The 134,027-nt window shown below is 43.4% G+C and overlaps 1 protein-coding gene and 2 long non-coding RNA genes across 6 annotated transcripts; 2 read left to right on the top strand and 1 right to left on the bottom strand.

The window, feature by feature from the left end:
- Window positions 1–29,321: 29,321 nt before the first annotated feature.
- Window positions 29,322–46,577, bottom strand: GPR139 (G protein-coupled receptor 139). Its single transcript, XM_021539793.4, has 2 exons — window positions 46,369–46,577; window positions 29,322–33,666 (listed from the first exon to the last, which is right to left on the bottom strand). The coding sequence occupies exons 1-2, from the start codon at window positions 46,487–46,489 to the stop codon at window positions 32,732–32,734; spliced, it is 1,056 nt and encodes a 351-aa protein (XP_021395468.1). The 5' UTR covers window positions 46,490–46,577; the 3' UTR covers window positions 29,322–32,731.
- Window positions 33,632–83,278, top strand: LOC146766075 (uncharacterized). Of its 3 annotated transcripts, XR_014958528.1 has the most exons (5): window positions 33,632–37,372; window positions 56,836–56,977; window positions 58,168–58,360; window positions 58,729–58,829; window positions 60,182–83,278. It is a non-coding gene; the product is annotated as an uncharacterized LOC146766075 (long non-coding RNA). The 3 variants fall into 3 exon arrangements; XR_014958527.1 differs by lacking the exon at window positions 58,168–58,360; XR_014958526.1 differs by having other exon boundaries at window positions 58,168–58,829.
- Window positions 83,279–129,437: 46,159 nt separating this feature from the next.
- On the top strand, window positions 129,438–131,450 carry LOC146766074 (uncharacterized). 2 transcript variants are annotated; one of them, XR_014958524.1, is made up of 3 exons: window positions 129,438–129,471; window positions 129,926–130,011; window positions 131,289–131,450. It is a non-coding gene; the product is annotated as an uncharacterized LOC146766074 (long non-coding RNA). The 2 variants fall into 2 exon arrangements; XR_014958525.1 differs by lacking the exons at window positions 129,438–129,471; window positions 131,289–131,450 and adding an exon at window positions 130,522–130,640.
- Window positions 131,451–134,027: the final 2,577 nt, after the last annotated feature.

Below are 134,027 nucleotides of genomic sequence, written 5' to 3'. Positions count from 1 at the left end.
CAGCGTCAGGCCACGGCTCTGGCCTTGGTGAGGCTGCAGTTCCACTCTGCCTCTGGTTTTGGGGATTTTGGCCTCTGCTTGCACAGCCACTGAACCCCAGCAGGGAGGACAGGGTGCCACCTGTGTCACCTGGTCTCAGTGGCACAGGGCTCAATGTCTGTTCAAGAGTGTAACTACACTGCTGCATCCTGGGGAACACATGATGTTGTGTTTAACATGCTGCCTGCAGCCAGTAAGGCTCCCTGGGTTAGGAAAGGCTGCATGGACCTTCCTGTCCCTGCTCCCTCCAGCCTCCTCTGCAGCGAGGAGCTCCCTTGCCCTGGCTTGGAGAGAGGGAGATTCCTTTTTCCCTGCACACTGAAGTCTTGCTGCTTTTGGTACAGCCTCTTTCAGGAGTATCTAAAGCCAGAGGATCCCTCAGGAAGGTGGAGAGGACAGAAGCCTGGGAAGGACTCTAGATGTGCTGTGTGTGATTTGGGTGAAGCCTGTGCATAGCAGGGTGAGGAGCTGATGGCCACGAGGAGCTGGGGCCATCTGGGCCCTTTCATCTACTCATCTCTAGAAGAACTCTTGGTCCTTTCACAGGGAGAATTGACAGGTCTGTTCCTTCCTCTCTATCCCCAAAGAGGTGTTGGGAGGATCCTGTGTCTGCTGTGGCTGTGGGTGTGAGTTGTGGTGGCATTAACACTGGAGAGGTGGCAAGGCAGAGGCAGCAGCTGTGGCAGGGTGTTGAGGGGGTGGTGCTGGGAGCAGCAGCCAGCACAGGGATGTTTTCTGCCTTGCTCAGGCTGTTGTTTGTGCAGACCTGCACAAACACTCCAACCTGCTCACACACCTTCCTCGTGCTCCCTGCGTGCCAGCTTCTCTTGGCCCTGTGTCTTTGCAGTCTGCCTGCACTTGGTGATGCATTTACTGCTGTTGTACAATAATTGTGCTTAAAGAAGACAATAGGGAAAATGGGAAAATACATTCAAAGAACTGAACAATCTCACTTTACAGGAGTTCATTATGTCGCTACCCAGCCTTGCAGAGCCTGCATGGCTCCCATCACCAGGAAGCATGGCTGAGATGGTGAGCCATGAACAGCCTCTCAAGGCACCCATCATGTCCAATTATTAAGAGACTCAAAAGCAGCTTGGGCACTGATCTGTGAGCTGGCAGCACTGTGCTGGCTAGCCAGGACTTTGATTAAATGAGTATCCCATCTTTCAGACCAAACTTCATTCTCTTGCCAAAAACTAAAATTGCCCTTTTGTATCTCAGGCCATGAAATTAAGCGATTCCTTTTCAGGTCATGTGCACCCCTGAAAAGCACAGACCAGGATGATTCTCCAGAAACCCAGGGGAACCCTTGAATAAATGCACATTCAAGAGACTAGTTCCCCTAATTAATGCTGACAGTAAAATTTGATCCCCACCTCCGTGTAGAGGAAATGATGCTGGTATCAATTCAATTTAGTTGGAATTATCTTTGGTGTATGCATGGTTGTGCTTTCGAATAGTACAAAATTTTGACTCTATTCTCACATGAATGTTTTTCCAGTGCATGCAGTGTTACTGATTTCAGAAAAAAAAAAAAATTCAATGCTGTGTCCCTTCTTGGGCTGAGGTACTGTCCTGGAGGGTGGTGTTGATAGGTTTATTGTACTTATGTGTGGCATGTGAGAAACTCAGCAAGGCAGCCAATCTCCTTTCTTCTTCTGTCTTCAGCCTGTGAACTCCAGCTTATAGCACAAAGAGATGCCAGGAAGATACTTCCTGAGTGAGGTATTGAGCAGTCTTGTGTCTAAGGCAGCCTTTGTCACATACCACTGCTTTGAGGAGAAGCAGGGTGAATGTGCTTCCTCCACCCTGCCCTTACAGCAGCACCAGTGGGCCATGGCTCTGGTCTTGGTGGGGCTGAAGTTCCATTCTGCCTCCTGGTTTTGGGGATTTGGCTTCTGCCTGCGCAGTGAAACCTAGGAACTGGGTGGGTCTCTGCACAGGGTCTTGCTCCTGCAAAGCACCAAAGCTTTTGGGACTTGCTTGCCTGCCTGCTGCTCTGTGCAGGCTTTGTTTGGATCTTGGCTAATGCATCCAGGATTGGTACTGGTGCAACCACAGAGCAGCTGCATCACTGTTCATGTGTCTACTGCTGCAGTCACCTGAGCCAGAGACTGTTTGTCACATTGGAACCTCCCAGATGGGGCCCCTGGTCTTCTCATCTCTACTGGTGTCACCACAAACTCCTGGCGTCACCACAAACCCCTCTTCTTTTGGCCCAGCATATCTGCACTAGCCCTGGCATTCTTAAAGATGATAATCCCCAGTTCAGGGAGGTCTGACAGTTCAATTACACTCTGCAGGTTTTCTGGGCCCATAAAGTGAGATTTTAACCTATGGCTTGTATGCAATATGATTTCTGTCTATGCCCAGTTTGCAGTGCCCCTGGAGACCTGAAGTGTGAGCAGCCCTGCTGGGGATGTGGAGGGGTCTGTGAGGAGGAAGGCTGGCTGTGGCTGTGACAGGTGACAGTGTAGAGACCAGACAAGGTGTCTCTCTGCCCTGGAAGAAGCCCCATAAAGGCAGGCCATGGAAGGTCAGGTTAGGGTCAGCTCTTGCAGGAAGCAGGAGCACCACTACAGCTGCCCTCTCCAGAACGTGTCCCCAAGATCCTGGATCCCAAAGCTCAGGAGTTTTACTCCCCATGGCTCCTTCCCTTGCCCCTCTTCCCTTTACCAGTGTGGCGGTGGGTGATGCCCTGACCCCATCGAGATCCGGCCTCCTGCCGGCCCATGCTGGGCCAGGGGAGGGATGCGAGTGAAGCATCCCTGTGCAGGGAGAGCTAGGCTGTCCTGTACGGGCTGGTGGCACTGGGTGACACCGGCTGGGCTGTCCCATGCCGGGATGGTGGCACTGTGTGTCACGGGCCGGGCTGTCCCATAGGGCTGGTGGCACTGTGTGTCATGGGCCAGGCTGTCCTGTGCCGTACCGGTGGCACTATGTGTCACCAGCCGGGCTGTCCCATAGGGGTGGTGGCACTGTGTGTCACCGGTCGGGCTGTCCTGTGCCGTACCGGTGGCACTGTGTGTCACCAGCCGGGCTGTCCCATAGGGCTGGTGGCACTGTGTGGCGCTGGCCGGGCTGTCCTGTGTCGGGTTGGTGGCACTGTGTGTCACGGGCCGGGCTGTCCCGTGCCGGGTTGGTGGCACTGTGTGTCACCGGTCGGGCTGTCCTGTGCCGTACCGGTGGCACTAGCCGGGCTGTCCCGTGTCGGGTTGGTGGCACTGTGTGTCACCAGCCGGGCTGTCCTGTATGGGCCGGTGGCACCAGCCGGGCTGTCCTGTGCCGGGTTGGTGGCACTGTGTGTCACCAGCCGGGCTGTCCCGTGTCGGGTTGGTGGCACTGTGTGTCACGGGCTGGGCTGTCCCGTGTCGGGTTGGTGGCACTGTGTGTCACCAGCCGGGCTGTCCCATAGGGCTGGTGGCACTGTGTGTCACGGGCCGGGCTGTCCCGTGCCGGGTTGGTGGCACTGTGTGTCACGGGCCGGGCTGTCCCATAGGGTTGGTGGCACTGTGTGTCACGGGCCGGGCTGTCCCATAGGGCTGGTGGCACTAGGTGGCACCATTGAATCAGGAGCGAGGATGGGACGTGCAGGACTCGGGAGCCAGCCGCGGCCTCCCCAGGGGCCCGGGGAGAGCTGCCCCGCCGTGCTGAGCCGGGGCCGCTGGCGCTGCGGCAGCCGCGTCCCTCACGCTCGGCGCCCCGAGCCCGCGCTGCCCGTGCCGCTCTCCGCACGCCGGCCCCGGAGCCTCTCGGCTGCCGGGCTGCGGGCACGGCCCCGGGCCGGGCACGGCGCGGCCGCCGCTCTCGGACCCCTGCGGGCGCCCTGCAGCCTGCCCGGGTAATTTGCCCTCCTGGCGGCGGGAAGGAGAGGATTTTGCTTTTCCATCTTTCGCTTTATCATCTTTCCCTCTCTGGCCCCTTACGCTGCCCTCGTCCCTCATTAGGAGGCGTTTGCCACAAGCTCGTGCTGTGCTCAGAGCCAGCCTGCGCTGGCACAGCTTGCTGTGGGCACTGCCGGCAGGGCCGTGAGTAAGAACTGCAGCAAGAGCTGCTCACAAGGGGTTTTTTCCTACAAGATTTTTATTAACATATAATATTAATCAAAGCCTTCAGTGGAACTAGTGGATCTAGTTTTTGGATTTGGAAAGAAATACTTTCTGGGGGTATTATGGTTGTAAATATTTCATGTCTCACTTCTGCAATACAACCCAAATGTGAAGTAAAGGAAAAATAGTGCTGGGATAGGAAAGGATAATAGTCTACTTGCAGAAAAATTTAGACTACTTATCATAACTAATTAAAATAAGTTGCTATAACTGTATAATGACTGATTAACATTTGCTATGATGTTATGAGAAACATATGTAAAATATCCTTTTGTTGCAGGAAAAATGACCGTTACCCAGTTGTTCCCATCTTGACTCCATAATGATCAGGACTAAACTGGAGTGGAGCACTCCAAGGGAGGACTTTGGGCTGACTCAGAGAATGCAGTGTGAAATTCCTTTAGTACTATTAATATATTACTTAAAACTTAGATGGTTATTATATTTATTCTATAAATACATTATCCTATTACCCACTATAATACCATGACTATACACTAAGAATATGTACTTATTTGCTTAGGTAAGTTTTTCTACCTTTGGTTCAAGCTTGTCTCTCTATGGAAAATCACTTGGAGCTCTTTCTTCACAATCTGCCTGCTGTGTCTGCTCCTGCCTGCCCAGCACTGACCCCACTGACTCCCATCCTGCTTCTTCTCCCTGGGAAGGGCAACAGCTGAAATACAGTGCAAGAAACCAATTTCCCCTTAAAATATAAAACATGTCAGTGATGTATAGCTGTTGCTGCTGTTGGTATCAGTGAATACTTATTTAGGTTCAAATGTGTTCAGCTTTTTGACTTCCCATCCAGAAAACATGGGACAGTGAATAACAATGGATGAGTAAGCACAAGTTTTGGCAGTCGGAGTTAAAGATGTCACCAGAGATTAGGCATCGGGAGCTTTTTAAAAAACTTATGTTATCTCTTTAATGCCATGAAGTATCAGTTAATGCATTGAATTGACTGTCACACAGGGTATCAGGACCATGATTAGGCAGTTTCTCAGACTTTGTCTGTCAGCACAAAGATATGCTCTTGGCATCTCTTCTAAAATAGTTCCCTGAGACTTTGTTTTGGGGAGAGGCAGATAAAGTTTTCACTGATTAGATGAGCCAGACTTAAGAAACCAAATGGCAGGAGTGATAAAAGTGATGCATGATGTTGAAGGGGAAAAAGCTAGAGGCTGTAAGGGATAGAGACTCAGGTGGGGGTGGAGAGACTCCAAAATGAGGATAAAGAAATAATTGGCACTGTATGTTCATCTTTTCTTCCCATTTTGCTCTTTCCTAACCTCTGGTTGATTAGACAGACTGACCCATCCTTATACCAAGAGGTTATTTCCTTTAGAAGCACAGAAGAGACACTGAATCACTGTTTGCACATGCTGCTGGCAGTGTTTAACACTGCCTGGTGTCAGTGACACTGCCTGGCCAAGCTGGAGCTGTTACTTTCCAAGGGAATTTCAGCCTGCTGGGTGTTGCCTCCTTGTTCCAGCTGTCCTGAGCTCTGCTGTTTGCTGTCCAGTTCCTCTCTTTACAAATTCGTTGCTGTGTTGGAACCTTATCTTTAGGGAAAAGAGTCTTCAAATAAGACCCAAGGGGTAAAATTCTGGGACTATTTCCTTATTTCTTTGTTTTCTGAGAAGCAGGGTGAGCTTACCAGAGGCTGATCCCATAGCTTGTGTTCCTGTGTGCAGGTACAGTGCTATGGGCTGTATATCTTTGATTTCTCAGCCTTCCACACATAGACCAGTTTCTTTTCATCTGCTAATCAGGAGAAGCATGGACAGGAAATGTTTTGTGATGTTAAGTTGCAATTGGTTCTTAATGTATAATCTCTCACTAGCAGAGACAGAGCCCAGGAAAGCCTGGACTCTTTGAAAGAAAAGCTTTCTCCCAATTCTGTTGGCCAAAGAAACTTGTCTCCCCATCTCAGCCTTCAGCAAGAAGTGGAAGGAGATTTTTTTTTTTTTTTTAAGCTTGGTGAGGCACAGAGAAGGATTCTGTGTTTGAACATCACTCTTTAAAAGCCAGGGTGCAGTGGGGACACTGGTTTGTGTTGCTGCAAAGGTGCCCTGCAGGAATCTAAGCAAAAGAGGCTTGAGTTAAATGAGCTGGTCCTGAGGTCCCTGGGGATTTTCTGGAGGGTGGCAGGTTTGACAGCAGGTGGAACTTTGCCAAAACCATGCAGAGCACAAGCTGCTTGTCCAAGTGAGGCCACGGAGGCTCCAAGGACAGCACAAATGGCTCAGCTGCCCCACAGAGTGCTGGTGTCTGGCAGCTGCATTGGCCTCAGCAGGATGCTGCACAGCAGGCATGAAACTTCAGAGTAAAAGAAAAAGAAATAACAGTTGTGTCAAGGCCACTGTCTCAAAAACATAGTGTTGCTCCATTTAGATTCTGAGGTACTGGAATTGACAGTTCAGCAGCCACCCTGAACTACCCAAAAACTGATGCTGAAAACTTCTCCAATCTGATTTTATACAAATGTTCCCCATTCTCCAGATTTTTACCTCTTTTCTTTTGAATAGTATCTGTTTTCACACCAGAAAGATGGGAAATGGGTGAGAAGACCTTGACAAGTGTGAATGCCTGCACTGAGGGCCTGATCTGAAGGGGGATGAATGCTCCATGTCTGCTTTGGGAGGGTGGTACCTCCCTGAGAGGCTGCACACAATTCTGCTCTCATAACTGGCATCGCCCCCATCCCTTTCTAATGTGACATGGTTTGGTTTCTCGTTGTTGCACTGCACACCAGCTTGTTACATGTCTTTGTGTTGTACAGTCCATCATTAGAGTAGGATGAACTGCAGCAGTGTCCTGTCCCCTCTGCAGAGGTGCCTGGAGGTGTTCAGCATCCTTTGTTACTGTGTGCAGTTTGTCTCTTGGGTTCCACCTCCCTCTGCAGCCCATGGGCTGCCCTTTATGTGTTATCAGTCCTTTGTGTGTCCAGGCTTTGGCAGTGGTGCTCTCTGCCCTCCCCTCTGTGGGTGGTGAGACCCCCACATCAGCTCTGCCTCTTGCTTTATTCCCTTTATGCCATTAAATCACAGAAGGACAAGGGATGCAGAGTCCTTTGTGCAAGTGGCCCACAAAGCCAGGCCACCTGAGGTGTTTACTGTGGTTTAGAAAGGGTCTAACCTTTAGAGAGCAGGTCTGAGCTTTATTAAACAGCTGGAGCTATTCTGAGAGCCGGCTCCCCCGGGCACTGGGGAGGGATGAAACCAGTCTGTGCTGCTAATTGCAGATGCTCATCGTGCACTGAGAGCCAATATCTTTTAAGGGATCAAGGCCACCCCACTGCCTTCAATAAGGGCAGGGCATGGCAGGTCATTACAGCATGGAGATGCAGTTAAGCAGCAGGTTTTTCCTCCTTACTCTTGCCTGGCAAAAAGTGCTGGGAGGACTTTGGCTGTTGCTAGTTAGTGTGGCTGGCTTAATTTTTATTCTAGGAGGAGTTCAGTGTGAGTGCAGAGAGGGCTTGGATGCCTGGTGCTGTCACGGGGAAGTGGGACACACAGACCCCCAGGCAGAAGTTCAGCTCCATGTCCTGGTGGTTCTGCTGGAGCCCCAGGGAGGTGTGAGCACATGGGTTGTGGTGCTACATCAGAGAGCTCTGGGCCACATTACGGGGAAAAGGGAGAAAATAGGGAGTGCAGAAACTGCTGGAGAATGGATGAACTCTGGGGTTTCCTTTATATTTTCTGGATGTGCTTTGCAATGCTGAGCCCAAGTGTAAATACAGTTAGAATATAAATATCTATTTACTACTAATACTGTGTTTTCTCTACCCAAAATCACCCTGCTGTAGTGAAAACTTCTTCATGTTGTTAATTAGGGATGGACTAGTGAAACTCTGTTATTAAAATTCTTCTCACTTCTTCCCTTTTAACAAACTACAGCATCTTTGAGCTTGTGCCAACTTCAACTTAAAACCTTTGAAAAATCTTTAATCTTCTCAGCCAATTTTTTTTTTACTATTTTAAAACATTAAATATCCATTGAAGATAGATTTTGATGGTGATTAGGATGCCTCATAAAATGAGATCTGGTTTTCCCTACATATCTTACTTAGAGTCAGGAATGCTTAGGAGATGCTCTTTCATCAGCTTGGTACTGAGTGGGAGTAAAAGTGGTGGAATAGCAGCTGGTTTAGACAGTTTAGGGTGAATGCAGCCATGTAGGAGGTTTATAGTACATTCACATGAGAATAATGTATCTGGAAAGGTCAGATGCTGAGCACTGTTTCCTGTTAATGCATATTGGAAATAGAGAGCAGAATTGTGACTTTTTGGGATGGGTGTTTGCCAGAGCCTGATCCCGGGCTCAGGGGTCAGACATTGCATGCCACAACATCTACTGAAAAACAGAACTCAATGAGGGTGCCAATTTCTTGCTGATTTATCATGTCAGGTTTTGGTTTATTGCAGTTTTATAAGAGCAGAATAATTTCTGGTGAAATCTTCTATGCCATCTTTGCATTTTGGGAAATGTATTACTTTCCTGCATGGAGGAGAAAGACCTAAGATGAAAGTAAAGCTTTGTTTGTCCTGGGTGAACCCAACCAGCTGATGGTATCTCACATTTTCTTAAGCATTAAAGCCCAATGGGTATTTAAACAAACTATAAACCACAACAAACTCTAAACCTCAATTCCTAACACAATCTTCCTGCAGGTTATTTTTTAGCCAAAATATCAAATTTGTGGGTTTTTTTCATTTTCTTATGTAGCCAGGTGTGCCCTCGTTACTGCAGACTTGTTCTTATTTTATTCTTGAGGGTTTTGTGCCATAGCAAAACATTATTTGAAGAGTAGATTCATAGAGATACAACCAGAAAACTTCCTAGATGTAACCCAGGGAAGGACCAATGCTGACCTGTGTAAAGGTATTTTAAAGCCATTTATGTCTGTTCTTGCTTTGTAATGTGTATGACTGAGAAACAAGGACCTAACAAAGCTCCTGAGACTAGAGTTAGAGAAGTTTCGTTGACACTTCCAAACTGATGCTGGGGCCCTTTATAAAAGAGTGAAAATGCATCTTCCTCCCCAGATTTGCTGGGCTTTGTTCTTCCCTCTCCGGATGTAGCATTGCATTAAGAAACAGCAGCCAGGACTGTCTGACCCACTTAAGGTAAAGCTAAACTCAAGAAAAAGCACTGTCATCTCTTAAATAAGAGCTATAAAGGGGAAGCCAAAGGAGGAGTAACATCCCTGCTCTTCTCTGCCTGCCTCAAAACTAATGGCACTCTGTGCTTATCTCCAGATCTGCCACAGGGCTGTGGCTCTGCCCTCTCACAGGAATGTCAATCAAAGGGCTTTGCTGTGATCAACAATAACTGTAATTATCTTGACAGCTGGTGGCAAGAGTTAGGAGGTTCAAAACGTTCCCAAGAGGAGGAGGTAAGATGACAGCAAGCAGGGTTAATACAGCCTCCTGTTGCTGCCTTGGTGACTGCAGAGGTGACACGGTGGGTCAGGGGAGTGGGTCTGAGGGCAAAGAAAATACAAAGTGTGAATGTGGTTTGTGCTGTCCCCCTGAGTGGGCTCTGCTGGAGCCAGATTTTCTGCCAGCAGCATGGCTGCAGCCACACAACCACCATGAGGTGACTTGTCAGGTCCAGGCTCTGCTCCCCAGCTGGACTGGGTCAGCCAAGCTCCCTCCTGTGTTTCTGTTAATTCCAGCTTGGGGTTGTTTAAAATCAGGTACTTTGCCTGTCTCCTACACCTGAGCCATGCACAGCATCTCCCTGATTGCTGGGGAAGACAGTGAAGGAGTTAGAGCACCATGTTTGCAGCATCCCCCTGAGCATGAGCTGTTTAACATTCCTTACCAACACAGGTGCTCACCAAATCCTCAACCCCAAAATACAGCCCTGCTGGTGTTAACACTTGTGTGACAGAACAAGCAGGACCCAGCTCAGATGTTTGTTCTGCTAAAGTTTGTGCTGTTTGAATATCCACCAAAAAAAAAAGTCAAATTCCTCCCTAAAATGAAGTCACCCTTGACAGTGGTCAGCTGAGGAAGTTGAGAAGACACTATTAACAAGGTGACTTTAGCAGGCTTAAAAATAGGTCTGTGGGAATGCTTTTAAGGACCTGGAAGGACTTATGTCATCTTGCTGGGGCAGATGACATAGAGGAGAAAGCTCTATGGAAAGGTAAAATAGGAAAGTAAAACAGAGGACAGTTCTTATATAGCTGTTCCTGATTGTTTTAAGTGTTTTGGGGTCAGCAAAGATCCGGGATTTTCATTTGATTATAGCACTGAGCAGGTTGTTAATCACACAGATGAGAACCTTGTGACACTTTTAAATAAACAATACACACAATTTAATGTTTGTGGCTTGCAAGCACTACAAGCTTTGTTACTGTCTTTAGAGTATGGCTGTGTGGTTTATAGATTGGTGGTCCATGGTGCTCTTAAATGCACAGGAGCTGTGCTAATGAAACCTGGATGCTTCTATGATGTCAGGGCTGGACTCCCCAAGAACAAATCCTCTGGGTGACTTTCAGGATCTTCAGAAGCCTCTTGGGTGTGAAGTCCAGGTTCATATTTAAAGATGTGTGTGGGTACTCATGCAGTTTCAAAATGAGACACTTCAGGTTGTTTCTGAGCAGGTGCTTTTGAGGAAATGACTGTGTTTTTATAGTCTTGACATCCAAGAGATCACAGTGGGTGTGTGGCTTAGGGGTCTGAGACCACTGACATTCTCCTGAGCTCTGGCACTGAGTAGGAGAAAATGTCACTGACTGGTGGAAAGCTGAGCCCCATGACAGTCATTTCCCAAGCCAGTTGCAGTTAGGCAGTTGTGATGGAGGTCTAGAAAATTAGATGAGTGTCTCCTTCTCTTTCCTTCCCCATATAGGCCCTTTTACAGTAGTTTGCAATTTTTGGTGAAGCCCAGAGCTGTTCACCTCCTGCCTGCTGGTGTCTCTCCCCATCACTGTGTGGTGACAAGGCTGTGCCTGCTGCCCTGGTGTAGCAGGGCTTTGTCCAGAGGCAGCTCCTGGTGTCCTATTCCTGGTCCCACAGAGCCAAACCCCAGTTCTTCCCCTCTCCCTTGGGGTTAAACACAGCAACAGGAAACAGATTTGCAGCCTGCAGTCTTAGTGCCAAGGTCTTTTCCCCACTTTTTGGATTTTATCCCTTCATGTTTGTTATTTTGCTTTAGCCACTTGCTGCTGCCAGTAATGTGTGCTGTCCATGCCCAACTGTGCTAGACAAAGCATTTTATTTTCAGCAAAATTATTCTAAAACCTAGTTTGGTTTCTTCTCCATTAAATAAAATTTTCCTTGGTAAGGAGGACACAATAAATTATGATCTGGGGATAAAGAAGTCATATGAAGGAAGGCAAAAGCTTTGTTTTCCTGGTGAGTAACATCAAACAGGAGCCAGTCTCAATGTGAGTCATCATGACTGATAGCCGAAGATCTTGTGCACTGCTGGGAAACATCACTGTGGAGGGGGGAACCTGAGCATTTCACCCCTGAACACTGGGACAAAAAACTTTCAGGATTTTTTTTCCCAAGAAACTGCAAACATGTGACTGTTTTGCAGTGTTGAGAAGCAGGCAGAACATGTGAGTTAATCTGAAGCAACCACTGGAGTGTTAATCTAGCTTTGAGGAGGTTTCCCCCTCTTTCTCAGTTAAATCTTCTGTCTAAGTGGTCCTGTCTTACCCAATTAAACCTGTAAGGAACTTGACTGTGCATTTCATCTCCCTGGGGCAGAGCTGTAAATTAGGAGCATATAGCTGAATTTACTTCCTGAGCTGAAGCATAGAAGAACTTTTCATTGGAAAGTGTAGCTTTGGTTCCTCTTTTTGATTCTTTTATTTTTACAAAGCAAACCCAAGTGCTAGTGTGAAACTGCCTTGAAAACTAATGAGTGAAATTACTGCCTTAATGAAGAAAATGCTACTAGCAAGTTGTGAAAGGTACTTTAATCATAATTGATAGAATAAAATTAATACTGAACTTTAACTCTTCTCAGGTGTTTTAATTAATAATTAAGTTTAATATTGTTTATGACACACCTTTTCATGTTCTCAAATGCCTGTGACAGGGCAGTTGGGAGAGCATGGCAGTTCTAGAAACTTCTGTGATGACATATTCATAAACATTGGGCTGGAGGGACTTTTGTAATTTGCTTGTGCTTCCCTGAGTAAACAGTGTGATAAGATCAGAGCATTTGGGCCCAGGGTGCTGTTACATGAGGGGCTGCCTGTCTGACAGGGCAGATGCTATAGCTGCCTCATAAACCCTTTCTACTCCTTGGTCGGTCTGTTTTGTACTGAAAGTGCAAGTTTTTCTCATAAGTTTCATATATCATCCTTTTAGAGTACTTCAGACCCCTGCAAAATATCAGCCAGAGAATGGTCTCTGTATTGTTGTTGTTATTATTATTGTTATTATTATTTTTTTTAAAATTTTAATCCAGCATGTGCTGCAGGATATTTCCAGAAATATTTGCCTGCAGGAATAGTGTCAGTGTCTGTGGAGGCTGGGGGGCAGCAGGTCTGACCCTGTGGTTTGCATGGCTCTGCTCTTTCTCAGTGCTCAGCTCCCCAGTCCCAGGCACTTGTTTCTCCCAGCTTCTGCTCCATGTGGGCAGGTTAAAAATGCTTCTCCTGGGGCTGCCTGCCTTGTGTCAAAGCTTCCTTCAGAATTGCACAGGGCTGATAGAACCTGGGAGACCTCCTGAGCTGCTCTGGCTTACAAAGGAGGGGGGTGTGTTGTCTCCTTTGACCCACAGTGTGACAACACCCTCCCAAAAGGTGGGCTTGGATCTGCAGCTGGGGAGAATAAGGGAGAATTGTAGGAATAGTCCTGCTTTACCCCTCTCCCAGGAAGTGAGAAGTGCCTCAGTTATGTTGTGCTTTCAAATATGTCCAGCTTCAAAATGAAAGTGATGCACGTCCTGGAGGTTAAAAGATGGGAAATGTGAGGAAGCAGAAGCTTCATTCAGTGAGCAGTGTGTGACTCGTGACAGGATTAGAGCTCTGCCTTAACGAGGCTACTCTGAGCTGTGCAGGGGGTGGCTGGGACAGGGACAGGGACAGGGACAGTTGTTTTCACAGGGTCATTGCCTTTGTCTGCAGGTGCTCATGAAGGCTCCTGTTAATTGACCCAGTGGTGAACGTGTTTGGAAATATTGTTTGGAACAGCTGACTCTAGTGCTGTTTTTGAAGCTAATCCTGTAAAACCATAAAATCTCAGGCAATTCCTTGCATCTTCCTTTTCTTCAACCCTCAAGCTTCCTTAATATTTTTATTGTTGCTGCATTTTTAGAGTGTTTTATGAAGGTGCAGCAAACTGTAAGGAACCACTATACATTGGTAAAAGGTGAGCTTTGAGTCCTCGTATGCAAATATTCACCCTGGGAGGATGACTGGGTTGTTATCTAGCAGGGAGTAAACCGCTATTGAAATACATGTCAAATCTAAACTACACCAAATTTTGAATTTCAAATCTCACACGCTTGCAACACAGTTCTCATAAACAAGTTACAGATCAGAAATTAGTCACCAAAACCATTGTGACTAGCTTTAAATAACAAGATAGATATGGGGAGGGGTGGGGAGAGAAAAAAAATATGCTCAGAGATAATTTGCAAGCTGAATAAAATAATATTAAAATTATTCATCAAGCTTATCAAGCTTGATTCTTGAGTAATGTTGTGTCATTGCTAGCAGGTGGTGGGAGAAATGGCACAGCATACCATAATTAGTAATAGCTGTGTATTTTTGATGCTACTTCATCTGTGTGGTTTACGTCCAGATGGTTTTGAAAATGGAATCAAGATAAAATACAACTTCCTGGATCAGAATTTGCATTCTAGTTAATGATATAATTCAAAACTCATTATTGTTTTTTTAAAAAAATCTAAATTGCTAAGGAAGATTATTAGATGTTGGGATCATTCCAGCTTTATTGCTGGATTTCTTTTTTAGCTCAGTATTGCACAAGAGCATCATCACAGATATGAGTTAAAAAGCCATCTTACCATGTGCTTGCATACACAGTTTTTTCTTCTTGATGCAGATGCTGACAGGTAACTTAGCCAGACTTTGAGTCCTGACCTTCAAAAGACTTATAATGGAGAAGCTGGGCTGATCTGTGATAGCAAGCACTGTCAGCCTTGGTTCAAAGGACACTTAAATGGCTGCTTTTCCATATTGCACAATATTGAACTTCCTCAGATGGTCCCAGCCCTCACTTAGAGCTGTAATTAACTCATTAATTGTTCTTGCTGGGTTACAGAGTTCTCATTTACATGTCTGTAGCTTTTGTTAATACAATCTTGCTTTCAAGAAGCCTTCAGTTCCAGCAAACGTCCTTTCAAGCTGCCTAAATCTTTTGACCTGGCATAAATTTCTAGGAAATCTCCAAGTAATTTCTTCTTTCCCCTGTGTAAGACGATAATCTTGCTTGCATACATCAGCAGAGCTGATTTTCACAACTGCAGCCTCAAAGTGCAGAATTTTAGCCCCCTGATAGAAAACACTGGCTTTTCTATCATCCTGGGTTCAGACATTTGCCAAGTTTAGGGTAGCTGTCCACACTCCAATAGGAAGAAACAGCTCCAGATCCATCATATTCCAAGAGAAGTGTCTGAATTGCAGCTGCTTGTGTGATAACTATTTACCACTTATGAGGTGAGATGATTTTCACTGTGGGTTTCCAGGTGAGCACAGTTGGTCACTATTTGGTGTTGACATGTAGGGGAGGCCCTAGTGCTGAGATGTGTTTGTATAGAGTTACTCTGCTGCCCTGAGCTCCCAGAAAAGAGAGCAAGCAATGGCTGTGTGCCCTTTTCCAAATGAACTCCATAAAGTTTGTTCTCAGGAATCCAGCCTCTGGTGAATAGCTTATTTCTGGGCAGAACAAAGCAAAATAACCCCTGGTGAGTGTCCCCTGGGGATGCAAGGGAGGCAGGAAGCTGCTTCCCTGGGACAGATGCTGTGAGGCAGAGGAGGGAGAGATGTCTGGTACTGAGCTGGGTGAGCAAATGCCTGTTCACAGCCCCTGTTAGTGGGCAGGGGGAAAATACCCCCATCAGGCTGAACTGAGGTGCTGTGGGTTTGTTTAACCCAGCTAATGATTCTATTTCCAGAGGTTTTGATGTAGGAAATGTTGCAGTTCCTAAGTAGAAGGATGAGTGGATGTGTTAAAACTAAACTTGTGTGAGACAGAGTAGCTGGGGACAGGAAATCAGGGAGAAGTAAATGAACAAATTTTCTTTCTCAGAAAGGGTGGAGGGGTTTGTGGGAAATTCCCTTATCTCTGAAACTGAATTTTGGAAGCCACAACCCTCATCTGCTCCTAAAACTTTTTCAGTACCTGTTATTTTCACCAAGATGTCTGTCAAAAGGGGGTGTCTTTGGCAACAGATAAATACAAGTTAAAATAGATATGGCACAAGTCTCTGTAAAACATCTGCCTTATCTTTACATAATGAATTAACAAAGATGAGCTTGAAAGAAATGTAATAAATTATTCAAAAACCTCCTATGCTTTTGAAATGCTAACAAGTCAAATCCTTTGAGACTGCTTGATCAGATTATAGTGTATCATACAGTAAATCTAATTGGTTATATTCAGTCCTGAATTATCAGATTTACTAGTTTGGCCAAAATAATTTAAACAGTGCTGAAATAATGCCAAACAAGTTTAATTAAAATAAATTTACATTTACAAAATAAGAAACTCTACCCAAATTCTTTACAGTTTGGGAGCCGGGAATACTTTCCTCTTTTACCAGAATCAGTGCCCAGCAGCAGTGCTCATGTCTTCTCGCTCCTTTGTTTTTGGTGCCCAGCTTGAGACTACAAATGCCTCAATCTACTCAGTTGCCTGGGATTTTCTGAAAACCAGTCTTCTTTTAAGGCAAACCACAATAAAGACTAAAAATTCAAATGGAATTTGAATTTGTTTAATTCAATTGCTTCTCACCTAAATGTTAGCATGAAACATACACTGAAGTAATTGGCTTCAGGCCCAGATATATTTTATTGGGGAGAAATCAAGTTGCTGTAGGACCCACACCTTGGTACCTTCCTTTTATGTGGGTTAGGACAGATCCTTGCATTCCCCTGCATTTAGGTCTGTGAATCACATTCTACATCGTGACCTAAGCTGGAAAGGGTTGTACATCCTGCCCCTTGCAGACACTGCTGGGAGTGGAAATACCTGTAAAACCCCAGGCTTTCATCTCCACAGATGGAGCTGGGCACTGCTCTCCTGCCTTGCCTGTGTGACCACCACCACAGCCCCCTGGGCTAGGGGCACCTGCTTCTGCTCCGAGAGATCCTTGAAGGGGAAGGTGAGGAAGGATTTTAAGGCATGATCAAGTTGGCCTCTGTGGAGATGGATGGAGTTTCAGCTGCAGCAGCTCTGAGTGCAGCTCTGGAGGTGGTTTTGCTCTGTAGCCCCGTGTGGTGTGAGAACCAGACATTAGTGGTGATTTGCTGCTGTGTGGGCTGTAAACTACTCAGAAGGAGCTGCTGCAGATCTGCCCATTGCAGATGTTACCAGGCCTTGCTTTATAGGTGATGTGAAAAGGTATAAAAACGTCTTTAGGCCCCTGCTGGGTAATGATGCTGGTCCAAATCACCAGCTAGTGCAGATCAGTGCAGCTCCACTGAAATCCATAAAGATTGATCGACTGAGCGTGGTGGAGGATCTGCACTGCTGGCCTTCACTGAAATTCTGCTAAAGTTACTGAGCACTTCACATGGGCTTTTGCTCTGGGGGAGGACAACTGAGTGGTTTGAGAACACTGAAATATTGATTTGGAGAGACTTCACTAAGCAGTTTGCTCTAGTAATCAATTCCAGAAGAACATTAGCATAAGTCAGAGAAGGAGCATGTCATTGTAAAAGCTGTGCTGGCTGAGAGACTCTCAAGATGGGGTGGAGAAGGATTAAGGCATTTAGGTTTAGTACCTGGAGGGGGGCTGAGACACACACAAAGGTTTTGTTTAAAATTGCATCCATGTCACCAAAGACAATGCACTGACTTGCAAGTTTGTCCCTGCATCTCTCTCCCACTTAATATGGGGTGGGAAGAAAGCTCTGATTCTGGTTTAGAAGTCTTGATTTGGGCACTGGCTTCCTACTTCCTCTGAAATTATGAACTCAGCAAGTGATTCTGAACAAACCCAGGCAGCATTGCTGATGTTGGAATGGCTTCAGGGAGTGTGTTTGGAGCAGGACTCTTGTCTCTGCATTGGCACTGCTGCTGCTGGCAAATATGCCTTACCAGAACACATGCTGGACATGTGCCTTGTGCATGGAAGTCACATTTGGGCTGGGGAAAACATCCATGAATCCCTTGGGCTCAGTGAAACTGTACAAGGAGGTAGGAGAGCCCTGTATGCAGTGCAGGCTGTGCCAGCTGATAGCTGCTGCCTTGTAATCTGTACTCCTATGTGAACAAGACTGCAAAGACTTGGGTTTGGCAGAAGGGTGATAGGAATTGTCTAAATAGGATGAGATTGTTCACAGGGTTTCTTGAAGCTGGAATCACTAGAAATCTGGCTATAGGAAATAGCGAGATTAGTCTGGTGATTTACAAATTATGGGGTCCCTGCCAATCTAAACTTCAGAGAGGAATTAACTTTAGCAGCTGACTAATTCTTGAACAGAAAAAGCTTCTGGTTGTAGTCACTGGTAAAACATTAATATTTCAAACTGTATTGCAATCTTTTAGATACTCCATTGCTTTTGTAACTTTAGATCAAGCACCCAGGGCAAATGACATTTTTGTCTGTTGTTATGACTAGAAGGGCAGGTCTTTTCCAGATGATGCCAACAGAAAAAGTTCTGACTCCAATAAGCCAAAAAATGCTTATAATTATTTTGCTGTCTAAACGGAATAATGTTCAAAATGGAATTCCTTCCACCTTCTCCTCTAGTACCCAAGACAGGTCATCATTAGTTGGTTTGAAAGGCAAAATATTGAAATTTGATCGTGTAGACTCAAGTCCATGACAATAGATACCACCTTAAGTGCTGTAAATCATAGCTGGGTGATTAAGAGGGTTATCTTGAATATGTATGAGTATGTATGTTCCTGAAAATCTGCCTGGCTTCATTGTGGGGTTGCAATTTTTATTCACATCCCATTCTTGTAGGGATTACTGTATTGAACCATACAAAAAGTCCATATTTTGTCAACCTGTATCTGTCACTGGCTGGCAGGTGATTAAGAGTCATTAGCTGTTTTTGTTACCTGTTACCTGTATGTTTTTGCAAGGAATGAGTTATCAAATGCTGTATTTACATTCAAAGTAGACTCAGCAAATGGATGTAATGTTTCTCCTCAAAGCCCTGTGGGGGCTGCTCAGGCGTTACTCATTCTGTGCCCTTTGGAGAGGTGCATCTGCAGGAGTTAACCTTCCCATCTTTTCTCATGTTTTTCACTGTTTTCCCGTTGAATCCAGTGCATGTGCTCTTTCTACACTTGCATGCAGCTATGGAAGGAGCTGTGTGAATGTGGAGTGGGAGTTGTCTTTTGTGTGTGAAAAGTAAACATGTATTTTTGCCCATATCCACTCATTTCACACTGAAATGCCATTCTGTTATTCCACATTCTATTTCATTTTTCCCCAGATCCTGGTAAAAATTGATTTGGGATTTTTCTCTCATTTGTTTCCTTCTTCAGACACAGTAATTTTTCCTTGTCCCAGGATCTATATTATTGATCTTGTGTGGTTTGCTTCACTCTGGCAAATGTTTCTATTCCTATTCCAATTGGATTGGCTTGGACTTGCTGGCCAATTTGAGAACTGGCAAGCTCCTAAGTGGCTCCTGTTGTGACACAGTCAAAGGCAAGATTCAGCTGCAATGTTTCTGAAGGGGGATATTTGTTAGGGCTACTTGGTGTTCAGAGGATCTTGTACTACTCTCTAACTTTCTAGCCCTCAGGCAAATTAAATTGTTGACTGGTCTTAGTGTTCCATAGCTTCCTCTGGCTGGGCCTCGTCTTGGGGACTATTTAAATTATACAACTTGCCTTGTGTCCTTAGAGCAACAGCTTACCCAGAAAATCAGGAAAACTTCCTGATGTTAACTATGTAAGAGTATTACTAAATTCTTGCATAAGGCTTGTTTGTGCCAATAAAAGATTTTTTTACAGAAAATAGATGTCATTTTCTATTTTAAAAAAAAGGCTACTGCCCTTGGTGCAGTTGCAGTGATAAGTATGTCCCAAGCCAAAACTTCAGAGCAGGAATGGGACAAAGCAAAGAGATCAGCCTGAGGTTTGGATGAGACAGTGGATGGCTGCTTTTTTAACTTCTGTTCCTAAGCTGCCGTTTTGGGGTTTGCACCCTGAACTTCCCCACCTTTTCAGTTTAATTTGTGGGTATGTTCCCCTTACAGACTGGAAAAACTGTCTGTTTCCCCAATCTGAAGGTGTGCAGCTCTGCCAAAGGACACTGAACCCAATCAACATCATCCCTAAAAAGTTGTAACTAGGGTCCACTGAACGTGTCTGTGTGTTTTTTCAAGGAGAAGCATCAGGATCAAAGTCTGAGAAAACCATTTGATCTTGCAGCTGTAAACAAGTACTAAAAGAGAACATATGCTATATTTAATTACCCTCCATTGAGGTGCTTGCATTCAAACTCTGACAGCTTTTCGAGTTCCTTTCCCCCTTGTTTGAAGCCTGGGGTAGTTACAGGGGATGGGCATTGTTAGAAAAGATGAGTGAAGAAGACAGAAGAGTTGAACAAATTTCAATCCTTGAGCCCCTTCAGCTTCCTGCTGGAGCTATTGGAATGCAGCTGGGACATTGGTCTTGCCTTGGGTGTGTATCCATGGGTGCTCACTCTCCCACTCCTGTGCTCACCAGCTGCTCTCAGAAACATCCTCCAGAAGGTTCTTGTCTGAGTCCTTATCCTCAGAAGTCTTCTTTTATATGTATCCTCCCAGCAGAAAAACTGACAGATGGCTCAATCTGAACAGTAGGTCCCAATTTTATAACTAATTATCAGAAAGATCTTACTTTGCTTCCCAAATACTTGAACAAGATGAAGTGGTGACCTAATCTCACCGGAACTGCAGGGTTTGTAGTGAAGATTAGTCAGGCTGGTCTAGCTGAGCATTTGTGAGTTGAACTATCAGAACATCAATCCCTGCCTCTAATTGAATTGTCTCTATTCTGAAGTTCATGTCTGCTTTTGCATTTTTAAATGAGAAGTAATTAACTGTTACCTTGGAAGGTCGATTCACTGGATAACTGACCAAACTGGACTATTTCCAATGGCTAGGAACATTTAAAAAAGTAGCCAACCAGGTAAAAATCCAACAGAAAATATGTTCTTACCTTTATCATGAGGAGACATGCTGGATTATTCACAGGGTGTATATCAATGAAATTTACTAGATTTAAGGTTTGACAAATTCTGCCTCAGTGTTTGGTACTCCTGAGAAGTAATAATAGGTAGTTGGGCTAAATGACATCCCTAGAAACCGATTTTTCTTCTTCATTTCTCCCTTTCTTGAGCTTCTAAGGTATGATTTTGTTCCAAAACAATGATGCATAGCCATGAAATGGCTTTGCCCTTTATCACTCCAGCATAGGAGAAGATAAACTGAACAGACCTGTTTATTCATTTTAGAGGAAAAACAAAATTAAAAGGCTTCTGTGTATTGTGGTAATGTAATTCCTAATCAATGACAGTGGGTTTAACAGAGATTTATGGGTTTTTAATTTGTAAGATTAATGACTGCATACATTGATTCTGTCAAAATGACAGTATCATGGTCACGTACTTCGTGGAGCAGATAGCGACCTCCTGCCAGACACGTCCTTAAGGAAATGCAATTATCGCTGCCCATTTTACAGTGCTTAACTTTTTTTCTCTCAGTGAGTGACAACAGAAAGGGTTTTGGGCATAAATTAATCTTTCTAGATGAACTGTTAACCCTTCGTGCCTAGCAGCTAGTTTCATTGAGTTACAATGCCTGTATACTGTTTTCTGAGGTGTCCCTGGCAAATACAATCAAGCAGTGCCAGAAGTACCATCTGGAGGCTCCCTGGAGCACTCTGCTCCAGCAGGATCAGATCTGCAGCGTGGCTGCCTCACGTTGGGCTTCACTGCTGCAGCAGTCCCTCCAGGGCACGTGGCAGCACAACCTTTCCCAAGCACAGTGGTGAGCTCCACAGCCTGCTGTGGGCAGCTAGGAAATGCAGGTGTGGGAGGTTATCTGCTCATGCTGGGACCATTCCCAGGACAGTGAAGTTGTCACAATGTCTGGTGAAGTGTCATTACATGATTATCCAGTGGCCTGTGTCCCAAGAGCTGAGTGAGGTCTGGGACATGGGCCAGGCTGAAAGCTACCATCAGTGTCACTGCTCTGCTGCTGGGTGGCTGGGATGTCCCATGCCTACTTGTAGATCTCCCACCTTGTGCTGGGCTGCAGGACATGCCAGCACAGTCTCTCTATGCACTTGAATGCTTTGCTCAGGACTTGCAAGGTGGTGCTCCCCCACCATCCCCCCAGGGATTTCAAGATGGTAGAAATGGCTAAAATGCATTAACAGCTGTTGTGGAAAGTACACCCTGGCCTGGTCTCCTGGATTTCCCAGCCCTAGCTCTGTTTCCACAGTTTGTAGCCTTCTGTCCATTTGTGACTTCTCTTAGTCTTTCATATCAGTCCTTAAAGTGCATTTGGCACAAGAAGGGTAGCATGAAGCTCTTGGCCTCTCTGTGTTAATCACCTGGATTGATGTGTCAGGGCCCTGTCCTCTGAGCTAGCTGCTTGTCTCAGAGCAGAAGTCTTCAGCATAATAAAGCCAGCATAACTTAAATTGCTGGATGCTGGATATTGGAATTTGTTCCCTGGAAATATGCAGAGTTCTTGTTCCTGAATCTTTAAACCACTAAAAAAACTTTCAGCTTTTCCTCTACAATGAAGCTATGAAGTAAAGTGTCTTTGCAACAGAAACTTGTCCTAAGTGACCAGATGTGGCACTGGCAGCATTTGGTGTTATTGATGGAGCCACCTTCAGCTTGCTACAGCTTTGTCAGGTACAGCTGTCCCTGCATGCAGGTGTACATTGTGGTTTCCTGAGGGAGGCAGGGGTCTTCTGGAAATTATGCATGGGCTCTAAAGAGGCATAGTGTAGGATCATCTATTTGCAGTAATCCTTCCAGCAGATTTCTGCATCAATGAAGTTCTCAAAACAAAATATTTATTTTAAAAATCCAGGCAGAGACCCTGAGGAGTATCCCCATATCACGGAGAGCAGCTGTCTATCAGCCCCAGGCCGGGAAGCAAATCTCTGTACCTGCTGGAGGCCAGCCTGGCCAGCCAAACCTTAACAGTGTGCCCAGTTCATTATAAACTGGACTCACAAAGTGCTCGTGTGCCTGCAGGTATTGGCGTGTCCTTTGTCTGACTCTGCACTAACTCAGCCTTCAGCTATTGCTTGTTAATTTACATCAAGGAGAGGCTGGGTTTAGGAACTGTAAAAATTGAGATGTCTTGGTGAGGACAATGTGATTTAAAAGGCTTATCCAGATGAGCTGCTTCTGATATATCATTTCTTCTGATCACTGGACATGAGCAGCTCACATTTCCAAGCCCCTGTGTGTGTGAGCTGTGTCACAGACCTCACCAATGAGCGTCCTGTGGCCACTGGGACTGTGCTAGTGCTGCCTGAGGAGAGGGAGCTTTGCAGGTGCAGGACATGGCTTTGCCAGGAGCAAGGTGGGGGTGGTGGCACTCCCACCCATCAGGAGGCTGGTATGCACCAGTCTGAGAACCCACAGCAACATTAGTTTCTCCACCTGCTTCCCCATAATGTGAGAGCTGTGTCAGAGGCTGCCAAGCCCTCAGGGCCCCCTGGAGTCAGCAGAGCTGTTTGCTGCAGAAGGCTGGTGTGGCTCCAGGTAAAGGTGGGAGCTCTGGGTGTGAAAATCTGCTCTGGAGGACAAGGTCAGAACACCTGTAAGAATTCAAAAGCTAGATTTTCCCTGTCTGTTACCAACTGCCATAAACCATGGATTAACAAGAAAAGGATCAGTGTTTCTCTTTGTGACCCACTGATCATTAGAGAAATGGATGGGGAGGGAACCTCCTGTGGTCCCAGTGTGGCCATGGATAGATATGTGGCTTGTCAGCCAGGAGGGATGCCTGGTGGCCTCCTGGAGGCAGAAGGACTATATGGTCAAAACTAGCTTGATTTTTGTCTTTTAGAAAACAAATAAAAGTACACCAAAGTCCTTTAACTTGTAATGTAATCATTTGTTTTCCAGAAAATCACTGGCAAATGTGTGCAATGTAGATTTTAAATGCTCAGTCTCTTGTGAATATGAGGATGAGTTTTGCTGAATCCATTTAGTAGTCAATACTTTCGTCTCCTGGAACATTTAAATCTTTTAAACCTGGTTCCAAAACCATGTGGAGCTGCTTGAGCTATATCTTCACTCAGCTCTCTCTTGGAATTTAACCCCAGCTCCAACAGGAGCAGAACCCTGCAATTCCCTGATGCTCATGAATCTGATCCTGGGTCCCTGCAAGTGAGTCCTGCACTGCTGAAGGGGCACAGTGGGAATGCTGGTAAGGCAGCATGTTCTGCCATCTGGGCTTTCTCACCCTGATATCAATCAAACACCTCCCTTCGTGGGCAAGGCCAGGGGTGACTCACCACAGAGAAGGGTAACTTGTCCTCATACATCTCCCCAAGACTTTGATGGAGTGGGGGAAAATGATGACAAACTCAGCTGTTAAAAGCCCCACTAAGATATTGATATTTCTCCTTAGTTGCTTTATGGGGGTGTAAGAGGATAAGTAGTGCAGTGGGGAATGGTTTGGCTTTGTTTAATGTACTTCAGCAGCACTGATGGATTGTCATCTCTGCCATTGCTGGCTTGTGGTTGTATCCATGCTTAGGGGTACCTTGCAGTGTGTCTGCTGGTTGCAATGCAGTAACTGGTACAGGCTGGCAGATGTGGGGCAGCTACTGAAAAAGCATGAGGTTCTGTGAAGTGCTGCTGTGAATGTCTGATTGTACAGAGCCTTAAAATCAATCTGCAATGTCCTGCACGGGCAGTCCCCTCTGCTGTGGGATGGGGCAGGGGAGGCTGTGCTGCAGGAGGGTCCTCCCTGCTGCCAAAATGTTGCCACTCAAAACCAATATAACTTGGAAGCAGCAGTTTTCTCCAGTGTTAGTGTGTTACTCACTCTGGCCCTAACTCAGACAAGACTGAGGGTTATGGGGGCAGGCCTTGAAGGAGAGGTCCCCCTGTGTAATCTGTAGCCCCCACAGTCTGCGGGGACATTGTACAACCCCTCTGAGGTGGTGAATCAGAGGAACTCTGGCCTTTCTGCTGCTTTGTACTGCGGCTGGACTCCAGGAGATGAAGGGTCTTTTCCAGCCTCAATGATTCTATGACTGTAGCAGCCTAACCCTTGTTTTGGTGTCTCCTGGATTCCTCCCTCTGGAGACCCACTGATGCTCTCGATTTGGAGTCCCTTTATTTACACGAATGTGCTCCTGCAGGAGGTGACAGCCTCTGCCCCGGATACCCCTGTGCTGCCCCTCTGTTTGCCCCACTTTGAGAACTCCGAGGAGTTTAATTAAACCTCACATTTCCTCCCTTCCCCTCTGAGTCCCCGCTGCCGCAGCTCCCATTCTGTGTGCTGGCTTTGCATGCCAAGCAGCCTCTCAGCCAGCCTGCAGATGTGTGGTGGTCCCCCCAGCACCCCCAGACACAAACACCCCGTGATTTCTGCTGTCACTGCCCCCAGGCTGGGCTGCCAGGGCTCCACTGCCGGAGCCTCCCGCACACAGCTGCCGAGCTTCAGCGCTGCTGATTGCTGGAGGTGGCCCAAACACACTCCTGGAAAAGGTCACACCAGTGCAAGATTGGCTTAAATGAAAATTGGTTTATTATGCATGTGGCTCTTCCTGCAGGCAGCTGATTAAGCTGCCAGCTGTGGCCAGATGTCTGCTGGAGATCCTCTGGGATGCAGCTTCAAAAGGTGATTTGGATGACTTGCAGTTGTGCCTGATGGTTGGCTCAGCCAGGCTGGGGGTAGTTTTTGTCACAGCTGGGCACAGTACACCCCATCAGTGCACACAGGGCTGGCTGCTCGTTGTCCTCACCACCAGTGTGTGGGAGCTTTGCAGGGGGAGGATGCACCTCTGGTCCACTTGGAGCTGTGCTGGCACTGAGGGGGACTCCTTTCAAATGTTTTTATATATCAGGATAGTTCTTGGTTCTCTTACTTAGTTTGGGCTTTTCTAATCTGTGTCAGATTTAATCTATAAAGCTAATTTTCAGCTATAAAGCTAAATTTCAGCTAATTTTCCCCTGCACAACCTCTATTAATACTGGTGATAAATATCAACAGATGCTGTTTTAAAGTGGCTATTTGATCAGATTGGGAAGATGTAGGCAATATGATTCATTTGATATCTACCATTTAAAATCAAAATAGAAGCATCTTCTGGTCTTGGCTTCTGCACCCCTGGGCTCTGTATAATGCTCTCTAGTCTAGGGGTAAAGGGCTGCTCATAGCAGCACCTGCCCAGATTTCCCCATTTCCCCCTCCAAGCAAACTTGCCTTGTAGCAAACCTGTGCAGTGTCCCTGCCAGGCTGGACAAGGGGACAGGGTGTGCAGAAGTCCTGTCTGTCTGTGAGCAGGGAAAGGGGGTCCGAGTGGGGGTTCTGGGCTGTGTGGGTCACAGGGGGAGGACAGGTGACCATTTTTGAGCCTGGAGCTGGGCTGATAGCTCAGAAAGAGCAGAAGCTCTGGAGGAGCTGGGGCATGTTGCACCTCATGGTTCAACATCACCAATATGAACTTCTTGTCTTAAACACAAGCAAAGCAATTATCTGACATCATCTGACCTGTTTAGGATGCACAGCAGGAGACAGGGGGTTGAGTTGTTTCTGTCTAAATTGACCTCAGAAATAAAGCTTAAAAGAGGAGGTAATACAAATGGCTCCTCTGCTCCTATGTTACTGGGCACAGTCATCCCTTCCTTTAAACTGCCCACAGTTCAATTAGGTTGCTTTTCTGAAACTCATAAGCAGATAAAAGAAAGAAAAATGAGGAAAAACTCCATAGTATGTACTCTATTTTTCTTCATTAAAGGATATGGGAGAGAGGGGAGACCTATTTAAAAAACCAAAAAACCAGAAGAAATTCAGGAAAATGGATCTCTGCTAAAGACCATTTTAAGCAATGTTTGCTAAAATTTTGTTTGGTTGCAGCTTTGTGTGATTTTAGCTCAATACCTGAGATGTGCACTAGTCATAGGCTGATGGATTTCCTCCTGAACATGACATCTCAGATTTGGTCTTTTACTCATACTTTTATTCTAGAAATGTAGCAACATTGAAGGTCTGTACCTGCAGGACAGAAACCTGTGGGAGTTCAGTCCAGCAGAATCAATTACATTTACAAAGAAGACTGTGACAAATGACCAGGAAGGTACTGCTGGAAGCCACTGCCTGTCACCAGGCTCACGGTGATATTTTATTCACAAGGCTGAATGTCTCCATCCTGTTGTTGGAAAGTCTGGCTGTCCTGAGGCTGGGCTGCAAACTCCATTGCAAATTCCAGGAGGGAAAAGTCTTGACTGTTTAAATTCTTTGCCATTTTCCCAGTGGGAAGGGTGGCTGGCAGGGGCAGGGCTCATTGTCCTCATTTGTATGATGTACAGCTTGGGGCCATGGCATGTGTCCCCTCTGCTGCACTTTGGGAATTTTCAGTGGCCAAGGTGAATTTCTCTCTGCTGGCTGGGATGAGTGGCTGGTGGGAACCTTCTGCCTGACAGTCATCTTCATGTCATGAGGGGAATCCCAGCTGCACAGCAGATCTGCAGGGACAGCAAGGGGCCTGGGCACTTCTCCTGTGGATGGGCCCCCTCACTGTGCTGTGACACTGGAAGGGTGGGAGAAATTATCTTTTAGAACACCAGAGGCTGACCCTTCCTGTGACATTAGCCCTTTGCTGCTTTTTAGATGAGTGTGAAGGCCATTGTCTATCTGCAGGGCTCTGCCCTTGCCTGGGGGTCACTGCTCCATTTGGGGCCAGGTTCCAGCAGCAGAACCCATCCCAGGGTCTCTCCTTGCCGTGGCAGGGACAGCATCACAGTGTGCCTCTTTCTGTTCCACGTTTTTGCCTTTCCCACCACCCCTTTCCAAGGCTGACCCACACCTGCTGGTCCTGCTGGAGCACAAGGCTCTGCCTGGACACCACATGTCCCTGAAAAATCCTCAGACCAGGGGCTGTTTCATGATGCTGCTGTAGAGCACCAGCCAGTGCTGAGCCATGCACAGCTGCAGGTCTTCAGTATGCAGCACATTCATCTGTAAGGCTGTAATATTCACTAGCACACTTTTGCCTACAGTTCATTTTGTCCATTTAGTCTGCTAGAAAAAGATGCAGAAATAGGTGGAGCAGCATTTATAGCCTGTTGGTAAGGCAGGAAAACATGAGCTTTCGACATTTTTTGATACAATTTTGTAATTGTAATAACTATTTATGTGTATTTGGTTCCCTGTAGGAAGCTAATAGTAAATTCATTTTTGATGCCTATTTATTAGAAAAGGCTGGAGCCTTTCAACCCCCTTAGTGTGTCTGGCAACTCCTGGGAATTAATTGCATGCTGTCAGAAATGCAGATCCTGCAAATCCAGCCCCAGCCTGCTAAGAATGAATTATTTAATTGTTCAGGACTATATGAGGCTGCTTTTTAAAATTCTACTCTTCTTGGTGGGCTTAAAGAGTGTTTGAAGAACTGAAAGCTGAGGCAGAAGTTGGTGTGAGTTCAGTGGGGTGTGCTGGAGTGGCCCCACCTGCAGCACCCACAGTGAGAGCTGCTGAGGGAATTGTGGCTTACTGCAGAACTGCTCTGAGTAGCTGCTGGCTCTCATGGTTCTCCTGCTCCCCTCAGCATGAGATGGGATGAATGGACACTTGAGCTGTCCTTTGAGCTGGGTTAGGAACCTGCCAGCCCCCAGGAAGCACGGTCCCGATGTGTTTTGCCACCTGCCTCCTCTCATAATTCTGTGCCTGAACCCACCAGGCTCCATTTAAAACCAGGGGGCAGATCTGGGCTGTTAACAAGGCTTTTGCTGAGCCTTCCTGCTATGGGAGTTAGAATGTCTTCTAACTTCCAGGACAAATTTACCTGAGGAAAATTCGTAACTGCTTCTTTTTCTTCCAGCTCAGTTTAATCGAATTTTTCTGCACTTCTATTTATCCCTTTATATACATATGCATATAGCACATGAAGTCTTATAAAATGCAATTAATACCATACTGTATTGTTAGAAGTGTCTGTGATTACAGTCTGGGATTTTTCTCAGCTGCTTTGTGTTGGTGACTCATTGTCATTCAAGCCCAGCTGGCACAACTGGGTTCTTGGTTTTTTCTGACTGCTGAGGTTTTATAGCAAATGTATTGTTACAGGCAGACAAGGGGAGAGCCTTGTGTTTATTACTGTTGAATTCATCCCATTTTTATCACTGCCATCTGCAAGGTCATCTGATTCTTACATGAAACACCTGTCCTTCAGTCCTGTGCCAGCAGTATAATTCCATTTTTATAACCTGTACACTTCATCAGTACTTCTCATGCCACAGCTGTTAATGAAAGAATTAAGACAGGCAGACCCCAGGCTCCTTGCTTAAGGAACAACTCAGATAAGCTCCATCAAGTCTGACAGTGCCCCTTTCCCCTCATTTGTCTCTTTGAAGCTGTATTTTAAACCTGTTCCCAAGCCTTTTACAGCAGGGAAATCTGACAAGCACTTCCTGCATGGTCCTCTCAGTGTGCTTAACCCTTCAGTGTTTGATCTCCAAGACATTTTCTGGTCTCTTGATCTCTTCTGATCTCTTGAAATTTTCTGGTCAGGTTCTTCTCTATTCTCTGCTTAGTTTTAGTATTTTTTGCCCTTTTACTTCTCCAGAGAAATAAGGAGCTTGATCCCAGACAGTTTTACATTTGCCAGGGGTATGAAATCTGCAGTGTTAGTCATGTTCATTTGAAAAAATGTTTAGCTTCTTCCATGTGCAGTCTCCTGAGGTTCAGAATCCACTTTCTATCTCCTATTTGTAGTGTATCATAAATATCTATAAATCAGAAGTATATAACAAGAATCCATAAATCAAACTATAACCCCAAACACGGTAGTAAGTTATGCACCATAATTTATTATAATACAAACAAGTTTGTCAAACACAATATATTGTCTACTTATGAAAATATCAATATTCACAATTTAAATAGGTGATAGGTCCCATAATTTTATATACCAGCAACTCATCTAAAAAGTATTTTGTTCCTAGCTGTGGTCTTCAATAATGTATACCTATTAGTAATTGTAAAACTGTCCATTCACAGCTTATTTTTTCTAATTGTAGATATTTGAAATATAAATTAGAGTACAAAAGACCATCCCCACAACAAAGATGGTTTTGTCTCCAGGATGTTTTTCCCTAAATAATGACACTATATGTGCTTGGTTAAGTTTTTACTATTGGAAAATTAGGATGTACAAATAATACAACAAGACAATGGCTAGTTAGCAACAGTCATTGCAAGATGCTTCACACAACCAAAAATAAGGCAAGTATTATCAACAGCAGCTCCCATATGGCAGACTAAAAAGTCAAGGCTTTATTATCCAAACTGGAGTCTAAGAAGGCTTTGAATGTTTGCTGACAAGATACAGCTTGATCCAAGGCCCTCCTAAAACTATGGGGATTGGAAAAACCAACCACAAAACCCATGAGCAACCTTCCCTTTTGACTTCAAAGGGCTTTGGAAGCAAGCTTTTAAAGCCCTAAATTATCAGAAGTGAAATGATCAGTCCACTGTACATGAAAATTGCACCTTGTCATTTCTAAAAGGATATGGAAAACGATTGCGAGTTTTTCCAAATAAGTTACAAGAATTTAATGCATTATTTTTCATAGGGAAAAAAATATGCAGAAAGATTTTTGTTTTTAAATACTGTAATTTACAAAAATACATTATCAGGACAGAAAAAATCAGATGACACTGACAGTTTGCAGGATAAACATTATGTTACAAAAATTAATAAGTCACAGCATGTGAATGGCAGCATATGCCATGCACTTAATTGATTTTTTTTAATAAATAAAAGCCCTAAACATTCACTATTTTCTTTAAGGTTACTATTATATTAAGTAGAATAGTGAACTTCTTGTATAAATAGGTATTTTTTCAATAGATACATTCTCGAAAATGAACCACTTATCTATATAGATATTGCACTTCAGACTCATTCACATTTAACTCAGACAAGCATTCCTCATAACAAATGTAGACTAAAAATAAGTTATCAATACAGTGTTTTCCAAAATGAAACATACAGTACCTTTTCCATAAGGTAACTTTGGTTACTATCAACTGACAAAGACCAGGGGGAGGTTTCTGAGAGAAGGGCAGGGAGGATGGCCACAAAACTGATTTTCTGTAAAACACTATAAAGGGAGCAATAATTTTAACCTTGTCATGACAAATACAGCAAGGCTAAGCATCCCTTTTACACTTTATTATTGCAAGGGTGAAGCTTTGAGATCACAAGGATGAACAGCCAACAGACTGAGACACTCATTTCTCTTTGGGGACATTTAAATGGATGCCATCCCTTTGGTGGGTGAGGCTGGAGAGGGTCAGCTTTTGCCCTCAGCCCCCATTTCCCCAGCTGTGCTCCTCTCCTTGCTCTGGCCTGGGGTCCCTGGGGTGCCTCAGCACCTTGCAGAGAATTGCTGAGCAGCTCTGCCACGGGGAGGGCCCTGGCAGCGTGTGGTCCTGGGGCCCTGGGCACCCCTCCCTGCCCTGAGTGAGCCCGGATCTCTCTGAACACCCCTTTGCCTCCTGGTGCCCATGGCCTGTGTCTTCTGCTGCCATTCCCTTCTGGGGAAGGTGAGCCTGGGTTTGGTGGGGCTGGCTCTTGCAGGATGTGGGTACCAGGCATCGTGCAAACACAACCTCTGTGCACAAGGGAACCAGGCTCTTGTCTTCACTTGGCATTTCTTAGGGGATTTGCACCAAAGCTGAGCCATCCATGTGTTTTAGAGAGATGTTTTCAGCCCTCTGATCCCATCCTAGCAGGACTGACTGGATCCCTCCTCAGAGGACCTCTCTGTGTTAGCTCCTGATGCACCACGAGCTCCCTGCTGCCACTGGAGATGGGCACAGGCTCAAACACAGCGTTAGCACCAAGCTGCCACTGATCCTGAGGTTCTGCTGTGTGCACCGACCACGCTGTTCACCACACACCTTCACTGCCCTCACACCAGTGAGGCTCTAGTAAGTGCCCAATGAATAGTTTGTGGCATGTGGCTCCAAGAGGCCACATGCCAAGATCTGAAAGGGAAAGAAATTAAAAGAAATGCATTTTCAGCCTTCCTGTAAATCTCTTCTTTTCTATATTTAGCATTGATAGGATGCTGGTCTTTGAGTGTGAAGGAAGAGAAGTTAACCTCCTTTAAATAAGTGAAATACTTAGACCAGCTTAAACTAAGGCTTTAATGTTTTTAGTGCTGTTGAGTATTTAATTAATTTCTTTCACAGTTTGTTTTTTTTTTTTAAACAACTAAATGGCAAATCTGCAATAGGATGGTATCATCCATCAGGAGAAAATCTTAAGTTGAGGTTTTTATACGTTAATCCCTAAAAGCCTGAACACAGGGGACAACTAACAGAATCTGTATTGATTAAGAAGGAATTTGAAGGCTCTGATCACTGCTCACAGGAGCAGCTTCAGTGAGAGCTCTGCTTTAGGCAGGACTTTGTTTCACCCTTGAAAGTCCTTAGACACCATGACTGAAATAGCTGGGGAAAGATGCTGCTTTTGTTCTTGGCTCTAGAAACATCCCTCCCTCCCTTGAGCTCCCCCGTCTCAGTCACATTCTTAAATAACAACTTAAAACATGCAAATATTGGCAGCTTGCAGGATTGCTTTCCATGCCAAGGCTGCATCAGGTACTGTATTGGTCCTCAAGCCTTGTTCAAATGAGCCCAAACCAGGCTTGTCACCATTGGTGTCTCACAGGCTGCCTCCTGCAAGGAGGTCTTGACAGCACAACTGTGTGTGGTGGCATTTCATGCCAGAATCAACACATAATTTTTGGCAAGTGCACACTCCAGAAATGGCACCTTCCACAGTACACAAAAGTATCTGTTTACTTTCTCAATAGCAAACTGATGGTCAAGTAAGGTTTTGTTGTGTTTTAAAAGGTTGTAATTAAACACTGCTGTGGCTTTGCCCTTCTGATGACTTTGGATTGCACTGGTGTTGGGATGCAAAACGTTTGAGTGTGACTGAACACTAAGACTTGAACTCTGAAGCATATTCAAAATGCTATATAAGAGATGGAGGTGTTTGCCTTCTCACTTTTGCTCCTAAAATCAAGTGCTCCTGTTTCCTCCCGACAGTCTGATCTGCCCCTGGCCACCCAGGGAAATGAAATCCAATGACTTCTCTTCAAATCAGCCACTTCAGAAAATTACATCCTGAAGATGTAACCACTTGAAAGGAACTTGCACCCAGAAACTCCAACTATTGGCCTTTTCATGGTGATATTTTTATAGGCTTCCCATTCTTATCATACTGGTAAACAAGCATTTTGATGCAGTGAGAGTTGGCTGGGGAAATCCAAGGGCTGCTTGTTATGGAAAAGTTATGGTTTGTATAGAATTGCACAGGTTGCTTCTGACACTTAAAGAAGGCTTTCAAGGTGGCAGCTGCCATAGTGCGAAATCTTTTGCTAATAAAACAGTAGAGGAAGAAATTAATTGCAGTGTTCAGCAGTGCCAGCATATTGGCGATGTCCGACACAATATGGACCACCCAGCTGTTGTTTATAGGAGACACGTAGAGGTGATACAATATCATGATTATTCTTGGCGCCCACAGTATGGCGAAAATAGAAGTTATAGTAAATAAAATGGCTGTTGTTTTCCCTGTGGAGTACCCTCGCAGGCGGAAATTGCTCTTTCGCCGCAGCTTGTACACAATGATGGAGTTCAGGATGAAGAAGATGGAGCAGGGCACTAAGTACACGGTGAAGCAGTGGACCCAGATGAGGACGTGGTGCATGGATGTGCTGATGTAGTCTTCAATCCAAATGTTGGGCCACCAGTAGTAGGGGATGCTGGTCAGGAAGCAGGTGATGTAGACGCTGACGATGACTTTGCGAGTGCGAGCGGGGTAGGAGACCGTGTGGTACTTGAGGGGGTGGCACACAGCGATGTACCGGTCGATGGTCAGCGGGACCGTAATCCAAATCGACGTGTGGATGGAAGAAAACTCCAAAACCTCAATGATTTTGTCCAGTACCTGAGGCATCTGTTTGTTTAAGATGAAGTCTTCCATGAGGAAGTCAACAAAGACGATGAAGAAGAGAACCAGGATGTCAGCAGCAGCTAGAGCTAGAAGGTAATTATAGGAGGACTTCTGCCTGCGAGCTACAAGCTGGGAGAGGATGATGACTGTCAAGATGTTTGCTGTGGAGAAAGAAACACAGAGTTAGGCTATTAAGATGTAACATCAGCTTTTCTGAGCACTTCCTTAAAGTTCTTCAAGCACTTGGCAACATGATCACCTTAATAAAGTTCAAGAAACCAAAAGGAAAACACCCCAGTTGAGTCTCTCAGAGAAGGTGTTGCAATGACTGGAGCATGTGGCCCTGCTCTCATCTGTGGAATCCAATCCCTGAGCAGGGGGTGCCTGAGCACACAAAAGGAATGGCAGCATGAGAAAAAAAGCTCACTCACACATTTATTCTTATTTCCCACCTTGTTTTTTTCACTTTTTCATATAACAAGGGATGAATGAGAAGGGTTTATATTTATATAAACATCCCTTGTAGTACTTGAGGGGTTTGCTGGAGCACTAAGGTGTAGCCAAATTGTAACTATTTCCTCTCGTTTACTAGAACTTACAGTGTAGTCTTGAATTGGAAAAAAAAAAATTCCTATTATTCCTACTATCAGTTTGGCTAGAATGAGACAGACAAGATTGTTCCCATCAGAAGCTGGTATCACTTGGCTAGAATACTTGAAGAAGTGCTTAAAAATCAGACTTCTGCTTTACTGTACAAGTGACTGCCAAATGTTTGTAGTTGATACTTTCCAAAGTTCTGTAAATCACCTCTTCTGTGCATTCAGTGCTTCAAACATTTCTGCCAGCTTTGATGGATTTCCCAAAACAAATCAACAATAATTGTAAAGATGTCTTTAAACCAGAGAATAAGGAAGTTGGTAACAAAAAGGTAATGACAGCCTAGGACATGTCCTACAGTTGAAAATGCTTGATTTTTAAAAAACTGTTTTACTTGGCACTGAAAAAACTTCCTTCTTCATGAATGCCTTCAAAGCCTGCTGTCTGGGAGCAGATTTCTGCCACCAGGGAAATGAACTGTAGCAGAGTGAGTGATCTTGACTAACAGCCCTTACCTATTTTTTGTTAACTGAATGTATTAATTTTATATCTTGAAAAAGAAAAAAAAAACCAAACATGACAATCAACTGACTCTTCTCCTATATTAAAAAAAAAAAAAAAAAAAAAAAAAAAAAAAAAAGAAGCAGCACGATCTTTCCAATGGTACTCTCTCAAATTGCCTTCAGGGGAATTTTCCCAATTCTGTCCTCCATTTATGTGAATGCAACTGCATTGATTTCAGCTCAGCACAGACGTGGGAGACAAGAGGTGATACAGCCAGAACTGCTGTGTCATTTTTCACTTACTTGCTTAGAAATGCCTCTGCTGTGCCTGCTGATGAGCCCTGGAGATGCAGTGAGTGATGTACTGTCAAGGAAATCCTCGAGCTGGACTGTTTATCATGGCTCTGCAGCCACTGCTGCTTTTGGCCAGCCAGGCTGACTGGCTCAGCTTCCCAGATATTGGATGTGACCCACGGGGTGCATCTTCTCTTTAACTCCTCTGGATCTGACTCATTCCAGCCCCAGCAGCTGGAGCCAGTGAGCAGCACGGGGGATGTCTGGAGGCACTGGTCCCTGCTGATAGCTCTGGCCTGACTGCCAGAGCAGCTCCTGCAGGGATGCTGAAGCTGTGCTGTGTGCAGGTACAGCAGCCCTGCTCCTCACACTTTCTGCCTATTTCAGGGGTCCTGCTGATGGTTCTAACCCCACTCTGTTTTGCTACAGAAGCAGATCTATGAGCAGTCCCTTGTACCCTTTGCCCCTGCCTCTCTCAGGGATCCCAGCCACAGCAGTGTGCTGAAATGCAAGTTATCTACCTAAGGCCAGCTAGCCCTGCTTGGTGAGGCAGATTAGAAAATTGATCTGACAAAGTACACACCAGATCTACCTTTTTTTTTTTTTTTTTTTTTTTTTTTTTTTCAGGAGTTACTGTATCTTGTATTGGAAATGCTTTCCTGGGATCACATTAGAGGTTTTTCTTGCTGGATGATATGAAATATAGTAACAACATTTACTTTGTGAAAAAAGATACATTCTGGGCTGCAGCAGAAAGTTGCCAGTCTGCCAGTGTCTTAGAACAGGGTCTGTGAGTATTTTTCCTGCTACAAACTGTTTAGGGAAACTGTAGATGAGCTGTGGATGCTTCAGTCCTGCATCCATTTCCTAGCCAGTGTCAAGTTGGTCTTTGGTGTGTCCTCAAACAGTATCTAAATCTCAGGAAAATGGAAAAATGGGTGGATACACCACTCTGTGTGAGCAGCTGTGTCCTTGTGCCAGTCTCAGTAACTCCTGTCTCCTCAGTGTCTTGCTCTCCTTTGGGCAAAAATTACTCACTGTGGGTGAAAGGTGATAGAAGAGTATTTGTGACCAAATTTTAACCCTGCTGACACTAATTCTTGCACTAGCATGGTAGTCTGTGATGAGAACTATGGCAGAGATGATGATGATGAAGATGATGATGATGATGGTGATGATGGAGATATAAAAATACTTGTCTCTGCTGTAATGTAGGTGGATCTACGTAGAGCTGCTGGATAGGTCAGTACCCCTAAATTGTCCTGGATGGTACACTGCCCATTTCTTGCAGCGTATTTTCTAGATACTAAGTGGTTAAGATCATTTGAATTTGAAAGAGATTGATCACTGTGCTGGGAGATGATTAGGGGATGACAGATGGGAATTTATGCCAGCATCACTTGCTGCAGTGCAGTATTCTGAATTTATAAATATCTGTTTGAGAACCAGGGCTTGATTGGGGACTAGCTGGCTGAAGCCTTGAGGTGCTGCTGGCAGATTTAGAAGCAACTGGACAAAATGGCAGTCTCAGTTCTTTCCCTCCAGTCATGAGGACATGAGACATTTGAGACACAGCATCCAAGAGTCTCTGATACCTGAACACCTTTGTTCCAGGCTTTGTTCTAAGGCAACCTTCTAACTCAGCCAGGCTTCACCACAGGACACCTACATCCCTCCTTGGACACCTCTTCTGACTTTATCAGCTCCGGGGAACAAATTGCAGCACCAAAATTCATGCCATTGGAGGTTCTTAGTGTCTGAGAGGGATCTTCCTTTAGGAGTATCTTTGGTCCCTGTGTGGCTTTGGATTTACTTCCCAATCCAAAGCTGTGCTGCCTTGGCTGCAGAGCCTGGGCAGTCTTCTGTGCCTCAAAGCAGTGCCTGTTCCCTAGGGCACAGTCTTGCCCCCAGCTTCTCGTTTTGTGGATTACAGTCATCACTCAAATAGTGTCTAACTCGGCCTTTGCAGGGGATTTGAAGAGCTCCTTTCAATCACTATTTTCAACACATGTGAGCTTAATCAGGAATGATTGTATCTGTCTAAAGAAGAAATAGGCACAGTTCTGGGCTTTATTTGTGGGTTTTGTTTTTTAAATTGAGAGCACTTTGCACGTACACAGCAGCCTGTGCAGTCAGTGGCCTTTACAACGCCAGCAGTAGCCCCCTGCACTGGGAACAGGGCTGGTGCTGTAGTTCAGCAGTTCAGCTTCACAAACCACCTACATGAAGCAGCCACGAGTGTTGATCACTGAGCGTGATAAACATTAGGTCATGGAATATAATGGACACCTTTTACCCAACACAGTTGTTGCTAGGATCACCACAAATTATTGTGTAACGTGTGAAACTTCTCTGGAGCTTAGCAGTAGTCACCTGACTGGCACAGAGAGACAGCTTACAAATGGGAAATTTCAAGTTGCTTCAGAAAAAATGTTAGTAATACCTCCTTTTCAGATTTAAGAACTCCAAGAATGTAAGTACAATATGCTAAAAATAAGCTGTGAGAAAAAGGGATGTTCTGGCTTGATGGGAATAGATGATTTCCTCCAAGCTAGGAGGCAATATTCAAATGTAAACAGGTACTTTGTCTAGCAGGCAGATCTGACCACGGTTCCTAACACAGCTGCTCACCAATAGCTGCCAGACTGGAGATGAGGATGGCATTCAGCCCTTATTTTGTGTGGGAGCTCTCTGGAGAAGCTGATGACAATGGGTGATTTCTGACAAAGGTGCTACATAACAGAGGTTCTTAACAAAAAACAACCAAGAATATTGTGGCAAGGTAAATACATGATAATTACTTATGTTGGCTGTAGCTGGTTATGTGATCTTTTTAAATGACCTCTGGATGCTGTTTGCCCTTAAAGACGATAGGTTAGGTCTACATTTTCCTCTTACAACCAATGTAGATCAAACTCAGTACTAGAGCAGATGGGGACAGACTGAACAGTGCTTCAGTTTGTTCCTCTCTTTTATTATCATATCCTGAGTTAAACTGTTGTGAAGCATAAAGGGATACTTTATAGAATATAATTAGTGCAATACAAGTTTTCTCTTCCCAGGGAGTTCCTGTGAGGATTGGTTTTTGAAAATAAATGGATTTATTTGTTGTTCAGCTGTCTGAGTGTTGTCAAACAGCACACAGCAAGGCACCCCATGAGGGAAGAGCTATCAGCTTCTGCTAGTGACTGCATCATCTCCAAGGGAATGGAGAGGGGATATATGCCAAAAAAAAAAAAAAAAAAAGGAAAAAAGAAGAAAAAAAAAGAGCATCATAAAACTACGGCAGGCACAGATGCAGGATTGCTACTGGAGGAGATTTCACATCTTGTGTGAAGGCTCTCGTGTGGCTTGTGCTTAGAAAATCCCATGTGCAGGGACAGGCCATGCCAGTTCTGAGGTGGTAGAGGATGGCCAAGCTCCTGTCCGGGACAGCCCAAACTCCCTCCTGTGTGCAGGAGCCTGGGTTAGCTACTGCCAGGAAAACACAGCACGGCCTTGTGCTTCCAAGTCACAAGTGAATGAGGCAGCCTGTGCCAGAGGCCAGATCCTGACAATGAAATCTGCCCTCTGGGGCCGTTTTTCTCACTGACAGCATTTACTAGCTGAGATGGCCCTGGGGAAGGATGCAGTGAATGAGGTACTCTGCTCTGCAGCTGGCATTGGCCATCAGTGGGGCACAGAGGCCAGAGAAGGATTTCAGTCCAGCACAAGCACTTCCTCACTGTTGGAGGGCACAGCCACAGCAAATGGCTCGGAGCTGCCAGGGGCTGATACTTCCTTTGCCAGCACCGAGGCTGGAGTGCAGCAGATTGTCTGGCTGAAAGGTGTCACTACACCGTGCTGCTTTTGGCTCTCCTAGACCACTGGAGTTTTTCTGGAGTAGTCTGTATAAAATAGAGCTATTGCTGCAGTATGAGAATGGCCCAGAAGGAACACTGGGCTGGGATGCGGGGAGGTTCTGGTTTGGGCTCACTGAGGCCACATGTATGAATGTGACAGGATCTGGTTCTCCTCTTGCCATATTCACCCTCCTTGTCCACCTTCATGAGATGGCCCTGCAGAGCAAAAAGTCTCTAATGAGTCCCAGAAAGTCCTCCTGCCATATCAAAGCCTTATTTAGAGGTACCTACACAAGGATCAAAATGTCTAAAATGCATATCTCAAAGTCTAGCCTTGTATCTTGCTACTAGAGCAGTACAGCTTTCTGATGGAAACTGGTGCTGGGAACAGAAAAAGTGATCTGCAAAACAATGCAGAAATCATAAAAGGAATTTGGTTATTCATGCAACGTATCTGGACAGACAGGGATTTTCAAGGCCATGTGGGTATCTCATTTGGCAAGTGTCTGTGGCTTCTAAATGTGGGCTGTCAGTGCAGTGTAAGGGGTCTCAAGCTGAGTAACTCGAGCTCCAGGGTGACAAAACCCTTTTGATACCAAATGCCAAAGTACTGAGGCAGGTGCCAAAGGTGTTTCATGGGATGACTGGGATGGAGAGAGGATGTGATTTCATAAGGGCATTGCCATGAATTCTTTACTGAACATGAATAATTAAGAGGATTTTACCTTTGATTGTGGTTTTGCTAAAATAAACCAGTCTTTATGTCTTCCTAAAGCATTAGGTAATGCAATAGGAGCTCATGCTTGCAAACCCCATGGCCAAGCTTTCTCAGAGACAACGCCAATTTTACACAGTATGCAGGAAATTACAGGCTTTGTAAAACCACTGCAGTTTGGCTTTATTCCCCCACGGAGAATATACTGCATCCCCACTAGATATATCACTCCTTGGTGTGGTAGTCAGGACATTGAAGAAAACATACTTGGAGTGAACAAATATGTGAGAAATATCTTAGTCTGATGTAACTGACAGGTCATTTGTCTTGAGACCCAAAGCAACCTCTAGAGCACCTGTCCATGCAGACAGTACTCCATATGATGGAAAAGATGGAGAGGATTAATGACTGTACATTGCAGGGACTCTGTTTCAGGTGGCAGAAGGGAAGATTTCAGCATTACAATAGGCAAGCTTCTCTTTTCTTCCATGGATGAAGGGATAAAATTCTTTTCGGTCATCTTCTGTACTGCTAATTCTCGTCCTGCTTGGCTGCTGCACTTCATTCTCTCTGCACAACCACACTGGGGTCCTGAGGGGCAACCTAATACCATCTTCTCCCATTAAGTCACCCTAAGAACAGCACCAAGGGCATTCCAGACATTGGGTTTTAGTATCTATAAGTACATATCTGTATTCTGCAAAATGAAAATTGATTTGTATGTAAGGCCTCCTGTGATCAAGGAGTGAATTTTGGCTTTGTTTCCTTTTCTGGTGTCTCAAAGCTAACGAGAAAATATATTTTAAACTCAAAAAGACCACCTGAAACAGCAGGTGGAAGCTTTTGTGGACAGGGATTGCTTTGCCCTTGGTGTGTGAAAGCAGAGCCCACACCCCACCAGGACTTCTCATGTTGTTTGTTTGCCTACACCGAATTGTGACGTGTGTGGTTAAAGGCCTTCTGCTGGCTTCTTTCTGCTGATTCACCTCTGTTTCACAGAAGGGAGCAGAAAGAGGATGAGGAGGAGAGAACTAAGTAAGGGGGTGGATGAAGAACAGCAGGATATTAGACTGCCTAGTGCTTCTGACTGTTTTGACTTTACAACTGGGGGCTCTGCATTACCCACCTACCGTGAAAACTGGCTGTGCTCTCTCTTTTGTGTCATTGTCATTTCAAGGAAAAATGTACTTTGGAGTTTTTCCTTTCCAATCCATATTAGCAGCCTGCCATGCAAGGTTGTGCACTTCATAGTCTGCTGAGCCTCCCAAATATGGCACCTCATTATCATTACAGCCCCGACAGTGTTGCTTCCTACTGACGTGGCAGAAGAAATCCAAAGTTAGCAATTGCACTCTGTCTAGTGGCATCCAGAAATGTACAATCAACTTCTCCAGAATCCATGCATTAGCATGGATTCAGCCACATGCTGCCTTTCAGGCTGCAAGATTTTAGCAGCTCTGTATGTACTGACCAAACAAAATCACTTCCATCTGCACACCTCTGCTGTCATCAGTTCTGTGCAGGAACAGAATGAATCTATTATTTTTCATAATGGTTTTCTCTCCTAAGGAACAAGCATTCATTTTACAATAGGAAATGACTCATTTTAAGCATGTTAGCAGCAGTTTTGTTCCTCTCTGTCCAGTACTGCTACTGTAAATGAGCTGTAGTGGCCTTTAGTTGCTCCAATAGCCAAGCTAAAGTTCTGGCAACCTATTTGTCCCTTTTTAGTAGGATGCAATGTACTGGCCTTGCATCCAATTCAGATTTTAAGTCAGAGAATATATGGCCTTTGAGTAATAAGGGTGGTTGAATTAGGTCTCAGGAGGGTTTGGTTCTTATTCACTAATGAGCGGCAGCAGAAGAGTGCTGTTTTTTGAGTGCTGTTTTTTCAAGGTCATAACTCTACACTGTAACAACTCTCCCACTCATATTTTCAGATCTTCCTTTAGCACTTCTATTTTTCAGGTATGCTGCTATGAGAAAGACTATTTATCCAGGTGCTGGAAATGGTCTCTTTAATCAGGAGCCTGTACTGTGACTGCAGAAGAATACACTAGGCAGTAGATGGCAAGAATCCAAAACAAGTCAGGCACTTCTACAGTGCTGTGTGCTCTGTGTACACCTACCTCTGCCTGCTTTGGCATTTACTGCTACTACACACCACGTGAGTCACCAACAAACATTGCTACCTGTTCCCCTTACTGCTCGTGGTACCAGCTGGGTCACAGCTGTGGGCACAAGGACAGCAATGCTCTCCACACTCCCCACACAGCCAAGGAGTGGAGGGAACACAGCTGGGCTGCTGCATGGTGGTGGTCTCTTGATCAGGGGTGCTCAGCCCACCAACAGTACCTGCCTTGCCAGGATGATGACCCAGGCATGCACATCTCCCAGACATTCTCCTTATTCCAAACTTTATATAGAGAGAAGGCTCCAGAAGGATCAGGTCTCCATCTTTTCACCTTGCCTACGCCTATATTGCAGTTTGCACAGGCACAGTGCACCCATGTGTCAATCCAACACCCTGGGGAGCATCTGCCTTGCTGTGCAAGCCAGTCTGTAATCTGTTAGGGCAAGGTCCATAAGTGATCTGTCTTGTATCTGTCTCTTCACGGAGTGTTAAACCAGTTAGGCACCCCTGCTGAGCTGACATGTTCCTCCAGGTGAGGATTGCAGCTCCTCTCCCTCCACATGGAGCCCTGTGAATGCACTCTGTGCTTGGCTGGGCTTTGAATGACCCAGGTTGTCCCCATCTCCACGTCACCTTGTTCAGCAGCAGGTCTGACATGAACACTGCCTGTTTGCACCTTCCAGCTGGGAGCATCCAAGCACATCCAGGCTGCTCTCCCAAGCTTGTGAAGTCCTGAATCTACATTTAGATCATTGTGACTGGTTTAATTCAAAGGCCTAAAGTACAAATAAAAGAAACAGTTGTGGACCAGGCTCCTGAACTTTGGAGTGGCACTTCCCTGGGGTATTGCTGTGACTCTGTTGCCTCCTGGAGATGCTGTAGGTGTTGTGCTTTCTGTCACTGGGATGCAATGATCCCTGGAGCCAAGGCACATCCCAGGTAGGCAACTGATGGAGCAAAATGGAACCAGCAATCCCACTGGGACTGCCTAAGAAAGCCAGATTTCACTCTGCCTCTCACACTGTCAGGAAATGAGCCCTGGGAACTTGGATCAGGCCAGATCCTGATCTAGGAAATGCTGATGCTCTGTCCTTTCAGCAGCAATACACTCCTATTCCTGATGGAAAAGTGACTGCATGCAAGGCAACTCCATTGCTGCTGCTCCCCCTAATGAAGCAGGAATCAAGGTCAAAGCCAGGTGTCTGCAGCAAGCAGTGCTGCTTCTGTGCCTGACCTTCTTGGTTGTGTTCAGTGGCCCCACCACAGAAGGAGCTCTTTGGTGCAGCTGCTTTGTGCAGCTCTCACTGACAAAGGGACTGACTGAGAGTGATACCTGTTGATCTTTGCTTTCTCACCTTTACCAGCCCCCTCTTGGACTGAATCAGAGCAATTTATTCCCTCCTCCATGTCCAATACCATCCCTTCCCTAGCGTTTTCTCACACTAAAGCAAGAAATACTTCTATTAAGACTTTTTCCAGCCCTTCTCTTGCCTCTCAGCTAACTGCAGGTGCTTCAGAGGTTCTCTCTGACAGAAAAGGGGAGTATAGGGTTAACAGAGCAGAGGCTGCAGAACAGCTCCAAAAATGCTCCATAAAACATTCCCCTTTAAATGGGAGAGGACCCCACTTCCAGTGCTTCTGCCTCCTCCTTGCACTGGCATTTTCTCCTTGTTCCCTGCAGCCTTATCCTGAGACACCCCACTCCTGCAAGCAGGACCGTGTACCTGCAGGACATCTTTGCACGCCTGCACTCAAGTTTCAAAAAACTGTCTCAGCCTTACCAGCCTCTGCTCAGATGGAAAAGAAGCAGCCTCCTGGCCCAGCAGTCTGAAGGCACAATGACCCGTGGTAGGGCTGCAGGCACCTCGGGTGCAGTACCAGCCCTGCAGGGTCAGCATGCAGTGGTGGCTCCCTAGGGTGCAGCCTGGTCCTTATCTCTGTGTGCTACTGCCAGAGCAGGGCTGAAGGGAGTTCACTTTGCTCTCCTCTCTGCTTTTTACAGGATTTCTAGTGCCTGGTTGAACAGAGAGGGAGAATGAGCCACTGCTGACAACAGGGTCTGCTGAGGTGCCTGGCTTATACAGGGGTGGGAGGCAGAGGATGCTTCTACTGCACACACAGCCAGGCCTGGCAGTGCTTGGCCTCAACGTGGAGTTGTTGAGTTAGTGAATTTTCCTTCAGACAGTACAGCAGGAAAGGCAGAAACAGTTAACTGGCTTCTCTTTTCCTAAGTCTATCTTCAAGATTTGTGGCAAGGAGTTAACGCTTTCCATTTCAGTGAAAAACTGCACTAGTGCTGTGTTTGAGGACAGGGTTTCTTTTAAATTCTTGGCATCAGACGGAGCTGATTAAGATCCCACATAGTTCAGGACTCTTTTTCTAACAGCCAGTAAAGTCTGCTACCTTTACAAATTTCTAATGTTAAAAACTGAAGAGCAGCTTCAAATTAAAACATGAAAAGCTCTTTTTAACACTGCTGTCACCCTGTACCCCATCCTCAATGAAGCCTGGCAGTGTGAGTCTTCCCCCAAGCACATCCAGCTTGTTCTCATCTCTGTGAAGTCTCATGAATTTCTCGTGCACTCAGCACACTGTGCATTTACTCAGCATACTGTACATGTGCAGTGAGTCCAGGTGTCAGTGCCAATGCTGTCCTCAGACAATGTGCTCTGGACACATCCACACCTGACGTAAGCCCACTGAACCCAGCAGTGCTGCACCACCACATGCTTTGGCTGGTTCTGTTAAGCACTGTCACTATGCCACTGCTCTATTCAACTGATGTCTGATCCCTTGAGAAATGCAGGAGACCACTGCTAACTCGGACCATGTCTGATTTTAACCATGTTCTTAAAGTGACAGTGTTAGGTCTGTAATTACAATGCAGTGTCCTCAGGGAGCTGGTGCAAGTATGTGCAGAATGTTCATTAAGGATTTTTCTTGTCTGTGCACTCAAGACTTTTCCCCATTTCAGAAACATACAAAGGCAAGCTTAGCCACAGACTACTTCTTCACCTGATGATCCTGAGAGGGTTTTCTCAGTTCCTAGGAGACTGGTGCTGAAATCAGAGCCTGTCATTACTATGGACATCTAGGAAGCCCCTGAGGAATTAATAAAGAGGAAACTACCTCCTGTTCCTGCTGGCTGGGTCTCTTCAGGTCAAGGCTAAGATTCATCAATGTTTTGGAGCTCCGATACTTGCCTGTGCCCTGCATCCTCTGTGGGTAAATACAGAACTTAACTTCCCAGTTCTCTGAACTATTAGCCAATTGGCAAATTTTAATTATAAGCCAGAAATAGGAAAAAAAAAACCCAAACCAAAACAACATAAAGCACATAAATTCATATGGAGAGTGGTAATTGCATGCATGCTGCTCAGAGGCAGGCTTCTCTTCATGTCTGATTAAAATTTTTTCTACAAAATAATTGCTTAAAGAAGGAATTGAGGTGAACAAGCATTTAGAAACTGTAGAGTATTACCTATCATTGCTGCTTGCCATTCCACATGGCATGTAAAATGTGTAGCTCTACACAGACACAACCAAACTCTCCTTTATCACCCTTAAAATACCAATTCACCTTGGTGCATCTGAACTTTTCCCCAACTTATTCTACTTGTCCTTGGGATCACTCTAAGTCACTCTCAGGCTGGAGCTGTTAAGTCAGTGAGCAAGACATGCTGTTTGTCCACCCAAGCTGTGCTGGGATGGCAGCTCTGCCCACTGACTACTGCAGCTCCCCTTGGTCCTGAGTGCAAGGACCTCATGGCAGCCAAGGCAGCCCCCTCTGGGAGGAAGCACCTGCTCAGTCTGGGCTCACACAGTACTGCCGATGTGATGCTCGAGTGGCATCTGCACATCTGGGGCTGTGTGCTGGCAGTGCTGCCTCACAGGTGCTCACATCCAAGCTTGGGACATCCTTTCCTCCCTTATTTATGCTGTCTCTAGCTTTTCTTGTTCCAAGCATTTCTATAAGGTCTTTGTCCCCTTTTTAAGCAGGAAATTTTGCTCAGGATTATACACTCTGGAGACCTCTGCCTGTCAGCTGGGACCTTCTTCCGAGCCCTGTACCTGCATTGAGGGGTCTCAGTGTCAGCATTGCCGTTGCCTTTGCAGCACACTGACCTCAAGACTGGACCTTCTACCTCCTGTCCTGCTCCACCAGCCGCAGGGACAGGCTCAAGAGTATGACAACTGTCTGCTAAGCTCCTGACAACGTGCTCCTTCCCCAGTCAAGTTCTGTGGCTGTGGCGCGTCGTTTCCTAAAGCCAGCCCTGCCCCACGGAGCCGGGTGGGGATTTGCAGCAGAAAAACTCGGCAGCTACAGCTGCGCTCACTGCCGGCCGGGCAGGCGCTCGGCGGGGACCCGGCCCCCTGGGTACCGCTCTGGTACTCGCATGGCCAAAACGACAATGACACAAACTTCACCACAGGCTGACTCTGTATGTCAAGTTCAAAGTCAGGATGCCCGAAGCCGGGGAGAGGGCGAGGACAGGCAGGGACAAATCCCGGTGATGGAGGCAGCGCCGGGACGGCAGCCGGGCAGGGAGATGCTGCTGTCCGGGAGATGCTGGGGTCAGGGAGATGCTGCTGTCCGGGAGATGCTGGGGTCAGGGAGACGCTACTGCCCGAACCGCCCGCGCTCACCCCGCCGGGCACGCGGAGCCCGGGGCATCCCGAGGACACCGCGGGCGCTCCCTCGCCCGCCCCGCCCCGCACAGCGGGCAGGAGCCGCTCCGGCCGGCGCCCCGCAGCCTCGCCCGTCCCGCGGCACTCACCCGGCAGCCCGAGGCAGAGCAGCAGGCTGTAGTAGACGACAGGTGCGTACCCCAAGCCGCAGCCATAGCGGTGGTGCGCCAGGAGCGAGCCGTTGTGGAGGTGGAGGTGGTTGTGCTCCATGGACCCGCCGTGCCCGCTGCCGGCGCTCGCTCCGCCGCTCGGGCCGCCCCTCGCACGCTCCGCGGCGGCGGCGAGCGCGGCGCGGCCCCGCGGCGGGCGGCGGCACATGGCGCGGCCCCCGGGGGCCGGCGGGGCCGGGCCGGGCCGGGCCGGGCCGGGCCGGGCGGGGCGGGGCGGGACCGGCCCCGCCTCGGGCCGCCCCCGCCGGCCGGGCGGCGAGCGGGAGCTCCGCCGGGAGCCGCCGCCCTCCCGCTGGGCAGCTCGCCCCGCGGCCAGCGGCAGGAAAAGGGGTTCTTCCTCCAAGTTGGCGCACGAGTCAATAGGAGCAGGGCAGAGGCGAGGGCTGTCAGCGCCGTGCCTGCTGCAGCCCTGGGCTGTGCTTCAGACCGGCTGGGGAGCCAGGGGCTCGTCCAGCAATGGGCGTTTGTGTCTGCGGTCAAAACGCAGAGCGGGTTAATAGTGCTCTGTCCCCCTCTTCTCCCGCAGTGCCGCGGGGCGAAGGACGGGGCGGCCAGCGGGGACACGGCCGTGCTCCATGGGGACACTGCCGTGCTCCAGCGGGGACACTGCCGTGCTCCATGGGGACACTGCCGTGCTCCATGGGGACACTGCCGTGCTCCAGCGGGGACACAGCCGTGCTCCAGCGGGGACACAGCCGTGCTCCATGGGGACACTGCCGTGCTCCATGGGGACACTGCCGTGCTCCAGCGGGGACACTGCCGTGCTCCAGCGGGGACACTGCCGTGCTCCAGCGGGGACACAGCCTTGTTCCAGCGGGGACACAGCCTTGTTCCAGCGGGGACACAGCCGTGCTCCATGGGGACACTGCCGTGCTCCAGCGGGGACACAGCCGTGCTCCATGGGGACACTGCCGTGCTCCATGGGGACACAGCCGTGCTCCAGCGGGGACACAGCCGTGTTCCAGCGGGGACACAGCCGTGTTCCAGCGGGGACACAGCCGTGTTCCAGCGGGGACACAGCCGTGCTCCATGGGGACACAGCCGTGCTCCATGGGGACACAGCCGTGTTCCAGCGGGGACACTGCCGTGCTCCAGCGGGGACACTGCCGTGCTCCAGCGGGGACACTGCCGTGCTCCAGCAATGACACACAGCATGCTCCAGCAGCGATGTCCCTGTGGACAGCTCCCGCAGGACAATGCTGAAAGGAAATCGGCATTTCTAAAACCTTCTTCACCCATTCCTTAAGGCTTGTGTACTTCAGTACATAGTCCCAGGTATAACTAATAAAGGATTAGTGTTAGGCTTGTTACATTGGGGTGATCGAGCCCTGTCCTTTGTACTACTGAGTGGTCTGGTCAGGTGTGAGTACATTGATATGTCCAGGAGGTCGTGGTTTAATGAAAAAATAGATATTTCATTACAGTGCCTACCTACTGAGCAGAAAACAAGATGTATTTTCACCCAAAGTGTGTAGGGTTGAGCCCCACAGACCACCATTGTGTGCTGGAAGAACCCCCTGGTCCTCTGAGGCTGCCAGGGAAAGCCAAGAGGGACGTACGAGTGCAGTGTGTGTGAGGCTGGTCAAGGAGGTGTGTCTGATGGGATACACACAAGATACAGTAGGTGGCTCACAGAAGTAAATAAAGATGTGATCCTTACTCTCTGAAAACATCCGACTGCTTAGGGTGGGTAATGGTGGACCATCAGGTGACTAAGGAAGGGCTTCCGCACCTTTGGATTTTTCTATGGTCTTGTTTGAAAAGGAGTTTAGCTTCTGTTTGGAAACACAACCAGGAAGAAGTAAGGCTCTGGTTTTTTGAGGACTTGAGTACTTTGCTCAGAAAGTCAGTAAGATTCCTTTTGAAAAGACTATTTTCTAAAGCATTCATTCAAATAACCAGCAGAAGTGTATAAAGCAGTGTATGTGGGGGTGATTATATAGTATAAAGTCCTGTGAATTCAGCTTTGTCTGGTTTTCCTCCCAGCTATAGAACCTTTTTTCTTTTTTTTCTTTTAAGTTCTTCTCCTGTTTCTGCAACAGACCTGAGGAGGAAAGAGATCTTTTATTGCCTCCTGAAAGAGAAGTGATTTTTCCTGGAGCCTTTTCTTGGGGGGAGTATCAGGAGGGCTGGAAGGGTGACTCACTGTTTCGAAGCTAAGTGAAGCTCATCAGCAAAACAAAACACAAAAGAAGGGGATGGCAGTGGACCAAGTGATGGTTGAAAAGTGCCACATCCAGTTTGCAGGCTATGAGTTTCTCAACTTTCCAGTTAACAACAGTGAAATGCCACAAGAAGCTGGAGGCAAAGGAAGAACCTCTGCCATCTATTTTCTGTTGTGCTGCTGCCACTTTTAAGTCTGGCCTAGTTTTGAACATCCTGAGCAATAGGGCTTCCCTGGAGAGGGCTATTTCTATAATAGAAGCATATGTTTCCTCAGAGCTAGAATTGTCTCAAGGGCACCGTCCAGGTAGCTGCTCATGTGCTGAGGAGAGCTGATTGTAGTAAGAATCTTCTCCTCTCTTCCCATCTGGAGCTCTCAGTAGGGCCTCACAGGAGGCTCTGATGCCTGTGACATGTTGCTATGTCGTAAGAGGAGGAAAACTGGGAAATTTGTTCACATTCACTTATGGTTCCCTCTCTCCTGCCCTGCAAATGGAGAGAGAGGCCACAGAAAGTAAATCTGCTCCTCACATCTCAGTTGACTTCACTGAAGCTTCTTGAAGAACTTTTCTGCCTTGCTGCACCAAGAGAGCTCCCAAAGCAGGATGAACTGGGTTTCCACATCTGATTTTCTTTTGCTTCACTGAAGTAAAATTAATGAAATACTTTGTAATATATCAGAATTAAGGGCCCAAAGTAAAGGTGAAGATTGCTCTTGTGTTCTGTGTGTAAATAGTATTTGGAGGGGTTTTTGTCCTTCAAACAACTTCAAACCACTTTTGGCCTAAATGAAATGAATCTGGTTGTTCTGCTTTCTGAATTGTGCAGTAACAGAACCCCAGACAGAAACGTCAATAAAGCCAATTCAAAACTAACCACAATGCTTGCTTCTACTTATAGGTATTTATTTTTAAGCTTCTTGCTGTTTTCTAAAGGAATGACATTTATGTGTAACATCAGGGCCACAGTGAGGAGGTCACTCTGCTGCTGAATTAACAGATGCCTCTGAAGCCTTGAGGAGAACAGTTCCTGAAGTTCATCTCCTAAACAGCCACATGCTTAGACAGTGAATGATATTTATTCTTTTCTTAAGAGTAGTTTATTCTTATCATGACATGCTACAATGCTACATAACAATAACATTGTGGATGTAGTTCGCTTTAAAATTCCAGAGGCACTTGAACTTGGTTAGCATTCTTTTTTTTTTTTTTTTCTTTCTGAGGAAATGAGCCTTCTAAGCAGCTAGACAGTGATCCTGGGGGCAGGAGGGTGGAGTGACAAGTTAGTCACACACAGTCCCTCGGGCTGTGGAACAAAGTACCGGCGACTTCAGGAGACAAATGCCAAATCTTGAGTTGTTGCAGCACACTGGTGTGAGTAGTGCCTGAAAGGTAGCAAAGCTGAAACTGGAAAGGCAATGGTGGAGTGTGTAAAAGGATTGGGAGAGGCTGTGTGAGGGTAGAGGTGTCTCTCAAAGGAAGAGGTGTCGTTTGGCCAAAAATATGTGTGTTAACAGTTACAAGAGGCCAGGGACATTGGTAAGAGAACTGTTTTAGGGCCTGATCAAGGCTCTTACCTTACAGGACTTAAACTCAGAGCTGCTACAGAGAAAATGATACCTATAGGAATGACAAGTCTTAGATTATACCTTATTAGATGTATGTAATTTTGCTGCAATGAAACCCTTTTCTTAAAAGCTATATTTTTATTTTTCCATACTGTTAGGATGCAGGATAATTGAGTCAAATTCTACTCCTTTTGAGTTAAAGGACTTAAAGAAGTTATCAATAGCATTCTACAGGTCTCTCCAAACTTGGAAGGTGAGGGAGACCTTTCTGTGCTCTCATAAAAGCCATTAAAGTAAAAAAGGTGATTATGTAAGTTCTTTACAAGAGCCTCCTCAGTGCCTATGCATTGGCAGGCTCCAGTTTTATGAGAGAATAGTGAAGATTTATTAATTTTTCAGGCCAGAAGTGTTTCTTGTTGCCAGGGAAAGCTGTGGGTACATCATGTAGCTTGTGCTGCAGGTTCATAGCCTGCACCCTCAGGCTCCACAGCCTGTGGACTTCATCTCTTCTTCTTCTGGCCTCCTATCTCCTTGGAGACACCATGAAGGTTACAACAGGTCTCAAACACTGCAGTGGAGCTTTGCCTTTGTGAGCCTACTGAAAAAAAGTTTAAAGCTTTTATATACCAGTTATGTCCTTCTAGAATTAAATGTTTTTTCCCTGAACTCCCTTTTGGGTTTCAACTGACAAATCTCATTGTAATTAATTTGAACTCTATTGTGAATACATTTTCCAAGGGAACAGAAAGCAGATGTGATAAATGCCTGAACATGAGATTTAACCTAACATCTGTTGTTTTAAAGAAGAGTTACAAAACAAACTGTGTTCTGTTTTTGTTTAATTGGTCGATGATACATCTGATTTTCCATTGTACATTTTCAGGTTACATTGAAAACATCTGATAGAAATGTGCACTGAGATAAACTCACTTGACCTGTCCAGCTTGCAGTAGTTATGACAAATTAGTGCTCTTTTTGCAATAGTCAGCATATAGGTGGTGTTTCAGATAAAATGAATTTGTTACAGACAATAGAAGTCAAACTCTTTCTGGAAGACAAGAAAGTGAAAAGGATCCACCAGAAGCTTGTATGATGTAATTTTCTGATGTTTAACTATGGAATTACTGGGCTAGTTCATATCTTTAGCATAAGCATATGCTTAAATCCTTTGCTGGATTTAGACACAAAAAAATTAGGATTAAACTGCAACTATTTGACACATATTTCTGAAGGTGGAGGCTAGTTTATCCTCAACCCAAGGTGAAAAGAAAGCACATGAAATTCATGTCACAGACTCTGCATTTCCTCTACTGTGATTTTAAAAAGTTGTATTAGAAAGTACTTAAATGTTCAAGTTTGTTTGGGCTGGAAATTCCAAGTGGTTTAACTGCAGAAATGGTGTGGCATGCACAGACCTCACAGTGGAATGCTGACAAATGGAGGTGACACTTCCTTACCCCATTACTGAGCAGAAATCAACTCCAGCCTGTGAATACCACAAAGGAGGGTGAAAACAGTTTAGATTATCTCTTATTTTAAAAATCATTGTACTAATAATTTTTACTAATTATTAAAAAAAACTAATGTATTATTACAACATTTCAATGCATTACTATTTGCCATGCTAAACCTCATTAGGCCTCATTTCAGGATCAAGTCACAGAGTTAAGTACTCTGTTCTGCAGTTTAGGGTTTCCTGTGCAAATGCCACCTTTGGCTGGTGTGGTTAAATCCTCCCTGCACGTCTCAGAATAAGCTACATAATTTGGATTTGGAGCTTTTCTTTAAGAAAATACATAATCCTCCCCATATTTACTCGTTGGTGCTTTTATGTTACTGGAGCTGCATCAATGCTCCTGTTCATGGGGCTGGAGGGGCTCCTGGTGGCACGGGCGTCACTGGCTGGTGACACGGCTCCTACAGTGCTGGAACTCAAAATGTCTCTCAGACATTTTTAGAGGTTCCAGGCCTTGGTCAGGAGCATTTTAGACCCTGGCAGGCAGCTGGAAACAGCTGTGATTTTGAGTTTGAGCCATGGAATGAGTTACCAACTTTGAAGTTGGAGCAAGCAGTCACAAAGGGTTAGATAGTATAGTAAAAGTAGTTACAAAACAGAGGGGAAATTTTTTTTGGTATTGTACAGAGGGGTTTTAGCACCTGTACAGGGGGGTTTTACTTTGTACATGGGGGTCAGAAGTTCTAAGATGGAGGAAAGTGGGCTGATCCTGTTCTTCCTCCTTCTTGTTCTTTGCCTCCATGTTCTTGGTGATGCTGGCACTTTTGGATTGGTTTAGAGTAGAAAAGCACTTTGTAATATAGGTAGTAGGTATTGGGGAAAAACTGTAAACATGTAATACGTAATATATCTTATAAAAGATAGCAGCAGCCCTGGGCAGGGGGAGAGAAGAAGAGGACAGCAGACAGAGAGGATGTCAGGGTGTGTGTGTGCCTCTGCCTGGGCTGCTGATCATACAGCTGAAGCTCAAGAAGACAATCCTTTAGATAACTCGCAATGAACTGCCTTGAGACCAAACAACAAGAGGCTGTGGAGTTTTTCTTTGGAAGCACGGGTTGGAGGAGAGACTTTTCCACCACACGAGACCCCAGACCAAGCACAGGGTTCTCACTCTATAGAGGGTGCCTTGTCAGGGGGTGGCTCTGGCATGGCCGTGCCTGCCACGGGCACACACAGCAGCACCCCTGCAGCCCCTGCAAGCCCTGCACTGCTGCAGCTGCACGGGTGCTGAGCGCTCTGGGCAGCGCCCGCCGGCTGAGTGCAGCCAGCTCTGCTGGGAATGAAGGAAGCTCCTGCAGCATCGCCTCCGTTTCTGTCGGAAGGAACAGGAGGCACAAGGGAGTGAGGCTCCATGGAAAAGGAGCTGATGCAGACTCTGGTTTTGTGGCCAATTAAATAGATTGCAAGGCCCCTTGTTAACTTCTGCCCGTCCACCAAATGAGCAGCCAGCCTGAGCAGAATAAGATTACTTTCTCATTTTACATAAAGCTTTCACATGCTATTCCCCTATTAATTAAGAAGATTAAAGGTTCTGGCTTCCATGAACTCTGCTTTTCTTGTCTGATATGCTTTGAATTAGATGTAACTATTATAAAATGATCAGAAGAAAAGACTGAGTTTTTTCTCACTTTCTAGGTATTGTGGGTATTTTTAGGTACCACATGTAGCAGATACAGCAAAAATTACTGCAGGTGGATGCTTTAAGTGGTTATAAAAGCCACAAGTAGTTTAGTTTTATTTCCTTGATATTAAAAAAATCCTATTTTGAATTTTCAGCAAGAGTAATTTGTCAGTGGACACATATTCTCCTCCTTCAGGGTTGAATTTTTGTTATTGTTATTGTTCTAGGTAAAAAAGAGTAACTGTTTAATCAAAAAGTAGTGCCATTAAAAATGTTAATGAGCTTTTTATCCAGTCTTACTCTCGTGTAGTTCCACCAACTGTTCCATTGTTTCTCTTGATTTACTTTGGCATAAGTGAGGCAGAAGCAGAATCTGTCTCAGGTTAGCCACAGCTTTACTGTAATCCAGGAGGTCAATGTGAGCACCAAAGGAAGGAAGCTCTACATAATCAGAAATCAAATAATACAATTCCCCTACAGCTCAGCTCAGTGCTTGCTGCTGATGTCAAACATGTGTCCAAGCCTACACTAGAGGCACCACCAGCAGTTGCCCAGGGGAAGAGCAGCAAGACCAGTTGTGTGCCTGAGCCCTGAGGCTAGAAATGGTTTTGATTAAATTAATGTCATTTTACAGGCAGGTGCAGTGCTCTGATATCTTTATGTTTATTCTGCAGCTCACCTGCCTCTGTTTATGGCGGGAGGGAAAAAATGTTGGAACCCATCACTGAAGAAAGGAAGGGGAAAAAAGGGGAGGAAAACAAAAGGAAAAAAATGAATTTGTCAGTATGAGTAGGGAGAGGGATGTAACTGGAAACAACCTGATGTGGCTCAGCTCAGCTGAGACTGTGGAGCAATTCTCTGTGCAGCTCCTGGCTTCCAGGTGGGGACTGCTTCCATTAACTTCAGTAAGATTTCTTCACCGAGTGGGATGAGCAGGATTTGGGTTTTAGAAAACTGCAGAGAATACTATTGCAGGGTTCTCAGATATTTTCCCCTGTTTAAATTGGCTCAGCAGGCCTTGCAAAAATCCCTGTGGATTTGAACAAAAAATTATTTGCATTTTCCTAGAGGCCAACAACTGTTTCTCCTCTAATCAGATATTGCCCTGAAGGGAGTTTTGGCCTCCCTGTGGATCAGGCATCGGTAATCTAAAGTTACTAAAATGGGGCCAAATCCTGTTTGCTGGAATGTTTTAAAGAGGGTTAGTAGTTTATTTTACATCCAAGTCCACAAAGGCTCTGGATGATATACAGTGTGTGGCAAGATTACATGGTAAAAGTTTCTGTCCTTGATGATATTAGTGCTTGGGCACACTTTTGACAAAGACATACAGCTGTGATTTTCCTACCTTGAACTTGAAAGAGAAGTCAGGATTTAATTTTATGTCAGCACCCGGAGGCTCTTTATTTCTTGCCTTTGCTCTTTATTGCTCCCACACTGCAAACACAGAAGTCTCCAATAACACAGCCTATGGAATCAGAAATGCAGGGTCATGCAGTGCTTGCTATTGGCCCCTGAAGTCCAACTTGGGCACTGCCATAAAAGCAGAGACTCCTCTGCCATTGACTCTTCTCTCCCACTGCTGTTGGCCTGGGAACACGAGAGCACTTACTGACCACAGAGCTTTTCTTCCAGACAAGAACAGAACAGCATTTTCCAAAGGGGCCACTGATCTTTGCCTGTGGAAGCTGTCAGTGGCCAACAGTTCCAGACTGAGGCCTCAGGTTGATCATCGTGCACATGCTCCTCATGGTTGATATGCAAGGGCTTTGTCAGATCAATGGCAAAATTAAATTCCAGAGTCAGACTTGGCTTTAACATTTTTTAATAGATTTGAGTTTATGTGAGAAGGGAAAAGCAAATCATAGGAGGATTTCAACCCTTTCCTTTTTTTTTTCCTTTGTACCAGCCATTGTCCTGGGCCAGCTGATGCAAGTGACCCCATGTTAATTTTGTTAATTCCTGTGCAGGCAGACTTTGATGGGGTGCTGTGCTAGCAAGGAGTTGCCTGCAGCTGTAGGTTGGATGATCTTTTAATTTTTGTATGAGCCCATGTATTTTCGAACTTCTCTTGCAAGATATTGGTGGTAGATCTTAGAATACATATTGGAAGCTGAGTGCTTCCCCATTTTCAGAGATTTGTAGTGTTTTGTGATGGCTGCACAATGAAATAAGCACTTGTTTTGCAGTTTGAGGTAGCTAATGGATTTCAAAGCTATTTGCTATTGTAATTTTTCTGCCTAATTGTTTTCTGTCTGTAACTGTATGCCTTCACTTCCAGGAGTGACTCTTACATTGCCATGTAGTGAGATTGATGCAGATTCTGTTCACAAAATGACACTGTTCAATAGCAATCAGGGATGCAAACCGAGGAGACAGAGGCAGCAAGATTATTTTCATCTGCCACTCGAAATGCAATTTCTAACCTGCTTTTGGAAAAATGACACCCCAGTCTGAGAAAGTGGGTAACCTATCATTTTATGAGGCAATAATTTAAAACCGTTGGGCATCTGATTAATGAAAGATACAGGCTGTACATAAGTCAAATTTCTGAGTCAGTTTTACAAAGGTGGTTTTTTCACAGGCTATGATTTATAACCAGTGTGGTTTTTGAGATGCCTGATTTGGTGTGGCATGTGGGAAGGAACTTGTAGGTTAGCACCATGTCTAACATTAGGGTGGTATCTAGTTTCTGTAAATATTGATTTCTCGTTGAACAGGTTGACTTTAATTTTTTTTTAATTAGTAATGGCAGATGTTCAGCTGGTAGAACATCGAGGGATCATTATTCTAATAATGTCCTATTAGCTTTTAAACCTTTCTCTTAATGTAAATCTGTAATTAGAGTGCTGTCTCTATCTGCTTCATCCTACTACCAATTCTATCTGTAAGCCAATACAGTGGGATGCCAAAAAAGCTGCTGGGATTGTAAATTGTGTCTTGTGACTCTGTGTTTTGGGTAATTGCACACTGAGGACAGAGCAGAATAAAGCAGAAGAGCTGCAGCAGCTGCCCTCACCTCCCAGTCCATAGGAAGGATATTTCCTTGGGTGGAAGATGCTTTGACAGCAAGGTGGAGGTGGAGCACTGGTGGTGTGTGAGTCCCACTGGCACAAACCCGGGGCAGAGCAGCCCTTGGGGAAGGTGGTGCTGTGTCCCACAGCCCTGAGCCCAGCCTGCAGGGGTGCCTGCCTGTGTGCCCAAAATTATCTGTGCTGGCAGTCTGAGGAGGCTTCCCCTCTGCTAGAAGCTTTTGGCCGTGTGTGTGTTTAGGGGAAGTTCTGGCTGTGTGTGTGTTTAGGGGAAGTTTTGGCTGTGTGTGTGTTTAGGGGAAGTTTTGGCTGTGTGTGTGTTTGGGGGAAGTTTTGGCTGTGTGTGTGTTTAGGGGAAGTTCTGGCTGTTGTGTGTGTTTAGGGGAAGTTTTGGTTGTGTGTGTGTTTGGGGGAAGTTTTGGCTGTGTGTGTGTTTGGGGGAAGGTTCCTCCCATAGGTTATTGTTTCCCTGCCTCACCCATTGCAGTTCCCAGCACAGCAGCACTGACTGGACCCTTCTTTGAAGAGATTTTGTACCCACGCAGCTCTTCTGGTTCCCACCAAGCCATTCCAGCATCAGACTGACAGTGAATCACCAAACCAGCAGCCAAGCAGACCAGGAGGTGTTGGTAAGTGTAGAATTTAGCTGGTTTGGTGGTTTTATCCATGTACCTTGTCTCTTACAAACAAAACCCATTTCATTCACTGTCCTCTGGGGGCATATCCACTTTTACCCATATTGATCCCTCCTCACAGATCCTTTGCATCTGTGGATCCCAAAGGAGAAATTAATGTCCTTTTTTGCACATACTGCAAACCAGCTGTGCAAAGACCTTGTTAACTGCTTACAGAAACGTTGATGGCCTTTTGATGGCCTCCAGGGGTTCAGGAGCAGATCCAGAGTCCCCTGCTCTCATCCCAGAGTGTTACTTACAAAATCCCAATCCCATTCTATATTTCTATTGCAATAGAAAATGCTAGTCCTACCCATCAGATAGAAGGCACATGTGACCATGTTTATATATATTTCATGTTTCCCTTGAGAATATAGTGTCACTAAACTTCAATGTTGAGTTTTTGTCTTGTACTCACGTTGAAATAAAATGACACTGAAAAACTCACTCCAACTTTCCAGCCTCCTGGAGTCAAGCCTAGAGCAGAATACTGCCATGCTGTCTGGGAAAGATTTATTTCTAGTCCTGCAGTGACATGATAATTTTGACTTACCTGCAGAAGCTTCCTGCCTTCCTCTCTTCCTGTCCCATTCACTGTATCTTTCTCTTCTCTTCCTGCAGGCACAGTGCTTAGCTACTACTCGGTTAAAATAAATAAATAATGGTCTGAGGTCTATCTACCAGACTCTTCTGAATCACTCTTGAAAGGTCACCCCTGACCTCTGTGCCATGTTGAAGTTCCCAGAGCCTGCTGCCCTGTTTCTCTTATTTATTCTTCAACCTTCACACTAACAGAACCTGCCTTCAGGGGTTATATCATCTGCACAAATAGAGTCAACAGGCAGCAGATATAGGACAAGAACCAGATTTCATATCTTTCTTTGCATTTCTTTTACAAGATGAAGATACCTGATACACTTGAAAGCCAGAAGACCTGTAGTGATAGCTAATAAACTGCTGTCCTGATGTACATGCTGATAAGCCCAGCTTATTTCCTTTAAATCCATACCCTGCTGCCTCACAGGTGCAGTCTGGCTTGAAGACTGTCCTGCGCGTTACCTCGTGCTGGTTTAAGGAATAAACTATCAGGTTCTTTTTCTAATTACCTTGTATTTCTCAGTGTTTAACTTCATTCTTTCATTCAGGCTGTGCTTGAAGCATATCCTGCCTGATGTGACTAAGCTGTTGACTCACTTCTTTTATGGCTGCAATAAAACTAGATCTAATGACCAATGTCTGGATATCAACCACCGACAGCATTTGCAAAAAAAAAATCCAGATTGTTCCTTCTCAGTATTGTGTGTCCTGGTATAACTTCCACATAATTTATAATACCAGGTGAGCATGGCACTGGTGTAATCACAGTTTTGTTTTCTTCTTTTATAAATGCTATCTGCTTGGCTTTAGCATTATCCCAAACCCTCCAGTTCTGAGTTTTAAATAGTGCTTTCTTGGAATCTGTTCCCATAACCATTAGTGCTGTTAATTGCACTCAAAGACCTAAAGTAGACAATTATCCTTGCACTGGGCCCCAGAGGTTTCATAGTTCTATGAATCTGGAGTTCTCCTCAGTTTTGCCATCCATCTAGGGTAACTTGGTGGTCTCTCAGCCCCTGCTGCCATCTCGGGTGGGCTGTTGCCTGTGATTCCAGTGTGTCTGTGCCACATGGGGCTGGGGAGGAGCAAACATCTGATTTTGCTTGCAGGTTGACCCCAGCAAATTTCTACAATGCAAGGAAGGCTGGGGTGAGCATCTTCAGGGAAATGTGGCCCTTGCACTTCTGCTTGTGTCTTCTCTGAGTATAAGGTGAGCATCATGCGTGAGCATGGGGCATTTTCCTTGCCAGCAGCAAGATAATGGACTATTTGATATAGAACAGGGCACGGGTGGGAAGGAGAATCAGGGACCTGGAACTGATTCCCTTGAGCCTCCAACATCTGCTGTACTGAGGAAAGCCCACAGTAATTCCACACAATCAGTCCAGACTCGGGGAAATGATAGGTTTTAGCCCTAAGACATCTGCAATTGCAAGTCTCTCAAATTGAGATTGTATCACAATATTTGATGCTAGAGTCATTCAATTACGTAAGATTCTCAGTTTCATTTAAAAGAAAAAATAAGTTTCTGTACTTCAGAGTAGCTTGCACAGATGAGCTGAGGCAAGGCTTACAGACCAGAGGACTAAAGAATCTCACTTTTGTTATTTAACACCTCATGATTTTAGAATCCATCTCACAATGGAGGCAATCTCATAGTGGGAAGTTGCTTCCAGTGAATGCAAAGTTTTATTTTTTTTTAAACAGTCCCAAACCCAACAACAGCATTTTCTGCAGATCTGAAGCTTTCTGTGAATTCAGATGATGTTCAGCAAATATACTTTGGGAGAAAAACTGGAGACATTTGCTTTGGATAAGCTGAGTAATTTTTCTCAAGCATCCTAGCTTTTGCTTTGACACAGTGTTTACATTCCGAAATTGAGTTGTTATTTAAAAAAGTAAATTAAACAAAGAAAATAAACAAAACAATAGGGATTAAAATTTGGAAGGTACAGACATTTAGATTTGATAAATTATACACCCGTTATATGTACAACTCTTATTCTGGAGATCAGGATTTTTGGGGATGAATGCTGCAGGGAATGCTGCCCTGGAAAAATAAACTGAGGCTGGATTTTAAATGTGCTGCACTGGTTTGTGCCCTTAGTACCAAAGGAGAAAACCCAGCACATCCTGAGAATGTGGCCTCTTTCCTAAAGACAGCAGAAGGTTTTTTTGATGCGTGTGCAAGAATTATGGAGTTCCTTTCCTTTGGCTTTCTTGCCACAAACTGAGATCACCTGTCTCATCTTCCTCGGTGTAATCAGCAGGACTTACAAATGCAATCTAAGCCCAAGGATGTTGACCCTGAATGTGGCTTTTTATCTGACTGCTGCTCCCTGCTGCCTCTCAGGGGCTTTCCCTGGGGCTCTGAGCCCCTGCAGGCTGTGCCAGGGTAGGAGATGGCACAGGGGGCTGCAGTGGGCAGCAGGGCTGTGCCTCCCCTCCTGCAGCACTGCCAGAGCTCTCTGAGCGTGGCAAGGAAGGGACCCGCTCACTGTGCGCCTCTGCCAGCACCCCTGTGACACGGATTTCTTCTCTTTTTTTGCCAAAATCTTATAGGATGGAAGCTCTTGAAGGTAGGGATGGTCAGTTTGCTATATGTACAGTGTCCAGTATGAGCTGAGGACTTCAGGCCTTACAGATGTCAACGGATGCCATCACTCGTATTCAGAGGTCACTGCTGCACTTGGGTGCCAGCACTGGTCCGTGTTGCTGCATCACTTGCTCCAGACCTCCTGGAAACATCTGACCCTACAGAAAATGATCCATATACTAAAGCTGTTTGGAGAAGGACACCAATCCTTTATCTGCATTATTTCATGTGAAGTTCAGCCTCTGAGATTTCTTAAATAAACAAAAAGCTGGAGAGGAAACAGCCTCTTGACAGTTTTTTGGGGGGAATAGCACCCAGCTTTCCTCTGATAAAAGCAAGCGACAGCCCCAAGGAGATGTCTGAGATTCCCACACATGGAATTCTGCCTGAAAAACCCATGGTCTGGGCTTATGAAGTTCTCACAGGGTCCAGGACTCCTGAAAATAACAGGGACCTTTCAATGGAGCTGAGCAAGAAGGTTTTATGCCCAACTCTAGCAGAACTGGCTTTTGATAAGTGGTTGAGTGGTTTTAAACAATGAAAAATTAAAACAATCATTCAATTAAATGTGAGCAGATGTCCTGAAGTGAACTGGTGTGGCCAGATTTACAGTCTTATTGATGATAACGCATGGAAGTATTTGATCATTCTTATTTTATGGCTCTCTTGTTTAATATTATCCTTTTTTATAGATGAGGTGATTTAAAAACCTGAGTTAAGTTTTTGCAGCAGCAATACCTTTTCTGAAAAAAAGCTAAAAAGCAAATCTCCAGGAAGAGTTTAGTTGGAGTATGCTGAGCTAGGGCGGGAGCCTTACTCAATTTTATTTAGAACAAAATTTAAAAAAATATTTAGCTATCTATAGATGAGACTAACAACTGGGGTTTTCAGAATTGCTTAGGCAACAGTCCCTGTGAATACTTTTTGAAAAATATATGATTATTTCATATGGAGAAAAAATCTCTATTATCAGGGCAGCCCTGGCCCATTTGCTCCCCTGAGGGCAGGAACTGCTTAGCACCTGCAGGGGCTAGCATTGTGTGAAAGCAGGATCTAAACCACTTTTAAAGAAGAAATGCCCCCTTTTAAAAAATAAATATTTTTTATTTATCCTAATCTTTTGTAAATACTAAAAGCTTCCCGTTTAGTAGATGTCATCCCTAACTATCCTGAATGTACCTTACTGATAACCAAATTTTTTTTCAAGGTCTGGGTTTTTGATTTTAGTGTACTTTTACACTCATGTAAGCATCCTGAGTTAAGGGAAAGTGGTGGGGAGAAGCCCCAGCTTGGGGATCCTTCACATTATTGCATTCAGAAAATGGAAAGTGTTCCTGTACACTGGATTCTAGCATAAAAACACCTTGCTGCATAATCCCCAGGTAAGAGGAGCTGCCCCGTGAAGCCAAAACAATTTCAAAGTCCTAATTTTTGTTTGGTTTCCATGAGCTCTATGCAGATGTGTTTCCTTCCTCCCCCCAGGCTGGCTGACAGCAGCAGGGCTGTGATGCTGAGCAGGTCCTGGGCCACCCTGGAGCACTGCAGCCGTGAGCCACAGGGGTGGATGGGCTCAGGACATCCCCACCAGCCTCTCTGAGAGGTGCAGAGCTCCTGGAAATGCTCTTGTCAAGCTCAGCACCCAAGGTGCCTCAGGGACACCGGAGGACCACGGGGCAGCATAGTGGCCTCTTCCCTGCCAAAAATGGACACTAATGAGGTGACATGTCTTAAAAGCACTTTTTCTTAAGGCTGGGTTTGCCCTTTTGCTTACCTGTGGTCCATTCTGTCCTTTTCAGGAGCTTTTCCGTGTCATTTCTGTATATATGTGCTGAATTTCTGATAAATCGGGCAGTAGCTTCACCCCTCTGTAAATGAAGGTGGTGCAAGTACTGAAAAGCAAGGAGAGTGCAAATAATTACTTCCTTGGAAAGGTGAAATGTGGTTTACCTCATTACAGTAAACTAATTAAAGCTGGGCTCAAATCCTGTCCTTTGGGCTACACATTAGTACCAGGTGATAATATGGCTAAGTACACAAAAGTCAATGGGAAATAAAAGTCCCTATTTGTATTAATCTAGCAGAGTGAGCAAAGTGCCTTCCTTTGGGTTTCCAAGGCTGAGTATTAACAACCTGTGTGAAGATGATGCTCTAATTCTTCTCTGTGACTTTCAGAGTAGCCCATGGCAGTATGCACTTGGAAAGGAAACACAATTCTGGATGAGCAGTTAATTTTCTGGAGGCAGAGCCTGTAAAAGTACTGCCAGCTAAGGGCCTGTTCAGGTTTGACCTCTCTCTAAGCTACCTCACACCCCAAAATTCTTCTGTCAGTTTAGGCTGTCCTCAAGAAGTTCATATTTTCTTTCACCATCAAGGTGAGGTGATGGCTGTAGAGGTCCTGGGTGACAGCTGGATGAATTTCCCCATCTTTTCCTTTTTTTTTTTTTTTTTTCCTTTTTTTTTTCCCTAATCCACTACCAAAATACTTTAGAAATACTTCAACAGGTTCCCTGCAGAAGTTGAACTGGTATTCTTGGGCAGCAATTACTCAGTATACTTCCTCCTTTCTTGTGACTTGATTTCAGTGGATTTTGCATTGAACTGGCCTCTTAATTATCTGTCTGTCCATACTGCAGCGTTTGTGGCTTTGCATCCCAAAGGGATTTTCTAGCTGGGAATGCAATGGCTCATTACTCACCAGCAATAAACTTGAAATAACTGACCTGTCAGCAAGTGTAGGAAAACAAATGAGATGAAGAATGCCCACAAAGTCAGACAGCAGGTTGCATTTCTGAGAATTGCAGGGAGCATGAAACTCAGTTCTAGTCTGAGTGAAAAGAGCAGCATGAGCAGCTCTTACATGTGCAGAACTGTCATTTTGAAGGTACTGCTGGTGTTGCTGACTTCTTTGCCATGCCTCTGCTTAGCAACTGCATACTAAAATGCCAAAAAACTCTGTGTTAAGCTGAAAGAGGAGAAACAGAAATGATAACTTCAAAGTGAGTGGCATCAGTGCCTTAGGCATCCATTTGGAAGTCCCATGAGAAGGGCCATATGTGAAACCCCAGTCATCTATGGCCAGCTGAACAAACCAGCAGCCTCCTCTCACACTTAAGCTGGATTCTTAGCAGATGGAGGACACAAATCCACCTTCTCATCAGGCTGTACAACATTTGCAGGACAAGCCCATGGCAGCTGTGGTAGTGGTGTCCCTGGTGTGGTGTCAGCTGGGACTCTGAAAAACTCCTTTTAGTGATGGCAGACCCTGAGCAGCTCCAATCCAGGCCAAGCCAGCAGAAAATCAGCCTAGGAAAAGGAGAAGCAAAGTGTGGGTGTAACAGGGCTGGCTGCTGCAGACCTTTAGGAGGAGTTGCTTAGGCTTTGTCCCTCTCCTCTGAGGGCTAATGAGTTATAGGAGAACTAGAAATCCCTTGCTCTCTTCCTTGGATGTTCTCCCAAGAGATCTGTTCTGCATAGGCAATTATTTGGTTTCCATTTGTCAAGGAAACACATGACACTATCAGAGATGACATGGAGAATGTCATGCTGAGTGCCTGCATTTGGGGAACTATGGGGCAACAGCCTTAACATCACTTGGGATCTCTGAGGCAAAATCAAAAAGCTTGAGATGTGGAGTCTGAAATTAACTGTTTTGATTTGGCTTTGGACTCTTAAACAAATCCTTTGAGAGCAGTGGTCAGAATCTTTATTTTGACAGAGCCTTTTTCAGTATAAAACTGCTGTACAAATTCAAGTAGGAGGTTTTTTATTTGTAGAATTCCTTTCAGAGATGCCTGAAGTGAAGGAATACCTATGATCTCTGCTAAATGGTACACTATGATGTTCTTAATAGGACCAAAAGATTATGTGTTATTTTCTCAAAGGTTTTTAACATGAAGGACAATAAATATATTGAAGAAGAAAAGTCTGTGGTCCTTGTTCAATGAAAAAGCAACATCTGTAAAGTGCAAGGTGTGCTTCCTCACAGCAAAGGTTAATTGTCATAAAAGGGTGGTAGTTATGAATTACTTCTTGGTAAATTGGAAACATCTGAAGACACTGTGTGAGGAGTTGGGTGGTAAAAAAACCTCCAAATGGCAGGCAGGGAAATTAAAGGTGAGGAGAAGGCGAGTGGCACAAAGTGCACAAAGTGTAAACCAACACTTTTCTCTGATCAGAAGTATGCCAGCTAAATATAATTTAAAAATCACTTGTCTGAGTCAGAATCTGAAAAAGGTTATAAGAAGAAATCTTTCCAAAATGTTTATGAACCACAAGGGAATGTAAATCCCACTTGAGGTTTACAAGCCCAGAGACACTGCTTTGGACTCATATTTTTGTGAATCTCTTTGTATATATTTAGTGTCCCATCATTTTTTCCCCTTTTTTGGAATGGTAGTGCAGATTTCTTTGCTCAGCAAAACAAATTTTAAAGAATCTTTCAGTGAATAAGAAGCTATAAAAGTCTGCTGGCTGCCACAAAGTTTTTGGTTACTAGAAATTAATCCACATTAATTAAACATGTGGGAAGGCATTAAACATGTGGAAATTTTGAAGAAATATGAGAGAATAGAAGTTTTTTTAGATCAAATTTGACCATACTGTTTGTGTCTGTAAGTGGTGGCAACTGTTCTGAAAAAAGTTGTAACAAAAGAAACATACCCAGAAGGGAACCCTGTGGATGCTTGTGAGGAGTCAGAGGACAGCCTAAGTCCCAAACTGTTCCCATCTTTATGATGCATTGCATATAATTAAGAGGAATGATGAAGAGGCTGAAAGCAGAGCCCTTTTGAGCAGAATGTAAGGTGAAATGCTCTCTGTGTACTTATTGAATCTAATAATTTACATCTCATTGAATCCAATCAAGTTAGCAGTTTATCACATTAAGATTGCATTAGGTTGGTTGTCTCCAGTGAGGCTGAATTACTGCTGGAGGGAATCCTACAGCTCCGTGCTCAGGGCTCTTCTATCCCCAGATAAAAGGTCCAGCTTTGGCTGGGATGTGCAGCAAGAAAGAAAAAATCCTCTGCAGGGGCCACCTCACTGGTGTTGTTCCAGGCTGTGTGTGCTGGTGGTGGGAGACAGCTGTGGGCCAGCAAAAGGAGACAGCTCCACACTCAGATCTTGCTTACACCCAGTCCCTGAAATGTCACTGAAGTCAGCAGGTTTGTTTTGAATTTTCCTTCTTGCAGCTGAGGGCTGATCAAGTCCTTTAAATGTGGCTTTATGACAGAAGGCAGCTGTTAGCCAGGTGCACTGGTGGATGACAGCAGCAGTGGGTGTATAATCCTGCTTTCTCCTCACCTACTGGGACTACAGAGTACTCTGTTTCTTACTGGAATTCTTTGAAATTCAGAACTTTCAGTTAATCAGGTGTGATCAGAAAGAGGAAATGAAAGTGTCCAGTTTGTAGTTGTGACAGCCCACAGGCTGCAGCAATAGAAAAGAGTGAGGGACAGAGTTAATCTTGATGCTGAGAAACAGAAATTAGAAAATGAGATATTTTATGTAGCCCAGTTACAATTTCCCAGATTTTACTAAAAATACCAAGTATTTTTGTAACTAACTCTTGCTTATGAGGCAAAACCAAATAACTGTGCTTTTTTTTTTTTCCATCTGTAAGTACCCAGCTTGTTAATTGGAATGAACTTGAAGAGAGCAGAGCTCTGTAGAGACTACTTGAATGCCATATACAGATTTTTACAGAGAATTTTGTCTCTCTGATGGAATTCTGTTGGGCAGCTTTGCAGTCCTGGGGGAAGATCACTGTTACTCCTTTCAGAGGGTGATGGAGCATCACCTGCCTGTGGGAGACAGCCCCCATGGGGCAGGTGGCTGCACTGGGTGGGTACAGCTGAGACTCAGAGCAGCTCAAAAGTCTCCTGACCTCCTGGGTTCTTTGTTTTGGGCGAGGATGGTTCCTTGTGCAGCTGAGAGTGCCCCACAGTGACCCACTGGTGCTGCCTGCTCTGCTCCCTGCAGGGATGGGCACTGCTGCTCCCAGGGCAGGGCAGCTGTGCCCAGCAGAGCCACTTCTGCCACCCCTGTTCTACTGAGGGAGGGCTGCACTGGAGGGGAATGTGTTCCAGCTGACCCAAAACATGAACATTTCAGCCAGAAGGTAAAAAAAACCAAAGGAACAAAGTAGTGGGAGGAAGCGAGTTATTCTGTGTAGCTTACAGGTGTGAAGACAAATATTTTCATTGGAAGTAGACATTTAAATAGCATTTTCCTCCGGATTGCAGCTGCTGGTTGCACAATGTCACTGAGCCTGTTGGTCTGATTCTCCATTCTCTCCCTGCTCTGCAGCTTTCCCACTTTGCAGCCTGCTCACATTCTGCTGAAGAGTGTGCAGAGAAGGGGGTTTAATATTTTTTTTTAACAGCTTGTGGGCAAAAGATTACCAGTATCCTGCAAATTGGTTGTCATTATTTAAACATCAGATAGAGAATTTTTGCCCTAGAGCCTGGGCCAAGTAAATATGGTTTTGCTGGAAATGGTTTTATAATAGTAATTTGAACAGGAGCTGAGGAGAAGGGAAGGCCTTCATCTCACTGCCCATATCTCATTACAGTTTACCCCAGTGCAGTAACATGGGAATCATCAGGAAAGGCAGCTCAATTTCTATCAAACACTCCACATTATTTTTCTTGGGACTTGCAGTATCTGTAAACTGATTAGGTTTGTTTTGGAAGAGGATAGATAAAGCAGAATTCCACAGAGGCTAGATGAAAATCCAGGTATTCCTAGATTATAATTCTGGGTTTACTGGTAAGGCATTTAAATATGTACTGCATTTTCAGAAAGAAATGCAGGTTTTAGTAAGTTGCTATTAAATTTCTGTATCTATTGAGAGTCAGTGGAGGTGCTTTTCAATAGTGACCCAATGTTCACATCCACATTTAGCTCAGGGGGAGTAATTAGGGAGGTGACCTCACTTGCCAAAGCCCTCTGGACAATTGGGCTGCCTTTCAGGTCCTGCTATCCTTAAATTAGCTGTTTTTTCCTGAGCTGACACCTTACTTATAATCAAGTAACACTTTAGTCCTTGCAAAGACCTTTCAGCTTTTGGGAAGGGTTCACACCTATTTTAATTCAGCCAGACGTTGGTGCAGAGCTGGGGCTGCAGGGACTTGCACAGAGTGAAGCTTGGCTGGTTTAACAAAGGTGACTTTGAGCTATCACTGTGCTCCAGTAATTGTGGGATTGGTAAGCTCCAAAGGAAAAACTGCAAGGGAAACTAGATTTTATCTGAGTATGATCTCTTCTTTGCCATCATTTACATGTTTCTGAGACAGGAGCACCATTAACACTTCTAGCTGATTTTATGTAAAGTCTCATTGAGTCACTGTGTTGATGCTGCTATTTTTACGTCTGACTTTTGCCATCACAAAAGAGATTAAATACACTAATGAATGGAGTCACTATGTTTAATATTTGGCCACTGAGCAGCTGAGCAGAAAAGACTTTAAGTCAGGTCATCCCATAGGGGAAGATGTTCTTTGCTGGTTTTGCTCTTTCACTGGGTTTATACAACAGTGAATGCAATCAATTTAGAGACTATATTCCAAATAATCTATGTGTTCTTTACAGTGAAATAACACAAAATATTCAGAAGTGTTCTTTCAGTGATTTCTCCTGGTGAACAGTTTAAAACAGCTGTGTGTTTTGACAACATGGAAAATCCTATTTCCAAGGCTGGGAAAAATATATTTTTTTAAGTTGGGCATATTTATTAAACTCCTAAAAGTTAATGGAAACCACAAAAGCCAATGAGGTCCAGGGAAGAAATAACAATGTTTCTCTCCTTATAAAACTGCCTTTTCCTGGGATAGCATTTGCTGTTCCCTGCAGGGAGGTGGCTGGTCCCTGGCACAGGGTGAGGTAGGCTGAGTCAGTGTCAGGACTGAGGTATCCATCAGGACAGAGTAACCCTAAAAAACCTCTCAAAACCTGTGAGCAGCTGCTCACCCTCCAAGCCAGGAATTTGCAGATGAGCTCATGAAAGCAGCACCTTCCAGGCGAGTCCATGAGCCCACCCTGTGTCCAGGCAGGAGCCTGGGCTCTCCAGGGGGATTTTCAGCACTGAAGAGCTGCTTTGACTCTGCTCCCAGACAAATATCTGGGGTTTCAAAGGGAGCAGAACCATGTCCCCTGGCCATGTGCTGTGGAGGAGCAGGAACTGGAATTCTATTTTATGCAAGAAGGCTCTGTGATCCTGCCGAAGCACTTGGCCTTAGGGAAAGATTATCAAGAACAGCTCACACTTATTTTTTAACATGCAGAGGAGAGAACAGTTTCCTGCTTATTTACTCCATTCTGCTTGGTTTTCAAGTTTTCTTTCTTGCAGACAGTGCCTACCACAAGCTTGGCAAATGAGCCAGAGAAGAGAACATGTGGAGTGACTCTGGTAGTGATGGACATGGCAGTGGGAAGGCTCAAACAAGCGGGCCAGAGCCAGGGTATGTTATGGAAACAAGGACTGCTGTAAAGCAGGGGAAGGGCTCTCTCACTTCTCTGCAGAGTAAACTAAATAAAAAGGGGGAAGCCCATCTTCTCTTAGGCATATAAAGAAGACATCAGAAACCATTTAGGCCACGAGAAGCAAGGGAAGAGCTGCATTTAATGGACTCTAGGTTAGAGCTGTACAAGATGAATAGATTCCTTGGAAATAGCAGGCATTTGGATAAAGCATCCTTCAACACAGAGCCCAGCTGTGACCCTGTTTCTCTGAAGGGCTATTCTCAGTGCCAGGTGCCTGACCCTGACGAGAGCAGTGGTTGCTGGGCTGCCAGGCAGAGATGCTGAGCCTCAGTTGTGAGGAGAATGTGTGTCTTTATTCCTTTCCAATTAACGTCACCATGTATAAATCTGCTGAGGGACTCCAGTGATAAAGAAAACTGACGTGCACCACTCCAGAGCAATAAATCTTTGGGCTCTGGCTGTGGGGATGCCAAATCCACTCATCAGCTTGTTATTCTTGAGCCCATCAATTGTGTGGCAGTGGTTGCTGCCTCTGAACACCATTGTTTGTGCAGAGGCAAAGCTCTGCTCAGGCAACTGAAAAAATCCTGGAAGTGAGAAGCTCAGGTTTTGCTTTTCTGCACATTCTCAGTTTTCTGTAAAGAAACCAGTCCCCATAATAAGTTTAAGAGCCTAGAGCTGGCTTTTCTGCCCCATTTCAGTACTGACAGTTTTGGGTTTTAACTCATGCTTGTGGATCTGTGTGCACAGTGCATGCATGTGTGGGGAACTCTATGGATGCAACCAGACAACTTCACAGCCTAAATGGCTGTTTTCTACTGGAATGGTTCTGCATCAGCATTCCTGGTTCTGCAGTGAACCCAGGCAGAACAGACTGCAGTCTCTCTGTTCTCTCTGTATTTCTGTAGGACACGTTGTAGGAAGGATTTGTTCATGGCTGGGGCTCCTGAGTGTGTCCAGGTTCAGGTACGAGCATTTTGAATTAACCCACTCACAGGGAAGGTAGCTCTTGGTGGTGAAATTTCTCAGCTTTGTGTTCAAAGAGGTTCTCTGCTCTGAAGCTTTCTGACACTAGAGAAGTTGAACATTACCTTTCTTCAAGTAAATCACATTATTTTTCTCAAGACCCCAGCATCTTATCCAACTGGTGCCAGGTACATCAGCCACATCAGGCTGGCTGACTGAAGTATTTGCAAAAGCCATACAGCTCCTAGTGATGGACCATTTGGGGCTTGTCCTCATCACAAGCTTTTTTATCATTATTCTCAAAGTAGAAGCCTGCCGCAAATAATATATGTAGTGTCTGGCATGAGCTAACTAATGGCCTGCTGGTAGGATGGCTATTTTGCTGCCTTCAGTACTTTTACTTGAATATTCTAGTGGGATGGGAGCTGTGTAATGCTAACTGTGGTAATGATGGGCTACCTGCACAAGCCTGTATATATATTTCTCAGAAAACAGCTCCCTTTGGTACTCATTTGTTCTTTAAGAAGATTATATTACACAGGCACTGGTAAAACCACAATTTAATATTATAAAATATGAGTGAAATGCACAAAGCCCACCCCAAAACAAATGAATAACATTGTACATAAATCATATTAGCCTACTTTTTTTCAGAACCACTTTTATTTCTTGAAGAGAAAGTGAGGGACTGTGAGAGTTGAAATTTCTTTTCTGAACAATCCTTGTAATTTTTCATATCACACCATGACAGCAGTCCCACTATGGGATCCTGTTTTTATGGTGGCTGTACTGTGGCATGAAAGATGATGTTCCACCACAGGAGAGCCGTGACAATGTATTACAGTACCTGGAGAGCTTGGGAAGTGACTGGTTTTGGGGAAGCTTCTGAAAATCATGTGGAAGGGAAAAAAATCAGGGAAAATTACTTTAAGAGTGGATTTATTTTTTTTTTATTTTATTTCTTTACTGGCTATTTATATTTTTGAAAATAAGTTAATTTTTCAGAATTTCAACCAACTCAAAGTCTGAGCAAGTGACTTTAAAATGTTCTGTATTTGTCCTTACAGTGTTGGATCTGCACCTTTTCCTCCCTTACTTCCTCATTATCTGTAACAGTGAAAACCCCCTGCAGATTCTCTCTCAAAACTTGACAAAATTTGAGCAGCTGCAGGAAAAGTGTTTCACTGAAATCATCCATTGCTATTTCTACATGAGTATCATTAAGTCTCAGACAATATTTCTATGCACAAAAGGGAAAAGGGAAGTGATTTTGAACAAGGGTGTATGGTTGTAACATAATAATATATTTGTGTGCCTTCATTATTTTTCACATACTTTAATTTTTCCTGTTCATGAGACAACAACCAACCAAGTTGTTGGTGCTGGTTATGCCTTCCTTCTCAGGGAATAATGCTTCTTTTTCTATCTATATATCCAAAGTAAATGTGATTGAACAATTCTTTAAATAGATTAGCACATGGGGTTGGATCTGCTTAATCTCATAATGCACAAGCAATGCAGGATCAGGCTCATAAACGCTGTGAAGTTTTCAGCCACTTTCTGCATGCTTTTAGCCCACTTTACTTGGAATCCACATTAAAAGCTAAATGCTTCAGAAGCCACCATCACTGTGTAATGTGTCAGAAGACTGGAGCTGTTAACGTTCTTGCTGTATTAAGATAAAATTGAACAAACACAGAGTTTTCCAATTTTTGTTTAATTACCCGAGTCACTTTTTAATAAATTAGGAAGTTGTTTCACTTCTTGTAAACAAATCTATTTGTATGAAGTTCCATTCAACTCAATTCTTGCTTGAATTTTGGGTGTCACCTTATATCACTGTTAAGATGATGAAATTAAATTGGTAATTAAAAACAATACCCTGAAGGATTTCACTTGCTTTTAAGAACCCTGAAAATGCAAGTGGTTCAATTCAGACCTGCTAGCTAAGACAAAGTCGTTACAGTTTCTGGAAATGGGAGAGACACCACTAATGAGAATTGTCCATCCCCACCCATGGAGTTGGGTTTAGCTCTTTGGAAATTCCCTGAAAATGCTCTTTTTTTCAGAGACTTGGTGGACAGGAGATGGGTAGAAAGAGCAGACACAATTTCAGACACATTTTGTTTCCAGTCTTATTTTTGCTTCTTTTCAGTTGCTATTTATTCTTGGCTATTATAACAATTCCGTACTTAATAAGCACCTAGATAACCAAACACAGACAGAAACACAGATAAATAAAATATTGATGTTATCTGGACATGCTGTGCTCCTGCAGCAATAAAGCAAACTATTTATACTGCTCTGAATAGCAGCATAAATTATAGATCAGATAATTATACCATGTGTTTGTGGGAAATAATAGGATGAAAATGAACCAAAACAAACCAGATGTGTAAGGAAGCAACCTTACACTCTGCACTGGCTTTATAAGGATTAGCAGTGAGCTAGAGGAAACGGTTCAGGTTTTGTTGATATCAGCTCTACACACAATACTTGTTGCCTGGGCTGCATCTAATGATAGCCAGTGATGAGAGCCTGTGCTTTGAATGCTACACAGAATAACAGATTTGAAGAGGGATTTTGGTCCAGGAATTTTAATTCAACCTCCTCCAGATTTCTAGAAAATTTGAAAAAGATGTATTAGTTTTATGTTTGAGATATAAAGATTTGACTAACAATTCTGCATCCATTTTCTTTTTAACATGGATATGATATTCTAAAAGAATGAATTGTGTTTTGGCAATATTTTAATGAAAACTGTCTCGTATTTGGTTGAGCTATTGGCAGGTTTTAAATGAAGGCGAGCTTCAGAGCCTTGCCAAAGTAGCACAGTACTGATTTTTCCTTCTTGTCCTTAAATGACCAACTTTCCAAAATGCCTGAGAGAAAAGACAAGAGATACAGCATGCCATGAAAATATGGCAGAAAAAGGGGGAAGGCATTGTCCGTGGGTGAAGTGTTTTCACTTCATTCCTTATCAGTGAATGTTCTCTTCCATCAAAGCAGCTGCAGGAAGGAGCGATGTCGCTCCTGAAAAGGGAATCCTGCTCCTGTCTGCTGGGTCACAGCTGAGCTGTGTCAGGGGAAGGGCCAGCTCTCTGCTGCCCAGGTCCCAGACCATCAGAGGTCAGAGTCATCCCACCAGGGATGGCTGGTACCTGCAGATGGGCAGGATCCAGCAGCTCTCAGCTCCTCTGATCCGGCGCTTGCACTCATTTGTACTTCACGCTTACAGCCAGCATTTGGCAGCTGCTAACAGTGACCTTGTCTGCAAGATGCTGAGGGACAGGGAAGCCTGGAGGAATGAAGCCCTCTGAAGTGGTAACCCAGACACTCATTAAATGCCCTGGCTGGGCTTTCATTCCTCCTCTGGATCCCTCTCTGCAGCTGCTCAACTGCTTGCATTTCTTCCAGATGTGCTATTTTATTATGATGCCTCCTGGACTAGGTGGAATAGCAATAATAATTTTTATTGTTTAATCATTGATGAGGTTAGGCTAAATTGGACATGAATTGGGTTATGTAATTCTAAATATAATATTTTGTGATGGAGCTGGGAAGAGAACTTGTCCCGGCAGAGGAAGCTGGAGCCAGGTCTGCCAGGCTGCAGGGGACACCTCTGCTCCTCCAGGGCTACCAGAAATGGGGAGGTCATGGGGAGGGATGAGAAGAGCTCTGCACTGCTCCCAGATCCCCCAGCCCTCTGCCAGGGGAGGAGGGAGAAGCAGGAAGCTCTCACTGGTTCTCCCAGTGCTGCCTTCATAATTTTCTCTATTTTCCCTGATAGCAGAAACAGAAATCTCCAGGGTTTTGTCCCCTCCTGGTTGTGTCATTTCTGCAGTCTCACTGCAGGATCCTGGTGCTGGGCTGGGGGTCAGATGATGATGACATGAAATGTTCTATGCCTGAGACAGCAGGAAAGGAAGAGAGGATTCAGAAACACCCAAACCCTTCTGCAGCCCCCTCAAAAATCCCAGTCACCCCTACCAGCCTTCCTCTCCCAACAGCTCCCCAAATCTCCTGGTGACTCTTCTGCCCCTCTTGTCACCATCCCTTGTTTGCTTTGCTTATCCCCAATGCCATATCCTGACTTCTATGCACCCAGGCTTTAAAAACCACGGATCTCCCAGAGAGATGCCTCCCCCCACACACTCCCTGCCCCTCTCTCCCTGGCACCAACACAAAAGCTGAATTGTGCATTTGTTGCTGAGACGTTCTGGAGCTGTCCCCAGCCATGGTGTGTAGCAGGTGAGTGCTGTGGTGATGAGAGGCTGTCGGGAAAGGGGCTGAAAACAAACTGTGTTTGTGTCTCTGCTCTGGAGTAACTGCCTGGGAGCATCAGTGCAGCTGCTGTGTTTGGATTGCAACTCACCCGAGCAAACCAGTTATGCCTGGTGGGGATGATGCTCAAGTGTTGGAACCAGTGAGTAACCTGGTGGCATTGTACATGAACCAAAAAATCTGCATACATCAGCATAAAAATATATCTGCATACATAACAATGTAGGCGGAGGTTTACATTAATTTATTAATTTGATTCCTAAGAACCTCCTATATTCTGTTCCCCATTTTTACTGCTTCTTGTGTATATTCATATGCTTCAGTTTGCTTTGTTATGAAAGAAAAATAATAAAAGATGATTCTGCAAGTATTATCATTGTTTCTAGCTCTCATATATCTTAGCAAAGGAAAACTGGTTATTAGGAAGCCTAGCTACAGAGCAATGTTATCTGCAGCAATATAAGATGCTTTTCCAACCAGTGTGGTAAATACACAGAGCAGTCACACCCCAGTTGTTCCTTGCATTAATGAGCCAACACAATACTAAAGATCTGCTCAGCCTGAAACCCAGTGCAGATAGCCTTGATGGTTTACAGTGCTACTTTTGAAATAATTGAGGAATGTGCTGGGACATTTTTCTCTGGAGCTTTTTATTCAGAAGTTTCACAGCCATAATTAACTGCCCTGAGCTGATGCATCAGCTGGTGCAGCTCAGGACAGACAGATCCTCTGAAGTCACTGAAATAATTCCTGCATTAGAGTTGCCCAGTTGTTTGTAGGAATTAATTCTTGATTTATTCTTTGGAGATCTAAGTGTAAGTTAAGGGTCCTCATGTACCATGAAAATACTCTGTAGCTGTAGGCTAGCACTGCTCTAATCACACAGATTTTAATCACAGAGATTTTAATAACAGAGATTTTATAGGTATGGTTATTTGTCTATGTCTTAATTTATTTACCTTTTTCATTGGATGGGTGGTGTTAGTTGGATGCTAAATATTATTTCAGAAGATCAGGAGGTAAACTGTGTCATCAAATTTTCATGGGAATGAGTAAACCAGCCTGAAATTATGAATCCATTTTTCTAAAACCTGCTAGGAATGGAGTCTAATTTCAAGCAGAAAACCTATCTAAATGGAGAACCCCAGTGTGCAATGAAGTGAATTGTGATGATTTGGTGGATTAAGGTAGCACTGGAGAGCAAATTCAAGATCACTTTGTACTATTCAACAAAAGTGTCTGTGTTTTTTGGAGTTACCTATATCTGTATTCTCAGGCATAGTTGTATATACAGTATTGAAACAGAGAGAATAATGTATAATGAGATAAATATATATATGTGTATGTATAGGACCTATACCCTGGACACAGAGCACTGGATGTGCTGGTGCAGGGAAAGCTGTCCTGCTCATGGGCACAGCTCAATCAGAGTTATTCCCATCCTATTCCCATCAGTAACAGTTATGAAGACCTTTGCAAATTGCAATTCCCTTGTCCTTGCATCACCCCTGAAGTAATATCATATCCATTTTACAAATGGGAAGCTGCAGCACAGAGAAACTCGATGGCTGTCTCTGGCCTTCTCCTCAATCAATGAGTATCAAATTAGCCTAATGTTCATTCGAGGGCTCAGATTTGTCGAGAAGAAAGTGTGATCAGTACCAGATTATGCCATTCATTGTCATTATGGTCAGAACAGCTGCACAGCATAAAGACACATTCCTGCTTGTCCTGGGAGCCAAGTCACACAAGTTGTGTGTTCCAGTCATGAAGCTTCACACTAGAAGTGGTCAGGCTGCAATCAGGCTCAGCTCAGCTGGGGAGAATATCTGCTCTCTCTATTCCTCCCATTAGGGGCTATTAAGATAGTTTAATGTAAGTATAATAAGAATCTCCTTTGAATGATAAATGTAACTTTCTAGCTTCCCAGTTCCCAGTTCCATCTGTACAGCAGGTAGAGATCTGGAAGCTGCCACTTCCAGAAAGTCATCTCTGGTGAATCCAAATCTTTGTCTGCTGGAACAAGGAGTACTGTGTGTCCTAATAAAATGGATGATGAAAAAAGAAGAAATAATTTTTAAATCAGAGATTCTGGCTGCAAAGCAATTATTCTACATGGAGAAGTAACTCCCTACAGACTATGATGTTTTGCAGGACTTCAGACCATAGAAGCACTGCATGTTTCCATCGCCCTATGCTTGTAAAGAAAGTATATGTTAGCTAATCTCATTCTAATTAATTAATCAATTAATCTTATTCTGTGATTTACAGCACATTGACCCCACCTACAGTACCACAGACTCACCAAAAAGCCCCTGAAAATACCTACAGCTGCTTTCAACACCAACAAACTGCTTTAGCAAATACTTGGGTGGGCAGTGATTTCTTTCAGCTTTTATTATTCTCCAAGGGCTATCCCAAAGACAGCATTTTGAACCCTGGACATCAAGAATGATGGGTCAGGGATGTATTTGTGTAAGACTATAATCTAGAGACTTTCTAAAGCTTGTGGAGCCTTCTATAATACTGCAAGCTTTTCCTGTAGATCTGCTACCAGGCTCTTTTTATGATGCCAAGTTTGCAGATTATGCTGAAGGCAGAACAGGCACTTGCTCAGTTCAGCAGTGAGAGGGGTTTGCTCTCTGGAAGGCTTTGCTCTGACTAAGCCATATTTTGTTCTTGAGCTTGTATCTGCAAATGTGAAAGTTTAGGTGTTGGGAGAAAAGGGAAAAAGAGTATATAGAGTATATAGAAACTGCCATAGCTGAGGATGCAGCCAAAACTCATCCAGAACCCAGACTGAAGCCTAGTTGCCAGTGTGCAGGTGGTTGGATGACTGCTGTGAAGACCAGCATCCACTTCCTACAGCAGCCATGGGCCCTTGTTGTATGTTGTTTCCATTGTTGCATTGAGGCCAGGTTGTTATTCTGTATAATTCTGTTTTTAGTCCTCTAAAATGTCAAATGCCAAGGTTCCAAAGGGAGAATGTCAGGGACGACAAACCCAGCCTGGCATATCTGTGTTGCTGAGACCTGGGTAGCAAGAGTCTCAAGTAAAGGCTAATGAAGAGACTGGAGGGGGGAAGGATATTACTATTCTTAAAATGTACACTATGAATTAATTTTAGAGAGTATTTTAGGACATTTCCTAGTCAAGGGCCTTCTTCCTTGATATCTGTGTGTGTTACCATCTCTTCATAGAGCTGGATGCTCAAGGATCCCTCTGTCAGCATCAAGATGTGCTCTTGGTTTGTTCCAGTGGAAACAATGGAAGGCAGCATAACCTACTCACCTCTTTTGATGGCTCACTTTAAGTTAATTTGTGGTAAGGCCACTTCTCAATGTTACCTGATGGCTCTGAAATCCTTGGTCAGAATAAATTCAGGTGTAGAAGTCTGCATCTACTCACAGCCTGTGTTATGATTTTCTGTGTTTGGATTCTTCCCAGCATCCATGTAGGGCAGACAGGTCTGGGTTTACCCGGTTCATGAATATTTTTTGTTGTCAATTAAAGACTTGGTGTGATGAAAAGTTTGTATCCTGCTTTGGAGTAGTGAACAGACTGTGCAGTAGTCTGTGGAAGGACAAAGAATTTGTGTTTTTCATGCTACCTTCAGTACTTGATGCCAGATCCAGGGAATTTCTCCATGTCCTGAACTCAGCTGCCTTCTCTCTAACGTGTTGCTGTAGAACTGCTTTTACCTCAACAAGCTGTGAAAATGGTATTGAGTAAGAGTGTGCACAGGCTGGGCTGGGTGGGGGGCTGTGTTCATGGGGTTTCTCTTGGCTTTGCAAGTCCAGCAGGAGGGAGCATCCCTCCAACCCTGCCAGCTGTTCCCTGGGGGCTGTGGGGTGTCACAGCTGCCTCCTGCCTGCACTGGAGAGCTCCATGCATGCCTCTGTGTCTTGGACCCAAGGGATTGCTTTGATGGTGTTCTGGGAGTATGAATGAGATTCAGCTGTACAAATTCAGCTTGAATATGTACTGAAGGAGTTCCTCTCTCCTGGGAAAAGCCCTAGTGAGGAGCAGAAGGGAGAAGCCACTTTACTGTCAGCTTTCTGCTTGGGAGGGGCATTTTGTGCTGCCCAGGTATCTGTCTGATACATATGACAGGCACGAGGAGATTGTGCTGCTGAGATTTGAAACTCCTTTGACCCTGGGATTCCTGAACAAGGACAGATGAAATAAAGAATAATTCTAAGGCATGCTGCACAAAACTTGACTGAAAACTGCAAGCACTAACACAGACATGAAATCCAAAGAAGCAATATATGCTTTCAAAGAAATAAAAGACAGTGCCTTCCAACAGTGTTGTTCTGATCTCTGACTGTAATTATTTTGCCAAATCATGTTTAAAGAGCATGGAGAAACCCAAGACAGAATAGCTGAAGAATTTTCCAGTGGAATAAGGAGTGCTGCAGATGTCTCTTGTAATTGCTGTTACATATTCAGCCTGAGTTTCTCTGCTTTGAGACGTATGTATAGAGATCTGAAAGGGCTGCAATAACATCTGGATGATGTTTTGGTGTCATAATGGGCTGGTAAATAATATTACTGAAAGTGAGGAATGTTGATTCTGCATATTCATTTTTCTGTTTCCTTCCAGCAGTAGTTTTCAGTGTTAAAATGAAGATGCCTGATAATGATCCATCCAGGCACTTCTGTCAGATTTGCAGTGGAGTTCTCAAGGGTAAAATTCATTAATAACTAATATTTGTTCTATTAAGCTTCTTCCACTGAAGTCTGACTGACCTGGTGGAATCCTAAATCCTGAGGAAGAGTGCTGCTACTCTTCAAAGAGATTTGGTAGCCTTGATGATAAATTGCTGGCCCTAAGGGAGACTTTCAAAGCTAGAAAAACGTGAGGAGCAAAAAAATGAAAGCATGTACTTAACACAAAGCTGTCTGGTGCTGATGAGATGACAAGATCAGTCATCACTACCCCAGTGTTTGGAAATAAAAGGTGGGGATTCTAACAAGCACCTACCCTGATTTTATAGCCAGTGCTCCAGTTGTATAAAGCAATTCCTTCCAGTGCAGCCATTGTGATGTGCCAGTTTACAGAGATGGGAGCTGTCCCCTGTACTTCAGCAGACTGTAAATGTCAGCTCTTAGCTTCAGAAATAGAAAAAATTGAGCCTTGTTGTGATGCACTGCATGATCATCAGCTCTTAATCTACTTAATCAAGCAGAAATAATAGAAACTGGCTAATCCTGGCACCTCCGTTTTCCCTTTCTTGGGGAGAGTGTTGACTTTTTCAGCAATCCCCATACTGATGAATTTTCAGTCAGAGGAGGAAAGGGAAAAAAAGAAAATGACAGTTATTTGTTATTTGCATGCATTTTCCTATCACATAACTTGAGGCTAATCCCAGCTGCTCCTATCAAGGTACATTCCTGTCTCCAAATACTTCACTGCATCATTTTCTTAGCATTCTTCTGAGACACTTTTCCTGTGTTTTCAGGACTGACAGTGGAAGGAAATTTTTAATTAAACAAAACTAGATACAAGAAGAGTACCATAGTATATTTAGAATGCTGAGAGTTAAATAAAGCCTTGAATAAAATAAACTCCACAAGCTGAAGTTAATTTCTTCTGTATTTATTTCCTTCTATTCATTATAGCACTACAATACAAAGGCCAAATAAATAAATAAAAAGGCCTGTGTTCCTCTCTCCTAGAGATAAGTTAGACCTTGGCTCTGGTATAATTTTTTTCCTTTACTGTCTCAACCACTGAGAGACAAACACTGCAGATTAAATCCTCCAAATTCAGCTTTGAAGAAAATTTTTTTGTCTGAATTTTTATTTAGTCTCCTTGAAGATAGTAACATGGAGGCAGAGGGAAGAGCAGCTCTCAAATGTTGTAAAGTGTGGGTGTAGCCAGTGCAGTGAACACACCAGGACAGCACTGACCTACAGAGGAGGCTGTGCCTGCACTACTCACAGGGACCTTTGGTTAAAAAAAAGCTACAAAACCCAAACTAAGTGATGGTGCTGTGATGGTGCTGTGACTCAGAGAGTGGGGTGAAGATCGTCCCGGGAAGAAGGAGCAGGAACATCCCTACGTTCCTTCTGACCCAGGCAGTTCCACAAGAGATTCTCATTTTTAATGCGTTGTGTCTTTTCCTAGCGGTCCCACTGAAGTGCTCCTGAGCGTGGGTGTGGAGGGTGATGCTCCGACCTGAATGCAGGAGCAGGACCAGCAGTGCCTCCTCGAGGTGCACGTCCTTGGGGAGCCAGTCAGGCAGATTTTCTGCAAACACCACCAGGGCTTGCATGACTCAGTCTCTGGAGCTCTTGCCATCTCCTCCCCACATTCCCACATTTATTTCCAGCCCACTTCCAGTGCAGCTGAGCACATACCAGATACTGAGGCATGCAAACATTGGCTCTGTTTGTGTCAAGTCACTTTTTGGCAAATTGGCACCAGAAGTTATGATTACGCACTGATGGTGTTGATGAGTGAAGTCAGTCTAATCCCAAAATAGAGACAATCTGTTTTGAGTTAGAAGATTGCTGGGAGAGCTGACCCTGTTACAGGTGAACATTGGGACATTTCATTAAGAAGGGTTCCATTCTGTTGATACTGTAAAGTTCTGATGTGGCTTCTTTGGAACTGGCAATAAAGAACGATTTCTACTTTCACTTTTAGGACTACAGCATGTTATGGAGAGAAATTCTTCTGGCATGTTCTCTGGCAGTATTTAAGAGCTGAGACTTTTTAGAAATGCAAATGGCTGAAGAGAAAGGTCAAGAATGGCTCTAATTTGGTAACTAATTTCCATGCTTAACGATGTCTTACAGTTGATTGTTGGTCGTGGTACATTTCTGATCATGGTACAATTGTTGTGTCAGTCCTGTGCAAAATGAAGACTCGAGTTCCTTCAGGAAGCATTGATGTAGATGACCAAGTCTCTGTGGTTTCAATATATATCATTCATGGCTCTTCCAGATAATAATCCTCCTTGTAAATAGAACCCCCTGAAGATGGTGCTGGAGGAGGCAATGGATTAGCAAGCAGGATTCACATATTTTTGTGCATATTTTTGCAAGGCACAAGTGAAACTACTCAAAGCCTGTAGTAATTACCCCCATCAGTCTGGGAAACATATAGTATAATATAATTTATATAAAGCATGCCTGGACTTAGTGTTTTCCCATTTCCAAGCTCTTAGTTTTATTTCCAATAGCAGGGAAGCTGCATCAAATGTATTTACAGCCCTTACAATATGGGTCTTAAAGTTGTAAGGCTGCAGGAAGCTAAGAGCTAAGTGACATAATGGGTGATGGATGAAAGAATGAGTGCAGCTAGAATGGTTAAACAGCTCCAGAGCCATAGAGAGACATGGGAACCATGTCTGAAGTAAAGCATTAATTTTTGCTGGCATTTAGATGGCAGAACTGAGAAGAAAAAATAAGACCATGGAATGGACTTTTTTACAGTTGGTTTCTCTGACCCTGTTTAAGGTCAGAGAGACTTCTGTGTCTTGGCACTGGCAGGGGCTGGTGATCCCTGCTGAAATGGCTTTTAACACTGGCAGAGCTGGTGCTGGCAGGGGCAGGGAAGGGATGGAGAGAAATGAGGGATGAAGGAGCCATGAGGTTGTGTCCCAGCATTTGAGTAATACAAGATGGACACAGACTCAGAGGTTACAGGGACTTCTGCTACAAACTTCAGAGTCAGCAACTGGACATCATAAACTTAACTGCTTTGGTCAATTGTAGAATAATGATGAGCTGCCAAAATGTCCAGTCTGGAAAGAGCTGCCATAAAATTCTCCATTTTATCAATTAAAATGTCCTTGGTGAGGGTGGGGAGTGTCTATACAACAGTATAAAAGACATTGGTAAATTTTCTTTTACAATAAACACAAATACAGGGAAAACGATAAAATAGCTCATATTTAAAAGCATCAATTCTTTAAATAAATGAAGAATGTCAAGTGTGATAGGCTCTTCAAGGACAAGGTCCATTCACAGTCAGTGAGATTCTGTCCAAAAATCCACAATTCTCACTTAGTACAGAGCATTTCTAAGCTCCAGTGAATTAGGCTCTAATCAGAGGTCAAGCTTTTATAAACTAAACATACTTGGAAAATAAAAAAAGGCAACCTACAGTAAGTCATCTTGAAAGACAAACTTGGAGGAAAAAATAAATGTTGCCCTATGTGCAAAAAATATTACAACAATTTATCTTTTTGTGTCATGATGAACCTCTAGGAAAGATGTAAAGTAAGAAAAAATAATGGTGATGATAGATATTAAATTTAGAATTGTAGCACTTCATTTATTAGATAGCAGAAATCAAAATGCTCTAAAATGTCTGTTTTGTCTGGAGGCAAATGACTTAAAACAATCTATGTAATGGTTTATTGCACCAGTAAACATTTTGGGAAGCTCTGTATGGAGAATTTTATAAAGAAATTAGTTAAATTTTGTGTAAAGTGCACATAATGACTCTTTAGAGAGCTCAAACACTGTTGGATTTTACAAACATGAGCAATAGATCTAGATTGCTGCTTAACACTCACGGCCTGATTGTGCCCTTTCTAACAAGGAAAAGCCATGGGAATGGGATGCCCTCTCAGATAAAGATAATAGGCCCTAGAGCCCACTTTTGCTAAGATAAATTACCAGGGAGTTCCACAGGACAGCTGAACCTGTGCAGCATGACCCTGCATCCCTCACTGTGGGGTAACACTGTGCTCAGTTTGGCACCAGGACGTTCACCAGCCTCTGGTCAAGAAAGTGTAGGAAACAAGATTTTCCCTTTCTAATCATCTACTAGAGCAGATGCAATGAAAATATTATTAAAAAGCCATTTTATGTCCAGAAATGTAAAAGAAATCTATTTACATGCAAAACACAGCCACCTAAAAAATAAATAAAAAAATAAAAAAAAAAAAAAAGGAGAAAGAAGAAGCCAACCAAAACTATTGTAATGGTATAATTTTCATTACTACAGTTCATGGAAGTGGCATCATGCAGAGTACTGAAGCAGAGTAAAGGTTTGAGACACAAAACTGTGTTCAGAGTTACAATTGTAGCCTCCAAGTTTAAAACATTTTGGGTCTTACCTTCTGCAATAAATCAGTAAATCAGCCTTGTCCCATTGTAAAGGAAGCTGGACCCACTTCCAGACACCAGGGTTCTTTCTCATTAGGGTCATCTGACACAATGGGCTGGAAACCAGGTATTTTGCAAGCTCCACATTTATTGCTGCCAAAAACTTTTCAGCCTTGAGAGACTGAAAAAAATGTGTGACAAAACAATTGTACTTTGGGGATAAGGCACCTCCAAAAAAAAAAAAAAAACAAACAAACAAACAAAAAAACCACAAAAACAAACAAACAAAAAAAAAAAAAAAAAAAAACAAAAAAAAAAAACAAAAAAAAAAAACCAAAAACCTGGTTTTCTCTGTCTGGTTGCCAAATGCTTCCTCCCATATAAGCAATTGAAAAGTCTCCTTTGAGCCACTTCTCATGAATAGCATAACTGCAGCAAAAATGTATGGTCTGAAAGCCCATCCTAAGTATTTAAACAATCTGTTCTCAGACTCAAGGGGAATAGCTGCTGACCTTCTCTCACAGGAAAGTTCTGGCTGAATTGGTAAGACAGGCAGCACTTGGAAGATGAATTTTTGTCTCATCTCTTCCTGCAAACACTCACCACAGCTGAGCCCTCAGACCTGTGGGGCTGACCCTTTTTGTGGTCAGTCACAGGGTATTCCCAACAATCCAGAGTGTTCCTTTAGGTCCCTAGAAGAATTTAATATACAGGAAAATACTCATATATTTCATACTGGTGCCAAAAAGTGCCTGAGGGACAGTGCTACCCTTGTTTAGTGATCTGAGACAAGGAGACATTTAAAATTACCAGGTCGAATTCTCCAGGAAGATGGGGCAAGGTCAGAGGAGTGGCCACATCTGCTGCTCCATGGGAATCCTGCTCTTCTGTGGTCCCTTGCCTAATGCAGCCTGACATCACAAGGTTGAAATAATTGGGGAGAAGCAGGAGGACAGCTTGATCAAGTAGGGGGGCTATGCTAGAAACTTGCTATAATTGCTGAAAAACAAAAATGAGAAAACAAGATGGGAACAGGTGTAATACAGGCCCAGGAGTAACAAAGGAGTTATTGAAGGACAATGTTTCATGCACCCTGGAGTGAAAAAGTAATTAAGGACATATCATCCTAATGGTGCCTAATTTAGCAGAAGGGCTCAGAACAGAGTTATCCCTTCACTAATTCCACTGGTGAGCAGCTCAGGGTGAGAAGCCCCAAAGGTGTGGGACATGACTCTGGAGTCTGGGACAAGGGCTTCGCAGAGAGGTGGAAACCTTTGGTGGTGGCCACAAAAAGGATTATAAAATTTGCCCAACTGGTGTTCCTCTGCACTCCTGGGACAAGAGCATCTTCCCCAAGGAGTAGCTGTGCAGTCCTATGTTGGTAGAGAAGAGGCTGAGCATGACCATGTGAGGATAACAAGCACTGATGGGACTCTTGGTGATATATATGGAAAATAATATCTCTCAAAAAATTACTTACTCTACTATTCAAAATTTAGACAGGCAGGTAATGGACATTTTACTTTGCCTTTTAAAATTTAAGTTAAAAGTATGTTTAAACTTACTTGTGTCATCTGATGTACAGTATTTTTATGCATTAAAGGCTCTGTTATTGCAACATTTATATAGCTGGAGAAGTCCTAATTTATCCCTATTGATTTTGACTTACTTTTACACTGTGGGCAAGCTTCTTCAAAAATCAATAATTTTACCTTTTGACAAATCTGCTGCAAATGCATGGTTTTCCTATCAATCCTTAACTTTTGAGTAGCAATAAAATATACAGGGGCAAAAGAAAAAGAAAGCTAGTCAGTATAAAAGCTTCCCTACCTTTCTTAACATTGCTCACAGTAAGCCTCATTAAGCATACGTGGTATATGCTCTCTGCTAAGTGATCAGGGTTTGAATTCAAGGTCTCACTCATAGTTATGGCATTGTGGGATATCTTATTTCTCAAAATGGGTAATTTAACAACACTAGGGAGAAATTTTCCAAGTGTATTTAACTTTAAAAACATCTTAGAAGTACAGATGACCACAACATCCTCATTTTGCAGGCAGAGAGGGAAAAGGTCTGTCAAGGAAGACTGTGGAGCAGATAAGGAATTTTCTCCAAGTGGATGTGCAGCTTCAGCTTTGGGCACTGTTTGGTGGAGCACATCTGGCTGCATAGGAACAAGCTTCCTCCCAGTGTAAGTCCCTAAAACTGAGCTATTGCAGGGGCTTGGTTGCAGACAGTCTGTAAAAGCTCTCCTTCATTGCTTCACTGAAAGCTGGGGGATTTTGCTATGGACTTCAACATCCAAAATATATTTAAACTATTTTTTAAGGGCTGTTTCCATTAATTCTTCCCTTATGCAACATTAACTTTTGTGACCAGCACTTAGCAGGTCATCCTGGGTCCCACTGACGTGTGCAGGATTAAGCAGGGTCCTAATTTTAATAATGAGAAGCTGTCAGAAAAAGAATTTCTGCTGCTGTTTATTCACAAATGTAAATTCCTTTAACAGTCATTGTGGACTCTGAAGACACCTGTTGTTGTTTAATTTCTTCCAGCAAATGCATTTATTATGATTATGTCACTTTTCAGAGACAGGAGCACCTCGTTGCCTTTTACAGGGAGATTAGGAGGAAGGATGATGGGCACCTCAAATCCAGTTTAATCTGTTTAGAAGGCAAATAGCTGAAAGTCTTGCAGGTAGAAGGGAGAAGCAGAGAACAGAAGCTGTTGCAGCTCTCACTGATTTCAGCTGGAAAATGACCTTTAGCTTACAGCATTTGATGAGAGCCCATTCCTGCATTCCACCAGGATGAGGGCAAGGCTGAGGAAAGCTTCTCTGTGCTCCCTACAGGTGCTTTTGATTGTTCCTGTTATAAGGAGCACAAAATGAGAGGTCTGAAGCCCTGCAAAATGAGGCTTTTAAATACACGTTGCTATTATTTAATGATAGTATTAATCCAGCCAGCCAGTTTCTTGCTTCCTGCTCTGACCCACCCTGTAAGACCTCGTCCATCTACTGCAGAGTCTCTGTTCCTTTGGAAAAGTTTCTCCATCTGACAGAGAAAGCAGAAAGAACAGCTAGAGATTACTCTGCAGTTCCTCAAATGCCTGCAGTGCCAGTGGCTCCGTGGATCTCTCCCCAGGAATTTAGGATTTTAGTCTGTAGCTGCAGAGAGTCCTGGAGCCCTTTGTCCTGGTGCTGCTGGAGACAGTTCTGGCTCCAAAGTCACTGGGCCCCTAAAAGACATAAACTGCTCTTTCAGCTTTTAAATGCTCCCAATGGTACTTAAAGTGTCTCCTTTATTAAAGATCCAAATTTCTTTTGAGATTACAGGCCAATCACTTGATTTCTGCTTGAGAAGGATGCCCAGGGTGCCCTAGCCCAGGTTTCAAAGCCATGCTCGCAGAGGTTTTGCTTTGACAAGGAAGACTGGGGAGATCTTTTCCAGTTTCTAGAGGCCAAGGACATCTCCAGGCCTGAGTGATGCATGAAAATCCTATTTTGTTGCTCACTGTCATTTCTCCTAATCAGCAGTAGCCTCTGTGACCTGGGTATCAACTGCCTCTCAGATTTAGGGGATAGAGACCTATTGTCTGATAGTGTAGTACTACACTCTTGATATTGATATTAGCCAAATATAAATAATAAGAAGATAGTGATTGGAATGCCTTAGTGTGAGGTATTTAAATCTTACTGTTTGTATCTAATCTCATTGCTATTTTCTAAGATTTTCAGGACCTTCTCCAAAGCTGTCCACAGCATTACAGTTTCCCATTAGGCTGTGAAATGCTAAACCACTGAGACTATGTATACATGAGATGAAAAAAACAAAAATGCCTGAGGAATGAGTGCCTCAGTGCTGAGCTCTGACATCAGGAGCTCAGATCAGAGGTAGCTGCAGAAGGCATAGCCTCACTTTTGGGTTTGTTTCCCACTCCAAGGACAGGATGCCATTTGTGCTCTTGCCCTTTTTGTTTTTAGATGCAAGCCTGAATCAAGCCAAAGAGATCTTGTTTTGAAGAAATGTTAAGCTACTTTAAAAAAAAAAAAAATTCAATAAAAGGACTCGGCTTGGTAATTCCAACCTTTTAATTGGAAAATCCTCTGTTACTGTTCTTGCTAACCCCTCTGAACAAGGCAACATTATCACCAGCATGCAGAAAAGTCCCTGACAGAAAGCACACAGAGTATCTTGAATACAGGACAAATAAGGGGGTGGGACTGAACTTTGGGGTGCTCTTGCAGCCATCTCCTCCTCTGAGAGTGCATGCCCTCTGCCTGCTTCCAGGGAAGCACCAAATGGCATTGTCAGCTGCTCTGCACACAGCTGAGATGAGGGCATCTGACAGCATCAGGTGTTTGCTCTGCATTTGGGAATATCCTCCTCTGCAGAAGTTCCTTATCTGTGATGTTGTGTGCTGGGTCAGTACATCCAAATAATGCACAGAGGTAGAATACCTGGGGTGGAATCCAGCCTGGGAAGCACTTGGTACAGGCTGAATCACAACAGAGTTATAAAAAGCTCTTTTCAGCAATGCTGGACAGTAAAGCCAGAAAGATACAATTAGTGTGAGCTAAAATCCACCAGTTTCTGCTCAGTGGTTGTGTGCTTTCTGTGTGCTTTCTTTGGGTTTGTTTGCTAGCTCCTTCCCCAGGACCAAAAGCTTTTTTCCTCTCCATTTGGGTAGAAAGATTGCAGCCAGCTGGGGAGGGGGAGCAGGGCTGGGGCTTTCCAGGTGTCCCCTGGACATGTGGGCACCCTTTTCCCCAGCTCTCAGTGTCCCTGCAGTGCTCCAGCCACAACAAAACCACATCAGCTGGCATCCTCAATGTAAGCATCACCATTGCTTGAAAAAGAGTGCAGTAATGAGACACACACAATCCCACAGAAAATGGCTTTCCTTTTTTTGTTAAAATACTGATTTTTGCTCTTAGGTTAATATCTGTCATAAAAATGGTTTTAATTCCAGAATGTAGAAAACACCTTGGAGGCTGTTAGCTTTGCTTTTTGTTATGAATGTCATGTTAGTACTATAGGCACTTGATTTTTTATCCCCACTGGAGTAAGAGGCATCACTTTAAATGGGAAACACAGAGTAATTTTCTATGCATAGGGGAAGCTCTTTGTTCTCAGAGAAAAATGAATTATGCAGTCAAAACAGGTGACACATAGTAGATGTTGTTGCTTTCCATAACCTGAGATGTAACCCAGCTGTGCCCTTTGCTTTTGCAGATGTCAGCCCTACCATCTGCTGCTGAAAAAAAATACATACATTGCTGTGGCAACACTGAGCAGTTCTGTGGTCTTTTCTGCACTCTGCTCAGTCTGTGCATTTTTAAATAGTGTGACCTTTTATTGATTCCTACAGAAATGAACTGTGCAAGATGGAAAACTCAAAAAGTATACTGCCAGAGTTCCCTTTCAGGACAAAGAATACAATTATATTGCAGAAATGCTAAAACTAGAAGATATGAAATCAGTTAATTTCCTCTGAAAATGTTCAAAAGAGCTTCAGAAAAATAGAATGGGTGACAAAGGGAACAGAGATCTGATCGGAGAGACAGTGGGATGGGAAAAATACTTGCTCCATTGAAATCAGAGGTAGTTTTGGCATTGCCTTCAATGGAATGAGGATTTCATCAAATATAATGTTTAACACACAACAGATTTATAGTGCTTTTCCTAGGGAGGATGCTGTGTCCTGAACTCCTGTTTGCTGCAGGCATCAGCTGGCTCCAGGTAGGTGCTGTCAGGCTGGGAGGGGTGGAAACAGCACAGGGGGAAGCCTGCACAGCAGGGCAAACCTTGCTGCTTGGCCTTCCTCCCATTTCTGCAGCCAGGTCAGCTCTTTTCTTCCTCATCTCACCTCTCTAAACCTACAGAGGTGTTTTCTTTCCATACATAAAAATCCTCCCTCTGTTTTCTCCAAGGTTCTCTAGGACAACTTCCCTCAGCTGATGCTCCTGAGGAGTAGTTTCCAGACCTGAAAAATCAGCTTTTCTTCCCCTCTTCACTGTCCCCTGGCACTTTTAGCAGAAGGAAGAAAACACAAGCCCTTTTGCAGCCTCCATCCTTGTGCATGCCTGCTCCTTGCCCCTGCTGGGTAACATTAGGTCTCCAGTTGCAGACTTCATTGCCAGGCTCCAGTGAGATACAATCCCAAGTCAAACACTCAAGCAATAACTCTGTAATGTAAATATTTATCAGTGGTTTTGTTTTCTTCAGTTGACCAGATTTGAGATGGCTCTAGAAGGAAAATAAGTGTTGTGTTTTAGTGGATAACCAGATAGCTACACTGTGCTGGAGAGCATGGCAGGTAATTTCAGCTCTGCAGTCTTGTGCTGTTCCTGGCTACCTCCAGCATGAAGTACCAAAAAACTATCATAAGTACTCAAATGAAATCACTCAAACATACCTGGAAAATAGAACTGTTCTTCCTGGGTTTCAGATTTTTGATGTATGCATTATTCTGTGACTAATGGCACCAGACTTTGTTTCTGCTCTCACACAGCTTTTAGGTGCAAACCCCATTTGAGTAAGTACCCACAAGCCTTGTCTTACAAACCAGCCTTCCTAACAAAAACAGCACGAAAGACAAATGTTGGTATTACCATGCTGCTTTGTGTCACTGCAAAACAGCACTTTTTCTTCAAACAGCCACAAATAACATTAAGTGGTTCAGACTCTCTGAAGAAATGCAGAAAAGGGAAGATTCTGGTAAAAATAGGAAAACAGGGACTTGTGCCATGAGATGGCCAGTCAGGCTGGTCTGATGGGGGCTATCTAGTGGAGGGGGTGGCTACTGTGCTATTCCTCAGCACTGCCTGCAGCCTGCACATTGCTGACAAAGAGCAGGGACAATTTCCCACAGCTGGCTGAGGGAGGGCTGCTGGTGGAAGGTAACAATGCTTAAATTTATGAGGGATATTCCTAAGGCTGTTTCTGGGAGATGATTTACCATAATAATAATAGTTGAAACTGCAGACTCCTCCAGGAAAGAACATTTGATGTCTAACAGACAGCTGCTGATGTAAATGTTTATGAAGAGTTTGTTAAGTATGTGACATTGCCTGTATGGTAATGCAGAAATTATGCTGCTAGTAAGAGATAAGTTATGATAGAAAAATCAGTGGATAAAGAATGGATGAGAATGGTGCTGAACAGGACCACTGCTATGACAAATGTAGTGTCAAGCAAGAGCAGCATGAAGAAAATCTATTAACTGCATGTATTCACTGTTAGTGGCATATCTTGAATTTGTCATTTTAAGATGCTATTAAAATGAATGCTGTCCTAAGAGGTACTCCTGGAACTATGTATAAAATTGCCTAATTAGTTTAAGAAAAAAAGAATTCCAATGAGATGCTAGATTTTGGGCAAGAGACAGTGAGCAGATACATATGCCACCAGACACTCATAAAATGGACTCTCCTTGGAGAGGAATGCTTTGCCTCTCATTTCCAAGAACAGCCTTGCAACAGAATTGAAGTGGGAACTGAAGATCACAACTGCAAATCTATCAATTCTGAAAGGTATTCTTTTACTTATTAAAAGGGCATTTTACTGAATGGATTCATACTGCGAATCAGTAGGTTTAATTAAGTGAAATAAATTGCCCTCATATTGAAACTCTCTTTCATTTACAGATGCAGACCCTGAAATCACTGGTCACTAGTTCCCATGTCTATGATTTAATCTGACAGTGAAACAAAGGGAAACCCTGATATTCACCACTGGCAAAAGAGATGCAAATGTTTTTCAGATCTTTCTCTTCTTCCTTTCCATTCCACTGGAGGACCCAGAAACAGATATAATGACCTGGCTGTGGGATCTGTAAAATAATCAGAATAACAAAACCTTTGACCCTACTATGGAAGAGACCAGCACCTTGCAAAGGTGAAATGGTGTCAGAAATAAAGAAAAAGCAGAGGCAGGTGCATGAGCTGGCTGGAGGGAAGTGCTGGAAATGCCAGCAGACAAAGGCAGAGAGAAGTGTGGGAGCAAAGGGGAACCTCCCCAGCACCAAGCTGTGGTAACCTGGCCCTTTCCAGGTGGGGTTGTTCCCTGAATTGCACTGGTCAGGGGTGTTGAGTGTGGTTACAGGTAGGGAGGGACCCAGCTGAGCCTTTCTCCAGCCTAGACTGACCCTTTGGTGTCCCTGCCCCTGGATTTACCCTCCCACCATCAGTGGGTGTTCAAACTGGCAGTGAGCACCACAGCAAGGTGGGTGGCTGTAGGTACACCCCTCTCTATTGTACCCAATAGATGAAATCACAGCTTGCTGTTGATTTTCTGTTCTACTGACAATGAATTTGGGGATCCTCAGGGATTAAGTATAGGATCCATGCTGACACAGAGCTGCGGGGAGGACTGATAATATCACACTTTCACAGCAGCTATTGACACACACATTTCTGTTACAGTTATGTACTAATATTCAATATCAGTGTCTCATCTTACTTAGAACAGGAGGGGGAGAGATGTCGGATTGGCCTGCTAATCCTAATAAAAGGAAGCCCATTTAAATGAGTAATTTTATAAACTACTGAGCAGTCGTGCTGAATAAGAAGTGGAGCTTACTGCTATTAGATATGGCAATAACAAAGCAGCATCAGGCTGCTTTGGTTATTAAAGCCACCAGGAGGGAATACCTAGAAACAGATGCTGCCAGTGAACCACACTGACTTCAAGCAGGAGATGCTCTCAACATGTAAGTGCAGCCTTGTCTCTGTGAGTATAGGGAGACACAGCACAGGATCCCCACATGAGCAGATACAGTAAATATTAGAAACTACTTGAGAACCAATTTTAATAGTTAAAATTTAATTTTTGTGATTTATATATTTTTATTGCTTATGGGAGACAACAATTCTAACATTTACAAAGCTGCCACAATGCTCAGAATTTGCTAAGAAAGTGGTTTTGAAGGCATGTGCTGCTAATCAATGAGTTAAATGATTTCTTCCATGGTGTAATCCATCATTTTATCACAGCACACAATTTAGCAATTTGCTTGTGCTAATTACTACAGCAACCAGAGCAGTTCTGAGCACAGCTCCAGGCTATGGCTAGAGAAATATTTGCCATGTCATTTACATTTCCCCCACTTACCTTGGGAAAGGCCCAGAATCCAAAATACATAAGGAAAATTTACTAAGATATCAGAAATATTCAGCTTGCAATCAGTGAGTTTCCCTCCATGATCACTGGAAAGGAGGCTTAAGGAAAGCTGCTCTCATCTCCTGAAATCCCTGAATGCCCAGGTGCAGGTGTGAACAGGAGCCAGGAAGTGGAGGCAAATGGGGTTCCTTGGGTTCCTTGCACTGCTGCTCGTACCAGCAAATGTGTTCAGGGGTCAGGGTTAATCACAGGAGCCAGGCAGCCTCAGGGACAGCAGACAGAGCACCAGGAAGACATCCCAGTCAGGCTTTATGTTCTGTCTTGGGTGGTGCTAGGCTGCTTTGCCCTTGCTGAGGGCCAGGGTGTCCTGCCCATCCACATGGGGCTGTCCTCCTGCCTGTCTGTGCTGTAAGAATTTATCCATCTCTTGGGCACAAGAGGAGGATTCACTTTCTCCTGCATCACCAGTGCAATCAGCTGGGCTGCTGTAAGGGAGAATGAGCCCTCGGGGTGTCCTGGTGTGGGATTTTAATCACAAGGGAGATGGTCTGGTGTGTCTGAGGGAGCTGCCAGGCAAGACACAAACGCTGAGGCACTCTACCCCTCCCATCCTGGGAGAGCCCAGCAAACTTCCAGGTGACCAGAGGGAGAGTCAGGAGTTCTCCAGGATGGAGCTCTGTGTCCTGGGAGTGCGACAGAGGCAGTCAGAGAGTGAGCACTGGGTGGGTGTTGGAGAGGGCAGCTGTGGCTGGAGGGAGTTTGACCCTCCTGCCATGCCCTAGCCTTGCTGGGAACCTGAAGGCAATGTTGAAATTGCACACTGTCACAGGACAATAGTTTTTAACCTTTGTCATAATTGCTCTCTTTAAAGTAGAACAGAAGACTTTCCTGACAAGGCCATTACTGTTGAAAGGACAAAGGGAAAGTAGTTATTCAGCTGTGTTCAGAACTGGGTTATCAAATTAGCTTCAGCCACTTTCAATTACAGAATCTTATGGTTTTGAAATGAGCTCTAAATGAGGGGCTATAATTCTTTGTCGACAGTGAGCAAAAAGAACATAACCATCATTATTTAACAGGGGCCTACAGCCTAGCTAGCTCCCAGATAAGTTCATCCAAGAGAAAAAAGGATTCAATTGGTATAAGCAAGGAAAATATTATCAGCTGGCCAGGCTTCAATGCATTTCTCCATCCTTCAGCTAAGGAAGTGACCTTGGGATTCATCCAGGAGGGATTTACTCCCAGAGCCATTGTGAATCACCAGTTAATTAAACGTAAATACATAAGAAAAATTAGAGCAGTAGGGGTTGTCCCAGGCATGCATTATTCCACCTTTAGCTGGGCTTTGTTCTGCCAGGGCTTCCTCTCTGGCTGAAGACTGTTGTTGTTATTATAATGGAATTGTTAAATCCTACCTGTCTGGTGGCTGCTGCTTTACAGTAACAAGGAGAGGGAAGAGCTGGGCTCATGCCAGTAGAAAGAAGGCTCATTTGTGAGCTCAGGCAGCTCCTGTAACAAGCATTGTCTGGCCTACTTCACCTCATTTTCCCTGGCAGCACAGAGAGGGAGCAGCCTTTTGCTGTGCCATCCTCAGCAGGGGCTGAGTGCCAGAGACCAGCTTGGGACCACAGGACCACCAGCAGTAGGTGCCAAACCTCGGGTGGGCCAGGGCCCTACACGGGGTCTGTGGGGAGCTGGTGACATCCCACCACCATCCTCACTGTCCCAGGTTTGAGAGAATGGCTGTCCCTCCCAGCCACCCACAGCCCGAGTGTGACTGGCACCTCTGAGGCCATCTTCCAACCCAGCCTCTGAAATCAGTGCAAATACACCAGGGATGCTGAGTTACAGTCTCTCTTTTTTTCAGAGCCTCCATCTGGAAATGAGGGACTGTGGTTCTCTGTATTTGAGCACAGCAGCTGCAGGACTGTGAGAAGGTGAGACACTTCAGGGTAAGCAGCTTGGGCTTGTCTCCATGTGGAAGTGCCACGGATGGTACACCACGGGTTCGTCTGCACTCTTCCCCTCCACTGCTCACTCCTCACACAAAGTAAGTGCAAAGCCACCTGAGAGGTCTTGAAAGTAAATCCTTATCTGCCCTATCTTCCATGAAGCTGAAGGTGTAATTACCCCACCTGACTCCAGACCAACACATCTACTGAACGAGCTTGCACCACCCCTAAGGTAGTGGAGAAAGAAACAGCACCAGATCCAAAGAGGGTGGGGTAGGAAAGCAAGTTTTGAACACTTTCTGTTATATTTTCAGGAAGATTTTACAGAACAGGTGGGCAATTCAAAGGCCATTTTCTTTCTCCTGTTTACTGGTTTTCAAAGGTCAAATTTACTACCTCCTGGCTGTTGGTAACTTTGGCCCAAATATCTGGGGCAAAATTCTGTCTTTGCTGAAGTCAAGGGGGTTTTGCCATTAATTTCAACAGGCCATTGGTTCTTTTATTTTTATTCTGTGTTTCTGCATCAACATTGCCCTCAGGCTTGGGAATGTATTTAGATTTATACACAGTCATGAATGCACACACAAATAAAAGCAACAGAGAAAGAAACCATTTCTTCTCAAGTCCCATAGCTTTTATTAATTTTTTTCAGTCTCTGTTCTGTACATTAATTTTATTTTCAACAAGATTTCTATTCTGTACCAGTTATAAAATGGATATCTGGAGAAAACTCATGCCATTTAAAAATAGATTTGTTATTCCTGATGTTGTCAGGAATGCAGACACTGACTCTTCTGGTTTCCTTGACAGTTTTGTCAGGTTTATTATTTTCATCATGAATGGAGCTTCACTGGCAATGCCTAATAGCTGCTGGAATTACTTTTAATTTTTCCTTGGGAAAAATCAAAATATCATAACTGAAAATTGAATTATTGTAAACAGTGGGAATATGGAGGTCAATCAGTTGTATAGTATAAGACTGCATCCTGAAAAGGTGCAGAATGTCTCCCTAATGGATGCATTGCTTTACAAATTTCCTCTCAACTTGCTGATCAGAATGGCAATCAACTCTCATTTTAAAAGCTTAAAGTTGATAGAAAATTAATGCTCCAGTTATTCCTGGAGTGAAAGAATTTCTTTTCTCACCAGAGATATGGATACTAGGAAGAACAACATGTAGTTTGGGCACATTTGGGATAGGATTCTGTGAGGAATATCAGGAAAAGTTTAATTTGGGTGTTGAATGAACAAGCAGGGCTCAAGCTCACTCCTGGGACTGTTGCCAGGCTCATGTGCTTCTTCCATGACTTGGTTTCATTTCCATGAAATGGAGTTTGATCTTTCACCTTCCTTTTATTTATTTTTTTTTTTTTCTGTGTTGATACTTTACAGGAAACAGAGACTCTCAGGGACTTGATTTTGTCTGGTCCACTTAGTCCTGCAATTAATGGAAGTGTTATTAATTACAGACAGTTCTGTTTACATCTACCATTTCACAAAGTTGCTAGTTGGCTCCTGGAGAATCTGTAATCAACACTTTTAAGTGACAGGAAGATTGTTCCAAATTTTAACTCTAAACACACCTGGAAAAGTTTTCTCTCAAGAAATCTGAGAAATTTTCTGCACTTTCTCTTTAGCTTTCAATAAAGTGAAATCCCCATGCCTCCTGCATAGAGTGTAGTACTGTGCACCCATAGTCTGTAAGAGGAATTAGCACTTTAGTGTGCAAAACAAAGAGGCAGCTGGCACGGCTGTGCTGTGTTTACACACCTCATTCTCCCAAACCTTTGTTAAATGGTCTAATTAAACAAGGTGCTCTGAGGGAAAAGCCCATTTAACAGAGTAACAAATCCCATTAGCTCAGTGGAGCTGGAAATCTACTGCATAATAAATTAACTCTGAATTCGTGGCTTTGATCATAAATTTCCAGGTCTAGGCTGATGTATTTTTTAAGCTTGTATGCAACTTGGCTAATAAGCTCTGCACTGGTTTTCCTTCATTTCCATCATACATTTTGATAATATTTTTCTCTCCATTTCTACCAGAGCAGCAGTTTTATTGCTCAGCCTCCAGGAAGGAAGGGCTGCTGTTACTTCACTGCAGGAGCACTTGTGCATTTGTGTGAGAAAATGGAAGGTACCACCCAGACCTGCAAGAAAAAGACTGTCCCTGTCCCAAAGGCCTGGCAATGCAAGGCACTTTAATAATTAAAGTCCACATATGCACAGACTGGGGAGAGGAGAAATGCTGTTTCTGAGTGACAGTCATCTGCACACAGGCCAGTTTAGAATAGAAACTAGTATTGGCTGTATATATCTTGGTACCTTGCCCACAGTAATAAGCCAGGAGACAGGTTTTACTGATCTGGATTTAATTCAGCACAAATGTGGCTATGCAACTCTCAGGCCTGATCTGCACTGTGGGAACCTCCTTGGGGCTCATCCAGCAGCTCAGCTTAAGGCTCTGTCATGTAGTGTAAGAATATATTTTTCCAGTGCAGAACACATCAACTGCTGTCTTGAACTCTCGTCCCACTGGCATGCTGCCAGAGAGATACAGAGTAGTAAACACTGTGAAATCCTGGTAGAATTAATTTGAGCTACCTCCTTTTCAGTTACTGCTTCTGACCCAGCACTGTGGCTACATGGATTAAACAGTGAAGTCACCAAATCAAACTATTGAATAAAAGCTGAATTTCCATCTTGTGAAGCCAAAATGCATCCTGCAAAGCTTTTCACTGGCAAGACGGCTCAGCCAGGTTATATAATTGGCACCCTCACAAGCTTTTCATCTTTGTCTGAGTGGTACTCGAAAGGAGTGAAGTTCTCTCCTACCCTTGAAAATATCGATGAATTTCAAAGAGTGCTTGCTGCTGAATGTCCCACTGATCACAAGAAGCCAAGGGCACCCAAAACTTCACCATCAACAAGAAAAGAGCTTCTGGAAAGAAAATCTTTGTACTCTTTAAGGAAAAAAACTTAAAAATCAGTTATTCTCAGGAGCATTCCCACCAAACTCATTTAGATCCTTTGGATCACCAAGTCCTAACATACATTATATAAGAGCTACAGATCTAACTCAGAGGCTTTTTACAGCTCATATTCAGGAATAGCCAAAATGTGCTTTCTGGCTTTTTGTGGCAGGCTGGAGCTTTGCCTGCCTGCCAGGGCATGTCATTGTGATGTTTGACCCCCTTGAAAAAAATACTCCCAACCTCCCAAGGCACCAGGTGAATTTGGGCGTTTCAGCCTGCTCTGCCTGGCCATGAGAGCTCCTCCTAGGGCTTGAGTTCAAGCAAGCAATGAGTGTGTCCTTGTGGGCTGGCTGCACACACACTTGTGAAAGGCAACAAGGATGCAGACAGTGAGCTAAAATCTAACTTACTGGAGTAAATCAATTCTGATGTAACTTCATGCATGGCAGTAAAACTACACTTCAGCCAGGATCTGTACATGCTGAGTACATCACTGAATTTATGACTGTCTCCTATAGAGCAAGTGAGACGTGTCTGGGAGGAGAACTTTCAAGGGTAGAACACCATCATGGCTCAGGTACATCAGCAAGGTTATCTGGGTGGTGTAGAAAAATCTTTGTTCATATTCAGGGTCATCAAGGCCCCTGCAGAGTGCCAGTCCCTATGGAGTAGGTGTGCAGCTCCTGTTTTATTTCCTGCAGTTAGCTGGACTAAATCAAGATGCTGGAGTTAGAGTAGCTTGTGGGGAAGCAGGGAATTGCTGGTGAAGCATTTTTGTAGGTCTATATGGTAGAAAAATGAATCAATTTTAAAATACTGTGGCGGGGGGAAATCTATGAGCAGTATTTCTGCTGTCATAGAGCTCAGCTTGGTCAAATAACCTCCTGAAGAAGAGAATCATTCCAGGTGATGCTTTAGAGAAAGTGTCCCCAGAACTGTGCCTTAGCCCATGGTACAGAGCCCAGTACCACGTTAGGGGACTTGCTGTCAGACATGGGAAGTAGAGGGGAGTGGGGCTCCAGAATTCTGTTTTTTGAGTTTAAAACAATCATTACATGAGGAGAGTTTGTCTTCTACCTGTGTTTTAGGTTAGGGTTGGGGTTGATTTTTGAGTATCAGAGCTGTGTGCAAGAAACTTCTACACTGGAGTTAGATAAACAGCCAAGATGAACTTGGGTAGATGTTTGTGTTGCCATCCTTAGTAAGAGCTAGTTCATTGTACCAAATGCAAAGTCACAGCAGAGCTCTGGTGCTTATGAAATTTAATACTCCTGAAAATGACAATTGCCTTGTCCCATAAAGTTCACTGCACCCTGTTGTCTAATGTCTCTACACTTCTGTCACTTGGCAATTTCCACATTGCCATTTTAAATGGTAAGTATTAACAACTAAGATGTATTTTATTGCTTATTGAAGAAATGGAAGATTCATGGAGACTATTTCTTCTGGTGCATGAGAGGTTCATAGGCTGCTCTGACCATGGATGTTAAAATTGGAATTGAACTCATCCATATTTCTAAATGTATAAAGCAAAGATGAGTTTTCCTGGGCTGTACTTACAGCTTTACAAGAGACTCAGCAGCTCTTCATGAGTTTCATATGAGCATCACTTGATTATTTGAAATTTTTGAAACTATAAAAGCATTTAAGTATGGGGACATGCTTTAAGAGCTGCCAGCTCTCAGATACTTTTATAAATAGCAAACAGCATTTTTTCTGTTAAGGCAAAGTTCAAATAGAGAAAAGCATCTTGCTTTCTTCTATGTGCATTTTTATGTAGTAGCTTCTCAAAGGGCAGCTCCTAAAATAAAACTGTTTACAATAACCTCCTCAGATAAAAACATTTCACTTCTAAGACTGAGCATAAAATGTTCACGTCTTGCACTTGAGCTCTGATGTGCCTTGCTCCCATATTTTGCCCAGAGGGTTGATTATTGTTCCATTACTAATACAAATGGAGGAGCTTTTGTTTCAATTCAGGCTCTTCAAATAAACTCTCTTCAAGTCATCAACGTCTAGCCACTTTCCCCTTTTAATCTCTAGCTATAGCTTTCTTGCTTTTCCACTTACTGTTTAAAATCTATTTTCTGCTCACCCTTTTACAACTTGGATATAATGGTATTTTTTTTCCTTTCCTCCCTGTTCTCCTTGCTTGTCTTTCTTGCTTTTCCATGCCCTTCTGAGGCTGTATTCTGCTTTGATTCTCTGCAATACAACTTGAACCCTGGAGAATGCACAAGGGTGTCTGAAGAAAGAAGTACCAGGGCAGTAGTTCCCAATACCCAAGAGGACAGCATTACTTCAAATAATGGTTAGATTTATGGTCAGGTACTACAAACTAGTGTGTTTTGGAGGAGTCCAGCTCCTTGTCTGTCAACCCTGTAATTCGTATAAGCAATTGTCACCGTGGTTATGTGCTCATTCAGTGTTTCAGTACTGCAAGTTCATTGTTCCACAAGTTGTCCCAGTGCTCTCCTACATAAAATGAAGAAATATCTGTTTCCCTGTGGTGGATGCAAATGAAGGAAGTGCTGCTTCTGACAGAAATTTCATAACAGTTGCAAAAATGACATAGTGTCACATTTTCTTTTTAGTAAACTTAGACTTTCTCTCTGGCATTTCTGTACACTTTTACTGTATCATACATGTACAAATTACAGTTCTCATGACTAGTTGGGGGCATTCAGAACACTGTTGCAGTGTTTTCTTGTTTTTACTTAAAATCTGATTTAGATTAACTACACTGGTGTATGAGTCTGCTGAAGTGAAAGTGTCACTTTCCTAATAGAGTTTTGTTCTATGGCTGCATTGCTAATGGCCTGGTTACCCTGCTTCCTAGGAACAGCCTAATTAAAGGTTTGACATTGAAAAAGTGATTAAAATTTGCATGGGTAGATATTGAATTAATTTTTTTTTTTTTCCTGGTGAGTTGATAAGTAATAACATGCATTTTGGTAAATATAGGCCTCTGATCCAACAGACTTGCTGGATAGAAGCATTGTTCAAAGCCTGGCCTTTAATTCTCACTGGTTTCTTTGGCATGTGCTTAAAGTTAACCAGATACTACAAATGATCTATCCAGAACAGGGAGTGAAACCTTTCTGACAGTATCTGACAGGATCATACTTATAAATCTCCATATGGATTTACCTTTGAATATGCCTTTGAGGTTCTAAAGGCTGCTGCTTCGTGACATTTCCTGGGTGAATCACTAATGCTGGGTTAGGTTCTGGGTGGTCTCACTTGCACCAAGCAGTGCAGACTTCACACAGCAGCCCCACTGGAGTGACAGGCCACCAAACCCACCCCAGGAACACTGCTGGAATCTGTCCTGTTGTTGGCTGGCTGAGTGCATCAGTATTCCTCCTGCCTAGGCTGGATTCACCAATATGTATATATTTAAAAGGCACTTATTTTTGCAATAAGCATGGAATAGGCCCTTGTACAGACACAATGGTGTAATTCTTCTTCTCAATGTGACTGATGGGCCTAAGTGAAGTTATAGTAATCCAAATTAGTCATTGATGTATGGAATAGATGCTGCAGAAGTACTGGAGGGAGCTTTCTTCCTGCTATTGCATTGTCAGAGAACTGTTCATCTAGGTCCCCTAACATGATATACAATGTTTTCAAAAGGATTCAAACCTTCAGGCAACTTTACACTCATCTCTAGTGCTTAAAACACGACATGTAAATCAACTATGGGCAATTATAATCACTGCCAGGAGCACTGCAGGCACATGACTGAATGCATGCTAGGCAACAACATTCTGTGCACTGAATGTCCACAGAGTTCAGCAGTGCCAGTACCTCTTCCCTGCTTTAAAACCTTGTGTGTACCTGTGCAAATTTCTGTATTATCTCTGCTCGGGGAGGAAGGAAAGGCTCACAGGTGATCATGAGCTCATGAGCAAAATAAACCTGGAGTTATCATAACTTGCATCTTAGCTGTTTCTGTGTCTCTTCTGAAGTTTGCTTGCAGTACTGGCTGTAAGTAGGTGTAACAAGAATTAGTGCTTTAGCATATCAGGATTAAGCAGAGAAGGCTCTTGTTGCTGTCTCGTAGATACATTCTATTTTTTCTGGGGATATGATACACTTTGAGGGCTTGAATACCAGACTTCTAGGAATGCAAAATTCAAATGTTTGAGGATCCACCAACCAAATGAACAAAGCTGCCAAAAGAAGGGCAAGGGCTCTTCTTATTATAAAATCAGCAAGGGAAAGTCTGAGCATACCATAATTCTGTTGATAATCCAAAGTTCTGCTGAGTAATTCCCTACAGGAACAGAAAATCTGCATGAAGACCTGACCCACTTCAAGCAGGAAAACTTTATATCAGAGACAAGTAACAAGAATCATCTGGGGAGTGAGGTTATTTAAATCTTATAAAGAGGATGGGGGAAAAGCTCTCTTGAGTGAGCCAGGGAGACCTTCAGCAATTCCCTGCATTTCCTGCAGACAGTCTGTCTGTCCTGCACATCTCAGCCTGAGCTCTGGTGTCCAGTTTTACTCACAATTATCTGAACAGAAGAGAGAGCCCTGCATCAAGGCAGGCATGGATCTGTACTAATTTATATCTGAACCAATTTATTCCTGTACCTGTGGCCCCAGAGGTCTTTCCTGCAGTTGTAGACAGCCAGAGCCAGGAGAATGCTGTGAGGTTCCTTGGGCATGGATTGTAGGGAAAAAGCAAAGCCACCAAGTGCATCTTTCACTGTGGCCATGCCTGGTTGTGGGGTTGGCTGTCCTGAGCTGCTCTCTGCATTCCTGGTGCAAAGAAAAGGCCCCTGGCAATGTCCTTCCTCCTGTAGAGCCTTGCACACCAGCCTGCCTGGGCAGAGAGCTGAGCCCCTGCATTTCTGGGCCATATGTTTATAAGCTAGTAGCTACTTTAACAGCAAGCCTGGCTGCTTTCTACTACCCCTTTCATGTGCTTGAAAGCAAAAAGCAATTATGGTTTGGGTTTTTGGTTTTTTTGTTGGTTGGTTGATTTTTTTGTTGTTGTTGTTATTTTTTTGGGGGGGTTGGGGTTTTTGGGAGGTTTTTTAGGATTTTTTTTTTTTTTTTTTTTTGGTGGTGCCAATGGTTTAATATATATTTTCTACTCTGTTTTTCAATGGACTGGCACCAGAGTTTTTGATTTGTGCATGCAAAGTACATGGAAGTACTGAGCCTAATAAGCTGTTTTTTTGGTTTTTTTTTTTTGTTTGTTTGTTTGTTTGTTTTTTTTTTACAAGCCGCAGATAGAAAAGCAGTAAAAATTTCCCTGTTAAACTGGATTATGAGCCCATTGACTGGAGCTGCTCTGCCTGGTCTCTTAGGATCCAAAGACATTGCTTGGTCAATGACAGGGCTTTTAGGACTGCTACAATGCAAATGAACAATGCCACAAACTTTCTTTTCCCTGTGCCCAAATAATGGTGGCAGTATATCTGCATAGGCAGGGTGCTAGAGTGAATAAATTCAGCCCTTGGGGAAAAAAAAAATAAACAACTTTATTACACCCCGATGCAACTGATCAGGAATGCTCATTTTTTTCAGAGGCTTATTAAAGTTTGAAAAAGCATAGTGTACAATAGCAGGAGGATGTGCTGTGGGTATGTGATTACTGGCCTCAAATGATCTCTCTGGGCACAGCAGAGGAAAATGAAGAAACCTGCACAGGTGAAATACAGAAGTCAACAAAGTCTGTCCTAAAGATTCTTACAAAACCAAATATTGTGGAAAGTGTGGAACCTTTGCAGGTGTTGGTCTAAGCAGTGCTTGCAGCATTTGAAGACTTGGCAAACAGTTCTTTCAGCCTGGGAAGTAAATTTTAGTGGCGTGTAGGCTTACATCCTTCTTGCCTGAATTCAGTAGCCATGTCTGCCTGAAAACAATGAGAATAATGACAGCTCAAGATTCCAGAGGAGCTGCTTGGCTCTGGTTCCTCCCCTCGTGTCACAGCAGAGTTTCCCCGAGCTGCTGCAGTTCCAGCCTGGGTGAGGTGTGAGTCCAGGCTCCGGTGGAGGTTTGCTGGCTAACACAGCTCCCTGCAAATGAGGAGACATGGGACCTGGGGGGCAAAGGCAGCTCCTCTGCAATGAGTAATGCCAAAATTGTGAACCATTCACAGCCTTTATGCAGCTCTCTGCACATCCCACACTGTGTACGCATGAAACACACATGAAATTCCAGGAATTTCAAACATCAGTGCGGGAGCCAGCCTTGTTCAGTGCTGTTCTATCAGGAAAATGTTGCACATGTTTTACGCACAAAAAATGGTTTTGTGATGCTGCTGAGAATCCACCACTGGTGGTCAAGGCCCTGTGTTGCTAGGCACTAAAAGAGAAAACAACTGGAAGAGTTTCCAATCAAAAATGAATATCCAATGGATGTACACCATGAGAAGATACACCATGGCCATAATTACACTGTGCTGACTCCTATTAGATGTATCTTATAGATGTCCCAGGAGAAGAGGGACCTGAAGGAGAGAAAACTGATGTTTGCATGTGTCAAGGCTCTCTTTGCATGGTTACTGCTCAGTAGAAATGCCTGTGAGGAGGAGGAAACTTCTTATTGGCATGGAGTTCTCTCTGTATACATATATATGTGTGTGTAGGTGTTTTTTGAAAAAAAAATATATATTGCTGGTAATAATTACATTGTGCTAAGGAAGAATCATAAATAATGAAGGGAGAATGAGCTTTAGGCAACCTAATTAAAAACCTGGTCTCTTTATTAGTTAGCAAGGTAATCTAAGTCAACCTCTGGCTCTAAAGATTTTCACTGTACTGTAAATGAAATTAATCATCTGTTAAAGAGCATTTTCTTTAATTCTTCACCTTGGAAAAAGACTATTGGCTAGAAGTGGATTTTGGAAGAAAATTAATAGAGGCAGCTGGGATTGGAGTTTGGGTTTTGTAGTAATTTGGTGGTACATTCTGTGTGAGAATGAAACAACCTGTATATTACTTTCTGTGTGGGTAGCTGCTGATTTGGAGTGCTTCACACTGAGTATTTTGTATCCAGGGCAAACTCTTTTCACATAAACTTCCCCTCTTGAGTCTTGTGCTTCTGATAAAGCCTTCTCTCAATTTTATCCTCTCTTAACTGACAAATTGTTTTTCTCTCAGCCTGAGACACTATTGAGGTTTCAAACATTTAATTCAGGCTTGTGTTTTGATTGACCCTGTCTGGTAAATGTAGGAAAAAAAGAGAGCAGTAATTTTCTAGAAATATAAGTGTTTTTAAATAGTTCACTGCTGAATGAAGTAGATCTTCAATAAAAGTTACTGTGTGCCAACACAAGTGAAATAATTGGTACAGAGACTGCAATATCTGAGATCCCTGCTGAAGTGTTGCTGGTGACTTGGATTTAGTAAGGTCTGCCTAAGACAATTTTTGGGTCCTGTTATTGTGATGAGAGTATGTATAAGAAAATAAATCTCCTTTATGACTAAGCTTGCTACTTGTAACAGCAGACATTACTCTTTAAAACATCTGTAGGATTTTAGTCAAGTTTGAATCAGCTGTAAATGTTGCAGGGAGTTTTCTGTGTGTTGAAAGGATTTACCATTATGATTTTTTTCCTTAATATCTTCATATTTGATGAAGTTTCCAGATTAATTTGGTGAGAGGAGGGGGAGATCTGGAAGAAAAAGAGAAAGATAATTAGCCCTTATGCAGCAATCAGGCATGCCAAGTTCTCTTGAATTATTAAACTTAATTAGTTTCATTTATTATTCCTGCAGGCTACAAATATCTGTATTAAATGCCAATCTAAAGTGTGGTATGTTTGATCTGGTGGGAACATGGATTTGGTAATATACTGCAATGCCACTAATCTTCTGAATAAACCCATGATTCTGCTGTGTTCTTGTATAATGAATAGTAAAGGTATTTTCATACGATGCTGGTGGCAAATAAGAACATCTTAAAATGTTTCCAGCATTGCATGACACATCAATAGTACAGAGGATGTTTCAATCTGTATTTCTGAAGTTATTCAGGTCTTGATTTCACCAAACCTTGAATGTGTGCAGAACATTATTCATGGCTTGCAACAACCTGAGCAAAACCTTTTTATAGGTGGCACTTCTCCAGGCATGACCTGGCTTCTGAAAAGTGATGTTTTTCCTTGACTTATGGTTATTCCCCTCTCAGGGTATTGGTTAAGCCTTGGTAAATAATGCAGCTGCTGTCTCCTGTTGAGAAAACACTTCCTCTCATTTTTGCTGTGAATGTGATGATTTGATCCCTGTGTTGCCTGTGCTTCTGAAACAAAAAAAGGAGAAAACATGTTTAGCTGTGCTGGGCAAGGAATAGCCTGACCAGAGGGGAGAAGACTGGCACAGAGCTTGTTCCTTTGTGGAAGGGAGAATTTTTCCCTCTAAGAAGCTGTCTTGGCAAGGGGGAGATGTCAGGTAGCAAAGGACACCAAGCCCTGCGCCACTGGAACCAGCTGCTCCTTCCTTGTGGACAGAGGGACACGGACACCAGGTCTGAGCCAGCCTGCAAGTCCTGTGTGACTTCAGGACACCCACCCTGCTAATGAGCCTCTGCAAGGAAAGCTTTCACATAGGCAGAATAGAACAGGCCATGGAAACAATTTGGTGTGCAGCAGGAATAGCTTTTTTGCATAGATTTTTTAAATGTGTTTTTTTTTATGTGATATTTTCCCTTTTAAAGGGAAGACTTTTCAGGTTTCTAGGCACTTTTTGCCAGTACTAACTTTCCAGGTAATTATTTACAGAAAACCAATTGTTTACATAAACCACTTCCAAAGTCAGAGGAACAGCAAGTACAGGAGAGCTGGCTAGAAAGGCAGAACTGTATTGAAATAGGCCAAATTCAGTCACTTAAAAATTCATTGAAGCCTACAGTTATCTGATTTTCAAAGAACAGAATCTTCTAGTTCATCTGACATTTCAGTACTTATTCTTCATTTTGTGGCTCAGGTGAGACTTTTCTAAACTTCTCAAAACAGGGACTTGATCCAGTTTCTTTCTTTTGACTATATCCAAACTAAAATAATGTAAAAAATGTCTTGGATCCATTTTACATATCAATTGGTAGTCATGGTAGATTAAAAAATAAAGGGTAATAAAACTTTCCCTAAATTGTGGGCCTGTCCCTGGCCATGTCAACTGATAATCCTGTTTACTGTTACCCTGTCATTTTAGCAAGATGGCATGCACTGTGTCTTCATTGTATTCTGGCTGCAAATTAATCTGTGGCAAAATAAATAATTAGTCTTGTGTATTATTAAAGGCAGTGAAAAAGCAAGAAAACATTTTTCATTCTAATGATAGTTCTAGCTAGAAGAGAATAGGCAAAGTGATGGAAAAGAGCAAGAATTTTGCCATAATTTTGTTAGAAATTGAAACTGGGGAGAGGGAGGGAGACACAGAAAGGGAAAGAAAATAACAAAATGAATGATGGAGTTTTGCCACTCTGTTTTTTTCAATTCATACCTGCAGTCCTACTGACTGAGTGATGATTTACAGCCTTATCAGCTGGATTTTAAATTCTTCTCACATTCCAGGGATTTCAGTATTCCCACATGACTGCTCTGCGTTAGTGCTGTAATAATGCAGCAATTTGCTATTAATTACCATCCTGCACTGTTTCAGTGATGTGATAGATTTCGGTTTAGACTGTAACTGGTCATCCTTTTTAATTACCAAGTAGAGATGGTGTACATTTCCCTACTGGTTTTGTTTTCTGATCCTGTATTGAAATATGCCCAAAGGTTATCTACAGAATGCTTAGTGAGAGATTTTGTCTTTTAAAGACAACAGAGAGAATGGAAGGATGAATAAGTAACAGTAGCATCCTAAAACAGTGAGAGGTGCATAATTTATTACTATGTCTCCCTCCTGAGACATTGGTTCCATGTTGCAAACAAAGCCTGTCTGTCCAGGACAGAATTTTGAAGGCCAGGGCTTTGGGGATATAGGTATTTTCCAAGCTCTGCACACAAACCTGTATCTGCCCTGCCAGTGTATCACAAGTAGACTCGACTCATATTGAATGAGTCTTAAATATCTATTGGCATTTTTAGGTCAGCAATAACCTAGTTAGAATAATGACACTTTAAGTTATCAATAACTTAGGTACTGGCAGCATGTAACAGCACAGTGATCATGGTGCTTTGATCTGAGCATGGCCTGTCTGCAGGCTCCTCTATTGCAAAGTTAACTACCCTAAAATATTGTATCTGCTCCTTCCTGCTCTCATGAACTAATGACCCTCTGAAATGAAAATTTTCATCTTTATACTTTTTGGGTAACTGTGTTGTCTTTGAATGAATCATGTGTATTAAAAACCTGTTTCTTCAAATGATCTTCTAATTCACAGTCATACATGGATTTGTGCTACCATCCTTATAGGGCATAAGATGCTTTTCCTGTTGAGGTTAGAGAGAGGAAGGTAAGAATATGTGCATTGACAGTTAATGATATGAGTGGCCCAGGTGGGAGGGTGTTTTTAATACACAGAATAAAGTACAAAGATAATCCTGAAAGGGATCTATTGATATGAACTGAAGAGAGGAGAGATAACAGGAAAATCTGAAACAACAGCCAAAATTTCACAGTCAACATAGAGGCTTTAAGGAAAGTGACTTCCAATGAATCAAGAATTAAATCACTGAGAATTATACTAAAAATTTAACCCGAGGGTTTAATTGTTTCTTGACAAGGAACTAAATTCTGCTATAAGACCAGATGCATTTAATAGCAATTATCATACCTTTATCTGTCAAAGTATGTGATAAAATACCTCAGCCTTTAATCAAAACTGGGCATGACCCAGGCCACTGCTAACAAGCAGCTCCTGCTTGTTCTGAGGTAGTCCCAAAATGCTTAGGGCTAATGCTACACTGATGGTAGGACTGGTGTGAAAAAGCTGCTTACACCAGCTAGCTCTGAACATCTTTATGTTAAAGTTAGATCACAAATGCCCAGTTCTGAATGCTTCTGAGTGCCTGTAATACAAATTGATTTAATTTAGGGTTTGATTTTTATTTATTTATTTCCCATTGGAAATGGGATCTGTGTACTCAGCAGATGCTCAGCTTCTGTCAGGAACTGAACTCTAATTAATTTTCTGTATGTATTCTCTGAGTGGTTTCCCAATGTGGATGAAGCTCTTGAATTTAAAAACACTTGTAAGATTGAAATATCTGAAAATGTGCTTTTTAAAAATCAGCTGTTATATGAATCAGCACTAAGCTGAAAATAAAATTAGATTTTTCAAGAAAAAAAAGGATCTGCAGTCGTTCTCCAGCTTTATGTTCCTTCACAAATCTAGACAGAAAATCAGATATTGGCAGACTGGGTATAACTACCTAAATCCAGTAAATAGTTAGATAGGCAGTAAACACACATAAACTGCTGACAGAAAAGTTGCTAATCTTCTGTTTTGACCTCAGATTTAAAAAAACCAAAACCTCAATTCCTTCAAATCATTGGGCAAATTTATTGGAGAAAATTAATACAGGAAACATCCTGGAATATCTCCCTGTATTTGTGGGGCCACGTTCTGCCATCCAGCATGGTTGTCTCCTAGCTGTTATCCTCTGGGATCAGCTTAGTGTAAATGTCTGTGAAGAGCTTTGATCAAGACTCCAGTTGCCCTTATTCATCTGAAGCCCAAGCAGAAGCAGGAGGCTCCCAAGCCCCCTGCTGACTTAACAGAGACCATCCAAAAGCAGAAGGGTTTATTTTGGATTGATCAGTGTGTCCTGGGCAGGTGAAATACACACTTTATAAAATGTTTAGCCAAGGAAAATGTACCACTTGGCACCTCATCCTAACGGAATGACACATGGAGCCAGATAAAATGCAGCGTAGGAGCTTTTGCTATACGTGTGGATAAAAACACAAGTGTAGTGGGCATGAACTCAACTTGTGAAAGGAGGCCCTCTCCTAAAGTCATCCAAGTGTCCAAAAAAACCCCAAGGGCTTCAGTTTTTCTTATATAATTGATTTGCTGTCCATTACTGAGGAAAAAAATAACCAAAGGAGAACAGGCTGCGGGGAAAACAGAGGCAAAGAGGGTGCTGAGTCCTCTTACTCTAGTCTGATACTGTTTTTCTGTATTATTAAAGGTAATGGGCTCCTATGAGAAATGAACAACTACCAGAGAAGATTTTTGGCAGGGGGTAGAGGGGAAAGTCCCCAGTCTGCCCTCCTGGTGCAGAGCAGGGGCAGGTTCTGAGTGCTACCCACACACTGAATTCAGGAATCAGCTCCTGCACCCTCTTCCTGTGTAAGTGCTGAACAGATCTCCACCATTCCTTATTTGACAAAGCACACTAACACAGTGCTTCATTTCAGATGATGCAAATGGAATTATAAATGGTGATTTCAGTCAACTGACTGCCTGGTGTGAGAGAGGAGAGTGGCTGTATTATTCTCCAGTGCTCCACAGTGATTTTTTGTGTCTCTATTATGTAGCTCCCTATATAATTCCCTACTTGTAATTCATTTATCTTCTTTCATTTTAAAAGCACTTTGAAATAGCAAAAAAAGGTGTATATTCTGAACCATATGTGATTTTTTAAATAAATCAGGCAACAGCTTTTATATCTACTGTATTAAGGGTCATATTTTGAAGAGATGCTGCTGTTAGCCATGGATTTCTTCTTTGTTACAGCACTTGACAGCCAACAGATGAAGTCAGATTTCTGAACCTGGCAGTTGTGAGGCCTCTAGAAATGTACCTGACATGGAGCCATCTGCAGCTGCTGCTGTCTAGGATGGGAAGCAGGAAAGTGGCAACAAAGAGGGAGCAAAATTCCCACCTAACTTCACTCTCTTTATTCCAGTCCTCATTAAATATATTAGGTACCATTTCTGTAGAGGAATGTGCAAACAATGAGCAGATAAATTCCTTTGACTCACAAATCCAAAATCAAAATAACTAAGAACTTTTGCAGTAGAGGTAAATATTAAATTAGATGCAGAGACATTACACATCTGAGCCTCATTTAGACCTTCAAACTGAAGGTCTAAATGGCTTAGAAAAAGAAAAGCACAATTTTCATACTGAAGTAATGAAAGCAGGAAATGTTTAGTATTTCATAGGAAGTATATCTGTTTACTTACAGAGAAAGTAATTTGCTCTAATGACTTCTTAGAGAAGAGCCTCTTACAATATTTCAGTAAACTTTATTCCCAACAGGCTAAGGACTCCAAATGTTTCCGACACAATATTAAAGCCAGAGCTCACCCAGCAAAAATAGTTTTGATCAGTCGGTGGAAAGATGTTCTTAAAGTACATCATTCAGTACAATATAAGCAGGGCTGGGGACAAGGAAGCCACTTACTGCAATGACATTGACTGCCCTAAGAATTAAAATCAGAAGAAAGGGTTTAAAGGATTTAAAGCAGAGCAGATGTGAAGGGACCATTGAAGAGCAGCTGTGATCAATAGCACATCATCCCAATTTCTTGGTGTGATGTGATCAGTAGCAGATTCTGCAGCTGTGCAGTCAGTGCCTTTCTCCCTCACTGAGCTTGATGCTGGCTGATGGCCTGCAGGATGGTAATTAATATCTAGCTGTTATTAGCAAGGTTTGTATAAACATGGAAAAACAAATGTAGGTGTTAATTTAAAGAAAAAAAAATGCTCAAGAGTTTTTAAACTGCCCCTGATTTCCCTGAAATCAGCAGACATGTACCCCTTATTTTAAAAGGCCTAGCCTAAATCTGTAGATGTGCAAACAAAACAAAAATAATGTCCTCCATCCTTAGCCCCCCATTTCATTTTCTCCCAAGCGTGTCTGAAAGATGCTGATGTAGCAAACGTGTCTGGAAGAAGGAGGATGTTTCTGTGTCCAGCAGCCAGAGGTGCTGGCACGGGAGGAAGGTGCACGGAGCTGGCAGTGCTGGAGGTGAGCTGAGGTGAGCCCTGGCAGGACCCTGGGATGTTTTAGCCATTGACAAAGTCCTCATGTCACCACAGAGACTTGTGGCCTGGGTGTAGTTTTCCTGGAGCTGCTCTGGGTTTGCGATACAAAGCTTGCAGTGAACTTGGCAGTGTGGCAAAACAGCTGTCACCTGCAAGAATCTGTCATTCCTAAATACTAGAAGTATCTTTTGAAATTGCCTTTGTAATTGCCCTGTTGTTGCATTGAACAGATGCGCAGATTAGAGCTGCTGAAAAGTCTCTTAAATAAGGTCAAAAAATGCATAACTAAAGAAATACATCTAAAACCATTGAGAAAATCTTTAAAACTATGATAAAATTAGTTTTGAGCCTGATTCCTCACTGGTGTGGAGGCAGCACTCTGCTGATTGCAATGGACCTGACCCAGTTTTCACTCAGACAAAAGCAGAACTTGGTGCTTTGATGCAGCCTTGCTCTGACCCTCTGAGTAGCACCTCTGTGTGTGCCTGCAGCAAGTAATGCAACAGAGCCGTGCTGCAGGGCCAGCTACAGTGGCAGTCCAGGCTCTGTGTTCAGCTTCAGGCTCTGTGCTTTCATGGGAGAGCTGTTTTTGTGAGGATTTGGGTATGATTTCCACTATGCTAAAAAGAGATATTGTGTTTTTTAAGTAGGGAAGGAGATGGTTGCAGCAAAGTGAAGCACTTCTAGAAGTAAGTTTTGCTATTGGGATGATGTTCTGCCTCCACCCTGCAAGGAAAAGCTGTCTGGGGTTAATGGCAATGGGAATGAGTCAGTCTTGCTGCATCACATCACCCAGCTGCTCTGAGAGAGGGAAAACATGTGAGAAGGTCTTGAGTTTCAGTATATGCTTGCAGCATTGTGCAATTTATAGCATTCTCCTTCCTCTAAACATGCCCTCTAAAGATATTTATTTTCTACATGGGAGGATTACCACACTCTCTGTTATAAGACCATGCATCTTCAAAGTGTCATATTGGAATATCTTGGGGTGTAAAACTGTTCTTTATTTTGGAACACCCTCTGCTATTCAAAATAGGCAAGTTAGCAGCTTGACATTGAGAAGCTTTGGGGTTTTGGTTTTATGAACTCGCTGCCCAACACTTCACATAAAGCTGTTAATTTCTTTGGTAATAAAGCTAAGACTAAGGAGTAAAATGGCTTCTGGGCAGATGTTGTGTATAATGAAATCTTACTCTGTGGATTTATTCTTGGCTCATTATCCAAGGCTTGCATCTGATTCCTCAGATGTGGAAAATGTTCAGTGTTCCTCTTAAGACCAGTGAAAGGTGAATTCCATGTGACCTAAGATGTATTTACTGTCTGCTTGCCCCATTCACAGTTTTGTCATTTTGCAAACACATTCTTTTTTCAATTTTGGTTCCTCCTGAATCTGTAGCATGAAAATACATGATCTATTGTTTTTGATGCCTACTGTGCTCTGTAAACAGTGATGGGAAGCAGAGTAGATGTGACCTTTCCAGGCTGCTAAGTAACTCTGTATGTTGCAGTATCCTGGAAACTTTAAAATGCTTCTAAATGTGAAGATCACAGCTCATTCACATCTCTAATGAGAGTGGGAGGTTTTATGTCTTACTGTAATTGTTTTGGTCCCCAACCTGCAGGCAGGGTTACAGCAGGTGGCTGAAACACAAGGAAGCAGCCTGAGAAAATAAGCAGCACTCAGTGGTTCTGATGAGTTTGGCCCATCACAAAACCACTGGACCAAAGCTCCTCCAAGTCACACCTGCTGCATTTTTGTGTTCTTGGGCTTCCTTTAGTTTGAGTGGGCTACAGAACTGCACTTCCTCAGAGTCTCCAGCAGTTTCTGACCCCAGTGCCAGTCTGTCATCTCCTCCACACAGAAATGGCTTCTAGGATGAATGCCTCATAGCCTGATGTTGTAGATGCTCCTTCTCCCAGCACTGATTTCCAGTCCCATTTGGTTTATAGTTCACCTCTCAAGGAGCAGGTGTTCAAATCAAAATCATGCAGGGTTTTTAAGGCTGTGCATTTAGTGCAATTTAAGTCTGTGCTGTGCATTCAGCACTGTGAGCAGAGGGCTTTGGAAAGGAAAAGGGTTAAAATGAAGGTGCTTTGAGACCCATTGCTAGGGTCTGCTGATTTTATTTCTACTGACCAGGAGCCATTTCAGCACAGAAATGAGTTCTGTCCTGAGTTCAGAATGGGTTTATCTTCTCTGCCCAGTCGTCCTCACCTCTTAAAGCCTTGCCTAAATGCAGTCTGCTATCAGTGTCCCAGACCAAGCAAAACCTCTGTGGGGAACTTTGGATAAGCAAAAGTAGTAGTTACAAGTCTATGGAAACATCTGAATTTCTGGTTGTCTTCCAGAGAATTGCTGCAAATGGCTGATATTCTGCTTCAGAGCACATAAAAAATTTAAAGAATCACTACATGCTAAGTTAAAAAAAATACAATGGAGTTCTGTGCACTCAGGGAAATTATTGAAGCAATAAAGAATAATGTGTTTGCAGATGAGGCTCCAGAACAAGCAGTGCAGAGCAAATCAATAATGTCATACTTCTTGCCAGATTCAAAATACTTGTGGAAATAGCTATGGAGTGAGAGGGGGAAAGGTTTGTTTCAATCAATCATTCTTGTATAATGCAATATCACAGAGCAAACTAACTCACTTGCTAGGGACTTTAAGAGCTTGAAAAGCATTTAATCAAAAATGTTCAGGCATTGTTTATCCTGAAAACTCATTATAAAGGGAATATGTGGTGGATACAGGGCAGGCAGGCTGCACCAGCAAAGTCCTGTCTGACTTTTTGCTCAGAGCATCAGAGCATGTTCAGCCTGTGAATGCCTGTGCAAGAGTGGGAGCAATGCCCAGCTGGGATGCACTGTCTGGGAGGGCCTTGCTTTGTGTCATAAGAGGACACAAAGTGGTGTTGTGGAGTCCAGCTGTGATCCTTTCTCTGCTCTCTGCCAGCTGTTACAGGTACTCAGGGTTAGGCAGCCCTGTTGTGGGTAATTCAGAGTTTAAGCAGTAAATGTATGCTTGAAGTAGGTGACAGCTGTAATGAAATTAAATGCCCTGCTGAGGAAACTTGTAGTGGAACTGAGAATTAAAAACAGAACTCATGAATCCGAGTCTCCTTTAGAGATAGCACCAAATTAATGTGGCCCCTCAAATTTTGGACTAGCATTTCTCCCTGGTCCTTGATTGAGTACAACTCAGGTTAATGTGTTTAGGGTCAGGAGAACATTTCAAAGTGATAATTCATGATACAGTAAACAGAGAAATACCAGAACTGTCCCTGTAGTGTGGCCCAGGGAATGGTTGAGGAGCACAGGAGCTCATCAGAGGCAGAGCAGCAGACAGTGCTCTGAACTTAGGGCTGGTTTATTTAAATGTTACCTATTTTGAACATGTCCATGGAATCTCAATTCACTAGGTGTGAAGTAAAACTAGCTTTTGTAGTTTTCCTGTTTGTTTAAATAAATTCTTCATTAAAAAAAAAATAGAAACATGGTAACATGATCTTTGCCTTCCTCTGTACCTAATGATGTATCAGAAATTATGGTTTCTGTGGTACACACACTCCCTGAAGCATCCTGTATTGATCCAGAGGATGTGACAGTTTCCCTCTTTTTTGATGTCAGTATTTTATTGATGAAAAGGCAGCCATTCTAATTTCATCCAGTTTTCTTGTTAATTCTGATGTGGAGCAATATGGACCCTTTATTTTTTAATGTGAATGTAGAATTGCTATAATTTCTATGTTCAGAATGAAAGTCCATTTTTCTGTTGGATACCAAGATGCATGTGCTCTCTCACTTACCCTCTAACTCACACACAGAGGTTCACAAACTTAGGTCATTTTTTATCCCAGGTATCCCTGTCTTGATCAGAACAGGGAACTGAAATCGTGCTTCCCTTCATCCTATGATACAGCCATCTCACTCTGAAGTTATTTTTTTAAAAAGAAAAGCTCAAACCAATTCATTGCCACAAATTTTTAATAGAAGAGTACACTTCTACAAGAACCAATTAAACCAGAAATCTTTTGATGGCTAGAGTCAGTCTGTCTTGCTGTTTTCTTGAAGGTCATCTAAAGGCTTGAAGCACTGCAGGTTTTGGAATGAAAACTGTCATCTTTATTCATTTTGAGTAATAGTGGAAGGAACTAGAATTATAAATTGAGATTCAGTTCTTCCTCCTTCAGCTACTGAATCAAAAAAAGTTGTATAACATGAGATCCATCTTCTGATTACTCAGAACAGAAATTTCAGTCTCTCATAAGGCAGGTCAAACAATGCCCAGAAAGTTTCCCCTCCTTTACTTAGGCCATTAGAGAATTAAATTGATTGCATCATTTTCAGCATCATTTCACAACAGTCAATAGTCCATCTTCCAAATTGCATCAGTGCCTCGTACCATAATACCCATATGGAAAAGGAGCAGCTGCCCCTTCCTGATACACAAGGCATTAAAAATTCTCCTATAGAAAATTATTCAAACAAGACAGTAAAATAGCAGCAATTTACCATCCCTTTTCTCCTGCAAATAGATTGTTCTGCAAGAATAAAATTACTTGATGTTGTTCTTTTTTTCTTCCCCTGTGTGCTTAAATTATGTAAAGAAGTTTAGGTCAAAAGAGGATAGAATAGTAGCTGTGCTGCCATGGTCAGAGGCACTAACTGAATAAAGCAAAGTCAAGGAGTCAGCTTGGAGGCTGGGAAGAATCAATTCTGACAACGTGCTGCTCTGTTGGGCTGAGTGTCTTCTTAGCTGGAGGTTCATTTAGTGGTGCAAGAGGAAGGATGGCCAGCCAGGCTGCTGTGTGCCTTGGGAATGAAGCAGGAAAGGCAGGAGCAACTGGGAAATAGTTTCATTGCTTCTGGAGGGCTTTTTTTCCTTTTTAAGAAACTGCTTCACAAAGGCCAGGTGCTGTGTTCAGGGAACAAGTTGGAGTCTGGACTTCAGGGCATTTCAGTTCCTCAGCCCACAGCTCTGTCCTGCAGCCCTGGAAGTGTTGCTGCAGCACTTGGTGCAAGCAGCTCAGAGTAACCCCCTTCTGCTGAGGCTTTTCTGCTGCCTTATGGCTTCAGGGACTCCTGAGCTGGGAATTTTCCTTTCCAAGTAGATCTACAGGATTTTCCAAAGCAAAAGCAATGTCCAAAGCAAAAGTTCACATCTGCTGAATGAAGACGAGATGATGCCTATGGTAAGGTGGAACTGCCAGCAGTGCTGAGGTGTGATTGAAAGGATTTTTAACAGAAATAGGAAAGATTTGCAGCTTGTGGTTCTGCTTTCAGTGTCTCTTCCATGTTAAGCTTCAAAAGTTTTGAAGAATGTGTGGCAGAGTTTGCTTGAATCTGTTCTGTTTGGTTCCTTTTGTTTTTCTTTTTTTCCCTCCAAGAGAAATGCTTGGGGAATGCTCTCTTGGTTTTTTTTGGTTTTTTTTGGGGGTTTTTTTTTGTTTGTTTGTTTGTTTTTGTTTTTTTTTTTTTTCTGTAGCAAGACAGAAGGTTATAGTTGCATGAAGGAGTTGGGCAAACATAGTTTATATCTTACTTTGATTTGCTGTTGTGGTATTCCAGGAACTCCTGGTACAGCATTACAGAAATTTATCCAAGATCACCCAGTTTGCTTGGAAACATGGCTTGGTGGTAGGCTGGCAAGGTGAGAAATTGTTCTTTCTTTTTCATCCCCGGTGTGAAAGAAGAGGTATTGGAGCACCTGGGGACCATCTGTTTGTTCAGGTCTGTCATTCAGACCTCCAGCCCATCCTGAGCAATGACTTGGTCAGGTTGCAGCCTGGAGGACGAAGCCTCCTGGTGATAAATTCTCCTAGTGACTACTTCTAGCCAGCATTCACTATTGCCTTGTGTGTGGAAGTTAGGAACAGAGTTCAGGTTCAAGACTTGAGCTGATGAACTTTTCCCACCCAAAATGCATACATTTAGACAGCACAGTATCATTCCTGCCTGTGATTGACATGTGTAAGTGAAGTCCTCACTCCACAGAAACCTCAGGGAATGCTGATTAAAATCCTCTGCTAGACCAGCTGGCTGCAGCCACTACATTATTTTGATCCAGACCACTGTAGCAGGCTGGTAGCAGAAAACTCCTTTGGGGACTGAGGTTTGAATAAGGAAAAATTGAATACTTTATTTAGAAAAGTCTGATAGTGTATTAACCTGCCAGTATAGAAGGTACCCACCCCACTGTGAATATAAACATACTCTTTATGACGGGGCAGGAAGTGTCAGGGACCATTTTAAAAGTGAAAAAAACTGCTTCTGCAAGCACTATCATCTGCTAAATTGCAGGATTACCATTTGAGGGGATATAGGAAGGGGAGAGGAGTACTCTGCTTGACTAAGAAAGCCATCATTTCAGGCATGAGGGCAGTTATTTCTGATAAGGTTGCTTGTAACAATTGAAACCACGTAACTTCAATTTTCCTGGGAGTTAATAAACAGCCAGAGAACCTCTGGGAGGTACAAAGCTGGTGACCATATCCATTTTCCTACAGCTACTACCTGACCTCTCATTTTCTCAGAGGCACATCTAGGCTCACACAGAACTGTTTCTGTATCTTCTGACTGAGACAAATTTGTTATTCCAGATTTTCCTCCACCTTAGATCAATGGATGATGTTGGGCCCTCTCAGAAAATATGAGGTTTTTATTTTTCCTGTGTATTTGACTGAAGGTGACAGTGGTTGGTGCTTCACATTTACCAGCAAGTGGAATACATCAAAGTCCAGATGTGGGAAATGAGAGGTGTGAGGTGCCTGGGAGTGTACTGTGTGTTTTTGATAACAGAGATTACCTGAGTATGGGATATTACATGATAGTTGTATCCATAGAATTTCTTCTAAAGGCCTGCAGAGACTTCAGCACAGGCTTTGCCCAGCTGAGAGCAGCTATTGTGGTTCAACCCTAGGCAGAAACTCATCCCCATGCAGCCACTCACTCCTGCCAGTGGGACTGGGGAGAGAATCAGAAAGGGAAAAGTGAGAAAACTCCTGGGTTGAGATAAAGACAGCTCAGCTTAATAGGTAAAGAAAAAGTCACACACTCAAGCAAACCAACACAAGTTCATCCATCCCTGCCCAAGGGCAGAGAGGTGTTCAGCCATCCCAGGAAAGCTGCATGTGATGGTGACTTAGGAGGACAAGCACTCAATCCAAACATTCTTCCCTTCCTTCTTCTTTCCCCAGCACAACACCACATTGTCTGCAATGTCCCTTGGGCAGCTGGGGTGCACTCCTGCACAGCCTCTTTGCTGGTGAGATGGGTTGAGGAACACAAAAGGCCTTAGCTCTGTGTAAACACTGCTCAGAATGATGAGAACAATTCTGCACTATCATCTGTGTCTCCAGCACAAATCCAAGATGTACAGCTGCTGTGAAGAAAAATAACTCTATCCTGACCAACAGCAGCACAGCAACTGAGCATCCTTTGGCCATAGAAAACCTGGAGATCACAACTGTTTTTAGTGTCATTGGGTGAAGAATCAATTTAGTCTTTTAATGCTCCCATCCCACAAATGCAAAGTAGTAGGCTACAGGATTTGTTTTTTCCTGCCTTAGGTGTGCTGTCAGCCAGAGGCAGGCAAAGTATCTGTGGGTTTTCTGTTTACTGTGACCAGCATGCACTACTGATGGTGTGTTAATACCATGAGCCTCCTGCTCCTCCGCTGTTGTTTCAAATTTTAAAACTTTCTGGACTTCATTCTGTGTGCTCCTGAGGTCTGATTGTGAACAGAGTCAGAAACAAATTGGAAAGTGTACATGATGTGGATTATCCTCCAAAAAACTGCTGTGACCTCAACAAGGGTCTTCATGGCTCTCCAGGTGAATTTATCTACTCCTCCAAAATAAACAGTGCAAGATTATCTGTCATGGTCAGCTTCCCTGAGAAGCAGATGGAGAGATTATATCATGTATCACTGCCAGCTGTATCATGCCCCTAAGAAGGTGAAAGGTTTGCATCTTCTTGCTGATATTATCAGACTTTACCTTAACATTAGAACTATTATTATTTCTTAAAAATGTGTTGGTATTGACCATTTGCAGACCTACATTTTCAAATACAATTTCTTGCATTTTTTACTTTACTCCAAACAGCACTTCTCTTAAATAGCATTCCCACAGTCTCTTCACAAATTATAAGCTGTAGCCTGCTTGCTCCAGGAGGTGTTCTCTGAAAATTGGCAGCTTTGCATCTCTGTAAATCTTCTGCCAACTTGCAGAGTTCATGTGGTTCATCCTTTAGGCTTTTTTATATTGTGGTTCATCCTTTAACAGCTTCTTTATAATTAAGAATGCATAAAGACACACCCTTTCAGTGAGTTTTTCATTTTAACTCAGAAAAGCATTGAAGCTTTCTTGCTATTTTTCTATACATTTAAATGAAATTTGGTGTTACCTGCCATAGCACAGCCAGGTTAGCTGGTCACTCATGTGAACTTTTGGTAACTTTATTGGGGGGAAAGGAGTTCTGGATTTGGCCTTCCTTATGCTGGGCTCATTAGGAACAACAGTTAATGTAAGTGATAACTGGTGTGTGTAACATGTACCCTCACTGTTATGTCTGATAAAGAGGGAATGTTGTACTCAAACTATGCCACAGCCACGTGTAGCTTTCTGTGCATCCCTCGTGCTGTGCTGTTCATCTGCAAAACCTGTACCATCCAAAAGGGGCAAAGTTACTACTGATAAAGGACTACCAATAGATGCTCTTATTTCTGTTATATTCCTGTTACAGTCCTTGCTCATAATGCAATTATTTCACTACTGTTGTTATGCATTGCTCTTTCTTCTTGGACTCAAATTTGGCAGGGAAATGCTGACTGTACAGTGCCTACGTGACACATATGGCAGATATAGCCAGTGCTTGGGAATGTGATAATAAACATTTCACTTCAGAGTACAGAAATTGTATTTTTAGAAGTTATTCTGAAAAATAATGGATTTATGGATCTACTACACAATTCAGTAACATGAGCTTCTGCTGAAAGTGTTGACCTGGACACCAGTTTGAATTTCTGTGTGGCTTTCTCAGCTGCTCTTTAACTTTTGCAATGATGGAACAGCTCCCTGATGCCAAATGCTGTTTGCACTTTTGTCCCTCACCCTAAAAGTCACAAATGCTGCTCAGAACTCAGGGAAGAAACAGTGATGAAAAATGTGTTTGCTTTCCCAAAGCTGGAAAACTCTGTCCCCCTGTTGCCATGGTAACACCTCCATCCACATTCCTTCATCACTGCTCCCTATTACCTTGCACTACCACTGTCTCGAAGCAATGATTGTCTTTTCCTATCCCTGTGCTGAAGCAAGGAGAAAAAATATGTAGAAACTGAAGGAGCAGCCATAAGCACAGAGAGGCAGGTTCATTCTGGATACAAAACCATCAAAGTGATTTGCCCCGAGGACAGGATAGTCAGAAAATGAAGAACAAATTGTTGATTTGAAAGTGCAGCTCTGAGTCTCATCAAGTAATATATTGCATAACTTATATATTGATGGTCTATAGATCATTCTGGGCATAGCTGCTTCTACTCATGTCCCTGAAATGTGGGGTTGTTTAGGAGAGTGATTGCCTGGGATTTCTCTGCCTGGGTTATTGTTGACCACCTGGCCAAGCTGAAGGGTTTGTGCCAGAAAGCAGCTTGGCTCAAGACTGTAGAAACAATTGTGGAGGGGGTTAAGATGAAATGCCACTTCCCAGAGGGTCTATTCCTCAAAGTGATGCCAAATAATTCCATTGAAATGGTCTGGAACTGTATGTTTGAAGCTTCACTTTGTATCTGGTGATCTGCCTGGCAAACTTTCCTTGTAGGTACTATTTATGCCACCCAAATTAGTGTGTGCTTGCTTGTTCCCTGAGTGAAATGAATTTTACAGGAGTACAATCTTCTTCACACAGTTCTGTTCCTCTGCTTTTGGTGTAGCTGGCTAGAAGTGAAATGTTTTTGGCATGCACATGGTCCATGCAAATGAAGTGTGGGCTATGTCTTGATGTTTTGATGCAAAGATTATCCCACATAACTGCAAAGTTCTGTATGGTTAACTACCTTTAATTAGAAACAGTGAACATCAGCTGTTGCAAAGTGGATAATTACAGTACTTCTAACTAAAACCCTTGTTTTACACTTGTTGGTGTCTTCTGGAATGAGAATGAGGGCTGTTCTGCCATTCCTGAGATTAACATTTTACCTCTCATGGCTTGAGTCAAGGATGGTGCCCTCATGGGATGTCATAACCTCTCAACTGTACTCGATGTTTATCCTGACAACATGACAATGCTGTACTTGATTGTACTTGGGAAATAACCCAGCACAGCCTGGTGTAACACTTCCACAGAGTATACTGCACAACTTTAATAGAAACTGCATGATCAGAAAAATTTCAGGGAACTGGTTTTATATCCTATTGACAGTTTTCACTTCAGGTTTGGCAGAAATGTTCTCTGCTGTCTGACACTTTTCTGAGGTTCAATAAAACTGCACTAAAACTGTTTCCCCAAAGTAGAGGCTTTCTAAATCAAGCCAAAATAATTCCATAGTGGAATCCAGAGGCTCTTCTCAGCAATGGAAGAGGAAGGCTTGCATTGATAGTTGGTCTTGTATGCGTGAGGTGTCTGAGGTACAACAGGGTTCTATTTGGGACTGGATACAGAACTAGCCAGCAGCTGAGCTTCTCCCCTTTTATAAAACTGTTTCCTTCTTTTCTCCTTCAGTTCTTCATACTTATATATATCTCCTCTCATGACCTTTACTTGTCCTGTCCTACCTTCCACTTGTAAGTTTCCTTCCTATGGGAGTCCCATATTTAGTCAGTGGTTTGATCTCTCACCAGACCCATGGGATCTCTTCATTCCACAAATATTCCTCACCTTTCTTACTCTGCCTTTCCCTCTGTATTTATTGTGACACTAGAAGAACATGAAAGAGACAAAGGGATACAACATGATGAAGATAAGAGATTGTGTCTGTCATCTGTTATCTGCTTGAGCATGGTGTGGTGTGTGTAGAGAAGTGTGATCCACCGAAGGAACAACATGCACAGAGCATAAGTCTTTCATGTTGTCCTCTAAAAGATTCCTACTGAGAATCCATAAGACTGAAAGGACAGCAAAAATTTTAATCAAATTCATTCTCTTCTCTGTATAAGCAAATGGATTCATAGCATTAAGCTTTGAGAAATGCTGATTTCTCTTGAATGAGATGATCGTTGTGTTTTGCTCCAAAGCCTCATCCTACTCCTAATGTTATATTGAGTCTGCTAAATATAGATAATTTTTCTGATATTCAGACATGAAGAGAAAGTAATTAGTGGTGTTTGTGTAAAAAAAAAAAAAGCTGGTTTGTGCAGGGAAACACAAACTCTGCCTCCCTCATTTCCATGACAGGGAGCAAGTGTAAAGCTGCAACACAACCTTTTCCCCTCTTGCCTCCTCAGAGAGAGGGGAAAGCAGAAAAAACTGACTTCTTTAATCAAAACTGTGGTCAAAGAAACTGGAAGGGTTGATCCAACACAGCAACTTGAGCAAATTTTAATTAAGTGTATTTAGTGGTCAGTCATGTTCATGAGCAAATAAAAATTAGAATTAGGACAATATCAATCAAATTAAGTTTAAACAATTATTTGATCCCCAGTGTGTATCCATGAGCTTAGCTCCATGAGTTGAAGAGCATGTTTCTCATCCTGTTGCTGTTGTCATCAAATTCTACAATAGGAAATGAAAATCAACAAATCAATAAGAAGAAAAAGGAGCAACAGCAAGAACTCCTGCTACTCCTGAAAACTTAAAAAATCTGGAGAAGTTTCCCATACATAGAGAAAACTGAAACTCTGGCACAAACTGGACCTCAGCTTTTTGCACCTACTTATCTATCTTTTAAGCCAAACCTGTCCCAGGACCTCCTAAAGCTCGGTGGGGCCAGATGAGAATTCTGACTCTTGAAGTAAGGAGGTCATGTCAATTTTCATTTCACTGTATTTTAGGGTATTTTGAAGTTAATGCTTAAAAACTTTTAAGTTCAAAATGCAGATTTCACAAAATTCAAGACCATGAAAAAACTTCTCCAGACAGGATGATAAAGAAGGATTAAAGAAAATAATGGTAATGAAAATACAAAAGAACTGATCAGATCTTGGAAGTAATCTAAAATAGGAGCATCTTAATGAACAAGCCAGTGGGATATTAAAAAGAGTAAAAATCTAGACCAGGCATAATGGCTGGTTTAGTAGGATTAGGAAACTCTTCAGGGATATCACCCTTTCTGTGAATTTGTTTTGTCAGGACCGTAGTTCAGTAATGATGGCTGAGCTCTGTCTTTTCTGCAAACACCAGAGTCATTCTTTAAACTGCAGCCTAATCTCATGATAGAGAGCAGTGCTGAGTTTGCAGCTTCTCCATGCATTACTAACATGGTAGTTCTGTTGTAGTGATGTGTTTTCACATAAGGAATTCAATTTGACCAATGTTCCAATTGTCTGGCATACTGCAATATTGTATGTATCCCATACAGCACATTTTGATGTAGGTCCAGTCACTTGTTTCAAATCTGTAGAAAGGGGCAAAATATTTTTATACTCTTAAAAGAGACATTGTGATTTTATACATTGATGTACAGTTATAACTTGGGCATAGCATGGCTTGGACCGAGGTAAAAAGATATTTTCAGTTTTACTTTCCCGATTGAACCTTTTTCTTGCTTTCTGCTCTGTCAGACCAATTCCAAGTGGCCAAAGTTAAACCCGTCCTAAATAGCGTGATGCCAGCGTTAATTAACTGGAAGTCCCTGGTTAATTGTGTTATCTGGAGCTGCCCTGGCACTCTGCTGGTGTTGCTGGCCATCCCAGAGCTTGGCTGTGTGTTATGTACAGGCACAAGGGATCCAGTAGATGCAGTATCAAGATCCGGTAGATGCAGTACCAAGATCTGGTGGATGCAGTACCAAGATCTGGTGGATGCAGTACCAGGATCTGGTGGATGATGAAGTGCCAAGGATCTGGTGGATGCAGTACCAAGATCTGGTGGATGCAGTACCAAGGATCCGGTGGATGATGAAGTGCCAAGGATCCAGTGGATGCAGTACCAAGATCTGGTGGATGCAGTACCAAGGATTCGGCAGATGCAGTACCAGGATCTGGTGGATGATGCAGTACCAAGATCTGGTGGATGCAGTACCAGGATCCGGTGGATGATGCAGTACCAGGATCCAGTGGATGATGCAGTATCAAGGATTCGGCAGATGCAGTACCAAGATCTGGTGGATGCAGTACCAAGATCTGGTGGATGATGAAGTGCCAAGGATCCAGTGGATGCAGTACCAAGATCTGGTGGATGCAGTACTAAGGATTCGGCAGATGCAGTACCAGGATCCGGTGGATGATGCAGTACCAGGATCTGGTGGATGATGCAGTACCAGGATCCGGTGGATCTCCATTCATTCTCCTCCCTGAGCACCGCGCTGTGCCCGTGACCCTCAGGGTGCCGTGCCGTGGCCCGGGCGGTGTTTTCCCTCCCAGACGCTCGGTCCTTGGGCGCTGCCGGTGCCGTTCCCGGGCCAGGGCATGCCCCAGGGTCCCGAGCCGGGCTGGGATGCCCGGACATCCCGGCAGGTGGCGGTGGAGCCGTGGGAATTGTGCGGGGATGCGGGTCCCCGAAGGCTGCGGTGGGCGGCTCCTGCGAGCCCCGAGCCCGGTACGCGGCGCTGGCCTCAAGCTCCGGCTGTTCGCCGCTCCGGGATGGCTTTCCCAAGCCACACGGCCTCATTTCACATCTTTGACCTCATGATTGAAATATGTGTTTTACTAAGCTTGGATAAATGAGTAGGAAGAAGGCTATAGAAGAATAAACATATTGAGGGAGGTATTTCATGTGTCCTCAATATATATGAGAATTTGTTCAGTTCAAAAAAACCCCAGTGGCTCTTGATTGGAAGAGAAGGTTTCAGGTTGCAAAATTTCAAAATTAATAGATTCATTTATCACAAAGGATGTTCTTTTTGTGTATTGCAAATTATGGTTCACTTTCACCAATGAGTGTTCCATAGAAGACCATCTTCCTTGTATTGTATGAACTTCTCTGGTTGCTGGAGGAGCACATCCTTCAAATTTCCACACCAGTGCATTCTCTGAGGAATATGTTTTAAGAATTCTTATGCCAAACAGCATCTTAGTCAAGGGGTTGAAAGTATAAAAATACATAGACATAATTTACAGCAACAATTGTCAATTAAGTGAACATTTAAAAGTCTCTTCTTTCAAAGAGTCTTTTTAAAGGATTACATGGAAATTATTAAGGACTAGGACAAAAATCGTTTAGACTAGACTATGTATTTAATGCCAGTTAGAAAGCTGTTGCACCCCACAGTTGGCTCTTACAAAGACTGTAATTGCCACCCTAAAACCCAAGTATTCCCAGAGGCACCTGATGCTGTGCAACCAGGCTAAAACAGATTTTTTCAATGTAGTCAGACTCTTCCAAGCAAATGTGATTTCTGTGCAAATACCTTGGTCTGTTGAAGTTAAAAGACTTTGACCAAGAGCTGTTTCGGAAAGGATTAGGACCATGTGGAAGTGGGTGGGTTTTCTTCCTGACCTAGCAAATAGCAGTGCTTTGGAGGCAAGGAAGGTGAGGCAAGGCAGGCAGAGACCCACCAGTGTCAAATTAAGTGAAAGGAAATCATAGCTAACTAGTTTTTGTGAACCCTTTCATCTGTTACTGGTCTAAAAGAACTGTTTTTCTGGCAACCATTGGTGATGAGCCCTGGCACGTAGAGGCTGGAGGGAATGCTGTCCCAGGGTGCTGGTTTAGCTCAGGACTCTGTTAGCATGTGGTGGGGGTGCTGAGAAATAACCAGCATCTTCTCAAAAATGACAAGGCCAGAGGAGGGAAATGTAGGCAGGATTCCCAGATTACTTCAGTCTATAAAACACACACTTTGAAAAGCTCAGGTTTCAGCATGATGTTCACATATGTCCTTAGCCTCTGCTGACTAGTTCTGACTACCTGTGTTGTACTTGGCAAGAAAGCAGCATTTGTTCAAGGGGGCTCTTGCCAGCTGTGCTGGAGAAAGTGCTTTTCAACAGGATTCCAATTAGGTGCTTTATTAATATTTATTATTCACTGCTTGTAGTTATTGGTAACATGCATTTGCCCAGGAGAGCTCAAATGAAACACAGCATGTTGTTTCTTCCTGGGGAGGGGGAGAAAATGATTCTTTAGCTGTTTGAGTTCACTGTATGTGTTGAAGTGGTGATGCAGGTCCAGTGTGTGAATAGTGAGGGTCTCTGCGCAGGAAATTCCCCACACAGGAGCTGGTGTGGAGCAGCTGGCAGGCTCTGGGAAAAGGCAGCCACTGCATGTTTGTTCAGCAGCAGCACTGGCACAGCTTTAGCTCTGTCAATGTTTCACAGAAAGCAAATATTTCCAAGGTGACTCTCAGGAAGTGCAAGCTGAGGGCTCGCTGGGCAGTGTGTGACCCTGCTGGGCTGCTGCAGGAGGGACAGTGCCTGCTCCAGTGACAGAGCTGCCCTTGGCTCGGGCCCCAGCCCTGCCACTCCTCAGATGTGGTGGATCAAGTCCAGCAGTGAGGTGCTCCTGGAAGCCTTCTGAGTTGGACACAAGCTTGAGAGAACGACTGACAGCTTGTGTGAGACTCCTGCTGCACAGCACAACAGCGTGGCCACAAGCCCAGGGGACAAATGGCTTTAAAGCTTTTCCCACAGCAAAGCTGCAAAAGAACACAGGTTCCTTGCCCCTTCACAGCTCATTATACCGAGCATGGTTTTCAAATATCTGAGCTGAGTAATTTCCACTGGCCCAACTCCACTTGAGTTAACACAAGAGCACATTTTTATAAACGTGTGACTTGTTCCTTTTTATTAATATATCTGCATTAAATCATTGAGTCCTTGGAGCAAACTCTCCTCTCTTTGCTATCAGCAGTGTGAGAGAAAGGAAAGACAAGAGTATCAAACTTCCTAATGAGTTTGACAATGCAATTCTCTGAATGAAATGTCTGAAATACTGGCTTTAGACCCCTGTCCCTGATTATCCTGTCAGCCTTCAGGCATATAGCACACATCTATTTCTACCAACAGGAGTTTGTGACCTCCAAGCCAGACTTTTTGATTTATACCAATTATGCAACTGCCACACATCAAGGGGATTTTTTTGAACAGTTGTTGCATTTGTTTTGTATTTGTATTAATCTCTTTTAATGTATTGTTGTTATGCTAATGCCAGCTGAAAGTAATTCCAGGGAAATTACTTAGGATTAATCTGTTGTAAAGAGGAAAAGAATTACTATAGTTCTCATTAAGACTGATTATTTTTTTTTTCCTGTTCATCTGAGCATCTATGAATGATTGTCAGTTCTGAACAACATTTTTCTTCTCCAGGATTTAAGAACAGAACTTAATGAGATGCATTTCTATCTGCAAGGTGCTCAAAGCTTGTATTTTAAGGCAGAATAGGCTATCACAGAATAAAAAACACAAGTCAGCATTTCTTGGAGATGGTTCAAGTTTGTCCCTTTTTTGTACTAAACTTTGTGATGCTGTTTATAATTAAGATTCATAGCTGAGAGTGTTGCTTCTGCTGCTCCATATTTATAACCAGTGCAGATTAAAGCAACTCCATTGCTGGTATGCATTCATATCTCTTTACTTAGTCCTGTCTGTCTTAATTGATAGAACTTATTTATGTGCATGAGGAGATTATTCATGTGAGTGGGGCATTCAAAATATTGGTATTCATTTACAGAAACAAGTTTGGCTAATAAATATTGATTTTTAAAATTTTAATGGTTCTAAGTAATATTTAGAATGTCTAAGCACAGTTATAATGATGTATGTGTTAAAATTAAACAGATTCTCTTCATGTTTAGACTGAAATAAAAGAAGTAATGTTTGACTTAGCAAAGCTTGAGGAAGGGATTGCATTTCACAAACTTAGAGCTCAATTCTCATTGTGACACTTTTAAATTTTTGTTCCAGGAATATATTCTGTAGCTGACATGAATCAGAGGGAGAACAAGGTAATGTGCCAGGTCACTTGTTTGGCACCACGGGCTCCTTCTACCATGGCTGAGACATGGAGGAACTCAGTCAGTAAGGCAGAATTTTGATAAGGAAGAGATGTGATTCAAGCAGGCTTTTAGCACACGTTTTATGAAGTAAATTTGCAACTCTTGTCATGTGTCAGCTCATGGCATGTGAGTCTGCCCTCAGCCCCTTGCCTTGGCAGCACATCTGAGAGTGGCTGGAACAAAAATGAGAACATCATTGGTGAGATGTCACGTGTTTTCATTAAAATGTAATCTTGCACCTCATAATAGGATAAATAGCAGTTTCAGGATTGAACCTTGTATACAGTGGGTAGACACAGTGAAAATTAATTTTTTTTCATTATCTTGATTGGTAAACCCATCTGCCAGATACAGACTGGTGCTGAACATTGCTGGCTCTATTTTTCTGGAAGGAGACTAATTAAAAGATTGCAGCTTCTGTGATTAATAGTTGGTCAAAATATACTGGTGGCACTGCTTGCCATTCAGATTTCATCATGTTGCAAGCAGCAAAGGGAAAGCACACGGACACTTCCCTCTCTTTGGGATTCAGTTCATCTCATTCTCTTCCTAATCTGATCTCCCAGGATATCAAACGAAGGCTTCTGTGTATTAATGAATGCCCAATGTTAAATGAAAGTCACATGAAACCCAATATCCAGCAGTGATCAGGTTTACTTTGTCCAAGGTCCCACTGGGGTTGTCCCAGAGAACTCGTTTGATATCCAGAGGAGAACTGACCTCAGTGTGTGTCAGAGAGGCAGCTTCAGTACACCTCAGTGGTCAAATTGGCAAGTCATTGTTTCTGTGGTATTTGTAAATGAAGTCCTCTTAATAAGGGTGCTGAGAAACATTTACTGCCAACTGCAACCCAACTGTCCAGCTGGAGCTGCTCCCCACAGCAAACTTAGCTTGAACTCTTTAAAACCATCCCATCCTTTCCTCATGCCATTAAGTGACAGTATGACTTGGTTTCTACTGTACTGCAGTTCTATCAAAAATTTACTCTGTATTAAAAACATGTGAATTAAACTTTACTTGTCATCTTCAAAGAAGAATTTTTCTTCAGATAGTAATAACTCAGCTGTTGCTCCCATCTCTCACCTCTACAGTGCTGACTTTTAAGCTGTATTTTCCTGCTCTCAGCTCCTTCTCCCCATTTGGGTGATGTTTCTGGCAGAAAACCTGAATAGGTTTTATGGAATATAGGAGTGGTGGTCTAGCACTGAAGATGCTTCCACAAGAATCCTCTTCCATTAAGTGGATTTAATTGCAGTCCCAATGAGCAATAATCCCAGCAGAGATGTGCCCACAGGGAATCAACATAAACTGTTTTCCTTTCTGTGTCTCCTTGCTACCTCCTCATCAGTGAAGAGCAGCTGACAGCCTCCTGAGGTGTGGTGCATGTGGAGCCCTATTTATTTGCAAGAACTGTGAGGTAAAGAAGTTAATAATTCACCTTAAATCTCAAAGTGTGCTTATTTGACTACATGCTGCAACCTGGATGGCAAACAAGGCACCTGTCATGAACTGCACTTTTTAGAAACCATCATAAAATGTAAGGGGTCCAGTACTTTAAAACTGTCCCTCTCTTGCTGACTGGTGTGACAGGTGAGGGTTAGGGGGTCTCCATGCTTCCCCTCAGTGCTGTATTCTTCCCTGCAGTGATGGAGCCTTCTTCCATTCAAAGGGTGTTCCTTCCTTTTCTAAGTCTTCCCTATTTTTCCCCTGCTTACGTAAAAAAAGTGATTATTAGCATTAACAATTTGGAAACAGAGATTTTTAACACTTGTTTCTGAAATTAAATTCTGATAAGTGTTCTTCCTTCCCTAATTGTGTAAGAAAATGTTTCAAATTTTTGGAATAATTTCTACTTTATCTGGTCCTTGCAGGAAGAAATTACTATTGTCCAGCAGTTTCACCTGTCTCACTTCTTCAACATGTGAGGAGTGGTTAAGGGACCTCATATAACTAAAATGTGAGTAATATTTGTGACTTTGTGTGTTAGCTATGCTATTTTTCTAACTGGAATTAAATTTTTTCTCTATTTCTGCATTTTTAGTACTTGATAATAAAAAAATCATGAGCTGTTCCTTGCTGCCCCTCTGGGCACAGCCCCTAGCTTCAATTACTTCTTCTGAAGATCACTTTAGGTATGCTTTTTGCAGTGCTAGTCCCTTCTTTTTGGGACCCTTCTTTCATCTCCTTTGAGAACAAGAGGGCTGAGCAATCAGTTGTAATCTTGTTGCAGATCTTGTTCAGATTGTGTAATTTTATATCTTGGTCTGTTTGCCACAGCATACACACCTTTCTAAAGAAGAGTAGTTTTATTAATAATAAAACCACTGCTTAAGCAAAATTGACAGTATTTTAAGAACCCATGAGAAATTATCCCAGTAAAACTTAGGAGTTAAATTGGATTCAGAAGAGAAGTCACACATAAGAAGCTATGGATACTAAATTCTTTACTTTTGTTTTTTTTATTCAGCTCTGTGTTCACTTGAGATGAATCATTCTTCCAGTAAGCTCCTTCCAGGAAGGATTCCTCACAATCCTGAGAATATTTCTCTTTCTCTGTACTATTAAAGTTCTTTCTCTGTTATTACAGTTTCCTTTTGGCTGAAATCCTCTTTGATTCCTCCCAAAGGATCCTTTTAAAAAAGGAAATGCAAAATTAAAATTGCTTATTACAAATGTTCACAAAGACTCTAGTAAATCTTAAAAAAAAAAAAAACCAAACATTTTAAGATCAGTTGAAATGCAGATTTTTCATCTTTTGAACCAAGGAACTTGTGGTCTTGTTAATGAGGTCAAAAATTGTGCAGCTGTTGCTAAAATGCACTTTGTTTTCAAACATTTTCACTGGTTTATGGCAAAGCTTAGATGAAGTTTTGTATGAAGATTTAATATGAACTTAGAATACCACATGTGCTGATGGGCACAAGACTGTCTTTCTTTGGCAATCTCAAAAGAAAGTACCCTGTTTATCTTGTTTGTATGTTTGGGAATGCCCTGAAGTGAGGATGGAGAATTACTTCAAGAGGGAAGTTCATATCAAGCACTGCACTGCAAATGGTCTAATATTGCAATCTTCTGGGAAAATGTGGTGGGTGTCAGATAAGGGTGAAAAATGTGAACAAAAAAGTGAACAGGTGAGAAAATGCCAGGTACTTACTCCTTTTGCTACACAGAGCATGGTTTTGAGTGGTATTTTCTAAGCTGACTTTTTAATTTATTCTCTCATATGAAATAAAGCATGAAGAAGAGACAGCAGAATATACAGAGCTCAAATATTGCATGGAAAAGACTGTGAAGAACTCAACAGATCTGCTTGAAACACAGCACTAAGGAACATGCAAGAGGCAGACATCAGCTGTAGGCTTTGGGAAAGCAGAATTGTGCAGTGACTGGGCAGAGGTGGGTGTCTGCTCCTGCTCTGCAGCCTTCAGTGTCCCAGTACTAGTTTAGTCATCCCCCTCCATCAGTATCTACATATTGAAGCACTGAATGCAGGGGAAAATCAAAGCCTCTGGTGGAAATAAGTCTGAATACTCAAAGCTGTTTCTCTACCCACAGTTTTCCTACCAGCTGAAAAGAGTGTTAATAACAATTGCTACCCTGTGGTCCCACTTCATTCTGGGCAGAAAGGGCCCAGGATTCTTATACTGGGCAGACAGTGTTTCCATTTATATGTCATGATTTTTCTGTTGTTTGCATTCTCTGTGTGGAGATCGGTGACATTGTTCACTTACCCTGTGTCTTTTTGCAGTGAAGTGTCTGTGATTAAATAACAGGCAGCTGTGGGACAGCAAACACTTCTCTGGTCTGATTTACAGTGCAGAAGAAAGGATCAAGGAACTGGACTTGCTCAGAGAAGGGACTGTGCTCTCAGTTGTGTCCTTGTTTTACGAGGAAGAGAAGCTGCACTGAATGCAGCAGAATGAACTGGGCAATGGAGATTTGAACAACTTTAACTCTGACACTTAGCTGGGGCTTTGTTTTTTCCAGCTAAAGTTGTGAACAAGTGCTGCTGCAACCTGTCAGGGCGCAGGCTCCTTTGTGCCAGGCAGTGCTCGCTGCCGGTGTTGACTCAGGGATGACATGAGCAGTGGGAGATGAGGGGTTTGTGTGACAAGAACAAGGATGTGAGTGGGTGTGTGCCTGCCAGGCTGTGCTACATGACTGCAGCTGCTGTGGGGATGGAAGCAGGCAGGAGCTGGTGAGAACCACCCCAGCCCTGGCACGAGCAGGGCCCAGGAGAGTGGCTGTGCTCCAGCCAGCCCAGCAGTGTCTGCACACGCTGGGGACTTGCCTGGGTTACACAGCACATCAGGTCTGGATCAGCGCCTACCTTCTCTCCTGGTTCTGCTCTGTCTTTCTTTGTTCTTCTAAGAATTCAGAAAATGCCTCTAATGTGTATGCTCCAGTATAGGCCACTTCCTGAAAAAAAATTTAAAGTTAAGTATTTAATTCTGTACACAAAATGTTGGAAATAATGGCAAAATGAGGTGGAGGATTTTGGTTCTTTAGGCTGACCAAACTCTAGACTTTTATACTCAGTTTAGAAAGCAAGTGCAGAGACACAGCAGGTTCCAACATTATATGAAAATTGAGTGTAAAGAAGAAATAGATGTATATTCCTCAGAAGAAAAGGATTTGTATAAAAAACAACCATTATCTTGTGGTACTAGTTGGGTATCCTGCCAGCTGCTGACATCAGTGGGGGTTTTTGTGCTTAACAATAAACATTGGCAAGATATTCTGAAGAGCAGAGTCTTTTAAGTGTCCAGCCATGCTATTCAAAGCTGTTCAAAGATTTTGATGGAATTCAAACTCTGGAAAAGTTTTGAAATACACTGTTGCACAGCTTGAAAGAAGAGGGTGAAGATGAGCAGTGACATTAATTTCCTTATTCTTCACCTTAAATTGGGCATTTCCTGAGGATTTTCTTCCGAGGAAGTTTAATTAAAGAAGTAGGTTCAGTTTAGATCTTTGAAATTTTCTGAGTGGGTCTAGGCATCATATTGTATCTTAAAGATTCCTCCCCAAAAAATCTTTGTTCTCTGGAAGTGTGAAAGGGTTTTGCACAAGTGTTTTAGAAAAAAGTTTTAGAAATTAATGTACATGACACTGGGACTTTGCTGCTGTTATCTGAGTGTATTTAGAAATAGGTGAAGGCCTAATCTCAGCTGGGTTAAGCTCACTCCCACTGAGGCAAATAAAGTTGTGTTACTTTACACTGGGCACTCTTACACCTGATTTGAGTTTGAAGGACTAAATAAAACACCACCAGACTGGTGAGTTCACTGAAATGGTACACTTTTTGTACACTAGAAGTTTGGTGTTTCCATTGCATTCTAATAAAAAGTGTGGCAGCTTTGAAACTACTTTTTTATGGTTTTTATGTTTGTAAGTTTAATTTTCTCAAGAAAGATTATTTTATTTCTCCAGAGGCAATTAACATTCTCAGCTGAGTCTTGATTTTTATCAACTCTGATGATGGCTGAAACACCAGTTTCTCAGAGCCTGAAAACCTGTAAAGCCAAAGAAACAGCTGATTCCTGCAGTGGTTACTGGGGATATGTGTCAACACTTTTCACTACAGTAATCTGTGCATAGGAGTATGGAAAAGTTATTTTTCTCACTTAACCCATAGGAACAGACATCTGCAGGAATCTGCACTGCTAGCCAAGTACAAGATGAAATCTCTGCACTTGAGGGAAGTAGTGCAAAAACATGGTGCACAAGGAAGAACTTGAGATTTCAAATAGCTTTTAATTCCAGAGTGTTTTCAGTTATGAAACAATCCCTTAATAGTTAATGAAAGTTTTTACTGGTTTAGGGCTTTTTTGTTTGTGTATTTGGTTTTTTTGCAAACTGACATTTATTTTGAGCATTTAAAGGTTTTCTGCTTTTCTGCCAGAAGACTTACATCGTGTGAGTGTGCAGGACTGCACTTCAATTCATCAGAAGTTGTGCATGCACATCTGAGAG

This window comes from Lonchura striata, chromosome 14, assembly GCF_050655825.1.
Source record: "Lonchura striata isolate lonStrDom1 chromosome 14, ASM5065582v1, whole genome shotgun sequence".
NCBI classification, from domain to species: domain Eukaryota; kingdom Metazoa; phylum Chordata; class Aves; order Passeriformes; family Estrildidae; genus Lonchura; species Lonchura striata.
This window is presented reverse-complemented; position numbering and strand designations above follow the sequence as displayed.

Bases quoted from the DNA above. Each gene is read 5' to 3' on its own strand.
- GPR139 (XM_021539793.4), bottom strand. From the start codon at position 46,489: ATGGAGCACAACCACCTCCACCTCCACAACGGCTCGCTCCTGGCGCAC. The intron at 33,667-46,368 runs GTGAGTGCCGCG...CTTTCTCCACAG, and splicing joins GCTCTGCCTCGGGCTGCCGG to CAAACATCTTGACAGTCATC.